This window comes from Monomorium pharaonis, chromosome 3, assembly GCF_013373865.1.
Source record: "Monomorium pharaonis isolate MP-MQ-018 chromosome 3, ASM1337386v2, whole genome shotgun sequence".
NCBI classification, from domain to species: Eukaryota; Metazoa; Arthropoda; class Insecta; order Hymenoptera; family Formicidae; genus Monomorium; species Monomorium pharaonis.
In genome coordinates, this window is record NC_050469.1 from 360,604 (window position 1) to 477,687 (window position 117,084).

The 117,084-nt window shown below is 30.3% G+C and overlaps 11 protein-coding genes, 2 long non-coding RNA genes and 1 pseudogene across 22 annotated transcripts; 10 read left to right on the forward strand and 4 right to left on the reverse strand.

The window, feature by feature from the left end:
* The first annotated feature begins 1,868 nt into the window (after positions 1–1,868).
* Positions 1,869–8,957, forward strand: LOC105830124 (lipase 3). 5 transcript variants are annotated; one of them, XM_036284372.1, is made up of 9 exons: positions 1,869–2,090; positions 2,178–2,443; positions 4,456–4,772; positions 5,170–5,347; positions 6,085–6,199; positions 6,350–6,593; positions 7,320–7,478; positions 7,582–7,809; positions 8,102–8,957. In XM_036284372.1, exons 3-9 carry the CDS (start codon positions 4,611–4,613, stop codon positions 8,249–8,251), a joined length of 1,236 nt encoding a protein of 411 aa, XP_036140265.1. In that variant the 5' UTR covers positions 1,869–2,090; positions 2,178–2,443; positions 4,456–4,610; the 3' UTR covers positions 8,252–8,957. The 5 variants fall into 5 exon arrangements, with proteins under 5 accessions (XP_036140265.1, XP_036140261.1, XP_036140262.1 ...); XM_036284368.1 differs by having other exon boundaries at positions 1,869–2,443; XM_036284369.1 differs by having other exon boundaries at positions 1,869–2,443; positions 4,466–4,772.
* A 2,742-nt stretch (positions 8,958–11,699) lies between these two features.
* On the reverse strand, positions 11,700–15,921 carry LOC118644671. Its single transcript, XR_004962415.1, has 5 exons — positions 15,842–15,921; positions 15,357–15,477; positions 13,442–13,535; positions 12,534–12,699; positions 11,700–12,141 (listed from the first exon to the last, which is right to left on the reverse strand). It is a non-coding gene; the product is annotated as an uncharacterized LOC118644671 (long non-coding RNA).
* On the forward strand, positions 11,957–17,112 carry LOC105833176 (lipase 3). The gene is made up of 7 exons (XM_036283712.1): positions 11,957–12,150; positions 12,543–12,720; positions 13,095–13,209; positions 13,360–13,603; positions 14,615–14,773; positions 15,347–15,574; positions 16,738–17,112. The coding sequence occupies exons 1-7, from the start codon at positions 11,989–11,991 to the stop codon at positions 16,885–16,887; spliced, it is 1,236 nt and encodes a 411-aa protein (XP_036139605.1). The 5' UTR covers positions 11,957–11,988; the 3' UTR covers positions 16,888–17,112.
* Positions 15,969–25,414, forward strand: LOC105840237 (lipase 3). Of its 3 annotated transcripts, none has more exons than XM_036283709.1 (8): positions 15,969–16,094; positions 20,110–20,231; positions 21,157–21,337; positions 21,805–21,919; positions 22,094–22,337; positions 23,628–23,786; positions 23,905–24,132; positions 24,410–25,339. In XM_036283709.1, the coding sequence occupies exons 1-8, from the start codon at positions 16,025–16,027 to the stop codon at positions 24,560–24,562; spliced, it is 1,272 nt and encodes a 423-aa protein (XP_036139602.1). In that variant the 5' UTR covers positions 15,969–16,024; the 3' UTR covers positions 24,563–25,339. The 3 variants fall into 3 exon arrangements, with proteins under 3 accessions (XP_036139602.1, XP_012542574.1, XP_036139603.1); XM_012687120.3 differs by lacking the exon at positions 15,969–16,094 and adding an exon at positions 19,355–19,782 and having other exon boundaries at positions 19,860–20,231; positions 24,410–25,414; XM_036283710.1 differs by lacking the exon at positions 15,969–16,094 and having other exon boundaries at positions 19,355–20,231; positions 24,410–25,414.
* Positions 25,415–25,955: 541 nt separating this feature from the next.
* On the forward strand, positions 25,956–31,406 carry LOC105840235 (serine/threonine-protein phosphatase 5). Its single transcript, XM_012687117.3, has 8 exons — positions 25,956–26,381; positions 26,819–27,205; positions 27,575–27,861; positions 28,014–28,119; positions 28,363–28,505; positions 29,958–30,265; positions 30,417–30,498; positions 30,598–31,406. Exons 1-8 carry the CDS (start codon positions 26,276–26,278, stop codon positions 30,655–30,657), a joined length of 1,479 nt encoding a protein of 492 aa, XP_012542571.1. The 5' UTR covers positions 25,956–26,275; the 3' UTR covers positions 30,658–31,406.
* Positions 30,777–32,969, reverse strand: LOC105840236 (cancer-related nucleoside-triphosphatase homolog). 2 transcript variants are annotated; one of them, XM_012687119.3, is made up of 4 exons: positions 32,842–32,969; positions 31,986–32,151; positions 31,810–31,921; positions 30,777–31,729 (listed from the first exon to the last, which is right to left on the reverse strand). In XM_012687119.3, the coding sequence occupies exons 1-4, from the start codon at positions 32,894–32,896 to the stop codon at positions 31,478–31,480; spliced, it is 585 nt and encodes a 194-aa protein (XP_012542573.1). In that variant the 5' UTR covers positions 32,897–32,969; the 3' UTR covers positions 30,777–31,477. The 2 variants fall into 2 exon arrangements, with proteins under 2 accessions (XP_012542573.1, XP_036139606.1); XM_036283713.1 differs by having other exon boundaries at positions 32,808–32,881.
* Positions 32,970–33,754: 785 nt separating this feature from the next.
* LOC105829227 (DDB1- and CUL4-associated factor 5) lies at positions 33,755–37,995 on the forward strand. Its single transcript, XM_012667922.3, has 7 exons — positions 33,755–34,169; positions 34,556–34,736; positions 34,818–35,081; positions 35,194–35,414; positions 35,505–35,722; positions 35,801–36,068; positions 36,383–37,995. Exons 1-7 carry the CDS (start codon positions 33,782–33,784, stop codon positions 37,306–37,308), a joined length of 2,466 nt encoding a protein of 821 aa, XP_012523376.1. The 5' UTR covers positions 33,755–33,781; the 3' UTR covers positions 37,309–37,995.
* Positions 37,996–38,140: 145 nt separating this feature from the next.
* Positions 38,141–44,120, forward strand: LOC105829228 (integrin alpha-PS4). The gene is made up of 10 exons (XM_012667923.3): positions 38,141–38,782; positions 39,267–39,651; positions 39,985–40,283; positions 41,213–41,678; positions 41,923–42,071; positions 42,149–42,583; positions 42,670–42,833; positions 42,897–43,423; positions 43,493–43,782; positions 43,866–44,120. Exons 1-10 carry the CDS (start codon positions 38,357–38,359, stop codon positions 43,923–43,925), a joined length of 3,201 nt encoding a protein of 1,066 aa, XP_012523377.1. The 5' UTR covers positions 38,141–38,356; the 3' UTR covers positions 43,926–44,120.
* Positions 44,121–44,334: 214 nt separating this feature from the next.
* Positions 44,335–46,846, forward strand: LOC105829975 (annotated as a pseudogene).
* A 506-nt stretch (positions 46,847–47,352) lies between these two features.
* Positions 47,353–50,606, reverse strand: LOC105832296 (spidroin-2). Its single transcript, XM_012673115.3, has 6 exons — positions 50,303–50,606; positions 49,381–49,861; positions 49,030–49,295; positions 48,717–48,945; positions 48,024–48,310; positions 47,353–47,900 (listed from the first exon to the last, which is right to left on the reverse strand). The coding sequence occupies exons 1-6, from the start codon at positions 50,327–50,329 to the stop codon at positions 47,733–47,735; spliced, it is 1,458 nt and encodes a 485-aa protein (XP_012528569.1). The 5' UTR covers positions 50,330–50,606; the 3' UTR covers positions 47,353–47,732.
* Positions 50,607–57,670: 7,064 nt separating this feature from the next.
* LOC105832297 lies at positions 57,671–70,714 on the forward strand. Of its 2 annotated transcripts, XM_036284265.1 has the most exons (6): positions 57,671–58,208; positions 61,777–62,043; positions 63,265–63,282; positions 65,483–65,584; positions 69,258–69,383; positions 70,335–70,714. In XM_036284265.1, the coding sequence occupies exons 2-6, from the start codon at positions 61,878–61,880 to the stop codon at positions 70,433–70,435; spliced, it is 513 nt and encodes a 170-aa protein (XP_036140158.1). In that variant the 5' UTR covers positions 57,671–58,208; positions 61,777–61,877; the 3' UTR covers positions 70,436–70,714. The 2 variants fall into 2 exon arrangements, with proteins under 2 accessions (XP_036140158.1, XP_012528570.1); XM_012673116.3 differs by lacking the exon at positions 63,265–63,282 and having other exon boundaries at positions 57,701–58,208.
* A 1,281-nt stretch (positions 70,715–71,995) lies between these two features.
* On the reverse strand, positions 71,996–80,790 carry LOC114255483. Its single transcript, XR_003626736.2, has 2 exons — positions 78,948–80,790; positions 71,996–72,328 (listed from the first exon to the last, which is right to left on the reverse strand). It is a non-coding gene; the product is annotated as an uncharacterized LOC114255483 (long non-coding RNA).
* LOC105832295 lies at positions 72,315–75,647 on the forward strand. Its single transcript, XM_012673114.3, has 3 exons — positions 72,315–72,396; positions 73,855–73,990; positions 75,218–75,647. The coding sequence occupies exons 1-3, from the start codon at positions 72,339–72,341 to the stop codon at positions 75,432–75,434; spliced, it is 411 nt and encodes a 136-aa protein (XP_012528568.1). The 5' UTR covers positions 72,315–72,338; the 3' UTR covers positions 75,435–75,647.
* LOC105832294 (phospholipase A1) lies at positions 78,427–96,583 on the forward strand. 2 transcript variants are annotated; one of them, XM_012673111.3, is made up of 10 exons: positions 78,427–78,568; positions 90,465–90,570; positions 91,132–91,165; positions 93,356–93,422; positions 93,519–93,663; positions 93,789–93,916; positions 95,439–95,755; positions 95,852–95,954; positions 96,112–96,135; positions 96,227–96,583. In XM_012673111.3, exons 2-10 carry the CDS (start codon positions 90,487–90,489, stop codon positions 96,390–96,392), a joined length of 1,068 nt encoding a protein of 355 aa, XP_012528565.1. In that variant the 5' UTR covers positions 78,427–78,568; positions 90,465–90,486; the 3' UTR covers positions 96,393–96,583. The 2 variants fall into 2 exon arrangements, with proteins under 2 accessions (XP_012528565.1, XP_012528566.1); XM_012673112.3 differs by lacking the exon at positions 78,427–78,568 and adding an exon at positions 82,358–82,449.
* Positions 96,584–117,084: the final 20,501 nt, after the last annotated feature.

Here is a 117,084-nt window from a genome sequence, read left to right on the forward strand (position 1 = left end):
GCTACTCCTCGGATTGAAAAGTTAGTTATACCTCCCACGAGGAGATTAATGATGTCCTTCTCGTTTAAATGTAGTGGTTGTATTAGCTTCAATTTCTGCATAGTATAATCAGCGAAGCTTTCTTTTGGGAAGTTCCATTTCCTGCCTTCTATTTTCTGCATGACGGCAGTGAAAGATATGTGTCGCTTGAATCTTCGAAGGATAGCGTTCTTGAAGGCGTTCCAAGATTCAGCGCTTGGGCCTTCGTCGAGATCAAACCAATCTCGTGCCAGTTTATGCAGGTTGCGAGTTGCTGACAGTAATTTGATGCTGTCATCAACCTGATGCACCGTTGCAATACGCTCAATCTTACGTATCCATGTTTCCACATCTTCATCTTCAGCGCCTGAGAATGATGGTATCTGTGACGACAGTAAGGTAACTGCTTGCGCTGGTGGTATTGCAGCCAACATGGGTAGTTGCAAACCATATGGATAATTCGGACTGGACGGTGGGATGTAGCCCCCGTATTGACTCACTGGTGGATATGCTGGTTCAACTTCCTCATTACCAGTCTTCTGTGGTGAGTTAGAGGGGTTCACCACATTTGATCTAACGTCCGGTAACCAAGGATGTGATACACTCTGTGTTTGCAGTTGGTTCCTCGTTAGACTCGGTGCCTGCGTGTAAACTATATTTTGATTTTGAACAGGCGTATTTAATTGCGTTGTGATTTGAGCGGTAAGTAGGTCAAGTTTGTGTGAAAGGGCTTGTACTTGCCTCTCGAGGTCTCTCTCGTACCGTGATTTCTGACGGGAAGAAAAATAATCCCTTTCTTCTGCTGTCTGCTTTATTGCAGAGTCCACGTTGCTGGGGGGGTTTCTTCGTGTTTCCCCCTCCAATGACGAGAGGGTTTCAGCGGCTTCTTGCCGCTTATAATAAGCTCAAAGAGCATCAATGCAAGCGGGCTTATTAAATGCGTCAGGCAATCCATATTCCTTGAGTTTTTCCTTAAGTTGATGTAAGGTGAGATCGTTCAGAATTTCTACATCCATCTCCTTCAAATTGTGTTGATTTCAAAACGTGCGTGGTCGTACAAACACGTGAATGTCCGCACAGTTCTGCGTTCAACAGAGAGATTCGTACTACTCTCAATATAACACTAGTAAGGTATATGACATGAACGGATTTCCCGCCGGTTCGCAATATATAGCCGGTCCCAGTAATGTGCACAAACGCGCACTAACTTGTTTTCACAATGGCGAGTGACCGTTATCACGCAAACCGTGTAACAACCGAAAATAATATTTATGCTTTCGCGTATAAAGGACACGAAAGGGGTAACCTCTCGCCGGAGAGCCCGGTCGCGAAAGAAGGAATGATTTTTTCGCCGGAGAACCCGGACGCGAAAAAAGAAGACGAAAAACTGCGCACTATTACGCGGTAGAAACGTCTCGAACAGAACAACCGTGTGTAAGGAGTATCCCACTTCTGAGATCTGTAAGGGACTTTATGTGAATTTGTAATAAGGGGGGAAAAGTTAGGAGGGAAAGAAAGCCGGAAGGCAATAATGGGCACACGTTGTTCCGTTCGAGGAGTCGTTTATTCACTGGAGACTTCTTTACAGTTTTGAGTCTTGTTACTAACTGCCTATATGGCGGGAAGAAGTTTTCTTCGCTCCCCAGATGCCCGTATGAGTGCGCCAAGAGCGCCTACATTTACCAATAGGAGGCCTAAGCCCGTGTCGTCTGGCTGGTGTCCAATAGGAGACCTGGCAAGACGGTGGCGCATTGAAGTAAAATCTCGGGGCGCTTCGTGTGGGGGAAACGGAAATGTGAAACTTAACCTACGTTCACAGCCAATTTCTTACAGTAGATAGCCCTTTAAGCACGATCTTGAGATGTCAATGCTGTTATTTCATTGGTTAAGTAAGTCTCAAGTCGGCTCGAAGCTATACTTGAGACAATTCTTGAACTTAAGATCGGTTTATGAATTCCGTCCCTAGTCTTCATAGTTTTCATCCTCTTCCGAGCCCAATTAGCAATAAATCAATATTACATATATGCTGTCAGTCTTATATCTATAAGGTCTACGGGTTTATGCCATTTCATGTGAGGGCCCTAATTCTTCGAAACATTTTGATCGACCAATCGAAACGAAGAATTTAACTAATTGACCAATCAAAAAATATTTTTAAGCATTTGCAGAATCAACTGGACCGTAACCTTCAAATGTACCTACGATGGTTGCGACGAACTTGTGTTTGTGTTACATGTGCTCAGCAGAAATGCCGACATATCTTGTGCATCCTTGACCAATGTTTATATTTTCTTACCAAAACATCGTATGTTTGTATCGAGTTGTGATAAATGAAAATGTTGATCTTCCAAAAACGTTAAACACGTACGATATACAGCTCAAAGATTGTAAGAAAATTTCAAAATATGTAAAGTGAAAGAAAAATGTAAGATTCAATGCACGTATTGTTAAATTTATGTAAATTCCACGAAGAAGAAACAATAAAAAATTGTTTCCAAATCGTTACATTTTTTAATAATAAAACAACAAATAAGTTTATAAAATATTGTGTAATAAAAATTGAACAATATTTGTACACAGGAAAGTATCTTATTGCAATATTAAACACAAATATATTGTGTGTATGTACACACACACACACACACACACACACACACACACACACACACACACACACACACACACACACACACACACACACACACACACACACACACACATACACACACACACCTTACTTAATAAAAATTGTTTGAAACATTAATATTGAAAAAAATGATTAATTACTATTTATAATATAATTTTAATTAGAAATGACATTAATATATATGTAGAAAGCTTAAAATAAAAAATTTCAATGCGAAACAGAAAATCAAGAATGGAAAAAGAAATGTACAAAAAATGTTGCAGATTTTTAATTTAATGTTTATAACTTTGAATATTTAATTAAATATTTTGCCAACAAATAAAAATAAATTTTTATTTTTATTTAGATATAATTTCTTTATTCTCTCTCTCTCTTTCTCTCTCTCTCTCTTTCTCTCTCTCTTTCTAATGTCTCATTTAAATTTTCACAATTGATTTTTAATCAATTTTGGCTGTGTTTCAAAATTGCTGTCAGTACTGAAAATCTATAGAGTATGTAATGGAAACTTTAGATTTCCAATAAAATTGACACAGCTTTTATTGTCACCTGTTAATTTTAATTTTGTTTTTTTCTAATGAAATTATTTATTTTTTTTCTTTCCTGCTTTTTCTTAAAAAGTAATGAGTGTAATAGAATTATTTATAACATAATTATTATTCAATAAGATATACTCTATGAAAGTTTTACTAAAATAAAAATGGTAGGTAGTTACTTCGTGAGAAGAATCTGCTCTATCGTCTTTATATATTTTTTTCCTGTATATGTGTCAAATATTTTAAAGTTTATGTAAAAAAATCTGGAAAATTTGGAAGTTGTATAGTACGTTACACACACACACACACACACACACACACACACACACACACACACACACACACACACACACACACACACACACACACACACACACACACACACACACACACACACACACACACACACACACACACACACACACACACATGTATATGTATATAATACTATACCTTTAAATTAGGGAACAAGGATTACAAATTTTAGATTAGAATTACATTTATCAGAACAAAATGGATTAAAGATTTTACGAGTTTTCTACAGCCGAGATTATTTATAACCTGATCTTCAAATATAAGGATTTCAAGACGTATTGTTATTTTATTGTCTGTATAATATTGTAAAATTGTCCAAAACATTTTTTTTAATATAAAATTATACAGAAAATTTTGATAAATTTTATAACTTACAAAAATTATTTTAAAAAATTATAAAAAATTGTGAAAAAATTTTTCATTAATTATACAATTTATTAAAGAATTTTTCAAAATTTTTCAGAATGTTTATGTAAATTTAAGAATTTTTGTGCAATTTTACACTTTTTATAAAAAGTAATAATTTATAAAAAATATCTGATTTTTTATATAAAATATTTCACACATACACATAATTCATACATATGAAAAATTTGAAAAGATTTTCTCATTATTTCTGAAAAGTTCAATTTGTATAAAAATTGTGAGATAAAATTTTACCAGGGGAGAGACATTAAATCTTCTAATCAGAGAGAAAAAGGCAAATACCTTCCTCTAACTATACATAAAATGTAGAATATTTAGGACAAATAGTGACAATGAAAGACAGTTTCATATAGTGGCGCGAATAAATCTACATATAATATTTTTAATTATTTTCATTATAATTCGTGCATCTTTATAACTGACAGATGACTAATAATACTTCTACAATATAACAGTTGTTTGTCTCTTTCTTCCTCCTTCTCTCTCTTTTTTCCCGATTAATAAATGATTCGTCAGAGTTCCCTAGAATCTGCATGGAGAACATCGCGAGAAGGAAAGCTTGGTTGTGCGTGTCGTATTTTTCATTTTGTATGTTCGCTGTTATATTTTGACGCTTTGAGAGATCCACGATATTCGATTCAATTCGAATCTCTCAGTTGTCGGTTCGTACGATGCGATTGATCATGATCGCATTTCTTGTTCTCTTCTGCAACCTCGCCGCAGCCGTGACACTTGATGTCTCGCAAGAGCACTTGTTAAGCATGCTCGTAAAAACGATGCAAGAGAGCAAAGAACGGCCGAACGGCGCCAATCCCGACGTCAATCTTAACACAGTAAGTGTACATATTTCTGCCTTCTACATTCTAATTATATTTTATAAATACAATTTTATATTTGGAATAATGTCAATTACGATCTCAGGATACTTGAATTTTTATTTAAAATTAAATTGTAATGAAATTGTACTTTGTAAAATAATTCAATTACGATTACATTATAAGTAAATAAATAACATGGATTTAAACTTTATTACATTAAAAAATACTTCAATAATTTTTATATTAAATAAATAAATAAATGCTCTTAATATTTTTTAATGTAAAAAATGATTAAAATAAAATAATTCTAAAAATATGTATATGTATGCATTTTATCATAATTAAATTTTTAAAAAATTTGCAATTTACACCACTAATAGAGCAATAAATGAAGTGTTCTTACTTCTTCTAGCTGCAGATGATAAGAAAAGCGGGTTATCCTGCGCAGGGCCATATTGCACTGACAAAAGATGGTTATCTTCTAACACTTCATCGTATCTTAGGTGACAAGAAGCCACCTGTGTTATTGCAGCATGGTTTATTAAGTAGCTCCGCTGACTGGGTCATTCCTGGCAAGAAAAGAGGACTTGGTACCTAAATCTAATTGAAAAATTACTAATTAAGGGGATCGTGAAGCTGTTCTGTTTTACCGATTATTTTGATTATTTTCAATTTACTAATTTTTTAATTAATTGTATTTATAGAATTAAAAATCCTTTTCCACAATTAAAGTACGGTAACAGACGGTAACATAATACGCACGTAAGAATTTTATACAAAAAACAAAAAAAATTTAATGTAATTTACAAATTAAAAATTTTTTTCGTTTTTTATATAAAATTCTTTCGTGCGTATTATGTTACCGTCTGTACTTTAATTGTGGAAACGGATTTTTAATTTGGTAAATACAATTAAAAGATTAGTGAATTGAAAATAAGCAAAATAATCGATAAAACAGGACAGCTTTAGCATCCCCTAAAACTTTTATTGAACAAATATCGAGATAACTTTTAAATTGTAATATACCAAGAAAATTTTTTAATATAGATTCTAACGCATTTCAGTTTTTAAACTTTTATTTTTATGATATTATATAATGAGATGATGGATTTAACTCTTTATATTTTTTCTGTATAAATAAGTGCTATTGGGGGTCATATTTTTCTTCTGGAAAATTTATATGCAATTATATTTTATTTAAAATCGCAAACATATTAAAAACTTTTTATCAAATAATATGTATATTTATAATACAATATTGTAAAGCTATAGTAATACTTACACATAAAAGTAACTACTGTAAACAATGTTTTATTTTTCATGCAAGCTTTTATATTGGCCGATCAGGGATATGATGTTTGGTTGGGCAATTTTCGTGGGAATACTTATTCGAGGGCGCATGTTTCTCTATCTCCATCGGATTCAAGATTTTGGAATTTCAGGTACTTGCACGGTGAAAAGAAAATAATAATGTGTTAAAAATGACATGGTTAAATATGACTTAACTAATACAAATTAAAATAAAAGTTTAATTAATTTTACATCACTATAGTATTTTGTTATATTATTTAAATAATTGGAATTTTTATCAGTTTCCATGAAATGGGCATCTACGATCTACCAGCGATGATTTCATATATCACGAATATGACTTCACAGTCATTGCATACGTACATTGGTCATTCGATGGGCGGAACTGCTTCTTATATTATGGCAGCGGAACGTCCGGATATTATTCGAATGGTACGAGCGATAATCAGCCTTGCGCCTGCAGTTTTTATGGAACACTTGAAAAGTCCATTACGGTATTTTGCTCCTTTCGCAAAAGAATATCAGGTAATTTACTATTAGAAATAAGTTAATATTGGCGATTTAACGATTTAAAACTTTTAAATAACTGCATCTATCCTTTTGTCTTATAACTTGTCTTGTTTTATAATTAATTTTATATTATATATTATACAATATGTTGAAACAATTTTTGAGCTGAATGAATGAAAGAAATCAAAAAGATAATAGAACTATTTTTTTAGATAAACAAAATTTTAAGAATTTATGATTTGAAAGTATACAATATGTTGAACATCAGAAAACTATGATAAACGAATCGTCTTTATTATGCGAGCAAAATGGAATAAAATTTATTGATACAAGAAGAGTGAAATTTTAAATGTAATGCAGAATATATACATGAAAAAAAGATGAATTTCTTATGCAAATATATAAACAATTTAAGATAACAAGGTAGATTTAATATGAAATTTGGTCTCTGCGAGAAATTAATTGAAAAGAAGAGAAATCTTATGTTTTCACTTTGTTTCACTTAATTATATATTTTTATGCATAATATTTTGTTCAACTTTTAATTTTTATGAGAAATTCTTTAACAAATTAAAATTAAGATAAAGATCATTTACATAGAACCAGTTTGTTAGAGAAATGTATATTTATTTTGAAATTATGCTTGAAATGTATATATTTATTTACAAATACTAGTTAAAATACAAAAAATCAAATTACAACTAAATTATATCACGATTAAGAAAAATCTGGGAATTATAGATAATCGCGCATTTTTTTGGTGAAGATGAATTTCTGCCACAAAACGGTGTGTTGCATTTTCTATCAAAATATGGCTGCAACGTAGACGATTTTGGGGAGAAAATCTGCACTAACGCAATGTTCCTGATTTGTGGATTCGATAAAGAGCAGTTTGACTACGTAAGTATTCCACGAACGTCATGATCGAAGTGCAACTCTAATCATTATTTTAAATCTTTGCATGATCATGCTTTTGGATGTCTATGTCATATTGTTTTTCTAGAATCTGCTACCTACGATTCTGAGTCACGATCCGGCTGGCGCATCGACCAAGACGATAGTACACTTCAGTCAGGAAATCATTTCGGGGAAATTCCGTCAATACGATTACGGATGCGAGAAAAATATGCTGATCTATAATGCAACGGAACCACCTGACTATAATCTAGCCAACATTACTGTGCCGATCGCGTTGTTCTATGGTGACAACGACTGGTTGGCCGACAGCCGGGTAAGTTGAAGAGAAACGTATTTAATTGTGGAAATATGATATCTATCTATCTATCTATCTATCTATCTATCTATCTATCTGTCTATCTGTCTATTTATCCATCTATCTATCTATCTATCTATCTATCTATCTATCTATCTATCTATCTATCTGTCTATCTATCTATCTATCTATCTATCTATCTATCTATCTATCTATCTATCTATCTATATATAAAGAATTGAGTTGCAGTAATTTTGTAGTAAATTAAACTTTGTATACAAAATCGGATAAGATAATGCATTTATTCAAGGACGTGAAGAAACTTTATAGTCTACTACCCAACATATTGGATCTGTACAGAGTACCGTTGCCTACATTCAATCACGTGGACTTTTTATGGGGCAAGGATGCACCTGAACTTGTGTACAGGAGGTTGCTTAAGATCATGAAAAAGATTTGAGAATCAATTCAATAATATTAAATATCATGCTAATAATATCATGATAATAAAGATGAAAGATGAATATGGAATACTAAATCTTTTCGGTGCGTCTACACGTGCACTATCATCATAAATTAAAAGTAATTTAGTTCATAGTATACGAAATAGTTTTGTGTAGCTAAATCAGAATAATGCATGTATCTAAGTGATCTTTCTGTTAAATCAAATTGATAATTTTAAAAAGATGAATATAATTTATTATAAAATGATTTGCTCTCTTGCTAGTATAAGGTAGTGAATAATAATTCTTTTTAATTTTAAATAAAATTAAAAGTTTATTAGAGAAGAATCATAAATTTGGTATGAGTATTGTATTACAGAATTTGAAAACAATTCATGGTGATATTTCATGCGTAGTGACATTTAATTAAATATTTTTTTCGCGAAATTATATTCAGCGAATAATACCGCTAAATACAATATTAACGATAAGTAACATAATTATCTTGAAATGTACAGGTAATGGTACAGATGTAAATATGTATTGTGAAGACAACATTTTTGTTTTTCGCCATATTCATATTTAACATCTCCGAGATCGGAAGCCTAATATTAGACTTATAATTAGATTTGCCGAAAACAGTATTTGTTTGCTAAAATTACTTCTTTTGTTTGAAATTATAATATTTACATTTATTTTGCAATAAATTGATGTTATTTTGTATAATAACATTTTACTGCCTTATACCTCACAAAGTGCAGCATCATTATATTTTTATACATATTTTTCAATACCTTTTTATTGCAAATGACATTAAACATTGTTTTAATAACAAACAATAATATAAAAGTTCAAGTACAGTAAAAAAAATAACTTATATTTATTTTTTTTGCATTGGAAGCCTTATAGTATTAGATTCTGGAGTCTTGTCATCTGTTTCTTAATTCAACTTACTGACAAATATAAAAATGTTCTCTATTGAAAAAAAAACACCTAACAAAATCACATAACGAAATTACATAACAAATTACGTAATTAATGACGACCAAACACGTAACAAAATGTTTCAAATTGTTACACTATTTTAAAGAATCATGTGATTTAAAGAAAATTATATAATTTTGAAGAAGTACGTTATTTGACAAATTATGTCATTTCGAAAAGTCATATGTTTTAAGAATTATGATTTTGTAAAAAAAAAATAGCGAGTAAATTAAATTTCTTACTATTTTTTTGTGGACAAAATTATAATTCCCAAAACATTATGTGACTTTTTGAAATGACATTATTTTTCCAATAATGTTCTTCAAATTTACATGATTTTTAAAAATCAGGTAACAATTTGAAACATTTTGTTACGTGTTTGATGGTTATTATTTACGTGATTTGTTCCACAACTTCGTTATTTTGTGACGTAATTCTTTTCAGTAGGGCTAGCACTAAAACTAAAAAATATCAAAAAATGGCCAGTCCTCTAGAAGTTAAGATAAGTTGATAAAAGAATTTTTGCAATTCTTTTATAAATAACAAATTGGCTATTTTAGTTGCACATATAAGATTGCGTAAAAAGTTGAGGAAAAGAATACATATAGTATATATATATATATATATATATATATATATATATATATATATATAAATAACATGTAAAATGTTTGTTCCTCATCTAAGATCTCCGTAAGTTTTTCACCGATTGCTTTGAAATTTGAAACAACGTTGCAACGTTCGTAACCGGCAGTGTTCTTATGGGGTCTGATTTTGGAAATACGTGTGTTTCAAAAATGATGGCCATAATTTAATTTTAAACAATATTTTTTACATGATATTTTTTTGTAATTTTGACACAACGTTGTATTGAATTTAGTTAGAAGTACGTGAATAAATGAATATTAGATTTATTACTGGTCGTTTCATAAATGCAGGCCTTTAATTTGAGAATATTTCTTTTAGCGTGTATATGACAATTTATTATCAATGGCAGGATTTGAAATTTTAACACAATGTTACATTCGAAAACGGGAGTGTTCTTATGGGGTTTGATTTTGGATATACCGGTGTTTCAAAAATGATGGCCATAATTTAAGTGTAAAAAATAGTTTTTCATTAATATTATTGAAATTTTGACACATTGAGACGGGGAGAGATCGGGAGAAACGGGGAGAGACCGGGAGAGACCGGGAGAGACGGGGACAGACCGGGAGAGACCGGGAGAAACGAGAAGAGACCGGGAGAGACGGAGAGAAACGAGGAAAGTCCGGGAGAGACTGGGAGAGACCGGGAGAGACGGGGAGAGACCGGGAGAGACCGGAAGAAACGGGGAGTGACGGGGAGAGACGAGTAGAGACGGGGAGAGACCGGGAAGACGGGGAGAGACGGGTAGATACCGGGAGAGGCGAAGAATGTTTCTATTGTGTTTAAATTAAAGTAATAAGAAAAATAAGATGGCTGTTATTTTATTGAAAAAAGGAACTTATTTAAAACAGTCTTTTGAATGGATTTCTAAATCTTTGGCAGCTTTTAGAAAAAAAAGTTAGAAGTACGTGAATAAATGAATATTAGATTTATTAAAGATGGATAAATGCTTATTCAAAAATAAAATAAAAAGAGCAACAGTAAAGCAAGGCTCTTGAAAGTTAAACAACGAAAGCAAAGAAAATTTGAAAAAAACGTAGCATAAGAATAGAGAGCCACAGCAACGCATGGCAGGGCATAGCTAATGTATATATATATATATATATATATATATATATATATATATATATTTATAAGATTATATTTATATATATATATATATATAAAATACTACATCTTTAATGAACAAGGATTACAAATTTTAGATTAGAATTATATCTATCAGAACAAAATGGATTAAAGATTAGATTTTGCGAGTTTTCTCCAGCCGAGATTATTTATAACCTGATCTTCAAATATAAGGATTTCAAAACATATTGTTATTTTATTGTCTGTATAATATTTTAAAATTGTCCAAAAATTTTTTTTAATATAAAATTATACAGAAATATTTTGATAAATTTTATAATTTATAAAAATTCTTAAAAAAAATTATATAAAAAATTGTGAGAAAATTTTTCATTAATTATACAATTTTTTAAAGAATTTTTCAAAATTTTTCAGAATGTTTATGTAACTTAAAAGAATTTTTGTACAATTTTACACTTTTATAATTTATAAAAATTTTTGATTTTTTATATAAAATATTTCATACATACACATAATTCATACATATGAAAAATTTGAAAAGATTTTTTCATTATTTCTGAAAAGTTCAATTTGTATAAAAATTCTGAGATAAAATTTTACCAGGGGAGACACATTAAATCTTCTAATCAGAGAGAAAAAAGCAAATACCTTCCTCTAAGTATATATAAAATGTAGAATATTTAGGAAAAATAGTGACAATGAGAGACAATTTCATACATAGCGTGAATAAATCTACATATAATATTTTTAATCATTTTTCATTATATTCGCGCATCTTCATAACTGACAGGTGACTAATAATACTTCTACATTGTTTCTGTTGTTTATCTCTCTCTTCCTCCTCTCTCTTTTTTCCCGATTAATAAATGATTCGTCAGAGTTCCCTGGAATCTGCATGGAGAACATCGCGAGAAGGAAAGCTCGGTTGTGCGTGTCGTATTTCTCATTTCGAATGTTCGCTGTTATATCTTGACGCTTTGAGAAATCCACGATATTCGATTCAATTCGAATCTCTCAGTTGTCGGTTCGTACGATGCGATTGATCATGATCGCATTTCTTGTTCTCTTCTGCAACCTTGCCGCAGCCGTGACATTTAATGTTTCGCAAGAGCACTTGTTAAGCATGCTCGTAAAAACGATGCAAGAGAGCAAAGAACGACCGAACGGCGCTAATCCTGATGTCAACCTTAACACAGTAAGTGGACATATTTTTTCTACATTCTAATTATATTTTATAAATACGATTTTATATTGGAATAATGTCAATTACGATCTCAGGATACTTAGATTTTAATTTAAAATTAAATTGTAATAAAATTGTACTTGTAAAATAATTCAATTATGATTACATTATAATTAAATAAATAACATTGATTTAAACTTTATTACATTAAAAAATACTTTAATAATTTTTATATTAAATAAATAAATTAACGCTTTTCATATTTTTTAATGTAAAAAATAATTTAAAAAATAATTAAAAAAAAATATATATATATATTTATCTTATCATAATTAAATTTTTTTAAAACTTGCAATTTACACTACTAAATAGAGCAATAAATGAAGTGTTCTTACTTCTTCTAGCTGCAGATGATAAGAAAAGCGGGTTATCCTGCGCAGGCCCATATTGCACTGACAAAAGATGGTTATCTTCTAACACTTCATCGTATCTTGGGTGACAAGAAGCCACCTGTGTTATTGCAGCATGGTTTATTATGTAGCTCCGCTGACTGGGTCATTTCTGGCAAGAAAAAAGGACTTGGTATCTAAATCTAATTGAAAAATTACTGAATAAGCTTTTATATTGAACAAATATCAAGATAAATTTTTAAATTGTAACATAACAAGAAAGTTTTTTAATTCTAACGCATCTCAGTTTTTAAACTTTTATTTTTATGATATTATATAATGAGATGAAGGATTTAACTCTTCATATTTTTTCTTTACAAATAAGTGCTATTGAGGCCATATTTTTCTTCTGGAAAATTTATATGCAATTTTATTTTATTTAAAATCGCAAACATATTAAGGTACTTATTTATTAAATAATATGTATATTTATAATACAATATTGTAAAGCTGTAACAATATTTACACATAAAAGTAACTACTGTAATGATTTATTTTTCATGCAAGCTTTTATATTGGCTGATCAGGGATATGATGTTTGGTTGGGTAATTTTCGTGGGAATACTTATTCGAGGGCGCATGTTTCTCTATCTCCATCGGATTCAAGATTTTGGAATTTCAGGTACTTGCACGGTGAAAAGAAAATAATAATGTGTTAAAAATGACATGGTTAAATATGACTTAACTAATAAAAATTAAAATAAAAGTTTAATTAATTTTACGTCACTATAGTATTTTGTTATATTATTTAAATAATTGGAATTTTTATCAGTTTCCATGAAATGGGCATCTACGATCTACCAGCGATGATTTCATATATCACGAATATGACTTCACAGTCATTGCATACGTACATTGGTTATTCGATGGGCGGAACTGCTTCTTATGTTATGGCAGCGGAACATCCGGATATTATTCGATTGGTACGAGCGATAATCAGCCTTGCGCCTGGAGTTTTTATGAAACACATGAAAAGTCCATTACGGTATTTTGCTCCTTTCGCAAAAGAATATCAGGTAATATACTATTTGAAATAAGTTAATTGACGGTTTAACGGTTTAAAACTTCTAAACAACTGCATCTGTATCATTTTGTCTTATAACTTGTCTTGTTTTATAATTAATTTTATACTATATACAAAATGTTGAAACAATTTTTGAGCTGAATGAATAAAAGGAATCAAAAAGATAACGACACTACTTTTTAGGTAATTAAAGTTTTAAAAATTTATGATTTAAACGTACACTGCAATGTTAAACATCAGAAAACTGTGATAAACGAACTGTCGTTATTATGCGAACAAAATGAAATAAAATTTATTTATAGAAGATGAAATTCGAAATGTAATTCAGAATATTGTTGCGAACGCGCTGGACGCTCGATACATTTCGACTCTCAGCTGCGCAATGTTCTTATTGTTAGTAATCGCGTTATTTACGCGGACGCGTTTGTCAGATTGACTCGGAGCTGTCAATCCGTTCGGTCGTGTTCTATTTCTCTGTACTAGTTGGAATATTTGTATTCTCAAGTTTCATTAAAGAGTTTCGCGAGAAAGAGTGTCTTTCTTTATTCCGAACGGGAATGTGCGAATGAGAGAGAGAGAGAGTGCGGTCCCGCCGGGCGAACGCAATAATATATATGAAAAAAAGATCAATTTCTTATGCAAATATATAAACAATTTAAGATAACAAGATAGATTTAATATGAAATTTGGTCTTTGCGAGAAATTAACTGGAAAAATTAGAAAACTTATCTTTTCACTTCGTTTCACTTAATTATATATTTTTATGCATATAAATATTATTTTGTTTAACTTTTAATTTTTATGAGAAATTCTTTAACAAATTAAAATTAAGATAAAAGATTTTATCTTAATTACATAGAACCAGTTCGTTAAAAAAATGTATATATTTATTTTGAAATTGTGCTTTAAATGTATATATTTATTTACAAATACTAGTTAAAAATCCAAATAATCAAATTACAAGTAAATTATATCGCGATTAAGAAGAATCTGGGAATTATAGATAATGGCGCATTTTTTCGGTGAGAATGAATTTTTGCCCCAAAACGGTGTGTTGCATTTTCTGTCAAAATATGGCTGTAATATAGATGATTTTGGGGAGAAGATCTGCACTAACGCAATATTCCTGATCTGTGGATTTGATAAAGAGCAGTTTGACTACGTAAGTATTCCACGAACGTCATAATCGATGTGCAACTCTAATCAATATTTTAAATGTTTACATGATCATTTTGGATGTCTATAACATTGTTTCTTATACAACAAAATATATCACAGAGATATCTTGAAGATATCTATATGTCAGAATATCTGTTGCATAGCATTGTCAAGATATTAAAAAAATATTTCTGAGATTATCTTTAAGGTACTAAAAAGTCATGATAATTTTATCTCAAATGTGATATTTGATTTTTATGTTTAATCTTATCTTTAATTCTTATATTTAAGATGATCTGAAGTTTATCGTTAGATATGTTAAATAAATTATCTTATTGGTTGCAAAATATTCAAAATAAACATGAAGCAAACAAATAAAATAACTGTAATATCGATCATATTATATGCAAATATTCCAGAGATATCCTTTAACAGACAATACGTGATATGAAGTAATAATGTCCTACAGAATTTTACGAATATCTGACAATAAGATTATCTTAAAATTGATTTAAAATTGTAAACACAAAGATATCTGATTATATCTCAGATATATTTTGCTGTGTGAATTTTCTAGAATCTACTACCTGCGATTTTGAGTCATCATCCAGCTGGCGTATCGACCAAGACGATAGTACACTTCAGTCAGGAAATCATTTCGGGGAAGTTCCGCCAATACGATTACGGATGCGAGAAAAATATGCTGATCTATAATGCAACGGAACCACCTGACTATAATCTAACGAACATTACTGTGCCGATCGCGTTGTTCTATAGTGACAACGACTGGTTGGCCGACAGCCGGGTAAGTTGAAGAGAAACATATTTAATTGTGGAAATATGATATCTACACTGAGAAAAATGGTTTTATTATAATAATAAAACGGTTCTGGTTGAGCGTATTCTTATTAAACGAAACAGAATTTCTGGTTATCATAACAAGATTTTACAGCTTATAACTACACCGTTTGGTTAACTGTACTATAAGGATTTGATTAAGTGTTTTCTTGTTGGATCTACAAAACTTCTTGTTGAATCTACAAAATAATACAAAACTTCTTGTTATATTTACAAAAATAGCGATAATGCTGGCGCCTTCGTTCTTGCAGTGCAAGTCGGTGCATGCCAATCTCGCGCAAACCAACGCGGTATCGATGCGATACTAATATCACGCGGTACCCATAAGGTAGCTACATGCTTTATATTTGTTTCGTGTATCTTACAATCGTGTATTTACATTATTCTATTCAACGGCATGGCGGACGAAAAAACGTCTTCTCTTCTGCGCGAATGGAATTTCGACAGCTATATAGAGATTTTTAGAGGTTAGTAAAATATATATAAAATATATGCAGTGTACTTTAAACCAAGATATATTGTTATTATTTTAAAAACTCTATCCGAACTCGTTTTTTAACCAAAAAATTGTGTTAACCTAATAAAACAATATAATAAGATTAACAAGAAATTTTTGTAGAGTTTTGTAACCCTAACAAAACGATGTAGTAAGATTAACAAGAAATATTGGTAGATTTTTGTAAACCTAACAAAACGATGTAGTAAGATTAACAAGAAATTCTGATAGATTTAAACAGTATGGAATTAACCAGAATCCTCTGGTAATTTCAACTACAAAATTTGTATCGTCCATTTTCGAACAAACGGACAGGTTGAATCAACCAGAATTTCTCATAAAACAACAAAACTTTTTTTCCAGTGTATCTATCTATCTATCTGTCTATCTGTCTATTTATCCATCTATCTATCTATCTATCTATCTATCTATCTATCTATCTATCTGTCTATCTATCTATCTATCTATCTATCTATCTATCTATCTATCTATCTATCTATCTATCTATCTATCTATCTATCTATCTATCTATATATAAAGAATTGAGTTGCAGTAATTTTGTAGTAAATTAAACTTTGTATACAAAATCGGATAAGATAATGCATTTATTCAAGGACGTGAAGAAACTTTATAGTCTACTACCCAACATATTGGATCTGTACAGAGTACCGTTACCTACATTCAATCACGTGGACTTTTTATGGGGCAAGGATGCATTTGAACTTGTGTACAGGAGGTTGCTTAAGATCATGAAAAAGATTTGAGAATCAATTCAATAATATTAAATATCATGCTAATAATATCATGATAATAAAGATGAAAGATGAATATGGAATACTAAATCTTTTCGGTGCGTCTACACGTGCACTATCATCATAAATTAAAAGTAATTTAGTTCATAGTATACGAAATAGTTTTGTGTAGCTAAATCAGAATAATGCATGTATCTAAGTGATCTTTCTGTTAAATCAAATTGATAATTTTAAAAAGATGAATATAATTTATTATAAAATGATTTGCTCTTTTGCTAGTATAAGGTAGTGAATGATAATTCTTTTTAATTTTAAATAAAATTAAAAGTTCATTAGAAAAGAATCATAAATTTGGTATGAGTATTGTATTACAGAATTTGAAAACAATTCATGGTGATATTTCATGCGTAGTGACATTTAATCAAATATTTTTTTCGCGAAATTATGAATAATACCGCTAAATACAATATTAACGATAAGTAACATAATTATCTTGAAATGTACAGGTAATGGTACAGATGTAAATATGTATTGTGAAGAAAACACCTTTGTTTTTCGCCACATTCATATTTAACATCTCCGGGATCGGAAGCCTAATATTAGACTTATAATTAGATTTGCCGAAAACACTATATATTTGTTTGCTAAAATTACTTCTTTTATTTGAAATTATAATATGTACATTTATTTCGAAATAAATTGATGTTACTTTGTATAATAACATTTTACTGCCTCACAAAGTGCAAAATAATTATGTTTTTATACATATTTTTCAACACATTTTTATTGCAAATGACATTAAACAATTATTTTAACAATAAACAAAAAATTTAAATATAGCAAAAAAACTACTTATTTTTTCCGGACTAGAACCCTAGTATTAGGTTCTGGAGCCTTGTCATCTGTTTCGTAGTTTAACTCACTGACAAATATAAAAATGTTCTCCCTACTGAATAAAATCTCGTCACGAAATCACAACGAAATTACGTAATAAATCATGTAATTAATGACGATCAGACACGTAACGAAATGTTTCAAATTGTTACCTGATTTTTAAAAATTGTGATTTGAAAAATTACATGATTTTAAGATTATAAGATTTTAAAGAAAATTATGTAATTTTGAAGAAATATTTGAAAAATTATGTCATTTTGAAAAGTCATATAATGTTTTGAGAATTATGATTTTGTAAAAAAAATAGTAAGTTAAATTTTTTACTATTTCTTGTAAACAAAATCATAATTCCCAAAACATTATGTGACTTTTCGAAATTATGTATATTCTGTGTGTGTATTTTACATTTGTGCTGCACAAAACTTTAGACATCTCGATAACGAAAAATCATATCAAAACGAAATAAAATGAATTAATTTTATTTCGTTTTGATATGATTTTTCGTTATCGAGATGTTTAAAGTTTTGTGCAGCACAAATGTAAAATACACACACAGAATATACATAATTAAGTAATAAGATATAATTTTTATACTACTATTTTTTAAATATACAATCTTACAAATAGTTTCCAAAGATATTAAAATATATGTAAGAATTATTTAATAATTTTTGTTCTTGTAAAAATAATGAATATATATATATACACATAATTTTTACTAATCATTAGAACGCTTTCCTCTCCCCCTCTCTCTTTCATACATCAATTTAATGTTTCCTTTTTTTATATTTTAAATTATTCTCTAGATATTTTGCAATATTCATCATAATCATTTATTCATATGTATTAAAATATGTAATGTTCTTATTAATCAAAATTTTAAAGTTAAATATGCAATATAACGCTATTCTTTCCAATTTTCTTAAAACTTTGTAAATTTGTGTATTTTCATACATAGAATCTTTTTTGAAAAGAATAATCAGCACTAAAGTCCCCCTTTTTAATTTAATTTTAAAGTTTCTTGATGTCGGTAAGTAGAAATAATTTATAATTACGAAAATACTGCGCATGCTCTTTAATGTTATCTCTTATAAATTAAATTAAATGGTCTGTTTTATTTTTTTGCGCATACTTTTTATATAACAATTTATGACTCAATATATAACTCAATATAAAATAAGTTACTTAGTCAAATAACAATTCTTTTTGTTAAAGACGTTATTGTTAACATTAAATTGTGTGGCCCAAATTTATAAATATATTTATTTTTATATTGCAATCGTAATTTATTCTATGCTATAATTAAAATTATCTAAAAAAATTATTTTTAATTAAAGTAAAAAATATTTACTACTATAAATTAATAAAGTATAAATTTTTAATTAATGTATTCTTTACTACAATTAAAATTATTTTTAAAAATTATTTTTACTTTTAATTGAAACAATATTTTTGCTTATTTCCTGCTATAATTAAAAATAAAATTATTTAAGAGAATATTTATTAATATGCATTAATATTAATATAAATTTTTAATCACAAACTTTGTTATATTTTTTTTACAGTAATAAATTTATCATGTTCCAATATCAAAAAACTTTAACATCAAATAAAAAAGAGGGACTTGCGCGACAATTTGTCTCTTCAGAAAAGATTCTACGTATTAAAATACACAAATTTACAAAGTTAGATGACAAAGTTAGAAAATTAGAGAAAAAACCGTTCTATTACATATTAATATAAAATAGTAAAAAAATACGGTTTTTTTTTCAACAAAATTATAATTATAAATTATAAATAGCCCGTTGGCTATCTCAAAATGCTTTATCTACATGATAGTGCAAGCGTCCTAGCTTCATATTTTACATATACTTATTGCACAACTTTTTTATCTCTTATTTACCTACAGTACTTGCAGTATTGTGCACTTTTGTTTGTCTTGTCTCGAAATTTTAGCGATTTAATAATTTGCTGATACAGTAATAATAATGTATTCTATAATATGGTAATTCTGTAGGTATTTTTTGTAACCATTTATCGCCGCATGACTAATAACGTGACTAATAATATGACGTCTCTTGACTTTTTAGCTTACCATAAAAAGTCATTGACGAAACAACAAATCATCACACTAGAATTTGTTATCAAACATAAAAAGGAGATTACAAAAGAGAGTTTAACTAATAATGCTACTTTTGCGTTTTCCTCTTATCGGTGTACTTCAATAGCTTGGAAAACCTGTGCCGGTTACTTTTTGTACTGACTGAAATCTCTCATTTACAATGCGGTTAATTGTGTTGGTGTATCTTTTATTCCTTTGCAATTTCCTCGACTCTGTAGGGGCTGGGATACTCAACTTCCCGGAGGAATGTTTGAAGAATGTATTCACAAGGATGTTGCGAATAAGCAGAGAACAGTCAAACTTCAGCAAGTACGCTTCTTCCAAAGTGTATCTTAGAAAGGTAAGTGTATGCATCTAAAAACCAAAAATCGTAACTTTTTTCATTTTAATCAACTCTAAAGTACTGTTTTTTTTTTTTATAAAAAACGATTTTATGTCGATTATCATATTGGTTTTCGAAATTAAAATCTAAACTCAGGAGATACATCCTAATTTAAATTATGATTTTAATTCTGGTATAAAAATTATATTATATATGTTTCTTTTTGTATTTTTTAAATCACTTAAATTATTTGTTAATTTAAGTTAACTCAAGAGCTTGAATATTTTCTCTTCTTGACATTGCACATAATATTTAATATTATAAATAAGTTTTAACAGTAACTGCTTTACTATTAAAAAAAATATATTTATGTAATTGTAAAATTAATTAAACGAATTCAATTAAAAGTTATTTCCGTAGAGCTTTATGTTTTTATGAAATATTTCTATATTTAGCTTTTATACAATTACTCGTTTAATTAGACTTAATTAAACAAACAATATTGATTTGATGATAAATTTTTATAATTACTTTCTAACATTAGATTAATATTTAATGTATTGATTTATTTCTAAGTATTAATAAACTTTATTTAATGTAAACATACTAAAAACTCTGTTATTTAATATAAAAAAAGATTGCATGCATTTTATATTATACGTTTGACTTAATTTTCAATTTCGGTTAAGGTTATTTTAGTATAAATTGATAATATTGAAAATCTATAATATACGTAACGTGAATTATAAATTATTAATACTGTTAATATATTAATTATATTGTACCTTTATCAGAATTTTTCTTACAATCAGGAATAATAAGAGATTAACAAATAAACTTATGTATTACACAATAAGCACTAAAATCGGCTTTTTTTTATTTATTCGTTTATCTGTACTTGAAATAAATAATAGATTATTTAATTCATTTTTATTTGTTTCAGGAATCAATAATACAAAAAGAGGGTTATCCGGAGGAGATTCACGTAATACCAACCGAGGATGGTTATCTCTTAACACTTTATCGTATCACAGGTAAAAACGGATCGTTACCTGTGCTACTGCTACATGGTCTTTTGAGTAGTTACACCGATTGGGTCATTTCCGGCAAGAATAAAGCACTTGGTATTTTTCAAAATATTGCCCTCCTTGAGAAATTATTAATAATCACGTTTTGCTACTTAAAAAATATTTTTAAAAATATCTACTTCTAAAGTGTATTTTTTTAAACGTAGTTTTCAGCACATTTTATTTTCATAAACTGTGTACACATAATTTTATAATATTAATATAGTATATTATATTATTAGTTAATATAATATATTAATATAATATATTAATTATACATAACTAATATATTACATATACTTAAGTGATACATAATCTTTTAAAACCTTTTTCGTGCATTATTAAAAAATTAATGACATATATACTACATAATCACTAGACTTTTTTTTTACTTAATTCATTCTAACAATTATTAGGCTAAGCCATTCTTATAAACCTTTTTCTTAATAATATTAAAATTTTACATAAATATTAAGACTTAAATAAGTACATGACCTACTAAACAATATTTTTCTTCACGGTAGCTTTTATATTAGCCGATCAAGGATATGATGTTTGGATGGGTAATTTTCGTGGGAATACTTACTCAAGAGCACATATTTCTTTATCTCCGTCGAGTTCAAAATTCTGGAATTTCAGGTACATTTATGCTGATAAAATAAAAATAATAATAAGTTAAAAATAACATAGATATAAAAACTATTTAATTAATAATAATAAAAATGCAAGTTGATTAGTTAATTATACTATATTGTATGATAATATATTTTTTGTTATACTTTGTAATGGCATATTGATCAAAATTTTCGTCAGTTTTCATGAAATGGGCATCTATGATTTACCAGCGATGATTTCGTTTATCACGAATATAACATTGCAACCATTGCACGCATACATCGGTCATTCGATGGGCACAACTGTCTCTTACGTGATGGCAGCGGAACGGCCGGAAATTGCTCAAAAGGTGCGATTAATAATTAGTCTCGCACCTCAGGCCTTTCTGAAACATATGAAAAGTCCAATACGCTACTTGGCGCCTTTCGCGGAAGATGCTCAGGTAATTTAGAAACATATATTGTTTAAAAAATTAAATTGTTATATAGTAATTTAACAACATTCAATATCCAAGAAGCTATTTTTATCACAATTTTGTCTTACCTCTTATGATTTTAAATTACACATGTGGACTATCTCTCACTTTTTAAATATTAATTTTTTTAGTAATTGATTTTTGAAAATTTTAATGTTTATTTTTTTCTTTAACAAATGTTAACATTTATAATAAATGTACTGTAAACAATATTTTAACAAATGTCAGAATGTTTTCGTCTTCGTCTGTTTAACTATACACTGGGAAACTTTCCCATCTGACAATAGATTTTGTTAAACCACATGTGCTAATTAATACCAATGCTCACATTTTAATGAACGGATATAAAATTTTTTAACGTGTTGACCTGAATTACTATTCCTGCTTGACTACGATTTTTTATCGCTATCGAACGAATAAAAAACAACGTTTTTCTCTCGAGTATTAATATCATACATGGCCCAGACAAGGATTTTTTCGCCATCTAACGAAGAAAATTCTCCGTTTTTCAATGATTTCGTTTCATTCTGATGTTGAACGTAGATGTATATTGCATTTGTTTGTTATTCTATTTATTCTATTATTATATTTATTTATTTATACTTCGCGACATCTACAACAGGAAAAAGTTTTTTATTGATAGATTACGTTGTTATCTAATGTCTACATAATCTTTTACATTGTAATGTTTTTGTTTTCTATTGTTTCATATCCAAAAATCGTTATATTGACTGATGAGGCCTTAGTATTAGTCGAAACGTTTCATAACTTTAGATGTTAGTTTTTATTCGAATTTCATGTTTTTTTTAGTTTTTTGTTTCATTCCTGTTATGTAATAAATTTATTAACATTTATATGCGATAATTAACTAGCTCGTTTATTAATCCGTTTTTGACAGAAAATGTCAGAACGCCAAACGGATAATCGGGAGTAGCAAAATCACAAGTATGCTTCACTTTTTGTTTCTCTAAAAAGAAATACTTTAACAACATTTTATAATTTAAGATTTTTAAATTTCGAAAAACTGTGAAATATTATATTCTAATATAATAAGTATAAATTAAATTCCAATTTAATTAATAAAAAAAATTCTTTGATATATATGTTAAAATCGAGATCGAAGCAATTTGAAGTTTCTATGCGTAAATCACATTTCAAGAAATACTTCATATTGTTAAACATATTCTCAAATACTCAAACACGTCAAATATTTGAAAGATCGAATTACATCACGGAATAAAAGATTCTTGATTGTAGGAGCTTTTGCATATTCTTGGCCAAGATGAGTTTTTCCCGGAAAGTTGTGTGACGCGCTTTCTAACCAAGCTTACTTGCAACAACGTAAATCTTCAGGAACACTTTTGCACCAATGTGATATTTCTGCTCTTCGGTTTTGACAGTGAACAATTCAATACTGTGAGTGTTTCGCAAACCTGTCACGATAAAAATGCATTTCGAATCGGCATTTCAATCGTTGTCATTCCACCTGTGCAATCACTTAGAGATTTTATAAATTTTATTACCTATTTTATAGTCTTTATTACCTACGATTGCGAATAACAATCCAGCCGGTAGCTCGACCAAAACGATAATACACTTTGCCCAGGGATACAAATCCAGTAAGTTTCGTCAATACGATTACGGACGTGTAAAAAATCTATACATTTACAATGCAATAGAACCGCCGGACTACAATCTCGCAAACATCACTGTGCCGATTGCATTGTTCTATGCCGAAAATGATTGGCTGTCTAGTATCCCGGTAAGCGAGTAAGATTTAAATAAAAAAGAGACATATCAATTATTTGCCATAACAACAGCTATAAACAAAGTTTTCTAACTTGAACGTTTTAAATTATTAAAATTTTTAATCTCATTTTTAAATGCGACTTTGGTGTAATTTATTGTAACAACTTAATTATTGAACAATATTGTAAGAAACGTGTAGTACTAAAAATTAATTCTGATAAACTGTACATGAATAAAATCTTAGATAAAATGTAAGGTCAAGCAAGAACTCATAAAACTACTTCTTTAAGGATGTGAAGAAGCTCAGCAGCCTGTTACCCAATGTAGTGGAAGAATATAAAGTGCCATTTTCCAGATTCAATCACTTGGACTATTTATGGGCCAAAGATGCACCTCAGCTCGTTTACACAAAGCTACTCGAAGTTATAATGCCGATGCATTAGTAGTCAATTAAATAAAGCTCATTAGACTATGAATTGGAGATTGAGGATTGCAAATTAAAATCCTGCATAAAACGTCGGATTGAGAAGAATTAAAAAATTGACATTTTGCAAAAAGCAAAATTCAAAAGATATTAGATCAGATTCAATTAAATATCTTCTGAATTCTGTTTTTTGAGGATTCAATTCATTTCAAATATTAACTCTTTCATTCAAAAGAATTCACTTGACTCTGAACATTCTTCGCATTCAATCGTAATAAGAGGCATTCAAATGAATGCAAACCCTCGCATTAAACAAGATTCAGTTCTTCTGCTAATTGTTGTAGGATTCAGAGGCATACAAGATTGCATGGTTCTATTCTTAATATCGCATTGAAAAGTATTATTGACCATGATCCAATCCGAGATTTTTGCAAAATTAGAATTCACGATAAAATCTCGTGAATGCGAAACACTATTTTTGAATAAGATATTTTATGCAGGGAGACTAAATACAAACAATCAGGTATATCGATATATAATTTTAATTCGTTTTTATTGTGATTAATCTGCAAATTCAAATATTTATTTATTTTTTCAATGCGGAGTATAATACAAACTTAATGTTGATAATCAGAATAAAATTTTTATAATAATAAAAAATAATCTTTGTCTTCTCTGTCTATATTTAATCTGCACGAGATATATCTATATGAATTAATCTGCTTTCCTCACTGATCAAAAATTGTTTCGATCGAATTTCTGTTCACATCTACAAAACTTAAAGTTGAGCTTAAAATTGTATTATTTTGGTTTCCTTGTCCATTTCCGGCAAATTATCATTTATTGATGTAAAATATATTTTAAAATAATAGCTGTTAATTAAAATTTTAATTAAAATAATTAAAAAATTAGGTTAAGAATAATGAGCGTTTAGAGAATTGAGATTGGCAATTAGTAAACTTAATTATCCAATAATATTTATCAAAATTGATGAAACCGATCCTAAGAATTAACATTTTATTATCAATTAATGAACATTAATCCTCAATGAACATTGCACAAGTATAACTCACAATAAATACGAATAAGTAAGATGTACAAAATAAGCGTGCCGTACAAATTTAAATTTATTAATCTATCGAGTTTATGTTGGAACATTATTCTAAATATGGAATTTCTATTTCTAATTCTATTATCCTTCCATTGTATTTAGAGCCTTACGTGCAATGAAAGAAATTAAAATAATAAAGCGATAAAAAATCGCGGTTCTATGAGGCTCATTTGAAATTAATCGCGCGCATACGATCGATAAATTCAATTAATCGAGACGCCAGACAGAAAGCTGGTGCAGGAATAGCCAATTAGAACAACTCACTAAGCCATTGGCAGCATCTGATTGGTTACTGTAATTCCTACACTCTCGTACACTCAAGAAGCTCGATTAATGAACAGCGGTGTACTTCACGGCAGTGGTGGTCTCGCGGGTCGCGGGACGTTGGACGGAACGGGAAACACACGCTCTCAACAAGAGAGAGAAAACGATCGACTGTACCTCGATGCGCGATCTCTCGTTACGCACGTTGCGACCGCGTGGCTATACGTAGCTTTGATCTCCTATCGGTTTGCCGCCGTTGACTAGTGCCAGTATCCGAGGCTCGGCGATTTAGGCACGCGAGTACGCACGCACGTACAAACGCGCGCAGCACGCACGCACGCACGCACGATAGTGAGAATGGGCGACAGAGGCAGAGGGGACATCGCGTCAGCGTCGCCGGCGACAGCGGAGGATGTCGCCAAGGCGGAATTATACAAGGAGGAGGCGAACGAGTATTTTAAGAGTATGTAAGCGCGCATGCATGCACGCACGTGTAATTATAAGACTGGACGCGCTCCGACTTTAATATTCTGCATGATCACGTGTGCCCCTCCAAGCTAACCCCAACTTCCGCGACGGCGTTGATCGCATTGAGTAAGAGGGAAAGCACTGAGAGAGTAATTATTTCCGACATTAACACGACATTCGACACGCCAAGAAAATTAATTTTTTTCTTATCCTAATATTTTTTGGTGTTCTTTGACGCGGAAACTTCCGAGAGAGATTTATCTCTTTTCATACACTCCTCATACATATTTGTCTCTTCCCCATACATCCCCATAATCTCAAGGAAAGTTGAAGTAATGCCACATAAACTATACTGGAATATGCAAGAATGAGTAGGACAATGTGATTGTTGCCTCCTTGTGTGTTCATTCTTGCATCTTTTTTTTTTTTCAGATCAAGTATACGACAAAGCTATTGAATTATATACCAAAGCCATAGAATTAAATCCATTGGTAGCTGTGTACTTTGGCAATAGGAGTATTGCTTACCTGAGAATAGAATGCTTTGGATACGCATTGACAGATGCGTCCACAGCTATCGAGTTAGATAGAAATTATGTCAAGGGATATTATCGAAGAGCTGCTGCTTATATGTCTCTCGGCAAGTTCAAATTGGCTCTCAAGGATTACAAGACTGTTGTAAAAGCCAGGCCCAATGATACAGATGCAAAGGACAGATACATGGAATGTCACAAGATGGTTAAAATGTTAGCTTTTAATAAGGCAATTTCTGTCGAGGATAAAAAAAATATAGCTGACACAATTAATCTAGAGGACATGGGTGAGCATTTTTCGATTCATTAAATTTTATTGTAGGCCTGTCCAACATCTTGCTTGCAAGCTAAAATAAAGTTTACAAAGAATAAACTTGTAAATTTATAATATTTTTATTGTAAGTACACTTTTGCAGAATCTTATTCTTGTTGACTTTCAATATTTATATATTAACTAAATATGATTTATCTTTTGTTGTTTAATTATATTAAGCATTGTAGTAATGTTATTTTTTTATAATCCATGTATAAATTTTGATATAAAAACAAGAAATGTAAACATATATAATTTTTTTAAATTTGAGATTGCGCACCTGTATCATAAACTTAATAATTAATTAAAGAATTAATTATGCTTAAATTAATTGTTTTTATAGCCATTGAAGGTGAATACACGGGACCTAAATTAGTTGATGGAAAAGTCACGCTGGAATTCATGAAAGATTTATTAGAATGGTACAGAAATCAAAATAAGTTGCATCGAAAATATGCTTACAAAATCCTGTTGGATGTTAAATCATGGTTCATGGCACAACCTAGTTTAGTGGACATTACAATTTCAGAAGAACAAAAATTCACTGTATGTGGTGACATACATGGTCAATATTATGACCTACTTAATATATTTAAATTAAATGGATTGCCATCAGAGACTAATCCATACGTATCCTTTATAAAAATAAATAATGTAATTTTATATATAAATGTGAAATTGATATAATTTGAGAAAAAATTATATTTTTAAAATTAATATCAAATCTATGAATCTTTATTTATATATTGTCCAAAAATATATTTCTCTTAACATGTTCATAGTTATTCAATGGAGATTTTGTAGATAGAGGTTCTTTTTCTGTAGAATGCATATTTACTTTATTTGGATTTAAATTATTATACCCAAATCACTTTTTCATGTCAAGAGGTATGTAGTTTTTTTATATATTCGTCTTTGCAGATATAATTTTGATACATAATAGAGGAAAGGAAATATTAAATAGTTCTCCTCAACCGAGAACTTTAAGTCCAATTTTGAATATTATTATCTCGTCTTTTTAATTTTTTTCATCAATTTATTGAAAATTGAGATGCTAACAATAGAATATTGAAAATGGAATAAACATTTTTTTACGAATTTACACATTTATGAAATATCCATATATTCCAGGTAATCATGAGTCATCAACGATGAATCAAATGTATGGATTTGATGGTGAAGTCAAAGCTAAATATTCTGTTCAGATGGCAGAATTATTTACTGAGGTTTATAACTGGCTCCCTCTTGCACACTGCCTCAACCGTAGAGTACTTGTGCGTACTATATCTTTTAAAGTTGTCATATTATTTGCTTATGTTTACATAAATATATTTACGTCGCATGTTTATCAGTTTTTTTCTTTTAAAGTATAGTTAGTATATAGTATACTATAGTATAATTCTCCTGTTGTCAACTTTAAATTCTTTGATTAGATATATGTGGAATGTGAAATGGATTTGAACCTACTTTATGTGAACTATGAGTGAAGCATTTTCACTGAGCTATTCGTCATCCTGTGTATATCATATATACTTTTCGTATATTATTACAAACGTGGTGTAAAGAAATAATAAGATGTGCTTTTGCGCATGAAAATGATTAATTAATTAAGATGGTAGAACAAGAGGCTGACTGATATATTCATATATCAGTCAATTAGCATTTTGCCAGCAGTACTCAACACAATTTAAATAAAAAAGGATAATTTGTGAATTTAATTAGGCTATTGTGACTTTTATTACTAATAATTATTTTGTTATGTATATTGTAAAAAATAATTATTATTTACAGAAACAAATCACAAGTCACACAATCACTTTACCATTATTTTCTAATATGAAAGGCAACTTGTTTCAACATCATATGTGCGCATAACAGATTTGAAATTTGGCCCTACGAGTACACCTCTTTTCTTTACACCATGATTAAGATGATTAAGATATTGCATCAATTACTGAACAATCCTCAGTAAATCACTATTTAAGAATATTAAAACAATCAAATAAGATTTCAAAATAATAAATAGCAAATTAATTGATATTTTGTATATTCAATTTTTATACTAATTTGATTAAAATATTTTTTACTTGAAAATGTAATTAAAGACTAACAAGAGAGACAAGAGAAACATTTGTCAGAAGTGAATTTATGTTCTAAAAGATTAAAAAATACTGCAGAAATTGCAATATAATTGCTATATTTGTAATCAAAAGGATTCTCTGCATCTCTAGAGAGCATTTTTTTTTTAAAGAAAATTATTCTGACGTTTCATTTGATTTGCATTATAATGGAACTGACATGAAGATAATCTTATTTATTCTGTTTTAAAAACCATTACAAAATTCAGCTTTTTAGAAAGTTTTTGGAATTTCATGAAATATAAGAAAAAGACTTAAAAATGTTACTTCTACAAAACACAATATGTTCGAATACAATTCCATTTACATTACAAGTCAGGAGCAGATATCATTTATTATAACACATTTAAAAGCAAAATTGAAATATTTGACTCTTTAAAAGCTTTTGTAGTTTTGTAAGAAATAAAGCAAAAAAAAAACTTCGAAATATTTCTTCTTGACGGCAAAATACTTAAATACAGATATGTATCTGCACCGTGAGTGAAATATATATAGATGAATTAATTTGTTGTTCTTGCCAACTATTTAAATATTTATTTGTTTATCGAATGATGCAGTGACCCTATAATGATCTATTATGTACATTAGGTGATGCATGGTGGATTGTTTTCGCGGGATGATGTAACGTTGCAAGAAATTAAAGAAATCGACAGAAACAGACAACCACCTGACGAAGGATTGATGTGTGAACTATTATGGTCGGATCCACAACCGCAAATGGGTCGAGCGCCCAGCAAGAGAGGTGTGGGTGTTCAATTTGGACCTGACGTTACACAAAATTTCCTTAGGATAAACAACCTTGACTACATCATAAGGAGTCACGAGGTGAAGAACGAGGGATACGAAGTGGGACATGATGGAAAGTGTATCACAGTATTTTCTGCTCCAAATTACTGGTACGTTGCTCACATACGTACTCCTTACACACTAATCTGTTACATTTATGTTTATAATGCAATTTTAATAATGTGTGTGCGTGTGTGTGTGTGCGTATGTATGTGCGCGCGTGTGTGTACTTTAATATATTTTATTGAATCACTTTTTCAGTGATACTATGGGTAACCGAGGTGCCTTTATCACACTTAATGGCAGTGATATGAAACCTTATTTCACGTCATATGAGGCAATGGTATGTACTTTATTCACAGATCATGTTTTTACTTTAATTTATTTATTTGCTTTTATTATATTTTATATTTACTGTATACCATTTTTATTTCGTTTACAGCCTCATCCAAATGTAAGGCCGATGGCTTATGCCAATTCTTTATTAAAGTTCATGTGCTAGTGGAACATCTCTTAGGTATTATTGAAAAAAATGAATAACTGAAATATAAGTAGTCCAATCAAAGTGTGCATAATATATTTGATACTGAAATGGGGAAGGTAAGAGACTTTAGGCTTCTCCCCAACAATAATTATATTCTTTTTAGGAGATCACAATGAATTTCCTATATTATAAAATATATGCATGTGAATTGCATATAATATTGATGGGTACAAAAGCGAGAATGGTTTGCTTATTTTTATAATAAGCAAACAAATCTATCAGTTTCTTATCTATGATAAGAAAGCACACGACTCATCAAATACTAGCGATTTGTGTTCGTTTGTAATAAAATGGCGCGAAGAGAACGTTTCTATTTTGTACCCTCAATCTATCGCCACCTTGCTCGTTAAAGATACCTACGTACGCGTAAATATGAAAAGAACAAAGAATTTTGATCTCGAAAATATTTCCGTGTGAAGAATTTTAATTGTATAATCTATTATTTATATGAAGCGCTGAGTCTTAAACTTTTAATTGATTCTTTAACGACCAATGGTGGAGTTTCAATGAAATATAGTAATTATTATGAGAGAATACATCAATGCATAGCAAGAAAAAAAACTAGCATAATTATGTAGTACAATCTTCCAGCCAATCACTATTGTCACGTTATTTGTGACAATTTTTTTACAAATATCTATTGTGATTGGAAGGACTTCTTTGATCTAATATTTTGTTTTTTGTTAATAAATGATGTTTATGATGTATATAAATTGATATTTTATTTTATGCGACCGATAAATGATGAATGCGTTTTTCGATATAAATTTATACATTATTATAAATAACGAATAATTTCCTCCGGCAAGTCATTCCGATTTTTAGAGGTCACATTTAGAATCTTGATTCTCATGTCTGAGTGTAACTTCTCGAACAATTCCACGTGTTGCGGCGGCACTTTGTTCAACTGCGGAATAGTCCCGATCACAAAAGCTTTATTAGAAGAATTAAAAAATATGTCTGTTATTTTCTTCTTGAAGTTTCTGCTAAATAACTCCATTTTGCCGATTTCATCGACAAGTAATATATCCTGCAATAATTTAATTGTTGGCATCGAGCTGTTGAAGTATTTGAATAAAAAATTCACTGGGTAAAAATTGTTATTCTTACAGTCTCCAAGTTCAAATCCAATATTGGAAGCGCCACAGTCTCGAAATTATTTACGAAAACGTGGTAGGTTCCTACTTTATATTCAGAAGCCTCTTGAGCCTTTGTTATTCTTCTGCCCATAAAAAAATGTTAAATACAAATGTATTCAGTTATGCTTATTACGAGCGAATACGCACCGTGCCAAGGATAATCTTCTTTCAGGATCCTTTATTCCCACAATGTCGAAGCCAATCCTGGAGCCGTTTTTATTTCGCACTTCCTCCGTATAAAATCCATCAAATCTGCTGCCCATTTCTTGTAGTATAGATGCGATTTTTTTGCAAATCGTGGTTTTACCTATGCCTATGAAATTTTCTTTCAATTCATTTCTTATTAATATGGAAAATATCTTTTTTTTCTTCCTAAATAATTGTTTATTATTGTATACCTATTATTGTGTACCTATTTATTATAGATCATCTATAATAACAATATTTAATATTCTATGTCAAAAAAATGTTTTAGCTTATTTGTGCAAAAAGAGAAAATATATTAAATGCATTGTATTATTAACTTAATATTATTTTCCAGATACAGTATTTTGCTAAATATTCGAGTAATATTTATTTGGGAACTCGAATATTGGTAATAGATAGAAAATAAGTTGTATTTTAGTTTAAGAGTTACCAAATGTCCTATTTTAGGAGCATATATATATCTATTTGATTTTTAGAGTAAGAACGAAATTAAACATACATATTTTATATGAAATGTTTTATATGAAAATTAAAATATGAAAATGAATAAATATATTAATATGTTAATATATTAATAGAGTAATAAAATAATTTGCATTATTAAAATTTAAGAAATTTAAATTTTCGTGCGTGCGTGCGTGTGTACGTGTGTAAGATAGATGCCGAGAATTAGATACATATCTACACTTATGAAAATTAGCTAATGTTATAATTTTGTTTATGAGAGCGCTTTGTGAATTTATTTTATTTGAATCCCCCTACCCAATTCTCCCCTCGAACCTAACCCTAACCTAACCTGGTGGACCCGAGAGTAGTACGTGTAAATGCCGCCGTGCGCCGCCAGTTTCCATGACTCTCGCGGCCGTGTTTACTTCTGAATCTGGGAACGGACGTGACAGATAATCGTCGTGATCGACCGGCAGCTTGTTCGCGACACGTTCTTGACGATCATGAATTTGAGCGGCGTTCGCGCGAGAACACGAGCGCACAGACACAGGGCGTTGGACGCGGCGACGGTCGTAGGCGATAATAGTAGCAGCACCGAGCAAGCGTCAAAACGACAAAAGTGATCGCACGGGGGGATCCGACATCCGACTCCGAACGGTGATCAGCTGATCGAGCTGGACGAGCAACGGAGGCAAACGACGGGACGAGACAGACGGTTGGCCGATTGGAATACGGATTGGTAATGGTATGGTGGTGGTAGTAGTGGTGGTGGTAGTGGTGGTAACGACGACGGTGGTGTAGTAGTAAAGCTTCCGGTAGAAGTTGAACATTGGCCCGTGCGTGTGTGTACACACGAAATCGTGCGTCGTGGCGTTCGAACGTCCACCGCTGCGCGTATCATACGGGTGCCCATATCCCTTACAAGCGTTCCGCTGGCGAGCGAGTGGTGCGAGCTGACGACGTTTCTTCGTCGAGAAAAGTCCCGTAGGCCGGTAAATATTCGTGCAAAATAAACAGCACTTTTGAGGGAGGAGGAAGGCGGAGGTGGTGAAAGAGGAGGAGGAGGAGGAGGAGGAGGAGGAGGAGGAGGAGGAGGCGCGGCGATCGCGACGTGCTCGATCCGCGATCCCGTGCTGCGCGAAGGGGAGCTCGCTTTTTTTCCCTGGTCGCAATCTGCTGCTCGGTGACGCTCGTCTATCCACGCGGACCGGGCACGGGGAGGCGAGTAGTAGGCGCGTGGCGATCATCAGGCGCGAGAGGGGGAGGAGAGAGAAAGAGAAATCGGAACGATGTCGACGACGGAGATATCGATGACGACAGCGTCGTCGTCGCGCAACGACGCGTGCCAGGTAGCCAAGCACGGGGAGGCGAACGGCCGCACGGCCGTTCGCTTCCGCGCCGGCAGTCTATGCCGACGGCGCCGACGGTTGTCGCGACAATTGGGCGATGGTGACGACAGGGCCGGAGGTGAGCAACTACTCGTTCCGCATCCGTCCGAGTCCAGTGTGCTGTCCTACGTGCTCGCGCGACAGATCGACGACAAGGTCGACTACTGCCGTAGCTTGATCAACGCCAGATTCGAAAACTCCGAGAACCTCTATAGGAAGGACCTGCTCTCGCACTATGGATGCGTCAACGCGATCGAGTTCTCCAATCAGGGCGACCTGCTTGTGTCCGGTAAGTTCCACGATGAAACTTGCGCTTTTGTTTTATACATAAAATTAATGTTATTATTATTATTATTTATTTGTTTCAAAAGTTTACAAGCGCCTTGTTGGCTCGATCCTAATTGCATCAACTTGGATTTTTCGATCAATTCTGTGACATTTATTATGTCATCCTCTTTCGTTTCTTCACGACACAAGCTGAATGTCGGAAGCATGATCCTTGTTATTGAAATAGTTTGCACTTTTATCTTTCAGCTTGAAACAAGGGTGGACATGTTTTCACCAAACGGTTGTTGTGTCATCACTAAAAAGAATATAAAAAAAATTATTCAAATTGTCTAATAATACACGAATTGCATGTGTGAATGGCATGTAATTAATGTCCTATTTTTGCAGGTGGCGACGACAGAAGGGTCCTATTATGGAAAGTGGAACAAGCGATACAGGGTATGGGCAAGCCAATCGTGATGAAATCGCAACACGTGAGCAATATATTTTGCCTTGGTTATGACAGCAGCAAGACTAAGATATTCTCCGCAGGAAACGACGACCAGGTCATAGTTCACGATTTACGCACGTAAGATATCGTTTATGACTATATCCACGTTTTTCTCGCAGCTTTGTGAGATCAAAAAATGCTGTTTTAATCTTGTTGCAGGGGTGAGTCCCTTAACATCTTTCTACACGAGAAGCCTGTCTATGGGCTGTCCATTCATCCGCACAATGATGAGGTGTTTGCCAGCGCTTGCGACGATGGGAGAGTCCTCATTTACGACATACGTAGCAATAACGCTATGGAAACCTTGGCACAATACAAAAGCGCCTTCCACTCTGTCATGTTTAATCCCGTTGATCCCAGAATGCTCGCTACTGCCAATGCTAAGGAAGGTGTCAGTATGTGGGATATACGGAAACCTTTGGAGTAAGTACACGAATGCGCAAAGTTCAAGCATTGAGTCGTGCGTTAAAGAATTGTTAGAAACGTTGCGATGCCGTAATTCGCGAAATCGTTAATCGTTACACTTCATCTACAGGCCTGTATTGAGTTACGGAAGCCCGCAACAGAGTTGCATGAATGTCAGGTTTAACTCAATGGGTAATCGATTGTTGGCCTTACGAAGAAGATTACCACCGGTTCTTTATTCAGTTGATTCACCCACGTACTTATGCGAATTTGATCATCCGGGATATTATAATAGCTGTACCATGAAGTCGTGCTGTTTCGCCGGCGAGAATGACGAATATGTTCTCTCTGGTAAGTACCTGATAAAAACTATTAATACTTTTAATATTCCAAATGTATTTAGCATATAGAAAGAAATTGATGATACATATGCACTTGTAGGTTCGGATGATTTTAATCTATACATGTGGAAAATTCCTCCTCTGGATGGCAAAGCATGGGTTGAATCCGCCCACATGGTGTTGCGCGGCCACAGATCGATCGTCAATCAAGTTCGATACAATCAAACGAGCTGCATCTTTGCATCGTCTGGAGTCGAGAAGATCATTAAGATCTGGAGTCCATTTCCTCTTGGACTTGGAAGTTTGGGAGGATTGAAGGTTGATTACGACAGTTTTTTTGAAAACGACTGTTATTGTTTGGCGTTATTTATCATCGTTTTCTTTGTCTTCTTTTAGAGAGATGCTGGCAAGCGCGAGAGACAACGCCGAGTATTCACGCACGACGAATACATAGGGCTGGTTCTTCGTAGTGGACAGTTTATGACCCATGATTACAGTCACCAATCAACTAAGGAAGATCCGCGAATGATGGCCTTTTTTGATTCCCTCGTGCAACGTGAAATTGAAGGATGGAGTTCCGAGGACGTGCCAACGCCACATACACCCAGCGAATCTGAAATAAACCCTGCAACGGGCGAGCCATACAGTGTGACAGAAGGCGATGGTATGGAAGATAATTTTCTATATTTAGAAAAATAGTACAGTTTGTGTGTAACAAAACAAAAATTCACCAAGTCGCTGAATATCATTAGCTTCATAAAGCCGAATATGAAATCTTAATTTTTATAAATTCTATTGTTTTTCTATTTAAGAATAGTTAGATATTTTGATAATATATGGATGTTGTATTTTTACTTTGTGACGTATCAACGTTTGTTTTGTGTTATTATTTAAAAAAAATTAATTTTTGCGTAATTTCAATTACTTTTTTTTAGATTCAAAATTAATAAGATAAGATAATATATCATTCTATCGTAGATACTACGGCGTCGGAAGGCGGGGTTGCTCCTGAAAGGCCATTAGAGTCGCCGAATCGTATAACTCGGCTTATCGCAAATCGCAGAGAAAAGCTCATGCGAATAGCTGCGATGGAACGATCCGCCTCTGATTCCGGCAGTGAGGGAGACAATGCTCATTCGAGACGTAGATCCAAATCGAAATCGAAATCGAAAAATGTCAAGAGGAAACACACCAGGCTCTCTGGCAGGAGAAGATTATCTGCCAGACGGAAGTGTACTGTGCTAAAAGTCAATAGTGATTCGGACAGTGATGATGAACGACCGGTTGACGCGGCTCAGCCCAGTACTAGTTCCGGGGTGATTTTCCGAAGATCGCGATACGCCGCTAGCGCGATCGAGAAAGACGACAAGAGCTCGAGCTATAGCAGCAGCAGTAGCTGCGCTTATGAGGACATTATCGCTAACAGTAAACGAAAACATTCTAAAACCGATTCGGACACATCCGCGAAGGCGCACAAACGTAAGCATCGAAAGTGCAAAAACAGTTCTCGACACGAATGTTCTGGTAAGAGCCAAAGTAAACGACAAAAGCTCGATGACGACTCGGAGGAGGAGGAAAAAGGCCCGAGGAATTGTGTGAATGGTAATTCTAGTAAAGATCGTCGTGAAGACGGACCGTCGACGCCGAGCAGCAAATCGCTTCAAGTTCCTTGCACCCCTGACAGCGGTATTAAATCGGGGATATCATCCACGGGCGGAACAAATAGCGAGCAGACGCGTAAGGAGCGTAACGACAGAGGCGCTGACGATAGCTCCGACGAACAGACACTAAAACGTTTAGAGTGTTTTCGGAAAAAGGTGGAGGAGTTGGCGAGGAGGAGCTATCGTAATCGGTCCGCGTCTCAAGCTCAAACAGTTTCAACCACGAGTGATTCTTCCGATTAAAAGCGCTCATGTTTTACTCATTGAGAAATCCCCTCCCTCTACCCAATGCGCTCTAATCCAATCTCCCATCCCCATTTCCATTTGTACATAATGTAATCTGTGATTCCTTGAAGTATATTTTTATAACACTAAGTTGATCATGCGCGAATATGCGGTTGATTCTTTTTTTTTTTTTAATCATATTTTAGATCTTGTTCGTCATTAATCCCATCTCTCGTGAATGTGCTTCTTACGGTTTTTTCAAAATTTTTGTTAGAGTCTTTATACATTATTATATGATATGTATCATATATATTATTATATGATATATATTATATATCATATATCATATAAAATATTAACGATTTCTTTCGCGATATTTCATAAATTAAGTCACTGATTAGATAGACGGAACTATCAATATTGTTTGGTAATCCTGTATCTATTATCCCGCGTAATGCCATTGCGACTGTCAGTGCTTGGTAATTCTTAACCAGTCTGATCATTATTGTGAGATAAACGTTTTGTGAATCTGGCCATGTAAATCGTGTAATCGAGACAATTGCGGCGAAACGGAAACTATACTGTAGACGAATTAACACATCCGCATTAACTTGAGATATTTGCGGCAACTCGGCTAAAATGTATATTGTTGACATGGTTTGTGCGGTGGAAAGTAATAATAAATTGGTATACATTTTTTTCCTATGTGTTGAACTTTGAAAAATTATTGTAACTATATTACATTATTTAATCTTGCATTTATATACGTCTTTATTAATTGATTACGAATAAATAATAAGGAAAAAAAAAGGAAAAAATGTAGCAAACTTTGCGTGAGAGATTTATTACTCTGCAATTACGTCTCGTCTGCAATTGAAAAACAGGTTCCTTCCGCTTCCACTTCTCGGAGTTATATATATAGATAAACGTTGACTAATATAAGTGATGTCATTGTGGTGAACGAGTACCACATCTGTCGGTAAAACTCCGCCTTCTTAGTTTTTCCAGAGATACGGCTCTTATTTGAGCACGTGAACGAAACACTTTCGCAGTGACATTGTCTAAGATGTTTTGGGCACATGTGAGTTTTGTACATTTTTGTGTACAGATTTTGATTCTTGCTCTGATAATCATGCAGCACAATCCGTCGGCGTACAATATTAATACATTCAGCGCCAAGATATTTAGGAATCCTATGCACGTGTCGACTGGACGTAGAAATTACTTCGGATTTTCGGTAGCTCTGTACGTGGGTACGAGCGAATCCTTGTTACTCGTCGGAGCTCCGCGAGCGAACTCAAGTGGATTACCATTCGTGACAGAGCCGGGAACGGTCTTCAAGTGTTCGATGAATGGTGTATGCAAGGAGTGGGTGATTGATAGGACTGGAAACGGTCCGCATCCTCGTGAGAGATTGATTAATCAAATAAAGGATAACGCTTGGATCGGTGCCACCATTGCCGTGCAGAATAATACGAAGGCTAGAGTTATGGTGCGTTGCTGCTTATACTTTATGTCGATCATTATTGGATAGTACTTGGAATTTCAGCTTTAGATTTATAAATGTTGATTTTTTTATAAAAACATTTTACAAGAGGTGTGATTTCGAATATACTTAAATATTTAGAAACAAATCTGAATCAAGTTTAATTTAAATATAATTAAATAAAGAACAGTTTTATATAAATTATTTTCAATTGCAAATGTACATTATCAAATCAGTCTAAAATACTAAAAGATATTGATCTGATATTAAAAATTATAGAACTTAAAAATTTCTATTTTTTAAAGATTTAAAATTATAAATGTAGTAACTCTTCTGCATATTTTTTTAAAAGTTGGTTTTCTCCAATTAGCTTTTAAACCTGCACAAAATCTAAATAAAGAAATACGATAAGTTGAAAATGATTCATTTTTATTAATAGATACATAAATATTATTCGCTATATTAAAACAAGCGTTTCTATTGATAATAGGTTTGCGGACCGCGATGGATAAATAATATCATAAATGATAACAGGCCGAATTGGTATATGAACGGCATTTGCTATGCGACACTGGCTATTAACGCTAATGCTTTTGAGAGACAAGCGGATGAGCATCTCTTACCACTTTCAAACTCTGGAGATCAAATTACGTCCAAGAATAACATAAACATTTACAATTATGGGGTGGGACAAGTTGGCTTCTCTTTGCACATGAATTCACGATATATCGTGAATGCCGTGATGGGTAGTCCAGGCATATACAACTGGAAAGGCGACGCGATATTAACTGTTGCCTCGATGGATGGTCCATTCTCACGCACGGTGATTCCCTCGCTTGCTAGAGAGCAACGGGTTCACAGTTACAATTATTTCGGTAAAGATATATTTCCTACTGTTACTTCTTTTTTAAAGTAAACGTAGCAATGGACGAACATGATGCTAGTCATCTCAGAACAAAATATTTCCCTTTTTCTCTGAAGGTCTTAAAGCGTGACAAAAAAATGCATATCATATATCAATATTGAAATCAATTACAAAAATAATTACTACAAAAATGATCAATTTTGCTTTTATAAAGATATTTTAAAATCAAATCTTTAATGTCTCCCCGATTCCTTAGGAAGCCTTGTATCTCGAATGTCCGGCCATTGGTACATTTCCGGTATTTACCTCGGATACATGTATGTAAATCCATGGTGGTTTTCAGGCTACGCTATCACATCGGGTACTTATTTCAATGAGCAAAATGTTTGGTATGCGTCTAGTGCGCCGCAAGGCGCCAACATGTACGGAAAAGTCCTAATATTTACTTTTCCTCCTAAAACTAATCAGCGTATGTTTATTAAAACGATATTGTATGGTCAACATTATGGCGAATACTTCGGTGCTGCGCTAACATCATGTGACGTCAACAATGATCATAAGCAGGAGTTGATTGTTGGTGCACCGCAATGGTCCAGAGATATGGACGAAGGTCGCGTCTACATCTTTACAGCGCGACATAATGTATGTTATTTATGTGTGCGTCAAGTGACAATAATTTTGAATTTAGATGCGACCCTTTATCAGCATAAATTTAAACTTTCGACATTACATTTAATTAATGCTTCAGTATTGTAAGATTTTGAGTGAAAACATTTATTGAAAATTACTTTTGAGAGAGTTATTCATTTAAGATTTAAGGGAAGAGTTTCTACTTTGTTGGACCCAAAAAGGGTTCAACAGGCAATTTGTAAGAATTTTTTGTAAGAAACTGTGAAAGAAGATAGAATAATGATACTTGGAATATGTATAAATACATCTTTATCTTTAGTGTTAAAAATATTATAAATTAAATATTTTAAATAGAAAAAAAAATATATATATATGGTATATATATATTGTGTGTGTGTGTGTGTGTGTGTGTGTGTGTGTGTGTGTGTGTGTGTGTGTGTGTGTGTGTGTGTGTGTGTGTGTATATATATATGCCACATCGCTTAACTCTTATAAAAATACTGGGTAGTATTAAATTTTTGTAATTAATATTTATTTTAAATATTCAAAGCATTACTATTAGTACTTCTTTTTATAAGGATAGGTTGCGAAAGCTCCTGATTTTCGGCAAATCGTCTGAAACACAAAAGATTAAGATATTTATAGATTAAGAATCTGATCGATTTTTGTATTTTAGACGATTTGCTAAAAAATTTTCACAGCTTTGACGTGACATGTACATTTTTTTTCTACCACTTATGTGAAATATTTAATTTATAATATTTTTTAATATTAAATAAAAATGTATTTATACGTATTCTAAGCTTTATTATTCTATCTTTAATAGGTTTTTAATAAAAATTCTAAAAATTGGGGTCCAACAAAATAGAAACTTCCCTTACAGAATTCGTAAATCCAAATATTGCATTCTTTCTAAAAATTATATTCTACACAAAATCCAGAATAATTTTGAAGAACTGCAGACGCTCGAAGGTGCGATTGTTGGAGGCAGATTCGGATCCACCGTGATGTGCCTGGGTGACCTCGATTACGATGGTTACGGTGACATTGCAGTAGGTGCACCTTATGAGGAAGAGAGCGGCGGGGCAGTATACATATTCAATGGAAATAGAAACGGTGTCTCTCGGAGTTATAGCCAGAGACTTGTCGGCTCGCAATTCTCTCCGGCGATGCGAGGGTTCGGTATCTCCATCTCGGAACCCCGAGATGTGAACCGCGACAATCATTCCGATATTGCTGTAGGCGCGTACCTGTCCGACGAGGTGATCCTATTGAGATCCGCGCCAGTCATCACGGTAAATGTGACACTGACGTATCTGCAAAAGATCAAATTGCTAAGAAATACCACGTTCTTCAAGATTGACATCTGGATGTCATATGATGGCACATACGTACCCGAGTATCTGCGTAAGCAGCTAATGTCTATAATTTTTCATTTTATATTTGTTGATTTCACTGTTATTGAAGTTACTATAATTTTTTGTAATTAAAATTTATCGAATTGAAATATAAATAACTGAATAACTAGGCTCAAAGATTTAAACTCAATAATACATATATAGACTAATGAGTCAGATAATTTTTTAAATTACGCGACATGTCGGCATTTTCGAATCAATGAATTGATTCGAATCATTGTTTATCATTTCAGAAGTTACCGCAGTCCTGAAAATCGATCCATTGCACGGCAGGGCCACGTACCAGGCGCAGAAAAGTGATAACGGATTACAGACCTACAGATTGCCTTACACGCTATTTAAATCTACGATTACGAGTAATTTGCTTGATATACATTTAACGGTACATACTTTATATCTGCTGATATTAGCGATAATTTCTTTCAGAATATTAAAGTTATACTCACTTTTGTGTTTTAGAAGAATATTCAGAATATAATAGATCCGCTTGAGATATCGGTGTCAATGCAATTAGAAAATGATCTTCACGCGAAAAATGAAAACTCATTATGCGCATCTTGTGTCGTGATAAATAAACTCCGTTCGAAAACCGAAGATTTCATAAAGCTACCGTTTGCCGTGGACTGTGGTGAAGACAATATATGCGTTTCCGATCTCGGTGTGATCTTATCCACCGATTCTATTCCGGGCAACAGGTACATTATTGGCTCGACACCGATAATTACTCTGTACGTTGACGCTTACAATCGTGGCGAACCGGCGTACCAGACCAAAGTGCGTATCTTTACCGATGTCTTGGCATTAGCGAGTATTCCGCCCGAGTGTACGGAAGATCCTCGCACGAGCAGTACGCTGGATGTGATCTGTGACGTTGGTAACCCTCTTAGAACGAATGTACGGACGTGATCTACCACAATCTTGCGTGCGTGGACTCTATTGATAATGAATAAAAGATGAATCACCTCACTGTTGTCTTTCAGAAAACATTAATGCTGCAACTGGATATGAGTATGGTGAGGTATGATGTTAAGGAGATGGAAATACAAGCGAACATCACTACTCAAAGTGAAGAAGCAAACTGGAGTGACAATAGTTATACCATCATCGTGTACTTTGACACCGACATTGACATAGCGATCGCTGGGTTGGTATATGAGATAGTTTGAAAGGTATTGCAATTCTATTTTTATCATATTGTGTCCATTAGAAGAGCACAGGAGAATTTGTACTCGTATCTACGCGAGAACGAGGAAAAACCGTTAAACGACATTAAGTTTCAACACTTTTACGAAGTGCAGAAGTTCGGCGCTAGTCCTATTGAAGAAGTAATGTTGACCGTGAAAATTCCAATGTACTTCCGCCGAAACGATGCTGAGAACGTAATGATCGTCAGTATCAACGATACCGTTAGTAGAATGGATGGGTATCAATTTTATTGCAGCGATTCGAATCAAACCGAAGTAATTTCCGTCGTGTCTAACAAGATCGCATCTAAGGATGATGTAATCGTGATGAACTCTTCGATCGTCACGAGCAATAACACGCACGCAAAATTCAGCATAGAAGAAAACACACCGATGAACGTGCCATCTGAAAACAGAACGCTCTACATTAATTGTACGAATAATGCGATTGAATGTGTACAAATCACTTGCAGATTGGGCCCGTTCTTGAGTTCTCTGTCTGTTGCGAAATTTTTAGTGACGTTAAATCTGCAGTTGTCGAGTTTTCCTGGTAAATATTAGCAATATGAGATGAGCTGATATAAGAGAAAAATGTATCTCAAATATTTTCTGATTGCAGCTGATATGCTGAAGCACAAAGATATCATATTTTATGTGACTGAAGGTAGCGTTACCATAACGCAACCTGATAATGTTGCTCAAAGAGAAGGTCACAAATCAGATGTCATTTTGGTTGCAACAACATTTTTAGGTTCGCCGATAGCTCAGCAAATAGCGGTGTGGATAATAGCGCTATCGGTGATTCTCGGAGTTGCATTATTGACATTATTAGTACTAGGTTTAATAAAGATCGGTTTTTTCAACAGAAAGAAGAAATTGGAACTTGAGGCGTTGAAAGCTGAGACTGATGTATGTTTAACATTCTCACTAAATTTTGCAAAATTTTTATTTTAATTGTTAGCTGTTTTATTAAACAGTAATTTGCGTTTTAGAAAAAGTACAATGTGGTACTGGAAACAACATCTTCGACAGAAGCTCTTGATCACGACTGAACACGCACAAATGAGAATTATAGAACAATACTCAATTTTAATTCTTTTTTTATTTATAATGTATATTATTAACTGGCAAATAGAACTGTTCATGGGCGTATCCAAGAATGAGTTTCGGAAATTCAACTTTCTGCTTTTCGAGATATTTTATAACTGTAAAATTTCCATTTTTAATTATACAATTTTGGCTTTGAATTTTTTTGTTATTATATAAAATATTGAAAATGCGTTAAATCGTTTTGGAAAAAAATGGTTAAATATTAGCTCACAATAATTTTTTTTATTTGCAATGGATTAAATTTTACAAGATTAAAATTTCCTAATTCGTGAGGAGGAAACCTATTCCTGTAATTCTTGACAGGTTTAAACACATTGTATAATTAAAAACTAAAAGAAAATAGTGATCTGAAAATTTTAAAACCTAGGATTTCTGGAATTTAATGATACTACAGATGATTGAAGACGAGATTATCCGAGGGGCAGATTTGGGTCTGCCGTAATGTGTCTGGGCGACATCGATTACGACGGTTATCGCGATATTGCTGTGGGTACACTTTATGAAGAAAAGAGTGGCGGAGCAGTGTACATCTTCAAACGGAAACAAAGATGGGATTTCCCGAAAGTATAGTCAGAGACTCGGTTCGCAATTCTCACCGATGATGCGAGGATTCGGTATCTCCATCTCAGAGCCTCGAGATGTGAATCGCGACAACTATCCTGATTTTGCTGTAGGCGCGTATTTGTCTGACGAGGTGGTTTTTCTAAAATCAATGACAGTAGTCACAATAAATGTGACATTCTTGTCAAAGTCGAAACTGTTGAAAAATATAACGTCCTTTCACACATCGACATCAAGATGTCTTACGAGGGCATCCCTGATTGTATACGTAAGATAGCAATGTATAATTTTAATTTGTATAATTTAATGCGCTAAATTTATGTATAAAATATAGTTTTTAATTTTAATTATGTATGTATAAACACACACACACACACACACACATATATATATATATATATATATATATATATATATATATATATATAACTGCATATTTAAATACATTATAAATATGTAATATTATATTATATGTAGATATATTATCAGTTATAAATTGATTATTTCAGAAATTGGTATGACTTTGAAGAGTGATCAACTGCATACCACGTATCTTTGGTTCGAAGGTAACGATGGAACTTTAATATGGTCTTATACGTTGTACATAATAAAAATAAATTATTCAACTATTTTACCTGAAATACGCCTCAAAGTACATACATTCATATATTTTAGTATTCTTTTTTTATATTTTGGTTATACTTTTACGTATTCTAGAAGAATATTCAAAATATGATAAACTCGCTCGAAATATCAGTATCTCTCCAGTTAAAAGATATGGAAAATAAAAACTGTTGTGTTATAAACGAGCTCCGTTCGAAGATCGAAGATGTTGTAGAACTGCTATTCGACAACACACGTGTGTTCGATATCGGTGTAATATTGTCCACTGACTCTAATCCGAATAGATACGTCTGCATCGGTGGTACACCGATAATTATGCTATACATATAGTATACATCAATACTTACAATCGTGGCAGACCAGCATATCAGACCAGAGTGCACATTTTCACCGAGGTCTTAATGTTAGTGAGCATTCCCCCTGAGTGTGTAGAAGATTCTCGTGTAAGTAGCATGTTGGACGTGATCTGCAACATCGGCGACCCTCTAAGAACGAATGTACAACGTGACCATCTACACGTATAAGTAAATTCTATTAATGAATAAAAGATGAATCAATTTCTTATCTTTCAGAAAACATTAACGCTGCAACTGGACACAAGTATGGTAAGGTACGATGTTAGGAAAATGGAAATAATATAAGCGAATATTACTACTCAAAGAAACGAAACAAATTTGAATGACAATATCTATGTCATCACCGTATGATGTCGACATTGATTTAACTATCACCGGGTTAGTATACTTCCGTAAGATATAATTTATCAGCTTTTGCAATTCTTTACTGATCGTTATTCCCACCAGAAAGGCACAGGAGAATTTATATTTGTACTCGAAGGAGAACATGTCGAACAATATTCGATTTCAACACTTGTATGAGGTGCAGAATTTCGGCATCAGTCCTGTCAAGGAGGTTGTATTGACCGTGAAAATTCCTACGCACATTTGACGACCCAATATCGAAAGAATAGCAATCATCGACATTAATACTATTACTCTCGAGATAAATGGACATAAATTATATTGTGATTATTTACGACAAGCTGAATTTTCTTTTGCGTCGAAAAAAGTCGAACTACACATACAGCAATCTTATCGAGCATCGCAAATGACAACACGTGCGCAAAATTTAGTATGTCAATAAAAATGTACCACCTGAAAACAGAACTGTTTACATTAATTGCACAAGTAACGCGATCTACTGTGCACAATTTGATTGCAGATTGCGACCGTTCCCAAATTTCTTGCCCGCGAAATTTTTGATAATGCTAGATCTACAACCATCAAATTTTCCTGGTAAGTATAACATGCATGACTGATATAAAAAGAAACACATTTTATCTATTTTTTAATTGCAGATGATGTGATAAAAGACAAGAACATCACATTTTACGTGACCGAAGGTAGCGTTAATTTAACACAACCTTACAATGTTTTCCAAAGAGACGGTCATAAATCAGATACTATTTTAGTAGCTATGATATTTCTGGACCCGCCAATAGCACACCGCATAACGGGAACAATAATGATTTCAGTATTTGTAGGAATTGTTTTGCTAATGTTGTTAACATTGTGCTTAAAAGATTGGATTTTTTAATAGGAAAAGAATAGATTTAGAAATGTTGAAAGCTGAAAATGATTTGTGTATGAAAATTGTTTAATTAAATTTCATAAATATAGATTCTCTTATCTTAATTCTTCATAAAACTTTATATAATATATATTTTATTAAATCATACTTTTAGGTTTTTAAAAAATAATATAATACCATCATGGATGGAAGCTCTTTATCATGAATGGATATACAAAAAGTAAGATTTAGAATATAACTTAATATATATTCTAATGTTTTTATATATGTGTATATTTCTTTTTTGAAATAAATATTGTATATATATATATATATATATATATATATATATATATAACAATTGTGCATTATTTTAATTCATATATATATATATATATATATATATATATATATATATATATATATATATATAAAGCGTATATATTATATAACTATGTGTATATATATATCTCTCTCTCTCTTTCTCTCCCTCTCTAGCTAAGGCCACTTATAAAATAATAAAATTTTTATAAAAATATAATCTTAAAAAATACTTAAAAAATATTCTTGCTATACTGTATAACTGTCAATTGAACTATTTCATGAAACGGATAATTTGAGCGTTAAATAAAGAGCAGTGTGTATTTGATTTTTATCTTGATTCTTATCTAAAATATGCATCCTTAAAATCTTTAAAAGCGATTTAGAACAAGCTTATAATTAGTCCTACTTAACATCCATATGAGAAGAATTCATAACGTACGAGATTCATATATAATATTGAGTAATATTTCTTTGCATTTGCGTTTGATGTAGCTGCCATGACTAAAAATCCACTGGCGTTAGGAGATGAATAAATGTATATCGTATAACATACTTTGATAAACGAGATTCATGATGATACATTATAGATTATGCTTTTAAACAACAAGAGAGCATAAAATCGTCACTATAAGTGTACTTGCGGACCGAATTCTTCCGCCTCGTCGAAGCATTTAATCGTCCAAACCAAGTCCCTTTGAAATTTCATCCGCGGTTAATTTGTTTCCGCCGGAAGACGGAGGAGTTTCTGGGCGCGGGGCTGATTTCGGTGCAGGTGGTGTTGGTGGAGGAGGCTCGTAATTCGGATGAGACGGTTGGGAACGGTGTTCGTCATGAGATTTCTGCAAAAAAGAATTTACCAAGTATCGTTTAGAAACATCGCTAATTTCTTTTTACATTCTTAATTATCGTACATAAAATTAATGTACGTCAAAATTGAAAATGTCACAAAATAAATTATTTACATCTTTTCCACGTTTGCTTAGACCGTCCAGAGCCGAACTAAATAAGGCAGATCCTATTCCCGACAATAGATCCGATCCGCCAGAACTCTGACCGCCGTATCCACCACCTGGATAACCACCTGATGGTTGATATCCGACGTATCCTCCTGAAGGTTGATACGCTGGTTGCTGATGACCTCCACCACCGCCGAGAACGCCACCGAGTAGAGATCCTAATGTTCCGCTTAGACCATCACCGCCAGATGGCTGATTTGAAGGATAACCAGGCTGATGAGAACTTCCACCACCTTGTATCATCAATTAAAAAAAAAATATAGATGCCATAAATTATGTTAAATTGTTTGTATCTTAGATACAGTATCAAAAATATATCTTAAGCACAGATAATCATCTATCTATTTGTCTCATCTGAGAAATAGCACCGTCCTTGGCAATAATTCCAATGCGATGACATCACTCAGTCAGTGACGCCAGAGCTTGATTACAGATTTTCTGATTTATAAGACTCCTGAATCACGAAATACAAGTATATCTATTTACAGAAATTACTAAAGAATGCCATTTGTTTAAAAAAATGCTTTATTAAAGCATAGATATTCTATCTATATTTATCGGAAAATCTTAAAATACACATTTCCGATTACATTATATATATAAGATTTTTGAAATCCAAGTTATAAATATATACTATACCCAATGCTCCAAAAATAGAATCCAATACACCGCCGCCACCCGATTGCTGTTGAGAAGGATAGCCTTGTTGTCCGTGTGCGTTGTTGTGCAAGGCGTTGCTTGCCAAGCTACTAGCTAAGGCCATTCCAAGAGACCCAGCTAAACTTCCGAAACCACCCTCGCTTTCCGTCTTCGATTTAGAAGCATCTGATTTCTCATGATCTTTTTCTTCGTTTTCTTCCTTCTTTTTCTGCAGATCGTAAGATGTATTTAACTTAAGTGATGTATAATGTTGTAAATGTATTGAGATGAGTTTAAAATATAATATTTTTACATTCAATGCGTGCATAGCCGCCGCTACGCCTCCTGCTGCTACTAATCCACCTATCGCTAATCCAACTTTGTCCATACAGTCTCCAAAGATGCCCTCTTCCTCTGCTTTCTCACGATCAGGATGATGGCCATAGGCTCTTGGTGGATTATAACCATCAGGACCACCATAGGCACTGGAAGGAGGAGGAGGAGGAGGACCGTAACCAGTCGAAGGAGGAGGTCCATATCCACCTTGAGGTTGAATTGTTGGATATAAACCACCTGGTGCTAGTTAAAAAAAATTACAATTCTCAACACTTTATACAATAACATATATTAACTATAGTTAACATAAAAATATTATCCTTCTTACGTGGTGGTCCAAAGTTAGCAGTTTGTACATTATCTGGTGCTGTAGGGGGTCTCAACGAATCAACTGGTACTTGTTCATATGCAATAGAGTGTATCTCGACATCACCATCAATAACAAGATGAGTAACTTTTATAAACGGCAATCGATGGACAAACTCTGTAAAGTGTCTGCCATTGATGGCGATTTTGTAGCAGTAATGGTCACACAGGATCAGTATTTCGAATTCTTGGCCTGGCTGAATCCACAATGGACCAGCATTCTCCTCCATGCCCCAGTTCATCGACTCTATATGGTTTCTGGTAACAAAGCCCTCGGGGAAGCATGGCGACACATGAATGGCTATATCATCTCTTGGATTTAATGTCGGTCCGAGTTGATAATTAATAGCAAATCGCACAGCTTGAGGTGGTACCTTGCCCTGTATCTTTACCATTGTACCTGCCCTCAGACCTCCTTCTACTTTTCCCACATAGGGAATTTCCTGTTACAAAATGTAATTGTAAAAAAATGGCAGACATAATTAAAAAATAAAATTTTCTAAAAATAGCAATAACAGGAGCTTAAAATTTAACACTGAATAATTTTTGCATATTGATTGAAGCATAAATTTTCCTAATAATAATTTTTTAATTGAAAAATTACGATATATAATAACCATTCAAAGTTATATATATATATATATATATATATATATATACATATATATAAATATATGACTATTTTGACAATGTAAAATCTCACACAATATAATTTACATTTACTATGATTAGAGTTGGAGTTAAAAATTGAAAAGAATTGCGGTTAAGTAATTTAATGTGTAAATCTGCGTAAGACGCAAAAGCATCGGCATTGCGGACACTTTGCGGATCAATGAAAGTACCGTTAGAGTTGATTAGAGCGTAGGAATAGTATAGATGCTTACCGGATTAACCACTGGGGAGTTGGCCATTCTCGTGATTACTCCGAAAATTTAGTTGCAATTCTGATGGCGAGACGTTGAAATAGCCCGATCGCACTCTAGAGTCTTTAGACACTGGTGCGCAGCGTGAAAACGGCCGGCGCCTTCCCGTTTCATGAAGCGTTTCCACTTTTCCAGTGCTTCTATTTACAGTGCTGACGTTTACCTGAAGCACAAAAGTATGCCGTGGTATGCTGTGTGGCACGCACTGTAGCGCGACGCGGCTTGTGTCAGCTTGTGTCATGCAATTGTGTGACGGTTTGACGTATCAGTGATTACATAATCTATTGCGCATCCTCAAATCGTCACATCCGCATGTGCGCGAGATTTGAATCGAGCCACGCGATTGGACACGCGGCTCACGTTCACCAATCCTGACAATCGAATCCGCCGAAAGAAACGAGAAGCACGTGCATTGCTACCAATCAGCACCTGTTGTTCATGCGCAAACACTCGGCGCGTGCGTGACGCTTTTCCTTCTGTCATTTTGAGTTACATTAGAAACATCACTCGGGTATACGTGCTCTTAAGTATCATTTTATAGCCTTGTTTAACATTTAAACAATAAAGATAACATCACCCGTGTGATGTTTCTGATCTGAACGTAGTCCTGATCAGTGATGTGACAAGAATGTTTTTGGCAATTTTGCAGTTAATAGATAAAACTTGATTGAAAAAAGCGTTACTGAAGTAACGATCAAGAAATATTTAAAACGGATTCAACAAACAAATAATCATGTACTGTAGTTATACTTTAGTGCGTGTAAATATGTGTGTAATAAAATAAAATAAAAATTAAAGGACAAATAAATTATTAAAATTAAAACCACATTTCCAAATAGACTTGATCACGATTATCTACTTTATACCTTTTTTAAAAATGAATATCATACATTTACATACAACAAATATAAATCTTTTATAATTTATAGATAAAATAGAGTTAAAATAGTTTTGCTAAATATGTAAAACATGCAAAATAGAATGTCCGATAATAAAGGATGAATGCTAAGGAGTAAATAATTAAATATGGACTGTATATTAACCGAAATAAATTTGTCAGTTAAAAAAAGGTGAAAAAGAAAACAATATTTGCAACTTTGATGAGTCATTCGTGCACAGAAAGAAAATATTTTGTATTAAATTTATATTAAAACAAGTCTTCGTTTTGTGTCAAATTTTTAACCTAAGTGTTAATTTAACGTAATGTAATTATATTATTTGAATATTTTGTGTTAATTATTTCTTAGTACTAAAACAATCTAGTTTATGAATAAACAAATAAATAACATAAAGCAATATATATAGTTTTAAAACGTAAAATTTAAGATTATTTAATAAAATATACATAATAATTTAATCACAAATGTTAATTTTATCAAATAAATTTGCTTTTAATTTACATCAAAGTATTAAATTTTCTTTTAAAGTTATTTTTAATTAGTTAATTTTTTTATAGATTATAATAATATAAACGATTTTAAACATGTAAAATGTGTTTTAAAATTTATATAATATTGAAATTTTATTACTATAATTGTTGTTTAATTTTTTTGCGATAACCTGTTAGTTGATTGGATGGTTAATCAACTAATATTAGATTATTCTACATATTTACAGCTTTCTATAATCATTTTGTTTATTTTTTTTATTGTTCTGGTAATAGTATAAAATATAAAATTGTATAGTGTAACATTCATGTTTTACTGAGAATAGATAGATATGTGGAACCTTTGTTTTTACATATAACATTATTTGTAAATAAATTACTTTTTTTAATAAATTATTTTTTTATATTTAAATTTGAATATTAAATTGCTTTTTTTAAATGTTTAATTCTAATCTTTTTATTTTATAAACTTTGCTGTTAAACGTAGAAATATATTTTATTTATTTATATATTTGTTTATTAATTTATTTTATAACTCTTTCATTATGGGAGGCTGTGTTTGAATTCTGCTATTACTGGTTATTATACTAGTTTTAAGGTCCAATTTTTTAAACATTTATTTCTGGATATGTTGCGAAAACTAATTATTATAAAATATTAAACAATGTTACACCATTTGATAGAAAACACTTCCTACTTAATGTAGTTTATATTTTTATTTTTATCTCAATATTATTTTTGTTGCCAGTAATTGAAAAATTAATGAACAACTTAAAATTCTTTATGTGTTAACTAGTCTGGCAGATTTATAGTTACATAACGTTTTATTAATTATTATCGCATTGATTATTACATTATTATATTATTAATTATAAAGTGTAACGGCTTAATCGACAAATGATAATGTAATAATAAAATTATACACTTGCAGATAAAGGCCAGAAAGCATCTAGCCGAAATTGTGTAATTAATCTATCGAAAATAAATCTTGCCAGACTAGTTAAAATATAAAGAATTAAGTTGCTCATTAATTTTTTATTTTTATTGTTTAAGAAATCTTATCTAAAAACAAAGACATCAGTGATCTTCCTTTATATTTTTCTAAGCATTTAGATTCGGAAAATACAAAATAATTGCTTGGAGTCTCAGTTCTATGAATGACTTTGAATTGCGTGAATTAATGCAACACTTATGGCGTACCATCGCCCACATCAATTTTCGTCTATTCACTGTTTAATACCCAGCAAAATTAAATAAACTCAGGCTTACTGGATGAAACAGTACAGCATCGTGGCGAGTCTGTTTCCCTCGACATGGAGAAATAAATAGAACAGACGCAGGGGCGATTAATAATGTGCAGATGTGCCTGTGAAACAATATATAAAATGCAGAAGCAAAGTTGTATACGTGGAATCTCTCCAGAACATCCTCAGAAATTTCATTACTTGAACGACTATATTAATGTGAAGAACGATCGTTCTCTTTCGTTTATTTGATTACATTATCCAACGTGAAACATTTCGCAGAAGTTGTAACAATCATTTTTTGTCTATAAAATGTAGCATTAAAATTTGCTCATTGTATCTAAATTCTTTTCTGCACTAAAATTTTTCTTATTGTATTGTTTTAACCTATTTAATTTTTAGCCAATTTTTATACATAAAGTACGGATTTTATTTAGCTTCAATTTTATAAAAATACTTTATAAAATTACGTTAATTACGTTAAAGGTTATTGAAATAAAAAGTTAATTAAATTAATAGTTAGTTTTGAAAACCAATATTTATATTAAGTAAGAATATATCAATTAAATATAATTTTGTGATAAAATATTGAATTTCTTAAACAAGCCCAATTTTTTAAACTTATTTTAGTAGAGTTTTATTTTAAAATTATTCCTATATTTTCATATTATTCCTATATTTTCCGCCACATTATTCCTATATTTTCCTTCAAAACAAACTAATGCAGTGTCATTATATTTTCATAAATTAACATATCCTAAAAATTAAATATTTTATAATTTTGTATCTAGAATTAATTAAACATGTTATCGAATGGAAATGCTAAGCTTTTAAAATATTAAAATAATAATTATTAACAACTTTATTGTACAAAATATAAATAAAGAGCCATAATACTATCCTTTTTGGTAATAATTTTGTGTAATTAATGTCCGATTAGTATTATATCTTAATTGTTTTATCGGTATATTGCAGATTACACATGGTATTTACGCGATATTTGTTGTTAAGGAACATATACATAGAGGGTGTGTCAGAATAAAAGGTATGTAGAGCGTGATAGGGCTGGGCGCTGACGCACCCACGAGAAATAAAATATATCTCACTCCTCAATCATTGTCATCATATGTTTGATACACGTGTGTAATGTGCCTCAGCGATTCGATGTGCTTCTTATAGCTAAACGATACTGCTCGCGTCACTAACTGAATTAATTGAGTAGCGTTCGATAACAAACAGTTTAATCCTTTCAGATTCGATTTTTTCTTGAAGTAAAGAAAAGTTGCAACGTACGTGTAATATAATTAAAACATACAAATTTAGATAATTAAATTTAATTAAACAATGCGATTATACATATGTTTTAAATAAAATTTAATTGCAATGTGAATAACATTTTCGTAATAGGCAATTCGTTTGTTATCGTAAGAAATGGTCCAACCTTTGCCACATGACCGTGTTACGAGATAAGTGATGCGGGTGACCGGATGATAAACTATTAAAAATCCGTTTAACCCAGAAAACTAGAAGCGAGTAAAAAAGTTTGAGCTCCGGACGCATTCTTGCCAACACCACTGCTTAAGTGGTGGCAGGACTTTCAGAATCAATAAGGACTTCGCTCGAATAAATACGTGTCCAAACAGACCGTCGAGTTTATAAAACCAATACAAATATTTAATTACATTTACTTGATTTTCCAAAGACAGTATCTTTATCGTTATTTGTATAAAATATCTTCAAAAATTTCGATTTTGCTGTAATATAAATTTTCTAACAATATTTTAAGTTATTTTTTATTTTAAAATGTTGAAGCTTTTGATGTCGACTATTTCCTATATTTTAGAAATAATTAAAAAAGGAGAATTTTTTAATTGTTATTAAGAGATTAATAAACAACACTATTATATTTTTAGTTTAATTTTATACAAATTTTATTTTAACAGATTATGTTAAAGTTAATTAGACGTGTAATATTGAAAATTATAAATTATATAGGGTTTGGACAATATACATTTTTTTACAGTTTTTCGAGTAGAGGAATCTTATAGATACTTATATAGATACTTGTTACTATTAATATGACATATTATATTGTTCATCAATTTAATTTGTGTTATTACATATTTCAGCTTTATGTATATAAGGATTATGTTCTAAGACCGATGAATATGTGGTACGCAATTTGCACATTTTAGATTAATTGTAATTTTTACTTACATTAGATAATATATTATATAATATATATACACACACACACGCGAATTATTATACAACTAGGCTCTGAATTAACACTATTCTATACATTTCTGATTTAATTCTTCTGATCCTAATTTCTGTTAATTTGTTCAATACATTTTAAATAATATTTTAAATTATATTTGCAAAGAAATGTCAAGTTTATCAAAGAATTCGTCGTTATGATTATGTTGCTGTTGAGAAACCTTGTATGTACCGACATAAGAAGGAACAGAAAGCTGATTGAAACTTTGTTGTATGAAAACTTGGTTATGCATACTTACTGCTTTGACCGAATGAAACGGGATCAATATACTAACAGAGACAATATCCACAAAACCGTCGCCGCAACATCAATCTTCTCTTTGATGAATTTCTCTCTATGTCAATCTATTCGGCTTCTCTCACAAATAAGTTTAGAAATATCATCCACCTATTCAATAACGCGGGTACAATTGTACGTTTATACTTTAGAAAAAACTATTTAGAAGAAGAAAAAAGTTTATCGTTGAGCTTTTCTGATACTTCAATTCTTTTTACTCACGTAAAGAAATTTTTGGTTAAATCAAAACATTTTTTATAATTAAATATATTTTTTAATAATTTTTCTCCAATAAATATATTGTTTTAAATAATTCAGAAATATTAAATATAAAAGATAAAACATAAATAATTAGAATTTTAAATTAGAATTTTAAATAATTTAGTATAAATTTTTTATTTTCCCTTTTACAATTTCTATTTGTTTTTTTCTAATAAAATGCACAAAGGAAATAAACTGACAGGAATTGTCAGAAAATTCTCGTTTTTTCTTTCAATTTCTTTCAGGATTAGAGCGAAATAAGAGTCTCGTCGGGATCAATAGCGTGTATGTGAGGGGTACCCTTCTTAACCGAGCCTTCCTTACGAGTTTGCCACCATAAAACGACCCGTACACGTCGTACGTTCCCGACCCCATCGTAGCCAGGTGTCTGCGCCAGCATGCTTGTCACACAACACACACACACGCTCACACACACACACACACACACACACACACACACACACACACACACACACACACACACACACACACACACACACACACCAATACTTTTTGTGCATTTGTGATCGTTTGTGTTCGGGCCTATACTATCAATTATTCAACGTGTATGGCAAACGGTTGAATGAAAAAGTATGCATGCGTGTGCATGCGTGCGTGCCTAACTGTCCAGAGTGTCCAACAGTGACAGTTAACAATACACAGAAAGTGGTAATCCATCTAAATTTAACTACTGAATAATAATCTTTTATTACAGTTTTCGCGGAAACTGAAAGTTGTAATATATTTGACACGCTTAAAATAAATATAATCATGATTATCATACGAAATAATTGTTACATTATACGTTAATTCAATATTATCTATAATTTCAATATTTTAAAATTAAAAACTATCAAGATATATCAAAATTGTGCAAAAAATAAAATAAAATAAAATAATTACTCTATAAATTGAATTAGATAAATAATTTATTAAAACAAATATACTGTTATTGGTATTCTAATAATAGAATTAAAAAAGTACGAAGTACGTATAATCGTATGCCGTCGTTAAACTCACATTTGCAATATCGAGTTTGCAACAGAACGCCTTTCTCGTTTACATTATTTCGTGTGTACAATGAGAAATGCTATTTTGGTAGCACCGTACGTGCTCTTTTCCTCTATATCTTTCTCTCTCTTTCTCGGTGCAAACCACCCTAATAACCATCAACTGATGGACTCTTGTAACATGTGGAGATACTTAAGTCAGAATCTTGTTCATTTTCTTCATATCAGATTACAAACATAGAACAGATTCTTTTTGGAAAACTGCTAAAAACTACAAATTAATAAAGAAGACAGAAGAAGAAAGGAAAGCTTTTAATTTTTTTAAAAACATTTTATACATTAATTATTATACATGATTAAAATAATTTAATAGAGAGTTATTTTAACTTTTTATATTCAAATTTTTATTTTATTTATTTTGAATTATTTGATGAACATAATTTATGTTCACACAAATACGTTTCATGATTTTAATTAAAATTATGAAAATATTACAAAAAGAACTTTTATTGAGGAAATGTCGCATTTACATAAAAATGCAATTTTGGTACGCAAATACGACATTTCAATAAAAATTCCGACAATAAAATATTGTCATAATTTTAATTAAAATCGTCAAACATCAATAATTGTTATGCTTACAATAAAAAACTAAAACATCTTTCATACAACAACAAAAAATTTATAGAATTTGAAAATTTTGAAATACATATTTAATATATTTAATCATATGTGTATATATATGTGTGTGTGTGTGTGTGTGTGTGTGTGTGTGTGTGTGTGTGTGTGTAATAGAACAATCTGTAAAATCTTTAAAATTTTAATAACACTTTGAAATGACACATTAAATAATAATTTTATATCAAACCAATAAATCGGTGTTTTAGTTCAAAAAAGTAATATTTACATATTTGAAGTAAATAAGTTATGTGAATAGCTTCGATGCGAAACCGCGAACGTATAGTAAAGGCGACATCACCGAAGGTGGTGTGGTGTGGAGCGATGGTTCTCTTTCAGCCCTCTATCCGCAGTTCAACGCGGTCCGCAGCCTTCGACGGTCGCTTGTCCGTCCGTCGCTTTCCCGCTATTGCCATTCACCGCGGATTTTCGCGATTCCAATCGCCGATCCGCACCTGCCATACATATTTATTCTAGTCCGCAACACCGATCGACCACGTGTATATTTTTTCGAACATTAATTTGAAGTAATAAGGCCTAAGTAGCTTGCGAACGTAGCTACGTGACGCTATTATAAATACGGAGTGAACAGAGTGGACTATTTATTTTGTTTCAATGTCATTGGAAATAATTAATTAGTTGACCGCGTGTGCAGATTTTTCGAAACAGTAAAAGTAATGCTTCGAAGAAATGCAAAACAGTTGGATTTTTTTTTAATGTTGAAATGCTGGTAAGAATTCATCAAGTATATTCCTTTAATTTGTTTTCACTTACATGTATGTGAGAGAATTAATCTTGTGGTGTAAGTTCGCAGAAAAATAAGGCGATAATGTTTGACGTTGTTTTGACGTACGTATCGTACGTATGATACGATAGGAATTTGAATAACGTGATTTTAAATTTATCACTCTGTTATGTAAATAAATTCTAAAAAAGAAACAATAGAAAACCGAGTTAATAACAAAACAAAATATTTGTCAGAAACAATAACAAGTACTTTGATTATAAAGAATAAATCTAAAAACAAATAAGATTAACACATTTTAATAAATATAATTAATTTGTATTAATTTATTTAACAATTTAAGAATTATTTAAAAAATTATAAAAAATTTAATATTAATTTGAACATAAATATCAGAAATATTAATATTTAAAGGCATTAAGATTATTTATGTATTTTTAGATTATTTGAAATTTTTTATTATTACATTATATTCAGACAGCTATCCTTCTATTGAATATTTTTAATACGATATATGTTTTATTAAAATAAAATAGATTGTTTGTTATTACAAAATGTCAAGAACAATGCTAAAATTTTATAATTTTCTATTCTATAATTTATTATTTTTAACGGACACATGGTTTGTTCACTTTTTCTAATCTTTAAAATATTGAAAACACTTAAAATTATCACTTCCTGTCTATTGTGAATATCCCTTGGAAAAGCATGTACTTAGCTTCATGTCGTAACTCCCTAAACAACGAACAAGATATGTATTCTGTCCTTTGTCAAATGCCCTTAATTATCTGTCGCGCCGTTTTAAGCACTTGCTGGCGCTTTGTTTTACGTACGACGGAATAAAGACGTCTCGCGTTGCTCGTAAACGATAGCATCAGGCAGGAAGAAACATCGGGATGTCACCTTCTTGTTCGAGAGGGCAAGACATCCACGTTTCGCGATGGCCGCCCTTAATTGGCTCTAATTAATGACCGGCTGTCATCAAACTCATGACTCACGACGCGTGCAACTCGAGCAGAATTCTAGCATTATCGTCTCTTTACGCCATGTTGCACATTTAGAGATCCAAGATCCTTGAGATACAGTCTGTTTAACTGATAATTTTAAACGCTGATAAAATCGCATAAGAAGTTTAATATAGATATTAAAATTTAAATTATCAATATTTTTATACATTAAGATATGAAATTTATATATTAGCTGATTATATTCACATCGAATTAATCAATGAAGTTTCGTCAAAACATATTTAAATTTAAAAGCCGGTTTATACTTAATAAGCAAGAGAAGTAGAAGAAAAAGTAATCGAACTTATCTTGATAAAAATCCAATTTTATTGTGCCTTAGCTAAAAAACAAAAATATATTATAAACAAAATTATTGTATTTATATTTATAGATTTTATCATATGCAAAAAAATATTTGTAGTTTTTATTCTACTAATATTTTAATTGCAAATGCTACAATTATATGTCAATAAATATAATGTTTGCTTGAAGAAAGAGTCTTTTAAAATCTTAATGTAATCTATAAAGAAAAAATAGAAAAAAGTTGTTTTTAAATCATTGAACGAAAATTTGGCACCGTTTCTTCTCTTTTACACACTGCAGTGATATATTTCAATTTATTACTTCCTGATATCCGAGTCTTCCCTCCTCGTTTGCCTCCTCTTGCCAGTTTGTCGCTGGTTTCTACATTTTATCTGATTTTCCGTAATATATGATATTCTTCTTTTCGATTCACTTCTTATTTTTTCTAATTAGACTTTGTAATAATTGCACTATTACTATTGCCATTTGCATTCTTAAACTGTTGTTAAATTTGAAAAAATTTTTATATCGTTAACAAAGTTGTTATTATTGTATTATACACATATAATAAAATAAAACTTTAATAAATATAACAAATAATAGTCAACACACAACACAAGCAACGACTACACTTCTGCGGTGATGAAATCGTTTGTTTGGACGATTAAATTTGTATAGAATAGGGTTTAATCGTTGTGTCTGGAATCGTTCAGAATTTCCTAGCTTACGTTCTTACCTCGAGAATCATTTGCTTTGTGGTAAATTTTGCAAGTATGAATTCGACCAGTTTATCGCTGGAGGGTGGAAAGCTTTAGATGCGCCGAATTAAATCGCGACTTATAACAGGGGATGAATCATCCCCCTGCCCCTCTCCTGTAACATGGCGAATCGAGACGATCGATATCAAAGGCATCTTCGTACCTCTGCCTCGCCGGTACTTTTTCGCATGCATTCTTGAATACTATATCGATTCTCCGTACTATAGGAACAGATGTAACGATCAATTATGCAGCTGAGAAACGGCCGTTCGACACGATCAAGTTGAACTTCATACTTTCGCTTTCGAATGTGACGTCTGTTAAACAAGGGAATTTTAATTTTCCGAATTACAATTGGAATGTAATACAAAATTGAAAAAAAATTAATTAACAAAATAAAATTTAAGTGTGTAAACGAAAATTATATATAATCTTTATCACATATGGCGCGGCGTCGTCGCGTCTACTTTCATATTGTATCTTCCACACACTTCCGGTTGCGACAGTCGCTTTATTGTACGCCCTGCTGAAATTCTGGACAATAAGAGAAGCGCACGTTGAGTTCAGAATCACAGTTGATCTTACCTTTGCATTGTTCTATTCAAGATCGGCGTGTGGATACAATCTTCGAGACACTGTTATTGCTAATAGAAACATTTACGTTTAATAATTTATGTTTAACAATTATTATTAGTTGTAAATATTGTAAATTTTTATTAACAAAGGGAGATCCAGATGTCGCAGATTTTGGAAAGTTTAATATTAAAATACAGAATTTGATGTCGTAAAATAATATATGTAACACATTTAGTTAACAATTAATATATAATATTCAGGTGACAATGAGTCAAAGATAAAATTACAAAATTTTTTCTTCTTTATTGTTCCAGACCTATTGATAATATCTGTTTTTCTTTTCGTAATATTTTTTCTTTTATCCTTAATTTGTTTTATAATTCTACAAACACATTTTCTAAAAATTATTTATTTATATGTTAATTAAAATAATTTATTTATAAAATAAAATAAATTATTTAAATCAAAACACATTAAATTATTTCTTAAATATGTACTGTTTAATAAAAACTGCGAGTATTTGAGAGAAATAACATTTAGATACTATAACTAGACTGATTCTGTGACGGCTTCAGCTATACGTGCAGTCATTTCAAACTAAAATCTTTAAAATATCGTAATTACAACTTTTGATCTATTGATACTTGAATGTTACATATTATTTTTAATTACAATTTTATATTTTAATTTTAATATATCAAAATTTTGCAAAATTTGCGGCATATATATATATATATATATATATATATATATATATATATATGTATATATCGATCTTCTTTTGTCAGAAACATTTGACTTAAACTGTTTGAGTGAAAATTATATTGCTAGTTAAGAAAAGCAAATAATTTTTCTACAATAAAATAATATGGATTAAAACTTTGCTTATTTTTATTCTAAATTTGACAGAAATTATTTCATCGACGAGAAAAGATTAAGACGAAAGTCATCCATTGTGATTGAGAAAAAAAACGATTCTCATCGAAGATGAGAAATCAGGCGACGCTAGCATGATCGACATCAGTGCGATTAGTATCCTGACGCTTTTCCTGATCCTCGGTAATCTCGAGGCAGTTACAGTCGTAAACCATCATCCTGATGATGAATACGTCCTTGAACACGAAGTCCTTCGTAAGGACGCGCTTGCTGAAGCGAAGAAATTGGAGATATATCCTGGTAAGAATTATTTTTTTTTTTGTTAATAACATTTATTACAAGCATCGTAAAATTAAATAGAAAAATTAAACAGAATTGAATTTCGTTAAAAGAAACTTCTCTTGCACCATTTTATTATTCAGTATTATTATCTTTATACAAAAACAAAATACGGTTCTATATACATAAAAAAAGAAGTATTTAAGAAAATAAACTATATCTTATAAATAGAAAAATTAAGATTTGTATAATACAGGATATTTCTTGACATATTTTTTAAATAAAATGTTATAATGATACAATAAAGGAAAAGATCATCAATACTTTATTTTTAGATAGTTTTTCTTGAACGAAGGTTAAAAATAAAACTGTGAGAACATAATATAAAATAAAAAATAAAAAATATAAATTAAAAAGTATTTTTTATTAGATGTTATAGCAGTTTTTATATTGGTTTATATTTTACAATATTTTATGTTTTTGCAATGTAATTGCTGAAAAATTGGGCCACAATGCTAACTAATGGACAATAGTAGGATATAGTTCCGAAGGAATGAGCTATAAAATGAATTAAAGAATAAGACAATTTTGTAATAAAATATATTTCTATGTATTAAACAATAAAATTAATGAAGTAAAAAGACTAGAATTAAGCCTTTTATAAATAAAAATAATTTAAGGACTAAAAAATATAAATAAACAATTTATTTAAAATATAAAATATAAATTTTTAATTTAATAAAAATTAAAAAGATGTTTAAATATTGTCTTATAATAATTTTATTAAAACAAAATTAGAGTAAAATTATCTCAAAATAAAATAAAGAAAATTTTATTTAATTTCATTTAATTTTAACTTAATAAAAGAGAGTTATCTATTCCCATAGATTATAAATAAAATTTATTGGCTCATCTTGAAATTCTTATCAAGAATAAACTCACGAATGAAATGGAAGAAAGGATTTGTCGATGGATTTATTTCTAAAATAGGTTTCAAATGTTACGAATTATCCTGTACATTTCGACAGCATTCTTGGTATGGCTTTTTTCCCCAATCTAGCCCAATTGCTAAAAGCGTCGCATTAACGTTCTTGTCTGACTCCTACTCTACCGGTCTATAAAGCTTCCTTACGGTACACAGAAATGTATTTATCTTACCGCCAAGAATAGCTGCTTTGATCCACCTAGCACCGTCGCACCGATTGACGTTTCGAAATTTTTGTTCTGTCAATCGCACCCTAGCTGGCGTGGACAAGAGAGGTATGCATGAATAATATTCGTCGAGAACAAAACGTGCTGTTTTAGTATTTAATTTATAATAGTGTTTGTTATTTTATTTATAAAAATTTAGTTAAATAATTTAGCTTTATAATTTGTACGCATATGTACAAAAAATTTACATTGTTTAAAAGATTACATTGAGTAGTGATTCGCTTACATGAAAAAACAGTTTTGTTGAAGCATCTAAAAATTTATCTAGATACAGATTAAAGAATAATTTTGACTATTAAAATAGAACGCTCAAGCATAATGAGTAATGATGTAGACAATTTTGATACTCCTAGTTCGAGTGTCCTACAAAATTATTTTAATAGTCTAACAAACATTTTCAATTCTGCATTTAGCTAAATATTTAGATACTTTAACAAAAAGATCTTTCTTTTCTTATATGAATTAATTTTACAATATTAATTTTTGCTCATATTAATAAACATACGAGATATCAATAAATTTAATACTAACTCATCGACAAGTCAGTTTTTAAAATTGCTATACTACAACTAACATTTGATAAAACAGAAAGTTACATATGCTATGTTATGTATTTCAAAATAATCATTAATTATTATAAACTGTGATCATATATCATCAAGAAGTTAGATGTGAATATACTTTTTATTGTTAATGCATGAAAATCCAATTTGCTGACCTTCTGCTACGGTTTTTCTTACGTGATCATGCTTTTTCACGGCATATTGTCAGTACAAATAATTCTATATGTACAAATGTTCTGTTGTGAGTTTCACATCATATCAAGGTATCGTGTATCACCTGATGCATTGCAATAGCATGGCCAACTGAGCACGTGGTTCTCATTACAATAATTCAAATGACCGAGGAAGTCGATGATTACCCCCTAATATTATCCGCGTAAATTAGGAACTGTCGGTCGCGCAGTCCTGATTTCTGTAATTCAATCTTTCAGTCGTAGCTCAGAGAAATATCGTGAGAATTGCCATACACCTGTTGCTTATCCATGTCACGTGTGAATTTAGAACGAAATAAACTGACAATTATTATTTAAATGGCGAAAAAAGCGATTATAGCGATTACCGTATAATGTTATTGGCAGCAATTAGATATTTTTGGTCATTGTATACGCAGTTTTCATTTCTTAACTTATTGCAAAATCAACGATATTCATCAAATATTATAAATAGAAGAAATACGCGATTGTTGATCGCGATTGTCGGATTTAGCACACGCGGCTTTATCTGACGAGGCTTTGATCTCGCGAAGGTAAAACTTCTACAATGTATTCGCGATCGATGTCGATACGATGGTGCATCACTATCGTCACAGGCAGATAACTTGTTATGTCCGCGACACGATTTCATAAAGGATTACGCAAGGAGCCTCGAGACTCTAATTAACGTGAATCATAAATGCGCGGATTCGACACGATTGTCATGTATTTTAATCGCAGTCACCGGCATCGAGGTTAATGAAATATAATTCTTAATTAATAAGCGGTCGTGGGTTCAATTTCATTCTTATGCCTGAGAAATACAGCTTGTCATCTTCCTCGTTCTGTGACGGAAGGTATTAACGATACAGCGGTATTTTTAGATCAAGGTTGAGTAAATTAATATACTTTTAAATTAAATTAATAAATCAATTTAAAGTAAATAACTTGTAAAATTAATTTACGAATTAAGTTACGACAAATGTTTCATCAACAAAAAACTAACTGAGTTAAATGTTAAGATTAAGTTAAATTAAATTAAAAGTAATATTGTGCGTTAAAAAGCATTATATATATTAAATTTCAAATTCGTAATTTTTTAAAATTAGAATGAATACTTAAATCAAGACAATTGTAATATAAATTAAATAAATTTATTATTTTATTTGTAAATTAGGTTTAATAAAAAAATTATTATATAACGTAAAATATTTTTTATGTAAAAATGTGATTTTTAGATAATATTTTTTACACAGATAAATTAAGAATGAAGTTAACAAGTTAAAGTCGACGTATTTTAAAAATAAATAACATACATTAAATTAACTTATTTAAAATTAAAAAAATTAAATTTTTAACTTTATTATTTAATTTTTAACTTTATAATTGCTTATTATCCTATTTTTAATTAGTTTATTTTTCTTTAGCATAAATTTTATAATCTTGTTTTAATTTCTTCTTGATTACTCGTACTAATCGTATCTCTATTTGCAGGATTCATTCCGGGATGCAAGACTTGCACCTACTCCGAGATGACTTACTGCAAGAATGGCAGCATCATCAATGACCATTGCTGCTGCGACGGCAGCTTCAACAGTAAGTAAATATAATGCGAGACAACTCGCATTATATTAATAATTAATAAATAATCAGAATAAAGTTATACGCGAGCCGCCGTATAACTCGCTTTACGCTGGGTCAACGAAGTGACACGCGATTTATCTCGGCGGCAACAACAAGCCGATCGAAATCGGCTTAACCTTCCTGACGACGGAAGTTGTGTGTTTTCCGCTCTCGTCCTTCATTTATTCACATAGCGAGAAGTCGTATGAAAAACCACGGTCCTCGGCCGGCGAATTCGTGCGTGAACAATCGGCCGTGGCGAGCGAACGCGTTGTTGTGCAACCGCGTTTCACGGAAATTTAGAGCAATGGCAATGATAGTGAGCGCGGATCGGCGCAATTTCGCGATTTGCACAATACCAACGCGAGTAATCGCGCGACGTAATCGCAATTATTTTTAGTCGATGCCGTTACAGCTCGTATCGCGTGTTAATACCTCGAATACCCGTGGGATCGACGAAACGCTAGTGTAGATTATAGAACTCTTCTCCGTAGTCTCAGAGATGTCCTCAAAAAATGGAATGTTAAAGCTTTAGGAAGCTTAAAAAGTTTTTGCTTTCTGCAAATGTAAACAATGCAATGAGATACAAAAGTATTAAACTGTCACTAAGCATATAATAAATAAATTTTTAGCCTTTTTCCTGCCATGCGTGTGACATGGCTTCACTTGAAGGAATACGTTAAATTGATAAATTGTGTGTGTGTGTGTGTGTGTAAACGATTATATCACTTTATGTTTAAGTCTATGCGGAAGAATTAAAGCTTTACTAAAGTATCTAAAAATTTAGCTTTAATAAATACAGATCTGAAAATAATTTTAATGACTATCAAAATAATGATGAAGTTCGTTTATGATGAGCAATGCTGTAAAAAAATGTTGACATTCTAGCAACTAGCTGAGTATTCTACATAATTATTTTGATAAGCCAAAATGATTTCAGCTCCGTATCTAACTAAATTTTTAGATACTTTAACAAAGTTCTTGTAGTATCTTCTTTTTTACTTTATTAATTTATTAAAGCAGAATGTATTTATTTTTTACATTATTTTTTAACTATTTAATTAGATTATAGAATCTATTTCATTATTAACAAAATTTATTCATAACGTTTTGTCACGTTTAAAAGATCTTGTTATATTGGAAAGATTAAAGATTAAAATCAAAGAAAAAGGTAAAAAAATGTTAAAGATTAATTAAAATTATAAAGAAATGTTAAATAATTACCGATTTCCAAGTTTAAATTATCATAACTATTATAAAGTATTATAAAATTATTATAAATCGCGATTTATTGTAAGTTATTATAAACTAAACTTAATATTAATTGCTATGTGATTTTTCAATTTAACAGCGCTTTTTTTATACGAAGAAAAGTTGAATTTCCTTTTGCTGAACGGAAGGACAATCACCTGTTCAGGAAATCATTGCTCGTTTTAATGAGTTATCCTTGTCTTTTACGCGCGTGTGTAAGATCTAACGAGTGATTCATTTGCGCGAGTCATCGAGCTAGCTGCTTAAGTATTCCGCACGTTTCCCGAACTCCTCACAGGACTATCGTCCATCGACCTGTACCACCTCTGCTCGAATTTCTAATTAGTATGGTATAACGTACTATTCATGTTTCAATGACTTCCGCAACAGCGGATTTTACTTCACCGCAAATAGTCAATAATAATAAATTAAATATTAATAACGTATGCAAATTTGGACATTCTTTATATATTTGTCAGAAGAAATAAATATCGATGTATGTTTCGAGTCAAATTACAAATTTGATTCTATCTCATTGACAAGCTTACAAATTCTGAATAATTAATTAATAATGCTAAGGTCAAAGGAGTTATTTGAAACACTTTTTTGACCTTTCAAAAAGCTTTTTAATTACTTTTTATATATTAACGTGCAGATGCATAAAAAGACCAGATTGCTTCATTTATTTTTATATCCAAAATTTCTCAAAATTTTTTCACAAAATTTCTATATTACATTTAGAAAAAAATAATATAAAGATCTATCATCATTAAATTAAAGATACTTTGAGAAAATTACTTGTATTTTCAATTATTTACTTTATTTACAAGACGCTGAATTCGTTACCGTTGTGTCCCAAACAGACGTCAAGATTTTCTAGGTGGTGCACGAAGTTGCATTGTTGCACGAAGCAGCTACGCACGTGGAATGCCTAAAACTCGAATCACTTCTCAATCATGCTCGTGAATCACCCAAGCGTTTTGCGCTTGTTTTTAATCGCTCGCGATCAATTAAATTGTGTCGAATCGTTGCTTAAGATTGACCTTGGTCGATTTGTATCTCGTATCTATGCAAAATATTTTGCAAACTTGGAATTACAAATATTCAGAAAAGTGAAGTTGACAGCTAAATTTTGAATAAGCTTTGTGACATTTGCACAGTGAAATTCGCGTTACACGGCGACTGCTACCGCGTCACTTGACAATAAGATATAAATAATGTGAAACATAAATTTAAAGATTAATAAATAAAGTGTACGTCAACATATTATAAATGGCAATTTTTACTGAAGAAATGTTCCACACTTTGTTTTTACATTGTGTCGAAATATTACATTTTTATGCTAATTTTTTACATAATATTTATTACATAATTTGCGCTGCTCCCGTTTCGGTTAATAAATCTTTTTATTTCTTAAAACAAAAGTTTTTCTAATTTAATAATTTAATTTTAAAAAAATGTTACTCTTTTGGACCAATATGCAAATAAAAATCAAAGTAAAAAAATATATAGAAAAAATATATAATTTACTTTATAATAACCAAGAATGTTCTTTATAAAAGTTTTCGAATTACTTAGTTTTGAGAAAACTTTTACATTACGTTACTACTTTCTACTTCGTGTAATCTGCTATTATTATACTTCAAAAAAATTCTTCTGTTAGGATAAATGTTAATTTGGAAGTTGAAGCTAAAGACAATATTTAATACTCACATTAATTTAGTTTTTGTTCACATTAACTTAGATAATTCGAAAAACACTTTTTTTTATCCAGATAATTATTTAGCTAATTTTATATAAATAACGATATACTCGAGTCATTCGTGTTATCCTTTCCGGAACTGATAACATGCTGCTTCCAATATCTCACTGAATTAATCGTCGACCTATAAAACCGGTTAATTATCGCAACGTCTACATTTAATTGACCCTCTGTACGAAGGTTTGTGTCGAGTGCTCCCCTCTTTTCATTCCAGAGATGCGCATAAAATTATGTTTGTGGACTATGCTTTAACGACACAATGCCTTCGTGACGTTTAGTAATTTCCTACTGCAATTGCACTATTCAAGTGCTCTATTAATCAATTATTTACAATAACTCCCATATTAACGCAGTCAAAGAATAATGGCAAATAATCATTTAGAACGTTATAATTATGTTATTAATAAAAACTTGAAAAAGATATCCAAAAGCTTTTAATTACATGTAATACACATATAATTATAATTTATATTTCATTTATATATTATAATATAAATAAAAAATAAAAAATAGATATTTAATAGAAATTAAAAACTGAATACATTAGTTATTATTCTTATAATCAAAATCAAGAGAACATAAACAAAAAAAAAAACTGTCACGAGAATATAATCTATCTGTTTATTGTTTTAGAAGTGTTTCCCTTTGTCGAGCACACTTGTCGCGTGGGACCAGAGGAATGCAAGGTGCATGCTGGCGACTGCGCGGAATACACGAGACTGCGGGAATGCTGTTGCCATTCGTACTTGGCCTCCGTCTGTAAGCGCTAAAATTTTTCTATAGAACGTCAAAGCAACCCGTAAAATATACAAACAGTATTATGCTCGTTCTCGCCATAAATTATTACGATTATTGAAGTTACACGATAATGTACTTGTCTACTTTCAGCGAAATTATATTGCGAAATATGAGTTTATAAGATGTGATACATATTTTATTATGTGCACCTGCAAGTTTTGTAAAACTTTATCTGAACAATTAGGTAAAAATGATTATAAAGATCATTTAATAATCTATGTAATAATACCTATAGGAAAGGGATTTTCTTACCTCGACTAATTTCACGATATAAGCTCAACTTTCTTATAGTACTGCAAAGTAACATTTTTAGCTTTATTATAATTTTATGATACGTTATTATAGCAACGTCGTTCACACAATCCCGAAGGTGTCGATCTAAAGATATAATCTAAAGATATAATCTGCAATTATTTGATCCGTGGACTATGCTTGAATTACGATTCTTTTATCGCATGTGGTGTCAATTTTTTAATTGAATTCGACGACGATCATATTGTGAAAGGAAATCTTGACAATTTTCTAATATTGATTGTATATAGTATAATTATTGTTATTATTAATTATAAATAAAAAATATTTTTATTAATAGTAAAAATAATTTATGAGAAAAAAATTGTTTTATCAAGTAAGTGTATTTTGTTATCTTTTTTATGTTTAAATTAATATTAACATGTATAAAATAATTTCTTTACAAATTTACATAATTACAAATTTATAAATTTACTAAAAACTTTTCTTAGTTAATTTGTTTGTAATCTCTTATACAAAATAATTTCGTCGTCAGATTTTTTTAATATCACAAATAGTGAAAGATATTTGTAATAATTGCAGTGTGAAATAATTAAATATATAATAATTATATTATTATAATATAATGTAATAGCAAACTAATGAAAATTTCTTTTGCAGGGAAATACTTGGCGAGTGGTGTAGAATCACGGGCCAATATGAAATTCACGAAATTCGTGATGATTCTAACAATTCTCAGGTTACATCTATTGTTGACCTAAAGCTCACAGCACCAAAAATTTTGTATATTATTTTAATAAATTGTTTTTATCAAAAAGGATTGGTAATTCTTTGCAATTTGATAAGAAATGTCTTCAATTTTATACTTAAATTAAGAAATAAATGTATAGAATTCTAAATATTTATTATACACATTTATGTAAAGCAAACAAAATTAGAACAAGAAAAGCGACATCATTATTTTTTAATACAATTTTTCAACAAACATTCTTTATGAAACAAATACAAATTGATGTAATAAATTGTATATATGCAAATAAGGTCTGTAAATATATTTTTTACGCAAAACTTTTAGAATTTCAATTTTAAAATTGAGTTTGTGATTTATTTTAAACTATTATTATTAAGTCAAATGATAATTATTGTAAACAAAAAATTATTCTGTATGAGAGTATGAAAAAGTTACATACCTACAATGTGTTTCTCTCACGAAATACATTGCGTAATATACTTTGCTGAGTAAGAAAGATTTAATGCAATGTTGAACGTTTCGTAGTAATAAGAGATACGAAAGGATTCATTAGTGGCACGCAATCTATTGTCTGAGGTTTAATTGCTATTATAACATTTACTATATTTACGACAAAAAAGATATACATTTATATTTTTATTTAAATTCCTTTAAATAGTATTTATAAGAAAAATTTTTGTTAGCAAATAAAAATATCAATATTCAATTTTAAAAACTGAATAATGGAAAGTTAAATTTTGATGAATACGATGTACTTATTTTATGTTTTGTAAATTACATGTTTGAGAAAAAAGATTCTAATACAAAATTATAAAAAAATTCTGTGTATCCTATAAAATTGTTAAAAATATTATATTGAGTTATATTGAGTAGTATATTAGCAATTCTTTTGCATTAACATTTGCGTGTTTTTTAAATTTTTATTAATGTCTGAATTTAATTATTTTAAATTTGTTATGTGCACACATAATCATGTTCTACTGCTCATATTCATTTTAATATGTATCGTAGAACATTTTTTTATTTTAATAAAATTGCAAAAACGGTTAAATATATTGATGCAAAATAATTCTGTTAACTTTTTAACTAATTCGCTTCGTTCTGACCTACATTTCACAATTTACTATATACGTTCCAATTCTAAATGAGTTTAAATTTGACACAGAGTATGTTAAATAGTGAATTTTTTCGTTCGTAATGTTAAATATCAATAATTATACACGACAATCAAATTAATAGGCAACTTTAACGATAATTTAATTGGAAAAAGAGCGTAAATTAGTCTTTTATAAACTTCATTATTTATTATTTTAAAATTATTTTCTGTTATTTCTTATTAATTTTTTATATTTTTTAGCTAATAGATTGTAGCAAATATTGTATATTATATTATACAAAATTATATAATATATTTTAATAATATATGCACATATGTGTATAATTATATAATAATATGTGTAATATAAAATTTTGCTATTATAGAAAAATTCAAAAATACATAATTGCGAAAAGAATACAAATCTGCATTTTATTTGCGACAAAGCAGAGTACTTTATGAGAATTTTTTTCTCGTCCTCATTTTTGAAAAATTGTTTCTCCTATTATATCTTGTGACGACTAATACAATTATTCATGAAGCTGTTACTTTCCAACATCAGTATCTACATCGTCATTCTTTTTTTTTAACTGACTGATATATGAGAAGAGAAAGATGATCTTCAACCAGTTACGAGTAACGGGTACATCGACCGCGTTCTACGAGGAAAGGCGAGGCCCAGCTAAAAGTTGTGTAGGTACCGAAGAAATCGAAGAGAGCAGGAACCGTCAACGATCTCATTAGTCTGACAAATTTCAGTCGGGTTGAAAGCAGTGCGCGTGGAAACTTTTATCTCTCTTCGTTTTTCTAGAAGAAAATGTTATTATTAATTTTTCTTGGTATCCTGTTGCATTGTTGTGCATTTGGTACATCGGGTGAGTTAATGTAATGAATAATTATTTAATTGTACATCAAAACAATAATAATTTTCTTTGTTATAAAAAAAAAGTCTGTTACTTAAAGCGTATTTGTATATAAATAAATTTGTCTCGAAATAATTTAGTGTTAGAATAATTTTTATTACAAAATTGTTGAGAATATTTGTATTGTATAATTTTGGAAAGTGCTACAACATTGGATATAAAAATGTTGATCTACGTTTTGACGTTGCTATTATTACAGTATTAACACTGACAGATATTACGGCAAATTACATATGGGAAAAGTGATATCAAAAGCTATAACAAAATGAGTTCTGTATAAGTATGATCTGGAAAATCTCTTTTTACTCTTTCGGACACGCTCTGGATTTACTAGACCATGAACTTCAGTGTCAAAGATTCTCAATTTTTCGGCAGTTTGGGCATGTCCGAAAGACCTTTGACGGTGGCAATTAAGGAGTTAAAGAATTATGTCTGATCATCAATATCACTTTATTTTTTATTTCTTAACGAAACATGTCAAAATATTAATTTTTTTTTAGTTAACACCCGGGAAAAAATGTTTTATATAAAAACATATATTATATATAAAATATGTCTATATATGTTTATACTAGACTTTCCTTTTGTAAAATTTTTGTTTGATATAAAAAAGTAATATAGTCATATTATACTATTTAAAAAAAAAAAAAAAAAAAAAAAAATTAAAAATAATTTTTGCATTGTTTTTTTTAAAAAAGCTAAATATCAAAAATTGTCCGGAATATATATGATTATATATGAACAATTTTTCATACTTTTTAAAAAAAACCAATGCAAAAATTATTTTTAAAATTAGTTTCTGTCTTTTCCGTATAACTATTTCTTTTATATCAAACAGAAATTTTACAAAAGATAGGAAACTAGTATAAATATATATGGACATATTTTATACATATTTATATATATTTTTATATAAAACATTTTTTCTTGAGCCAATAATTTTGATGACTCAACATAATTATTTTCAAATTTGTATTTGGCATAAAAATTTTATTAAACAATTAAAATTTTTATTTATTTTTTAGTAAAATCGTTCTTTTATATACAGGTAAGAACTTAAACAAAAATTAAAAAAAAGTTAATATATTAAAATTAAATAACCGCAATTATTTTTAAGTAAAAATATTTTTTATATAAAATATTTTATAAATTTGCATGCAAATACGCATTTATAAAAAACTATTAAATAAACTATTAAATAAAAAACAATTAAATAACTATTTTAAAAAATTATGCTGATTTCATGTGTAAATTATGCTCTTTATACTACTATAAATAAAAACATTTTTTTCCAACTACATACTATTTATCTTTTTAATAAATAAATAAAAATTTTATATATTTTTATTACTGCTTTTTATATAAATATTTTTATTATTAACAAAAAAATTCCTTTTGAACGTCTTTCAGGTGAACATGAGACTCTAGCAGGCGATCATGTGTTAGGGGCAACACATATGATAAATGCGCCATTAACACCTTCGTCAGACATACGACAATTCCAAACAAGTTATCCTTTTCCTTCGCCTGGATACAGACCACAAAAGTAAATTCATAAATTTTTTATATTTACTCTTATAAAAGATTGATCAATATTTTGCATCACATGATTTAAAAATACTTGACGGATCGATATATGTATACTAAAAGTTGATACTTTAACATCATTAGACAGTTACTTCGATAAACATATTTTTAAAATATTGCATTGTAATAGCACCATAAATTGACGAATGTTTTACAATAAGATGCGCTAAGATGCTATAACAGCAATTTTGTCAGAATAAAATTTTTTAATAACATTTGTTAAAATTTTGACAAATTGACATTGATTGTCAAGATCAAAACATAGTAATGCTTGATATTAGAAAGTCAAGACTAGACAAAGATGGCGAATTCTTGTCTGGGCTTGTCTCCATCACTACTATATTTTAATTCGAAAAGCTTATAAACAGTGAGCTTTTGAAGTAAACGTTTGGTTTAAATGTTTAAAATATTTTAAGGAAATTATTTAGTAAATAAAAAACCTAAAAATGAGTGTCTATTACTCGTTATTTCATGTGCTTTATATAATTATTTAGACAGTATATGTTTAAAATGAGGTATCTTTTGTCTCCATTTTGAGCATTGTGCTGTCTATGCATTGACAATACAATAACGAAACATACGAGCACGGAATACACATTGTAAGAAATAAATTAAAAATTAATAACAATAAATTACAAAATATAATAAATTAAGTTTTAAAATTGGAATTTTAACATTGAAGTTATTAATTTAATTTTATATAACGAATAGTTAATAATTCACATAAATTTAGTAATAATCATACATCTTATTATTATCAAAATAAACAATTATATTTTAACACAAAAAAAATCATATATAAAAAAATAAGATAAAAATCTTAATATAAAAATGTCAAAGACTTATCTTTATGTTAGGTTTAAATATAACTCAATCAATGAAGCATTTTATCATTGTAATTATTTTAATAAAATAAATTGATAAAGAGTTAACAAGAGTTCGAAAGCACACTATCACTGTATGATTCATCGTCCCTGAACGCGCGACTATAAACTATCTGATACGTCTGAAGTATGATATCTTCGACATTTTTGTATTAGGATTTTTGTTTTATTTTTGGAAATACATCAAAATTATAATTTTGGTTGCGAGTTATGGGATATCTTGTATGTACATATAAATTAAGAAAACAATTAAACATAAATAACATTTTAATCTTAATGTAAATAATCTGTTTTTGTTACAGATGTCCTCTATGCGACAGTTCGATTTATCCCTATTGCGGTGAGAAATTATTACACGATGCCTGCTGCTGTACCGATTCTCATGATTTACCTCATCAATGTCGATTAGCAGATTGTCGATTTCTACATGCTAATAGCTGCAGAGAGCATCGATTAATCGCAAATTGTTGTTGCAACGACGATTATCGCACCATTCTCAAGACTTTAGTGCAGCAATAAATTCATTGCATATACGAATGCAATGAATTTAAAGTGATAATGAATAATTATCACTTGTGACAAAAATTACGAAAAAATCAACTTTAATAACAAATAAAATATACAACTTATGCACTATATTCACAGAAATTAACTAATTAATTGTTTAAAAAAGTTTAAAAATTGTTAATGCTAATTTATTGATGATAATACAGTACAATTCTTTTTTCCATGTTTTTTCCATATTTTTATTCAATATTGATTTGATGTCGATACGAAATGAGAAAGTACTTTAGATAACTCATTTTTGTATGCAGTGTTGTACCGCATTATACACTGGCGCAAAAAAAACGAGACAAAAATTTTGATCAAATTTTTAGGCAATTTTTAAAGTAATGCAACTTTTCGAAAAATTATCTAAATTACATGAACTTTTTTTTAAATTAAAGACCAAAGACACTATTTTAAGAATCTTTACGCAAAAGCTTGATTTGTTAAGTTTGACCCTTTTGTATCGCATAAAAACCAAACATGTTTTTTTTATTAAAAAAAGTAAATGTTTGTTATCATTTTTCACAAGTTTCTCGTTCAAATTTTGCTAATATTAATCCAGATTCTTAAAGTTCATTCTTTTCTAAGCATTAAAAAAAAAAAGAAAATGTCGATACAATATTTTTTGTTATAGATGAGTTTGAAATTTGCACTGCATTTTCGGGTATTTTAGCGAATTCTTTGGATACCATAAAACGGTATCAATATGATATTGCACATTAATTTTATTGTTTAACTCAATCATACAACCGTCATCAAAGTGACCCAATGTACACCACTTGAAGGTTGACGATCGGATTTTACACATCAAATGAAAGGGTCGATTTTTTATATAAAATTTGAATTTTTATTTTTTATGTATGAGTATGTGCATATTTATATGTGATCTGAGTAGGCTGCTAAAATGGCGAACTTTCTGTTGACTTCAGTAAAATTGGCGCGTTAGCTATCCGCTATATTAAAACCAGTAAGTGTAAATTTCCACCGATGAATTTCAGAGCCACATGATGTGCAAAATCCGACCGTCAATCTCTACGTGGTGCACATTGGGTCACTCTGATGACGACGGTATGTTTGAGTTAAACATCAATAAAATCAATATGCAATATTATATTGATACCGTTTTATGATATCTAAAGAATACTGTATTTATTCGCTAAAATACCCTAAAAATGCAGAGCAAATTTCAAACTCGTGTATAATCAACAAAAAACATTGTATTGACATTTTTTTTTTTAAATTGCTTAGAAAAGAATAAACTTTAAGAATCCGAATTAATATTAGCAAGATTTTAACGAAAAACTTGTAAAACATAATAACAAACTTTTACTTTTTTTAATAAAGAAAACATGTTTGATTTTCATGCGATACAAAAGGATCACACTTAACAAATCAAACTTTCGCCTAGATATTCTTAAAGCAGAGTCTTTGCCCTTTAATTTAAAAAGAAGTTCATGTAATTTGGATGATTTTTCTCAAAGTTGCATTAGTTTAAAGATTGCCTAAAATTTTTGTCTTGTTTTTTTTGCGCCAGTGTATATTATAATTACACACACACACACACACACGCGCGCGCGCGCGTGTATTGACTACTACGGAATCACCTTAAGTTGTATCTATATATCGCAGCTGAAGAAACATTGACTTTATTTTTTGAATAATAATTATTTAATACTGATGTAAAATAAATTGATTACAAAAGAGCGTAGATAATAGAGTGATTGGGCGCGTTCAGTAGACGGAGCGGATCAGTGAGCGCTCAGTGATACTTTATTATAATTGGTTTCTGCTTCTAAATTCCAACGAAGAACTAAAGGTAAGAATCAATCATATTTCATATTAGAGAATCACTAAGCGCTCACTGATCCGCTCCGTCTACTGAACGCACTCATTATGTATCATGAAAAGTGTCACGCGCAGTATCAAACAATAATAATTTTTTTCGATTTATTCAAGAGTTAGGCTTAAAGATGCAGGTCAAGAAGAAATATTGATTTTTATAAATGTGATTATATTTAAGTATAAACTTGTTTTATATGTTTATTTAGAAAAAACATGTTATTTGGTTATTTAAAATATTAAATGACAATTGGAAAAATGTATTTTTTTTTACAGTAATTTATTCATAGGATTGTTATTTTTAGTTTAAAATATAATCCTTATGTTAAGAATAACTCTCCTATAAATTTACTTCTATCTTTTGTAATTGTGCGTTATTTTTGTAGACATTTATTTTTTTATATACTTTCGGCACTAATAGTAATTATTTTTTAAGATATGTAATTTTTATAAAATTATATATTTTTTAATACTCTTAAATATTTATTTTGTCACAAAATCTTATCACAAACATTAATTTTTATAATAAATTAAATAATTTTTCTTATTACCAGTAAATAATTAATAAGATAATTTTATTTAACACAATTGACCTAATTTATTAACTAACTCTTTACAACGTTTCGACCATAGTTTTTGGTTCTTCACAAGGACCTCTTGTAATAAAATTATAAAACAACACTTAAGGCATTGTGTTCAAAACAAGACGAAAATTTGAAGAGTAAATTAACAAAAAACTCAATATACGATACATAATTATAGGTTAAAAGTTAAAGATTCAAAAATTACAATCTTGCGTGTTTCGTGTGTCATACAGGAGATATAATTATACATAATTTAAGTCGACAATCTCGTTTAACAATGTACATTTTAAGTCGTTCGCACAAAGCACGTCAATGTTGAGCCAAAAACAAATAATGCCTGGCACAGTGATATGCTAGTTCTAGGAAAAGCACAAAAGAAAAAGAGAGATCGCAGAAATGTTTTTCATTAAAAAATATTAATCTGCAAAAAGATACTGACAATCTTAACAGTGTATGACAGAATTATACGTATAGTTTAGTTACTTTAGACTAGTAATAATTTTTAAACCAATAATATTTTATATTTTTAAACGTGACTTGCACATTTCCAACAATCTCGTCATTCGACTGATAAAGGTTGCAGAGTATAGACGTGTCTTCTAACACTTCTCTCGAAACAATACTAAAGAGTTGTTATTTGCGAACTGAGATATTTAATGTAACTTACTGCAATTATACGAGGTACGATTATTTTATTCAATTTACGGATTTTTGAATGTGACGTTGAGATGTTGTATATGTAATATAATTTGCGTATCCATGTAATTTTAGTTTCACTTGAAAAAGGCCAGAAATTGTCTGGTCGAAACGTTGTGATCTAATTAATAAAGTATTGCCAGAGTAGTCATTATCCAAGTGGTTTTTTATTTTGGTATATATTTTTATTGCTAGCAACTTAATGAAGCCTATTGTAAATTAAACTTATACAAATGCAAAATAATAATTAAAAAATAAACTGTATAAGTATTATTGTAACTTTTTTGATAATTAATATTTTAAAAAATTTTGTTTTTAATTTAATAAATATAAAATGTAATCTTAAAAAATACAAATTACATACCTGATCATCTATTTTTAAATGAATAATATTAATATAATCAGTAATTTTTTGTTTCTTTTTGTCACTTTTTTAAATAACACAATTTTGTCTTCACTTGATGAAGACGATTCTAAAAATTTATTTACTACAAATAAGTCCATCGTCGCAGCAGTGAAGAATTTAAATAACGTAACATTGAAGTAGCCCCGACCTCTAAACTCGGAGCCAGTTTTACCGCACTCAGTGCGCACTGAGAGCATTTTGCACTCCCAATGAAACGTTCAACATTTAGAACTCACTCATTACTGCTCCCAATGAAAGACGCTTTAAGCATTCAGTGCTGCTAGTGCCAACGAGTTTTTGCTAATGGACGCTGTATCTTTATCTCTCTTTACAATTATGCTAGTTTTTTCTATATTAACAATTTATTTTACATAAATATATAATTTTAGAACAAAATATTGACTTTTTAAAATATAACAAATTTTTTACATTTATTTTTGTAGTGGCCATATATTATCATCTCTTTTCCTCTTCAACTCATTATGCAGTATCCGTTTATAAACAATAATAATAATATATAATATAGTAAATATTTCATAACTTTGAATCTAAAATCTAATGAACAACACTTTAATGAATATAACTGTTAAATTTCAATTTAAAATATTAGTTATTAACAAAGTTATTGTACAAAATGTAAATGGATGACCATTAGATTACCACCTTCTCCTTTACGTATAATACAAATGGCAAAACCCATTAATATAAACATTTATAAAAATGTAAAATAATTGTTATCACCATAACAAGTCTTTCGTAACAAATTTTCCTTAGAAAATCGTAATAACTATATACAAGTTTTAAAGTTTATTTTATATTGTGTACCTCTTGTTCTGTCACTTCAATATACACTACAAATACATCACAAATATACACCACAAATTACATAAGTACACTTTTTTTTTAATAAAAAGTAATATTATCTTTGTTACACATTATTACATTTAAGCTGCCAATTATTAAATAATATTAAGCAGAAGCATTTTTGGGAAAATTATAATAAAAGATATAATGTTGAAATAATATTAAAAAATAAATAAAACAAAATTACAAATATGTATATATATTTGGCGATAACATAAAAATACTTTTAGTTTCACTTGAAAGGGGCCAGAAATTGTTTGGCCGAAACGGCCAGAACAGATATTATCAGTCTGTATACATCGAGTTATCTGTAACCTTTAGTAGAATCGTGTTATTTATAATCTTCAGCAAAATCCAAAAAACTTATGCAACGATTACTCCCGTATTTTAAAATAAATTTAAGATAATGATAATTATAAAATGATTTCAAAATGTTATTAAAACTGTAAAAAAGAATTAGCAAAGGTCAGTAAATTTTTGCTAATTTTTGCCTTATATCTTAATCAAGCTACAAACTAGTTTAAAATTAAACTGGTTTAAAATTAAACATTAAAATGTTAAAAGAGAAACTATAATTTATCAAACGACACAGTAGCAGCACAGATAATAAACAGATAGCCAATGGTCCGGGTTAAGGCGAGACCAGTATTTTTGTACTTTTGTTATCGACAGACTTTGCCCCTAGATTTGAATCCAAGCTATTTAACCATTATTTTATATAAAACACATTCTCCTATTAATTAATTTGCTTATCAATTAGTTAATTGGATAATGGGTTAATTAAACTCTAGTTAAACTAAGTTATGGAGTTGGGTCTTACTCGTTTTGTGGTGAAATAGCTTGGTTTCGAACCTAGATGCGTACGATCTTCGAAGTCAAGCAATGTCGGGAGTGGTTGGCACTTGGATGGGTGATCATTTTTTCAGGCGCAGAAATTAAACATGTTCTAACAGGTACTGTGGCTTGGCTGAAACATGTATAGTCTTCTCCCCTTTATAAAATTATCGTAGAAATTTATTAGGTTGGTGAGGTTACGTTGAATTTATCAAAATAATTTAATAATGCAATTAATTTTTTGCTTTTGTTGTAAATGTTTAGTAAATATTTAAAAAAATCATTTACCAAATGTTAAAAAAACATTTTCTTAAATTTTAAAACAAATATTTATTAAATGTTAAAAATATATTTGTCCAAACATTAAAAAAAACGTTTTTCTAATTTAAAAAAGAGAACTTATCTCATTATTTTTAACGTTTTTGAAAATGTTTTTTAAAATGTTTTTTAAATATTATTGAAAACATTTTTTAAATATTGTTTTGCTGATTGGGTAGGGAACAAAGTCTGTCGATAATAAAAATACAGAAATGCTAGTCTCGCCTTAACCCGGACCATTGGTTATCTGTCTAGGTAATCTGTGGTAACAGCGCGTCGTTAAGTACTTATCCACATAGACGTCTATGCTTATACATGATAAAAAAACGAAATGGCTCCAAGCTTATCAATGTTTTATAATATGGAAATTATTTACAAATAGGAAAATAGAGAGATATAATATAACAAATATATGTCAAAATGTATGTAAAAACAATTATTAGTAAGTGAGAAAACAGATATTAATAACTTATTATAAAAAATAAATAAATACAACGTTTTAGTAAAATCCGCTTTAGCTAGATGATTCTTTCTTTATGCAAAAAAATAAATATAACGGTTTATAAAAATTTGTTCTAGCTCACTAAAATTAACAAAAAATAATTGAAAATAGAACCGGAGCATGAAAAACTATTATATTGATATATTGATGAAAAACATATAAAGATAAATTTTTAACAATTTGTTTATAACTTAAATGTTTTATAGCAGTAGACATCATAAAATTTTTATTGGTATAGTTTACTTATTTTAAATATAATAAATAGTGTTTGATAAATATATGAAAGTTGCGTATGTATGGCATATATTCAAAAATTATCTAATAAAGATAAAAAATAAAAATAAATAATACAAAAATTATTTTTCTTTGTGGTAATTAAGTCAGTTATAATTATAAGAAATCAATTAAAAATAAAAACGTTGCAACTTGATTTTTCATTCAAAAGCGAAAAAGAGTAAAATCAAAAACATAAAAAGAGAATCAAGAAATTTGTTGTAATTCAAAGTATTGTATATATGTAAATTGTCTGATTATTTTTAAAATTTATATAAAGATGTAAAAATATAAAAAATAATTATTAAATGTTTAAAAGTGACTTATTGTGAGTGACTAGGGTAAAAGAACACAAAAGTAAAATTAATAGAATTTGTAAATCTCTTATCTCAGGGCATAAAACTGAATTTTAACATTTCAAGTGGGACTCAATAAAAATTCTAGACAACGAACCCAATTACACCAAAAGGCTTACATCAAAAATGCTCCAAAAAAAGCAAAAAAATGGTTTTAATATTCAACATGATACGGAATATCTAAGATAATATTTATCTTTCCATCCTTGACTCCTTCCTAAAAATACATAAACAGTTTCTTCTCAGTCTATACCAGACCTTGATAACATACACTTCGACGTTCAGAGTGACCGTGACAGTGGTTGAGAATATCGTACTTGACTTTTTCTTCAGTGATTTTTGCATGTCCACATAATTAGTTTAATTTTATTTATATTCACGATGTTAATGACTTTATATTCATTTTTATGATATTTAACTTTTTACGTTTAACTTAATTATATTTTTTATCTAATTTACATATTTATTTTATCTTATTTCACGCATAAATTTAGTTCATTTTTAGTTATTTATTGATTTAATAATTTTTATTTTCATATAAATTTTAGTAATTTATATAATAAAATTTTACGTTTGACTGCTTTACGCTTCTTCCTTATCATTCGTTTTGTCTCTTTTCTTTTTTCTTTTTTCATCTATTGACACAATTTTAATTTTATATTTATCTATCCATTTCAATTAGTTCAATCACTATTTACCGTCTATATAGTAAATCGTAAACGTAACATGCGACGGACTAGAGGACTTTTATTTAAAAAAAAAAGGGGGGGGGTACTATATAGTCAAATCACAACAAAAAATTTACTTATTTTTATTAATCAGTTTAGTTATGAATTGTTGTGATTCCTTTGTCTGGGTATAGTTTTTTAAGGAATAGAGAAAATTGGCGTCTTTTAACAACTATACTATAATCTACATATCTACAACATCACATTCACTAGGAAATTATCTCTAACGACTATGTAACGAACTCAATTTATTTATATCATATACTGAAAATAGCCGAAAACAATGCGCCGTAACGTTTGTAATTAACATTTATAGATAATTATATACTTCAAGCAACCAACATCTAGCTTTGACTCTTGTTACACTTTTTTTGTTTTCCAAATTATGAAAAGCTTAATAAATAGCCAATTATGTAAGGGGGAGGTCTCGTTTGCCTACAATCCCGATTGCCTACAGCTTTATTTGCACATAAATTTAGCAGAGCTGCTCGATTGCCCATAGCTTCGTTTGCACACATGCACAAAAATAATTAAGGTACAAGAGTAGGATTGCACACGACATTATTGCGCACATACACATTGCACACTCGATAATATTGGGTGCAGATACATTGCACACATGACATTATTGCGTATAATATCATGTATAAGTTATTAGTGAAAGCGCAAGTAAATAAAAATAAGAGTTATTAAAATACTCAGTGTCCTTTTCGAATTCACTTCATTACATTGTTCTTTAATGTATAACATTTCAAAAATTAATTTTTAATTATAATTTTAAGTCTAAAATTTTAACATTATTCTAGTTAAACAGATAATTCAATTCTAGAATATAATTGATAATTTCACTAAGTATTTCAATAAATCCAATTTAATTATTTATTATTAACGTATTTTTTTAATTGTAATTTTAAACTCTCTTTTTGTCCTACATAATGCGTTCCGATTTTTGCAGAAAATTTTGTAAACTACATTGTTGTTTAAAAAATTAGTTTTATATTTATACATTTCACAAATTATTTATTAAGTGTGTTAAAGCATTTAAAGCTATTAATTAAATATAGATTTATTAATAAAAGACGATGTTATCTCAAAAATACTAATAAGTAAAGGCATAATATATTTTTTCTAGCAAATTTATTTTTACAAATGGAATATCTGTATTATTATTTGATGAAAGTTTATTATTAGTCTTTTATTCTTGAATTAATTTTATTAAAAATTGGTTTAAGAGAACAACTATTTTTACGAAACATGTTAACGCAAAGTTTAACATTTTTCTGCTCTTTGATTAATAAATCCATATTTACTAATGGTTTTAAAAGCTTCTTAATAAACTTAATAAATTTGTTAGAGTGCGTAAAGATAAAACTAACTTTGATTTAAACAACAATATAATTTGCAAAATTTTCTAAAGATTGCAACCTATAATATGTCAGATAAAAGAAGACTGATCAAAATTAAAATTAAAGAACACATTAATAATATTAAATTAGATTCATCGACATTCAATGATCAATTATATTCTAAAATTAAATTATCTATTCAACTGAAATAATGCAAATAATTTAATTCTATACTTACAAAGGAACCTCGCAAACCCAAAAATTCTGATTTTAATGAAACTTGACATAAAAATGTAGAAGGAGTAAATACATAAATTTAGAAATTTTTAGTTGATACTTATAAAGAGTTTAAAGGATTAAAACCCTTTAGAAATTGAGAATTTTTGTCTTTTCTCGATATATCTCGTAAACTAAATAAAATATTAAAAAATGTTTTATCCATCAAAAAACCTTAAGAAGGTAAAAAAGATACGCCAAGTACATAAAAGCGTGCTTTCCAAAATAAATTTGAAATAAATACAGTTAGCCAAGTATATTTTAAAAAAGACTTAAAGAAATTTATTAAACATCTAATTAAAAATTGCTTAAACGGGCTTGATGATCAAATGATTAAAATCAACCAATGGGATTATAGTGCAGCAAAAACTTGGAATTTAAAAAATTTTAGTTGGTGCTCAACGGTTTTTCTAGTTTCTAAATAACATTTGCTAGAGAAGTACGTACAGGATTTAAAAAGAAAATTGATTTTTGCCGAAATGATGGCTGTGTAAAAAAACATTTCAATTTTTAGCCGTAAAAAATAAGTAATAAAAATGTCTGTAAAAAGAATTTGGAATGTATTGAAAAACAATTATACTTCTCCAAATTAATAAAAAAAGATTGTTGAATTTTTTAAATTGAATTGATTGTTGAACTTTTAACGTTTAAAATTTTTGATGTTTAAAATTTTCAAGTTATTTTATTTAAAAATGTAAGAACTATTGACACCACCGATTTTAAAAATCCAATTTGGAAAAAAATACGTTTAAAATTTTAAAACTTTTTAATACTAAAAAATGAGAAAAAATTATATTAACTTTTAATTAGTTTTTCCTGCATCATATATATAAATTTTCGAAATTTTTATCAATTTCTTACATCTTTTTTCTAATGCTTGTTTTCCGCGTATCTTTAGCAACTTCGGACATAGAGCGTTCATTCGCACTCACGCGTCGAGCATCTGCTTTAACGCAAAAATTTAAACAGTTGCTATCTATTTTTAGACCAAAATTTACATTATAGCTTAAATTTACATTATATATCAGGTAAAAATTTTTGAATACTTGACATGTTCAGTCGCTTATTAGAGCGTCAGATACACTTGGCGCTTAGGTAGGGGAAAGTCGGGTAACCCCGGTCGCCAAGTAGCTCCGGCCACTTGTGATTCTATGTAAATAATACTGTTTACAGTGATAATACGACTTTATTTAAATAAAATGTGATGTGAAAAGATAAGTTTGAAGTTACAGCCGTAATGATTATTTATATGAAAAAATAATGAGCTTTATCTGTTTTATTTTTACAAAACTATATTATAATAAAAAAGAATAATTAATGTTAAATATTATCTTAACTAGTTAAAGTATTGAAAATCGTGGTTTATAGAAAAAAACATTTATCTCAACAGTAAATTTTTTATTTATTTTTTATTTTTAAATCGCGTAATATTTTTATACTTTTCATATCTAACTTTTTTGTAGCATTTAGAGTAGCCACGGCCAAAAAAATCGGGTACCACTGGCTGGTATAGAATTTTTGATTGAATTACTAACAAAAAGAAGGTTACAGAAATAAAAAAGAAAGAAAATGAGACTCGAAAAAATAAAAAAACTAGAAAAACAGCATAAAAAAATTGCAGAGAATAAAACTAAAGTATTGAAGAAAAATAAGAAAAAGAATAGAAAGCAGAAAAAAAATACAAAGAAATAAAAAAAGAATAACAAGTAAAAAAATAACCTTAAAAATCAGAAATATTTTAGTTATTTATATTTATTTTATATTTTAGTTATTTACTTAAATTATGTAATAACATTGTAAGAAAAGTAAATAAATCTTAATAGTAAGTAGTTAATTTGTGTATTTTATTTAAATATACGTGTTGTATTATTTTATTTATGATTAAATGTTAATTAAATTGATCTTATTAAGGGAGCGGGATTGCTCGACACTTTTATCAGGGCAATCGAAATTACATAATGTAATTTAGAACTTCGGTATATAATAATTTTTAATTCACTTCAGCATTACAGTGCCAAGAAGGAGACGTGGTTTATAATTTTTCTATACGTCGCATGGCTTTCACCGTCACACGACCATTCGTTCTCACACCTCCTAACCAAGTCCAGAACTCTTTGGTATATGAAATATGTTAATTTTTTTATTTTTCTGCTAGTATATGTTTATAGTTATACCAACATTATATTTTGTCATTAATAATATTATTTTATATATTTTTAAGAAACTTAATTAACAACAAAAAAGCTGAAGCGGCCGGGGTATACCCGACTTTCTCCTATATTGACTCATTAAGCAGTAAAGATTTTTCAATGGAACAAAAAGGAGATTATTTTTAAAGATTTAAAAATTTAGTTTAAAGATTTAATTTAAAGATTTAGTTTAAAGGTTTAAACTAACAGAATAAATAAAAAACAAAATCTTTTTAATTTTTTTAACCTTACAAAATGATCTAACCCTTTAACTCTATTAAACTTAATCGAGCAAAAGATTTAATAAAAGTACAGTGCTTTACTATTGAGTGCATTTCAACACAGCTACTGTGTCATCCCATTTATTATAAAAAACAAAAAGTAACAAATTGGAAACCTGTGTATACTTTACACAGCAATTACATTAAGAAAGATTTTAATATCAAAATTAGGCAAGAAATTCTATAAGAAAACTTTATGTTCTAATATTAGGCACGTATTTATATTGTTTTAAATTTACATATAACATTTTTTATTGTTAGTGTCAAAATAACAATTTAAAATAAATAAATACCATTTAAATAATGTAATAAAACAAATTCAAAAAATTTAATTAATAAAGTGTACGTTAACATAGTATAAAAATATATTTTCACATTCTGTTTTTACATTATCGAAATGTTACATTCTTATGTTAATTTTTTGCATAATATTTATGTTTTTTCTAACATATTTGTCTTGTATTAAATTAACAAAAAATTTTTATAGATCGTTTGGAACATACATATATGTTAAATTTAGCCCAAATTTTTAATTGTATACGTAAATAATAAAATATAATATATTTTATATCTTTATCAAACTTGTTCTGTTCTTTTTAAATTTTTTTTACAATACTTACAATTAACAAATTTCATAAATTAATACTCTGGAGACACAATTTCAATAACTTGGGCGCCTTCATTTGACGATAGTTTCTGATAATAATTTTATGCTGAACAAAAAATTGTATAGATTTTATTAGGGCTAACTGCTTTAGTTTTCGAGATATACATATTAAAAATAAAAATAAAAGTAGATTAAAAATAAAAAGAAAAGTAGATAAACCTCGTTTTGGAAGTCGCAAACCCATGTGGAACAATACGAAGCGTGGACACTTCTTCGCTGTGGCCACACACACAGGGTGCAAAAGGGGCTTCGTTTGCCTACAATCCCGATTGCCTACAAACTCCCCACACCCACCCCATCGGTAAGGATGCTCTGGAAAGTCGCAAACCCATGTGGTACAGTACAAGCGTGGACGTCGTTTCAATCAGATTACTGTTTTAGTTAATGTTAGGATACATTTTTAGAATTTGATTGGTGATATTCGTTTTACACTGTGCGCATCTGGGATTCACTCCCTTCTTTTTGCTTACAGAGTGTATGAGCGCAATGATATCATGTGTGCAATTTGCGTGTGTGCAATAATGTTATGTGTGCAATGTGTATGAGCGTAATAATATCATGTCTGCAATGTGCATATGTACAATAATGTCGTGTGTGCAATGTGTTAATATTATTTCTTTATTTTATGTGTGCAATCATGTCATGTGTGCAATGTGGCTGCACGTAATATTGTCATGTGTGCAATCCTACACTTGTACCTTAATTATTTTTGTGTGTGCAAACAAAGCTACAGGCAATCAGAATTGTAGGCAAACGGGATCCCTCCCTCGTATTATTGATGTATCTAAAATAAGATAATTTTAACTTTATTTGTTTTTCTAAAAATTTCTTTTTAAATTTTAGATAATAACATCAACAATATTCAATTATAGACATAATCTAATAAATATAGCAAAAGTTTGTTTATATATTACATTGTTAAAAGTGGAAAACGTCGAAATTTAATACTTCTGATAATTTTATTTTTCGATAATCAGCGAGCCGCCTATCACTACAATAAACAAAAATTTCGGAACTTTTATTTTTATATTCTAACTCATAAAGCTTAATTCTTTTATTCTTTGATTAGTCGATTACAGGTAGATGTTGAAATCTGTATTACGCGTGCAAATGAACATTTAGAAACTGTGCACGCATGTGCAATCAACAGGCAAAAATATCCGAAATTCCAAATCGAAAGCTTTGAAAACGGGAGTTTGCCGAGTCATGACTTGAGATAATAATCATGCTCTCTCTGACAACGAGTACCACTACCATCGTCATAAATATATAGTTATTTTCTTTGAAATATGTCAGAGTTTACTATTGTAGCCACTATACCTATTCTTTCAGTCCTTCTGAACTCGACAGGAAATATATAATTCAGAAAGAAATTGTGAAACGCAAGTAGAAATTACATATATTTTTATTATCTATAAAGCCATGACTTTTCTGACGAAAATTTTTCTTGGAAATTTTTTATGAATTCAAATATCTTTCAGAAATACTATTAATATCTATCCACACAACAAAATTGATCCCGGGATCATCTCGATATTATCCCATTTTTGTCCTGACAAGATAAAATGTCTTATGGTTGTCCATAGGAGCTATTAGTAAAACTTTCTTTTTACTAAGAGTTCCTATAAATGTCCTCTAGAAAGTGCACTTTGATCGTCTATGCGCTGTTACGACGAGATATCTTTAAATCGTCCTACATTAATCTTGAATAGAACGAGATCGTCTCATGGAATACCCATAGGATCATTAATGTCCCCCTTTTTTTACCGCAGGCCGATTTCGTTGATCTCCTAAAGACGTTTTTAGGACGTCAATAAGATCGGCCTATTGCGGTAAAAAAAGCGGACATTTTCGATCCTATGGGTACTCCATGAGACAATCTCGTTACAATTGCGGAATAACTAGCACGATGTCCCAAAGACATACTATGGATGTAAATTTGTTGTCTGCGTACACATTTAAAAAATTTATTTTAAATTTAAACATCATATATTGCATGTCTCATGGTCCATAACAGTCTTTTCTTCTCTACACAAAAGTTGTGAAACTATATTCTTTTAATTTTACGTATACGTGATACTTATGTTATTACCTAAAAAAAAAAATTTAAAAACATATGTAAATATGTATAAAATATGTCCATATATGTTTTTTTAAAAAAAGCAATACAAAAATTATTTTTTAAATATTTTAGTTTCTATCTTTTTAGTATGACTATTATTTTTTTATATTAAACAAAAATTTTACAAAAGAAAGGAAACTAATATAAATATATATAGACATATTTTATATATATTTATATGTTTTTGTATAAAACATTTTTTCCCGGGTATACTCTCAATTATTCTATATCATAATCGTAATGGTTATAATTTATATACAGTTTATATACAATTTTGCATACATTTTCATGCAAGAATAATAATGTAAAAAAATATTTCTACTCTTTTTTTATTATTTTATCGATTCGTAAAAATTAACAATTGCCAATTGACGACCCGGGCTGCTATTCCATACACAGTTACCGATAGTTGTCAGTTCGAAAAGTGTCGTTGCGCATATATTTTCATATATCATGGGTGCTATTTCGTAACTACTTACCGACAACTATCGATATCGTTAAGTGTCGTTGCGCATATTTTTTCATATATCAAAATTCATGCGCAAAAACACTTAACAACATCGATAGTTGTCGGTAAGTGGTTACAAAATAGCACCCCATATATAAATACGTGCGCAACGGCATTTATCGGACCGACAACTATCGGTAAACGTGTACGGAATAGCAGCCCTGTTAATTCCGTAAAACGTATTATTTTTTATTAAAGATATATTTTGCAGATAATTTCAACGTCCGTTAAAGATGATGTTGATCACAATTGCATCATTTATCGTGCAGCTTTGCGGTTTTTTTACGATAGCGGCTACGAACAATAATCTCGATGCGGTAAGCGTTTTCTCTTTTCCAAAAATTATAATCTTTATTTTTTCGATTTGTCCATTTTTTCAATGCTGTAGGTAAATTAAAAACAAATTCAGATAAATAATTGTATATATTTTTGCTTTTTCCTTCAAAAATTGAACACTAAATTCCGTAAAGTTATAGATACATGATTGGCAATTTTGTCAGACATATTTCATTGCGCAGGTTCAAGTATTTATATTTGTTTACGATTATAAATAGAACAAAATTATAAAGTTTTTATACATTTAATAAAATCTAATAAAAATAATTTAATGTTAAATTATGTTAGACTTATCAATTAAATGAAATAAACAAATGTTTATTGCTCATTTGTGAGAAATAATTTAGACGGCAAAGAGATAATAATGGAAAAATGGTCTATATATAATTATATATTATAATTATATTATAATATTATATATTATATAATTATATTATTCCATATATGTAATTTCATATACATATAGTTCCATATATAATTATATCTAATTATATGTATATAGCTGTATATATAAATCATATATAAATTATATATTTTTGCAGATGACAAATGATGCTGTGACTTCAATGAATATTGGTTTGTGGATTGTTAACATCTTAATCAATTGTTAAAATGTAGAGATATCATTAATCGCGTATCTCAAAAATAGTACTTATCTATAAAGCTAAAATTTAACTTTTCTAAAATTAAAAAATTGAAATTTTTTTATTTTGGAAACAAAAAAATTTAAAGTTATCCAATATAGTTTTAGAAAGAGCTTAAAGTAGTAAAAATAACATTTTTTTTTTAAATTAAAACTTAAGTTCTCTACGACTTCAATAATCGTTACAGTGACACTTTTCGAACTAAATCTTGACGACTAAAACTATCAGGGAGAAAGAGTATTCTTATATTTTTGAGTTGCTAAATTTGATTCTTATTTTATATTTACCCTATAACGTTCGATATTCAACAGAAATCAGCCATCAGTAGGTTAGTAACAGGAGCTCAGAATTGGACATAATTAGCAATTAATTTTTTCAAGCAATTTTATTGATCATTATGGTATATTGGACCAAAAAAGTGGAAAAGCCGCAAAATGCTATTAAATTCAGGGGTGCGTTTTCGAGATATAAAGAAAAAGGGTAAAGTTTAGTTTTCACTAAATTCGAAATATCTCGAAAACAAAGGCAAGTAGGAAAAAATTGCTAGAGAACATTTTTGTAGAAAGTTAAATTTCCTATCGGATATGTATTTTTTAAAAATTTTTACAATTTTTTAAAATCAAAAATATAAAATAAATTAAGACATTACAAGTAAATTATTAATATTTATATAAGTAAATTAAAATTTTCTCTATATTAATATTCTATAAAAAGTGCCGTATTATCTAATATTATATCTATTTTCTCGTTAACTTCTACAGTAAAATTTTCTTGGACTCAAAGACGACTTAAAGACGCCCTTAACAAGAAACCTTATAATTTTTTTGCAAGTAAAAAAATAATAAAAAACAATTTATTAAATTTTTAATGAAAAAAAAAAAGAAAACAACGCAAATCAAGGTAATTCAAACAAAAGAAGATGCACACATTCTTACAATTAATACAGCATAAGAAAAATCGATATTGTTTTAGAATGTTGTTATAATTGGTCAAGATATCAATCTTTTTGTAGTTTTGTTATTATTGTTATCAAATATTAAAAATATTTATTTACTTTAGCCAAGCTCCGAAAAAGAAACAGACAAATTGTACAACGCAGATAGTTTCATACATTCTCAGTATAAACATCTAATTGGTTTCATTGAAAAAAATAAATTTATGAAATTTTGAAAAACATTGTCTGTTTCTCTAGAAGTTGACAAGAAAATAGATATAATATTAGATAATACGACACTTTTTATACACTAAAAAAAAAGTAATATATTTAATAAGATATGTTATTGCGGGCTGCCAATTACAGATATACTTAATACAATAATGTATGCTATTGCAGTATCAATATTGTACTTGCATTAATTGCAAATATTATTGTATTGAGTATTTTATGTAGTTGGCAGCCTGCAATCACATATGTTATTGACTATATTAGATTTTTTTTCTGTGTAGAAGATTAATATAGAGAAAATTTTAGTTTACTTATATAAATATTAATAATTTATTTATAATGTCTTAATTTATTTTATATGTATATAATATTTATGTACAATCAATAAGCTGAACGTCTAGTTGATGTATTATGTGCAAACAATTTATGTGCAAACGAAGCAGTAGGCAATCGGGAACGTAGGCAAACGGGACCACCCCTAAGTTTTGTATACTAATTGTAAGCAAATATTGTCATCAAGTGACAGCTCTACGTATTAAAAATAAAAATTTTCTTTATTTTTTATATTAAATCGACCGTATTCTCTTAGATTTGAGTGCGTACTTTAATTCTGTAAAAAAGTTTTACGATTCTATAAAGCCAATTAAAAGATTAGTTTAATTTAAAAATTGTAAAACAGACAAATTTAGAATTTCCTTAAATGACTAATATAGCATATGTTTATTAAAAATTGATCTTATACAACGTTTTGTTCAGATATTTTCTGATCCTTTTCAAGTGAATCAAAATAATTAACAACTGATGTAAAAGTCTTCCAATAAGTGATGTCAGAGTTTAAAATTATATAATGTTTGTTGAGTATTGCTGGGAAATCGTATTGGAAAACACATCTGCACTCTGTATTTTCAATTTCACTTACAATATAAGACATTTTTAACGCTATACACAATTTCACAGGCGATCTGTCCAATTCTTGTATCTTTGGTGTTCATTCAGTATCGGTACTTTTATACAATACACACACGTAAGTATTAATTTATTTATATTATTTATTTATATTAGTTATTTATTTAACTGTATTAACTATTTTATTTGTAAATTTGCTTACGTTTTCTTACAGTAATATTTCTATTGACAAATTTATTAAGGTAAATGAATCCTGTGATTTATTTGATTTATCAAAACCAATCTTCATCATGACTCATGGTTTTATTGCAAATTCAAGTAATTATAACTTTTCTGATCTTGCTAGCCAATTGTTAAAGGTAAATACTTTCATACGCAAATGTAAAACTAAAACATTTCCCTATATAATCTCAAAAGCTTATGTTACATCGTATACAATTAATATAAATAAAAAAAATTGAAAAAAACAATTACTTTTTTGTAGAGAGATTACACAGTATTTTCAGTAGATTGGTCTAACGCATCGTGCTATAATGATCCAGCCATCATAAATTTGCTAGAATACCCTTCCGCAGTAGACAATGTTCGTGATGTTGGTAACTACTTGGCAAGGTAAAACTGTTGTATTATATTACGTTAAATTAATTTTGCAATTGCACTTAGATGCGAATTTGCGTGCATGAGCGTTTTCTTTTTACAAATATGAAACTATTTCAAGAACTTTTTGATGTTATCACTTGTCTGTAGAAAAAGTAGGCGCTTACTACTACACATTCCATGACCCAAAAGTATCTATTGATTCTTTGGACAAGTTACTGTTGAGTTTGAAATTAGTGTGAATTTGCACCTGTGTTCAATCGACAATTTTTTCGGACCCAAACACGGTGTAAATAGTATTCATTTTCTTTTGCAAAATTCTTTACAGATATATATGCTTGAAGTGTATCAAAAGTTTTTTATGTTTAACTAAAAAAAGGTTTTTAAAACAGAATGAGTCTAACAATAAGTCCCCGAGAAAGAATTTTCATATAGAACTTCAAAATAAGACCAAATTATATCCAAATTATATCAGAAAGATCAAATCATAGAACAAATTATATTAGAGCAAATTTAATTTTATTAATCAATTTGTAAAATTAGATCTGTTTTGATATGATTTGACTTATTTTGATTTAAAGATTTCTTTCTCGGGTTTTTTAAAAATTAGATTATTTATGCAGAATGGCATGTAAATATAATTTGCGGAATGTTACCACACTGTGAATCGTCAATATTATTATTTTTATATTTTATATTTTTATAATATTTTCCTATATTTCTTTTATCTCGTTATTTTCTTTTTCTTCCTAGTTATCATTTTTATTTTTTTATTTTTTAAATATTATTATACTTTATATATAAGAACTATGTTTAAAGATCAAAATTTTTTATAAACTCCAAATTATTCGTATCTTTCTTTTTCTCAAAAATATTCAACTTTAGTGCAAAAAAAAATAGATTGTAAAATTTAGGAAAAACAATTTTGACAACTATCTTTTCTCTAAAAACTTGTTTTAATTTTTTCTATTTTAATAATTACAAAAAATGGTCATTAAAAAATGTATTTTTTTAACTCAACATTTTAGTTTATTGAATTTTTGACTTATTCAATAATATTTTATGACATTATCATTGAATTAGAAATATTTATTAGAATTTTACTATTAATTAAAAAAAATTGATTAAATTAACTTTAATATAAGCAAAGTTATAAACTGCCAAAGTTGCGTGATAGTTTGTACATACGTGCAATTAAAAGATAGTCGAAGATGTGTACAATTAACGGGTTAAATAAAAGAGAAAATAATTTAATAAATATAATTTAAAAAATTAAAAAATTTAAATTATATTAAATAAATTTAAATATTTTTTTGTAAAATTGTAGTACTAATAGTTTTTTGTAATATTGTAATAATATTACAATATTACAAAAAAAGTAATGAAATAGTAATCCTGGTCAATGTAGCTCTGTACTTCATAGTATGTTAAAAATAATAAAAAATAAGCGACAATATTAAATTGAATAAAATGTAATGCTTTTAGTTTATACAAAAAGATTACATCTGTACATATCTGTACAAAATTTCTTTTTTAGCTTCATCAAATCAATAACCGACATGTGTGGTGTTCCATTGAGAAATGTTACACTTATGGGCCACAGCCTCGGCGCGCATATAAGTAGCTTCGCCGCGAAATACTTTACGCATTCGAATAATTACGACTCCATTCCGCTTCTTATCGGTACCGATCCAGCGAGTCCTCTATTCGAGTTAAGAGGTTGCAAAGATAAATTTTGTAAATCAGACGCCAAACGTGTAATAGCTCTTCACACGTCTCTTCTTGGACTCCAAATATCTTTAGGTCACCTCGATTTGTGGTTTAATGGCGGAGTCAGTCAACCAGCATGTGGTGGTAATTATTATATGTACTTAGCTAATGTTCAAGATTAACATCGCAAAATAGTCAACAGAGGGAAACTATGAGTAAATATATACAATTTTATTTCAGGTGATATAATCGGTAGTCTAAACGTCAATTGCTCACATAATATAGTCATTGTTTATCTAATTACGTCACTAGATAATTGTACATATACTGGTGTTTCTGTATCGTAAGTTTAATTTCTTACTTGACACAGTTAAATTTAGATTAATTTAATTTGTGTAAATTTTTTTTAGCTAAAAGTCTTATCATAGCAAAATTGAACACATTAATAAGATAGCGCATCATTAGCTACATGTACATTATCATTACTGTTTTTTTTTCAGATCTAAAGTAATCCCGGTTCCCAAGTATGTATAAATACAAAATTTGTTGCTTAAAATTATTTATTTCTTTAATTGTACAACTATTATATCATGTATTATAACTGTACTCTTGCAGTGTTATGCCCGGGTGTTCTTCCAGTACAACTAATTATGTTAGTGTGGATGACAGAATAATTGACAAACACTATTCCCTAACAGGAGACTACTGTATATTCGTTAAATCTAAATATCCTTACTGTACTGAGAATAATTTTAGCGATGAAAAATTGTTGCCATTTTAACACATTAAGTTTATTCTAATAGCAATGGAGTTGTACATTTGTTAAACTTTTAATAAGTATAATTATATTTAATCGCACATATTAGTTGGCACATCTTTATTTAGCGTGGACTTTTATCATTACAATCTTTGCATTTACTAAAAATGTAAACTATTACTGATAGAAAGAAATAAAGAACACGCATTAAAATTTTTCTTTGTACTTAATCATGTCTTAATCATATTGCATTAATGCTATAACATTAAACTAAAAGGACTAAACAAAACAGATATCTTGGTTTACATATTTGTATAAAATTTCTCTTTCAGCTTCATCAAATAATTTACGAAGTATAAATATGATGTTCATTTATAGGCCGCAGTTTCAGAGCGTCTTGTGAATGACACTTTATAGGCTGTAATTTATACTTGATTTAAAGTTAGACTTTCAGCTTAAAAAAGTGTGCTTTTGGGTGCGTTCGGGGAGACGCTATTAGCGCTATCAGCATCAGTCCATCTTTATTATTCATTAAAAATAGAACAAGAATAAACTGATGCTGATAGCGCTAATAGCATCTTCTTTAACACACCCTTTGTTGCAAAGAATTTTTTAAAATCGGATTATGGCAAGATTCTCCTTTTCACTCAACAAGTCAAATCGGTATCTGTGAATTCACAGTTTTTTATACATCGTTTCTCGGAATATAATACTGGATAACGTATTTTAGCTGAACTTTCGAAAACCACCAACGCCCAATTTATACAGTTTTTAGAAAACGTTTTAAATAATCTTAAAATAACTATTTTTGAAATCGTTAACAATAAGAAAATAAAGATATTAAACGTTTAAATAACAGTCAGCGTTAATAATTTTTCACTGATATCTTATACCTACTAAAAAACATCTGAAAATTAAGCAAATAAGCGATGTAAACGAGTGATAAATAATCATTTCTAAAAAAAGTGACACGCACAAAACAGACTTTGCAACATTGTGATTTTGTCCTGTATTTTTAAGTTCTTTGTAAACAATTGTTTAGCCATGACAATCTATAATTTAGGGTTAGAGTTCGATTAGACACGTGTATGATTATTCGATTACAATTACGATTATTCACGTCGTATCATTTTTTAACAATGAAATAATATAAAAACCATCACGCATTTTTCTTTGTATCAGCTTATAAATTGAATTCCATACCAAGAATTAAAAAAAAATTTTCAGATTGCTCTTTTGAGACACGAAATGTTTACCAATGTGTATCTTTTCTATTAAGACGCCTACGCTCAATATGAAAACATAGTATTGTTTCTTAACGTTCACTCGTGTACGGATCTGATTTGATTTATACGTACAAGGTGCACAACTTTTATATAAAGCACATTTTCTTACAAGTCCAGACGCCAGACGCCGACAATTAAAAAGTTTTTTATTTTTTGTTTAAAATTGTTACGTCCGCACACTGTTATCGTCTATACTTTAATTATGGAGAAGAATTTTTAATTCTGTAAATGCAATAAAAAGTTGAACATTGGAACAAATTGTAGAATTCTGTCGGTAAAACAGACGACTTTAGGATCCCCTTAATGACGTGCACAAATGACTCTATATTATCGATTTCAATCAAGTTTGACGAGCAGTTTAGCATCCCCTTAAAGATGTAACATATATTTTATTAAAATTATACATTTCACAATAAGAATTTCTTTTCTGTTTTTATTTAGTTATCATTGGAAGGCGAAATGTCTTTGTTACATCAATAATTATATATTTTATATAGAGAATTAAGAAAAAGCGATTATGAACGTAAGAGTATAGACGTAGGAGTATGGAATTTACGATATTTCGTATATTTTATGTTGAATTATGGATAACTGTCAAAATTCTTTACATTACTGTTTAAACGTTATAACATGACAACTGATTATTAGTGTTTATTGTATTGTCTATTACAGGTAGTCAAAAACTTATTGTACATATGTCACCGTGTACATGATTAATGTATAACAATTAATTAAGATTATACATATATATATATATATATATATATATATATATATAATTTTAATGTTAACTATATATATACATATATATATAATTTTTATTGTAACGCTTCAAAGAACTGAGATTATGTATGTTACATATTTGAGATGTAACTGTGAGTATGCGATAGATGTACGAGGAACTGTTTAACAACCTTGCGTACATAATTATCTCACAAATGCGTCTGATTCATAATTGACCACGTTATCGCTTCACGCGCGCTCTGTTCTTTTCTTATTTGCACTGCTAAAGTTATCCAAATAAGAGAATTTAAGAGATAAGAAAATTTCGCAATCAATACGCAGATGCCGTCCTTTGAAGTCAAATAATAAGTGCTCTTGTACTAAAACATATGAACATATGAATTTAATAAAAGATAATCCCATTCTTTTCCTTTCCTTGGCTAATCATGATTTATTTTTACTCAATTAATTTGCAACATTATTTTTACAAAAAATTTACAAAAAAGGTTTTCGACAAAAAGATGTCTGTGTGAAGTACATAAACGTAATATTCCTAAATAATTTAGAATAATCAATGTATTGACTTATTTTATTTTAATTTTCAATTCAATATTGCATTGGTATCGAGAGAATTGCCACTAAAACAACCGTTAGACAATCAATATTGTACAATAGTGTAGTACAACAATCTTTAAAACAATTCAAAACACACTCAATATAAAAGAGCCTTCAGACATTTAATAACATTATGTAATCTTCAAATATTATTATATTGATTGTCTAAAGTAGTTCCCAGACAATTATATTGTACAATTATTAATAGTCTGTTCTATAAATACTTGAGATTTAAGATTGTCTTTGAGAGTTTCAATTTTCTATCTCAACTGTTTTACAAGGCGAGATCACCTTCAAAGCCTTATCAGTCCCGATAGTCACACTTGTCTTTTGTGATGTGACCGGACTCCTTAGCAACAAGAATATTTGAAATTGTAAAGAAAAGAAGTATAGAAATAGAAACTATAGAAATCTTGCAGAAAAGCCGAGACAAAGATCAAAACGTAAAATGTCGAAGCACGTATCAACATTCAGATGATAAACGATTTTATCTCACTGCTACGTAAATTACAGCTACATTGAGAAAAAAAGTTGTTAAATTTGATTAAATTTTTCAACTTAATTTTTCTTTAATTCAAGCATTTATGTATACTAGTCAAATATTTAAATACTTGAACTGAATAAATTTAATAAAGTTAAAAAATTTAGTCAAATTAACATTTTTTTCTCAATGTATATCATTTATATATGCTTATTATAGTATATGCTGGAATAATTGCGATAGAAAATACCTGCTATGAAATCCACATCTCATCTTTAATTCAAAGAATAATTGGCCTTCTCACGTGCACGAAGCACAATATTACAATCCGCGGATATTATTTTAATGGCAAACTTCTAACAGATTTAAAGTCGATTTTTTAACGAAAGTGTGTCAAAGCAACTATTGTGCGTGCGGGCGATACTAGGCAGTACGCAGTATACGCTCTAACGTAGAGTGCAAAATTTGAAAAGGTGCAAAATTTAAAGGATGCTTTGTAGCAATGCCAGTTCAGATGCTCACGCCAGCAGGGCTGCACGAACGGTGGAAGATCTGTTGTCTCTCTTCTTTTCAGGGGGTAGTGCTAAAAGCAGGAATTTTTTAGTTTTTTGTCTTTTAGACTTTGTATTGGGGTGCACGATCGATTTTCAGCTTAGGGACGTCTAAGTCAGTCGTAACGGCCCCGGTTGTGCGTCTCGAACGCAGTTATTTTACTATGGATTCGCTCAGCCTTAAAGGCTAGAACCCAAAAAGTGAAGAGGCGACCTAAAAGTGTGATTAAATAATGTTCATTTGTTTTTAGTTTGATGGTTTTGTTATTCATTCTCGTACTATTAGTTGATCGCTGATCACTTGCGACGGTCAGTTCTCGTATCGGTTTTACCGCGCGCCGCGATAATACCAGTTCACTGTATGGCACGTATTTACTCTCTGTCATCTCGCATCGACTTATATCGAGCAATTGATGTCTGCTAAACTGACACCTATTGTCAAATAATTGGAATGTATCGGAAACCTTTGGCCGGATAACAACTTCTGTATAACTAGCATTTTAAGTAGGTCTTTTACTTCCAAGTGTTTCGACAAATCTCGGAAGTACGGAGACAACTAGCAATTTGAATTAATGTAGACAAGTGGTCCATGTCGCAAGTTTGGATTTCGAGAAGCTGATAATTTGATGGTCTTGTACATTCCATCGAAAGAATTTTTTAAAATTGTTCTAAAATTCTGTAGTTGAGGTTTTCATTTACACTAAATTGCATAAATTACAATAAATTACAATAAATTGTTCATAATAAATTACAATATGCTTTGTTTTATAATATTTGTTACTTTGTTAGGCCTCTTTTGCTTTTTAATTTTTTTATTACATAAATTACGATGGCTGACACTATTAAGGCAATGCCGCTAGTTGTCATAGAGCAAATAAATTATTTTTGCATAAATACTGACTCTCCACATAGCACAAAAATTGCAATTACATTGTAGCAATATATTACTATAATTTTGCAACCTTGTTGCAACATTGATGTAACGTAACTGCAATTTTTGTGCTACAGGTCTTCACTGCTCTCCAGATCTTTCTTTATTTTTATTTATTTATCCTTAAATATCTAATTTTATTCAAGTTTTAAATGATTTTTTTAAACCAAATTCCTTCTTACTTTATTTTGCAATAAATCTTGTAACAATGTAATATTTAAATTAGATAGACAGGCTTGTACTGTTTTTAAGTAGACAGTTCCTTTTGATTTTATTATTGTGTTCTTTGTTATTATTTTACAATTTTCTCTCAGTATTACTTGTTCTATATTTATTATAATATTTTTAACTTTCGAGAAGCTTGTACACTGTATCGATACTTCTTTAACGTGGAGTACAGCAATGAATATTTTGTTTTTATCTACATTGTATAACCCGCTACATAGTAATTTATTGACACTTATTATTATGTTCGTACAGATATGTTTCTATTTCACAAATTGTGTCGGTTTTTATTTTATTAATAACGTAATTTAGTTTGCACATGTATTTCGAACATATTTCGATATACTTTTAAATCGTTTTTTTGTGAGAGTTTGATTGATGACCGTTTTACACTGTGCACATCTCGAACTTGTTCTTACTTCCTTATCGCGTTTTCGATCGAAGCTAGATTAACTCGTCTCAGGTTCTTTTTCTCTAGAACTGGCCAATCACAGTTATTCTATTCTTCAGAAGAATAACTGTGATTGGCCTTATGACATTAATAATCGCTCCCGGAGCAATTAACCCAGGCCAGTCAAAAACTATTATCTATATACCTTCTTAGTTTATAAAGAAAAGGTAAACTGTTAACTTTGATTGACAAGTGAAGTGCGAATAATCGCGCCTGGGATCGGTGCTCGTTACTGCACTAGATTCAATACAAAAATACGTATTCCGAGCACGTAAGCCTAATAACAAAAATTACTAGACACTAATACGGAGTGAGTGCACGCCAATTGAATTCGCTATAAGTTCGCGTATTTCAAATAATAATTTGTGAAGTCTCACTCTCCAAGAGAGCATGATTAATCAGTTGGTTGCTTATTTAGTCGAGGTTCGTTTATTGCTTCGTTTCGTTCGAGTGAGTTTGTTAGTTCCCAGATTTCTTTTTCGATTTTTTGTCAGAGTGCTTTAGATGACGTGTCCACGGGAGAACGTCATATTTCTCAGTCGGTGTACGTCGAGTCTAAGAGAAATCTTCGAGTTACGTGCGTCTGTGTGCTCTGTCACAGGATATCTTAATTAACAGACTGAAGTCTTGTTTGCGGATCGGAAATTTGCATTCGGTTATTATGTTTATCGACGCGATTGCTATTAGTAAATCCTAAAGCTCTAGTTGCGTTATTTCGTATTTCGATCAGAGCATCTCGTGCAATGCCAAGTGCTGAATCAAAATCTATTTTATTTGCAGCGTCGCTATATATCTCGCGTTGTTTTCGACGAGTGCGTATTCGATGTTCGTCGTATAGGACATTTACATAAAGCGCAGAAAAATTATAATTTAACTTACATTAAATGTAAAACGCGCTAGTCGCAGTTCCGTTCGCTCGGTAACTTGTAACAGAAGACGTTGTTGCAGTGTGTGTCGGCTGGTTCGTGACGTGATGCGGCAACGTCCTAGATCGGGCTGTTTCGTTGATGCATTCCGTTCATTGTTCACCTGTTGGTTGTTGATTGATCGGCTGCTCCTTCCTCCGGCTGGGAAGTTTATGACATTGTTGTACAGTACAATAGAATTCCGCGTTAACGGACTATTCGGGGCTCTGAGTCCGCTAACGTGGGGTGACTTCCTATTGCCTGGTTTCACTCCCACTCCGTAAAATTCAGGGATGTAGCGGTATTGCCATCTAGCCAATTTATGTTTACGCTTCAAGATTACCCACCAAACACCAAGTTACATGTAACGTACCTGTTAGTTGTAATTTCCCACTCAACAATGTAATTGTAATATAACACGTGTGTTATATTGCAATTATATTATTGAGTGGGAAATTACAACTAACAAGCACGTTACATGTAACTTTGTGTTTGCTGGGTAAATGTATTCGATCATAAAATTGCAAGCAGAGCGACGTCTCAGGTCAAGTCAGTTGTAGCTATAGCCGTCCGAAGAATTCACATCTCGTACCTCTGTAATAAATTATATTCCCTACACTTCTAATCTATTATTATTTTCCAACATATAATCTATAAATAAAATATTATCAGATCAGAAATCCAGCTTTGATCGCAATCGGTGTTCCTTTTTTTATGTGATTACATTTTGTGAGCATTATCCATGTACTTTAGGAATGTACTTAGACAGGATTAAGATATATTAAGCATGAACTACTTATCGTGAGCATTACCTGCAGAATGCACTTATAGATTAAAGATATATTTTTAATGTATATTTTCCATTATCTTGTTTTTAAAAAATACTTAACATTGTTTTTCTCTGAACGTATGGAATTTCCTTTTTCTTTAGTAAACATGATACGTCATTTTGGCCCTATAAATAAGACACCCTGCGACTGCATCAACAGTTCTCACAGTTCTCTCAGTTCTTTTAAAGTACTCTTACAGTTCTCTCCGAAAATCTGAATCACGTTGTTATAAGTGATAATTGTAAAACTTATTAAATAAAGCTGTTTTTTTTTATGTAAAGAAAATCGACAATTCTTACAATTTAAACAATTTACTTTAAATTAGTGTTGACTATTTTATTTATATTTGCGTGAATTTTTCAAATCTTTAGGAACACGTCGTAACTACTTACATACTACGCGACTGCATTGCTATCCCCATTCACGCTACTCACGTGGGCCAAGTGCATATGGAGAGGATAGTTTCCGCTAACGCGGAGTTCACTAACGCGGGATTTCACTATGGTCGTTTTTATCGGAGATATAATCCGTCTCTGAAATGTCTGGCTCAGTTTGTTGATCTTTGTCTAAGGGTGCTGTCCCATAGCAGCCAGGATCTGGAAAACGGAATCTCGGAAAAGTAATGGAGAGGGGGTTAGCCATTTAGCTCATTATTCCGAATTTTTGATATCCTTGTTCCCCATGGAGTATCTTTTACGGAAATCGGAAGAATATTCTCAAAATTGTTTTTAATTAAAAAAAATTTATCTTTATCATATAAAAAAATATAATATATATAAATTGCATTTTTTACTATTCTTTTACTACAGTAAATATTTTTTTGCTCTAAAACAATAAAAATAAATTTTCCGATTTTAAAAAATTCCGAAAATATTAGTACATGGGGAACCCAGTCATAAAAATTCCGGATTACCAAGTCTGCAATTTTTAAACCTGTGACAATATGATATATTATTGATAACTATTTATATAAAATTATCCTATCTAAAAAAAGGCATGTAAAGTCGATTGCTCGCATTTCACGAAGTTTATTATTGTCGCTTTTCCGCGATGCCGATTGGTTCTCTCGCTGCGCATACTTCGTGTTGCAAGAGTAGCTGTCATTGTAATTTTGACAGCTGTCAAATTTGTTAAATATTATTTATACATTTATTGTTGTAATTTATTTTTAAAAAGTAAAAAATAAAAAGTTAAGTAGCGCGCGCGAAGTGAGGAGGGAGCACGGAGTGAGCGAGTGAGTGAGCGAGGAGTGAGCGAAGAGTGAGAGAGGAGTGAGCGAGGAGGGAGCGAGGAGTGAGCCGGGAGTGAGCGAGTGAGTGAGCGAGGAGTGAACGAGGAGTGAGCAAGGAGTGGGAGAAGAGTGAGCGAGAAGGGAGCGAGGAGGGAGCGAGAAGGGAGCAAATGAGTGAGCGAGGAGGGAGCGAGGAGGGAGCGAGGAGGGAGCGAGGAGTGAGCCGGGAGTGAGCAAGGAATAAGCCAGAAGTGAGCCGGGAGTGAGCCGGGAGTGAGCGAGGAGTGAGCGAGAAGTGAGCTAAGAGTGAGAGAGGAGTGAACGAGGAGTGAGCCGGGAGTGAGCCAGGAATAAGCCAGAAGTGAGCCGGGAGTGAGCCGGGAGTGAGCCGAGAGTGAGCCAGGAATGAGTCAGGAGTAAGCCAAGAGTGAGCCAGGAGTGAGCGGGTAGTGAGCCGGGAGTGAGCCGGGAGTAAGCCGGGAGTGAGCCGGGAATGAGCGAGGAGTGAGCGATGAGTGAGCCAGGAGTGAGCCAGGAGTGAGCGAGGAGTGAGCCGGAAGTAAGCAAGGAGTGAGCGAGAAGTGAGCGAGGAGTGAGCCGGGAGTGAGTGAGGAGTGAGCAAGGAGTGAGCGAGTAGATGAGCGAGTGACTGAGCGAGAAGGGAGCGAGGAGTGAGCCGGGAGTGAGCCGGGAGTGAGCCGGGAGTGAGCCGAGAGTGAGCCAGGAGTGAGTCAGGAGTAAGCCAGGAGTGAGCCAGGAGTGAGCGGGTAGTGAGCCGGGAGTGAGCCGGGAGTGAGCCGGGAGTGAGCCGGGAGTGAGCGAGGAGTGAGCGATGAGTGAGCCAGGAGTGAGCCAGGAGTGAGCGAGGAGTGAGCCGGGAGTAAGCAAGGAGTGAGCGAGAAGTGAGCGAGGAGTGAGCCGGGAGTGAGTGAGGAGTGAGCAAGGAGTGAGCGAGTAGATGAGCGAGTGACTGAGCGAGAAGGGAGCGAGGAGTGAGCGAGTGAATGAGCGAGGAGTGAGCTAAGAGTGAGCCGGGAGTGAGCCGGGAGTGAGCCGGGAGTGAGCCGGGAGTGAGTCAGGAGTAAGCCAGGAGTGAGCGAGGAGTGAGCCGGGAGTGAGTGAGGAGTGAGCAAGGAGTGAGCGAGTAGATGAGCGAGTGACTGAGCGAGAAGGGAGCGAGGAGTGAGCGAGTGAATGAGCGAGGAGTGAGCTAAGAGTGAGCCGGGAGTGAGCCGGGAGTGAGCCGGGAGTGAGCCGGGAGTGAGCCGGGAGTGAGCCGGGAGTGAGTCAGGAGTAAGCCAGGAGTGAGCGAGGAGTGAGCCGGGAGTAAGCGAGGAGTGAGCGAGAAGTGAGCGAGGAGTGAGCCGGGAGTGAGCCGGGGGTGAGCCGGGAGTGAGCCAGGAGTGAGCGAGTGAGCGACTGGCTGGCTGACTGGTTGGCTGATTGGAAGTGAGTGAGTAAGTGAGTGAGTAAAGAATGAGTGAAGAGTGAGTGAGTGAGTGAAGAGTGAGCCAGGAGTGAGCGAGGAGGGAGCGAGGAGGGAGCGAGGAGGAAGCGAGTGAGTGAGCGAGGAGTGAGCGAGGAGTGAGCGAGGAGTGAGCGAGTGAAAAAGGATGAGAGGGAGGGAGCAAACGAGCGAGCGTAACTAGATAAATATGTAGCTAGGTAACTAGGTAGCTAGGTAGCAGTAAGTATGCAAGTAGGTATGTATGTTGGTCTGTATGTACGTAGGTAAGTATGTAGGTATGTATGTATGTATGTATGTATGTATGTATGTATGTATGTATGTATGTATGTATGTATGTATGTATGTATGTATGTATGTATGTATAATTAAACTTTACATTTTTTTTTCAAAATTGCAGAAGACGTTTGATTAATGTAAACGAAAGATAGAGAAAATCAAATTGCAATTATTATTATTTTTAAAGTGAAAAGTCAAATAGCGCGCGCGCAACGCGCGCCTGTAATGTTCTAGTTTAAATAAAAAATTGTATATTTATATTTTATTTTCTGGCTACATTCTGAAATAGAAAATAATAAGGATAATTTTAACTGAAGAAATTATTAAATGGAAACAAATTCCACAATCATCAACAATTACAGTAGCTGCATATGAATGGCTTTTAAAAATTAAAAAGTTAACGTTTTTATTATTATTATTAATATATCGTTTATTTAATAACTCATTTTATATTTACAAAAATATCTTATTATGATTTCTTTTAATGAAATAGGTATCCTATAAAAAATTGTAATTACAGTAAATAAAATAATCCAATTAATTTACTACTAATATGTTTTTACTCATGGTGAAAAAGATTTTTGAAAATATTGTCAAATAAAATAAAAAGTTAACCTCGTTAACCTCGTAAATCAATCTTTGTTGTGTTTTTTGAACGTGTATAACGGCCTACCAGAAGAAACGCGCAAAATTTCTGATTAGCAGATCCCCTCTCTATTACTTTTCCGAGATTCCGTTTTCTGGATTTTGGCTGCCATAGTACAGCACCTTAATAAGACTTAGCTTCTTTGCATTCTACCACTATCACCAAATTTTATTGTGCATCTCGGACGCAGTTTAGTTATTACTATAGATTCGCTCAGCCTAAAGACCCTTTAGAATCCAAAGAGAAAAGAGACAACCCAAGGGTATAGTTGAATAATATTCACTTGTTTTATAGTTTGACACGGTTTTATTACTCACTCTCGTACAATCAGCTGATCGCTGGACACTTGCGAGGTCAATCCTCGTATCGAGTTTCACGCACGCCGCGATAATGCCCGTTCAGTGTATGGTACGTATTCACTCTCATCTCGCATTGACAGCTGACTTATATCGAGTGATTGTCTGCTGAACTGGCACTATTTCCAAATTGGAATGTGCATACGTACCAAAAGTGGCAGCTTTTGTGTAGCTAGTATTTTAAGTAGGTTTCTTACTTTCAAGTGAGTTTCAACAGATCTCGAAAGAGCGGAGACAACTTGCGATTTTGATTGATAGCTATGCAGACAATCGCTCCATCGTAAGCTTGGATTTCGAGAGGCTGGCAATTCGATGGTCTTACATGTTCCACCGAAGAAGTCTTTTGAAATCCTTCCAAAATTCTGTAGTTGTAGCTACAATATGCGTTACAACACAACTATACTATGAAGAGAGATAAGTGACAAAATCAAATCACATTCTTTAGTTATTTTTAAATAAAATCTACTTCGAAGAAATTTTAATTGTGAGTCACATACATTATACTTAACACAATTATATTATTTGTATAAATATTATTAAATTTTGTAGAATGTACAAATAATTAAAATCTAAAATTAATGTACTTCTTAAATTTAATTGCTACAATATTTGCTTGTTATGGTGTTCTAACAATTAATTAAAACTATAATCTCTTTAACACTCTAAATTTTTGGAACTATTTAATTACTTAATCGGTACAAAGTAATCAACATTGAAGTATTTGTGCTAGACAAATAGCAACCTAAATAATATAATCCAATATAGTTCAATAAATCCAAAATAATTAGGCACGTATCAATCTTGATAATCAAATAGCGATTGATGAATATTATCTTTCCATTCTCGTGTAATACTCGTCCGTTATTATTCGGGAAAAAATGACAATACTTCGAGTGATAAGCAAAAGACATAATCACATAATTACGATAACAGTTAATTGTTTGAATTCATTTAATTTCGATTTTTTCTAAATTGTCGAATTTTTTTGTTGTGAAGAAATTCCAACTATATTTACACAAAAAGAATGATTTTGTTAAAGTATCTAGAAATGCTTTGTGTGTGTGTGTGTGTGTGTGCAAATATGAAACTAAAATTTTATTAAAATATCAAAATAATTATGTTAAACACTCAAACTAGTTGCTAAAATCTCAAATCTTTTTACAATACTGCTCATTCTGCATTAAACAATTCTCATAATTATTTTAATGATACAACGAAACTATTTTTAGATTTATAAAAATTATGCAAAGCCGCGATAAGCTGTCGACTGTTATCCTTTACTGCATATACGAATCGCATAATTAATACAAAGCAATACGAACAGCAAGTGTCTATCGTAGATTAATAGATATGCGCGATTGTAGTAAAATCGCATTACAACCGAGAGGAGCTCGTTGTAAACTGTCTCAAAATCGGAATTTCCAATTATTATTGCGTAATTTATGTTTGTGTGTAGAAAACTCGCATTTGCATCGTGTTTATGTAACATATAATGATGAACGGCCATTGTCGATGATGTAATTAATGGTTCTCATATTTGTTTTCTGAACGTTTCCTGAACAAATACAAATTTTTTGACTGGTCACTACCCAGTCGACACAATTTGTTACTGCTATACACACAGAAAAATAATTATTATTTACAAGTAAATATTACTTATTCTAACAAGGGAACCTCGCGAACTCAAAAATTCAGATTTTAATGAAACTTGGCATAAATGTAGAAGGGGTAAATACATGAATTTAAAAATTTTTAGTTGGTGCCCAAAAACGGTTTGAAAGGGTAAAACCACCCTTCAAAGTTGAGACATTTTTGCGGTTTTTCGATATATCTCGTAAATTAAACAAAATATAAAAACAAGTTTTATACGAAAGTTTTACAGTATAAATAGCTTTATATAATTAACTATGCTATTAATTTAAAAAAAATTTTTTTTAATTTTTTTTTTTTATGAATAACGTAGTTTAATGGAAGTATTTATGCTGTAAAACTTTTGTATAAAACATTTTTTAATATTTTGTTTAGTTTACGAGATATATCGAAAAGCCGCAAAAATGTCTCAACTTTGAAAGGTGGTTTTACCTCTTCAAACCATTTTTGGGCATCAACTAAAAATTTCTAAATTCATGTATTTACCCCCTCTCTACATTTATGCCAAGTTTCATTAAAATCAGAATTTACGGATTTTCGCAAGGTTCCCTTGTCAGAGTATTGTAGAAATTCATTATTTTCCGTAATCGTCAGCCAATTGCAGAAATTATTTTTACAACACTCTGTGTATTGTAAAAATTCATCATTTTCCGCAATCGTGATGAATTCTTAAAATACACAGAGTGTTGTAAAAATTAATTTCTGCAATAGGATGACAATTGCAGAAAATATCAAATTTTTACAATACACAGAGTGTTGTAAAAAATAATTAATGCAATAAGCTGACAATTGCAGAAAATATCGAATTTTTACAATACACAGAGTGTTGTAAAAATTAATTTCTGCAATAGACTGACAATTGCAGAAAATATCGAATTTTTACAATACACAGAGTGTTGTAAAAAATAATTAATGCAATAAGCTGACAATTGCAGAAAATATCGAATTTTTACAATACACAGAGTGTTGTAAAAATTAATTTCTGCAATAGACTAACAATTGCAGAAAATATCGAATTTTTACAATACACAAAGTGTTGTAAAAATTAATTTCTGCAATAGACTGACAATTGCAGAAAATATCGAATTTTTACAATACACAGAGTGTTGTAAAAAATAATTAATGCAATAAACTGACAATTGCAGAAAATATCGAATTTTTACAATACACAGAGTGTTGTAAAAGTTAATTTCTACAATAGGCTGACAATTGCAGAAAATATCGAATTTTTACAATACACAGAGAATTATAAAAAATAATTTTTGCAATAGGCTGACAATTGCAGAAAATATCGAATTTTTACAATACACAGAGAATTGTTAAAAATAATTTTTGCAATAGGCTGACCATTGCAAAAAATAATTATTGAATTTTCACAATACACAGAGGATTGTAAAAAATAATTTCTGCAATAGGCTGACCATTGCGAAAAATAATTATTGAATTTTTACAATACACAGAGTGTTGCAAAAATTAATTTCTGCAATAGGCTGACCATTGCAGAAAATATCGAATTTTTACAATACACAGAGTGTTGTAAAAATTAATTTCTGCAATAGACTGACAATTGCAGAAAATATCGAATTTTTACAATACACAGAGTGTTGTAAAAAATAATTAATGCAATAAGCTGACAATTGCAGAAAATATCGAATTTTTACAATACACAGAGTGTTGTAAAAATTAATTTCTGCAATAGACTGACAATTGCAGAAAATATCGAATTTTTACAATACACAAAGTGTTGTAAAAATTAATTTCTGCAATAGACTGACAATTGCAGAAAATATCGAATTTTTACAATACACAGAGTGTTGTAAAAAATAATTAATGCAATAGGCTGACAATTGCAGAAAATATCGAATTTTTACAATACACAGAGTGTTGTAAAAATTAGTTTTTGCAATAGGCTGACCATTGCGAAAAATAATTATTTAATTTTTACAATACACAGAGGATTGTAAAAAATAATTTCTACAATAGGTTGACAATTGCAGAAAATATCAAATTTTTACAATACATAGAGTGTTGTAAAAACTAGTTTTTGCAATAGGCTGACAATTGCGGAAAATATCGAATTTTTACAATACACAAAGAATTGTAAAAAATAATTTCTCCAATAGTCTGACCATTGCGAAATATAATTATTGAATTTTTACAATACACAGAGAATTGTAAAAAATAATTTCTGCAATAGGCTGACCTTTGCGGAAAATAATTATTGAATTTTTACAATACACAGAGAATTGTAAAAAATAATTTCTGCAATAGGCTGACAATTGCGGAAAATAATGAATTTTTACAATACTTTGACAAGGGAATCTCGCGAGTACCCGTAAATTCTAATTTAATGAAATTTGGCATAAATGTAGAGCGGGGTGAATACATGAATTTAGAAATTTTTAGTTGGTGCCCAAAAACGGTTTGTCGTGGTAAAACCATCCTTCAAAGTTGAGACATTTTTGCGGTTTTTCGATATATCTCGTAACCTAAACAAAATATTAAAAAATGTTTCATACAAAAGTTTTACAGCATAAATACCTCCATTCAACTACGCTATTCATTTTCGGAAAAAAAAGATTATAAAAAATTTTTTTTTTTAATAAATAGGATAGTTAAATTAAGATATTTATACTGTAAAACTTTTGTAGAAAACATTTTTTTATATTTTGTATATTTTACGACATATATCGAAAAACCGCAAAAATCATCTCAGCTTTGAAGGGTGGTTTCACTTCTTTAAACCGTTTTTGGTCACCAACTAAAAATTTCTAAATTCATGTATTCACCCCCTCTACATTTATGCCAAGTTTCATTAAAATCTGAATTTTTGAGTTCGCGAGGTTCCCTTGTAAGTGATTAGTAAGTTTATATATTCGCAAATTTACGGTAAAATTGTCATAAGCAACACTTACTTGCAACATATTCTAAATTTTAGTAAGTTTAATACTTCAAACGAGAATATTCAATTCAAAGAAAAATTTGCTTACTTTCTAGAGTCTAAAAAGCAAAGTGTATACTTTAGTTAAAATATCACAAATTTTTTCGAAATACTTATCCGTTATTTGAATCAAATATAAATTTTACTTATTATTAATTATAACATTATTTACTGACATTATTTCTAGAAACAATATGTTTGTTTAAATTTAAATATGGATTTATTTAAAGTAAAAATAATTTTCTTTCTTTTAAACTATATTTTATTTTTTCTGATTCTATTGTACAGAATTGAAATGAATGTACTAATCTCTTTCTATGAAAGAAATATTTATATTAATATATCATGTAAAGTATTTAAATTAATTTTATGTAATGTTTTTTCATAAAAATTTTATAATATTCTTAAAAGAAGAATAAATTCTTATTTTGAATACAAAATAATGAGCTTTTCTAAAACTTTTGACAATCTTAAAACTATTATTAAGAAAATATTTTTTGCTGAAGTAAACTATTACTTAAACAAAATAAAATGATAATTACTTTTCTTGGCTGTAGAATATTTTTCTGTGTGTAAAAATTTATATAACAAATATTTCGTGATATTTATATCACAGTTATTTCTATCTATTATTTCCTGTGTTATAAATGTGCGAACATAACATATTATTTATATTATACGTAAGTGATGCTACAATATATAGTCAATATTGCAATTTGATATTATATATAGTAATTAAATCAACATTATTAATTACTAATATTAGTAATATGATAATACTGTTGTAGAGAATTTACACGTTAAAACTTAAATATAATTATAACAATTTATTACAAAGGACTTGATAAAGTGGCGTGCGGATGTGTAAAAAAACGGGATTAGGATTAACATAGAATTTAGGGAATGATTAAGAAAATATGAGCAAATAAAAAGAGAAGAGAAAATAAGAAAGTAATAGAATTGGAGGGAATGTGATCAAGACAGAGAGAGGATATAGAAAGCGCAAGAAGAAAAGGTAGATGGATAGATTTGGAAGTAAAGACGCGAAAATGAGCACGGGAAAAAATGAATACGAAAGGAAGGGAAAAAGGAGTAAAAAGAAGGAAAGAAATGATGAAGGAGAAGCAAGAAAAATTGATATTTGATAAGAGAAGTAGAATAAAAGTGTTTAGTTTTAAAGAGAGAAGAAGAAGGATAAAGTATTTATATAATACGTAATATACATATATAGCATCTATACCTTATAATAATGCACTTGTAACATAAATATTTCACCGTTATTTTGAAAAAAAATGAAATTATAATGTAGCTACAATTACTTTCACAATACAACTTTTACGTTATATAAAATGTGACGTTGAATTAGTTATTATAGTTATTGATATGAATTATATAATGAACAGGAAATTATGTCGACTAAGTACCTGGATAGAAGATAATCGGAAAAAACCACGGAATTACAGACTCGTTCAAGGACGCCGATTAAATTGCGTCAAAGTTACCGAAATCAAAGAGATTAAAGATTAAATAAATACAGTCATACTTATAATTAAAGTGATGGAAAATAACTTGTGATTAAGTATGTTTTAACAATAAGTTCATAATTGAATAACGCATAATTGATTCCATAAATATAGCTTTTCCATAAACCATGATTACGTTAAGTTACTCGAAAGAAACACATAAAAACAAGTGATTTAAGAATGTTTCTAGCGAGACAAGTACCAACAACCCTTATTTTTATATTTATTTCTCAATCCATGATATACATATATTCTCATTCCATAAATATTCAAGTTATATATACACGTATATAAAGCAACTTTTCCAACATTTAAAAAATTTCAAAAGAAGAATTAAACATTGTGTGTGTGTGTGTAATTAATTTTTCTTCTTTGAATTTTTTAAACATTATCACCAGAGTCGGAAAAGTTATTTTTTCAAAATAATTCGTTATCGTTATTTGTTACTGAATCAAAAAAATAATTATACTTACAGATACAAATTATTAATTTTAAAACATTAACTCCTTACTTAAAGTAATAATACTTTTCGTTACTTTTTTAATGCTAAAATAAAATTAAACATAAAAATGAACCTTTTTATAATGTTTTTTGTTAAAATATTAATGAAAACAATATTATTTTGTACTTTCACAAAATTACAAAAAAAAAAGAGAAAAGAAAAACATTAAAACGCTCAAAATTAAAAAAATATTGTTATGAGATTTGTAAATACAACAAAATTTACATTTTCTGTGTATTCAATTTTTTGTAATTCTTGTTAGTAATGCATTACTAAATAAAAAAGAAAGTAACGGTAATAATATTATAAGTGGCTATGCTTTCCCGGGAAAAAATGTTTCATATAAAAACATACCTAAATATATATAAAATATATTCATATATGTTTTTATATAAAACATTTTTTTTCCAGATTGTTATAATGTCTTACGTCCCTTTATATTATACAGAGTCAACCATGAAATCTATTGGTCTGTTCTTTCTAGCTGCACTGTTGCGCTGGTGCAATAAGTTAGAATGAGAAAAAATATACTTGTCTTACTTTAACTTATTGCACCGGTGCAACAGTGCAGCTAGAAAGAACAGACCATATAAGTAACGTATAAAAGATGATAGCGCATAAGGACCACCGCATATGTACAGCCGTAGCATTTTATGTATGTGCGCGCGCACGTGTGTGTGTGTGTGTGTATACTTTTACATATAGCAAACATAAAATGTAACATAAATACAAAAAACACAACATAAGAAAGTTGCGCATAATAAAGCCTGCCACTTATTATGTTACATAAATTTTTGTATATTATTTAATTTTGATTATGGCTATACTTCACAGATTATATACTTCAGAGTATTTTATCACTTATTCGATAAAGATTGATAAATTGTGTTGATTGATAAAATATTTTTTATCGACAATTAATATTTAGAGTAAGGTCGCTAAACATAAATCTCCCAAAGCAACACTTATTTTTTAAAAACGAAACATAGTACTGCATTGATATTGATAAAAATGTGATTTGCTTAAATAATTAAAGAAATAAAAATCTGCATAGCTCATACATTGATAGTTTTTTTCCATATAAATTCTACTAAAAACAAATCTATATAGCTTAACTCGTTATAGCTCATTGCTAACTCAGCAGTGATATCGTCTCCTTGTCCGTTACATGATAAGCAAGTGTCATTTTAGGAGGCCTATATAGCCAATATTAGCGACCTTTTTCTAATAACGTCATTTATTTTTAAGTAATGCAATAAAAAATATATATGATGTTTATGCAACTTATATTACGACGAACGGAAACACATGATTTCACAAAGTAAACAAAATAATTTCATTAAATCATATCTTGTTTTGTCCAAATGACTGTTTTGATCCTGTGAATCAACATTTTTATTTTTATAGCATTATTTATATAGTACGTTATAATTAACCGGTTTAAGAATCAGCTCAGAATCAATTACTCAAAGCCACTTAAATCTTTTCTCTGAATACGCAGTTGCATGCAGGAGATAAATTTATAATCAAGTCCACTATAGCGGGTCATGAATAATAGATTACGAAAAAAATAACGAAACAAAGTAACAAACTACGCATAAACGATCTAGACTCACAATTCAAAATATACGCGACGTTTATTTAAAATACATAGTAAATCAATGATAAAGATTTCACGATCCATCTACCTTCCGGTAGCTGCAAATTAATATCTAGTGATTAATTCGTGCGTAACATCGTGAGATAACATCACTTCTGCTGCAATTTATAATCACATTTCCGTTGTTTTTTTTTCTTCCGATTATGCTGTATAAATAAAGACTAATCAAATACGTGATATTGACCAAATATATTACGTATGAATAAGAATGTGCGTCGCTCATCTCTTTTCCGCAAAATTGCACTGGGTAAAATCGTATTGGGTAAAAATTATTTTCTTTTCACGAGAAGCAAACTAGTACATTGACCTAAATTATAAGCTTTAAATACCGTATACATAATCTCGTGAATGTAAGAACTGCGACATGAAGGTGGCGTTCACTTTCGAGTTTCGCAATCGTTACGTGTCTTCGCATTTTGGCGAAACACGTTTGTAACAAGATTTACACCAAACGAATTCTTTGTTTTATTAATGTATCTTTTTTATTTTCACAACAAAGATTTTTAATAAAAATTATAAAAACGTAGCATACATATAAATATTAAATCTAATCTAAAAAGGATGTAATATCTAATTATCAATTTCGTAATTTACAGTATCAATATGTTTTTGAGCAAAAATGCAGTTACTTTGTTTTATAAATGTTTTATGATCTTTTTTAAATTTTCATAAGAAATATTTTTTATAAAGAAATAATAAAAATGTAGTATCTATCATCTTTTAATCTACGTTATCAGCATATTCTTACGACAATGCAGTTACGGCGTCGTGTTTTTTATAAAGACTTCGTACATGTGTGCACCTCAGGTGTTTCAAAAGAGGAAGGAGAAAAGACTAATATATCGCGAATAAGTTAGATATCTGCTCTGTACTATCAACTTGAAAAATGACGCACGGACGTGCATGCGATTCGACTGTTATCAGAGAAATTTTTATATTATCATCAAACGTCACATCTTCCTCGTCCTCCTCCTCCAAGTTTGAAGGAGGATCTTTTTTATCAAGATACAGCAGAGAAAAATCTTTTCTTTCCCCGCGCATTCGCACCGGCACGTTCTCGCCGCGAGGAGACGGAGATCCACGCGTGTACGACGAGTGAGAGACATCGTCGGCGACCGAGTCGCGACTGATGCGTCTGATGCGTCTGATGCGTCTGATGCACTGCCGGTGTCGATCCTTTGGCGTATCATTCGTTCTCGTCGGCTTCCCTCTCTTTCCATCACGTAGAACGTAGAATCCTCGCCTGAGGTGAGCTACTCCGTCGATGAAGATGGTGAATCAGTACGTAGCATAGAAGGAGAGTTAAATCGAGCACGACCGGCGTCGTCGGAGGGGTATACGAGCCGTCCGCGTCCATTCCACACGCATGTGACACATACTTCTTCGGACACACGCGTAGAGACGCACGTACGCTTGTGCGAATACGCGCTCCGCGATCCGTGCGTGCAGACTTATAATATACACA

What these genes read in the sequence shown, in the direction of transcription:
- LOC105830124 (XM_036284368.1), top strand. Translation starts at nt 4,611, where the DNA reads ATGCGATTGATCATGATCGCATTTCTTGTTCTCTTCTGCAACCTCGCC. An exon ending in TGGCAAGAAAAGAGGACTTG is followed by an intron (nt 5,348 to 6,084) that starts GTACCTAAATCT and finishes TTTTCATGCAAG; the next exon opens with CTTTTATATTGGCCGATCAG. An exon ending in ACTGGTTGGCCGACAGCCGG is followed by an intron (nt 7,810 to 8,101) that starts GTAAGTTGAAGA and finishes CATTTATTCAAG; the next exon opens with GACGTGAAGAAACTTTATAG.
- LOC105833176 (XM_036283712.1), top strand. Translation starts at nt 11,989, where the DNA reads ATGCGATTGATCATGATCGCATTTCTTGTTCTCTTCTGCAACCTTGCC. An exon ending in TGGCAAGAAAAAAGGACTTG is followed by an intron (nt 12,721 to 13,094) that starts GTATCTAAATCT and finishes TTTTCATGCAAG; the next exon opens with CTTTTATATTGGCTGATCAG. An exon ending in ACTGGTTGGCCGACAGCCGG is followed by an intron (nt 15,575 to 16,737) that starts GTAAGTTGAAGA and finishes CATTTATTCAAG; the next exon opens with GACGTGAAGAAACTTTATAG.
- LOC105840237 (XM_036283709.1), top strand. Translation starts at nt 16,025, where the DNA reads ATGGCGGACGAAAAAACGTCTTCTCTTCTGCGCGAATGGAATTTCGAC. An exon ending in CCAAAGTGTATCTTAGAAAG is followed by an intron (nt 20,232 to 21,156) that starts GTAAGTGTATGC and finishes TATTTGTTTCAG; the next exon opens with GAATCAATAATACAAAAAGA. An exon ending in CTTTCGCGGAAGATGCTCAG is followed by an intron (nt 22,338 to 23,627) that starts GTAATTTAGAAA and finishes TCTTGATTGTAG; the next exon opens with GAGCTTTTGCATATTCTTGG.
- LOC105840235 (XM_012687117.3), top strand. Translation starts at nt 26,276, where the DNA reads ATGGGCGACAGAGGCAGAGGGGACATCGCGTCAGCGTCGCCGGCGACA. An exon ending in GGCGAACGAGTATTTTAAGA is followed by an intron (nt 26,382 to 26,818) that starts GTATGTAAGCGC and finishes TTTTTTTTTCAG; the next exon opens with ATCAAGTATACGACAAAGCT. An exon ending in CATCAGAGACTAATCCATAC is followed by an intron (nt 27,862 to 28,013) that starts GTATCCTTTATA and finishes ACATGTTCATAG; the next exon opens with TTATTCAATGGAGATTTTGT.
- LOC105840236 (XM_012687119.3), bottom strand. Translation starts at nt 32,896, where the DNA reads ATGGAAACTGGCGGCGCACGGCGGCATTTACACGTACTACTCTCGGGT. An exon ending in ACTACTCTCGGGTCCACCAG is followed by an intron (nt 32,152 to 32,841) that starts GTTAGGTTAGGG and finishes AAAATTTCATAG; the next exon opens with GCATAGGTAAAACCACGATT. An exon ending in AGAAGATTATCCTTGGCACG is followed by an intron (nt 31,922 to 31,985) that starts GTGCGTATTCGC and finishes TTTTATGGGCAG; the next exon opens with AAGAATAACAAAGGCTCAAG.
- LOC105829227 (XM_012667922.3), top strand. Translation starts at nt 33,782, where the DNA reads ATGTCGACGACGGAGATATCGATGACGACAGCGTCGTCGTCGCGCAAC. An exon ending in GGGCGACCTGCTTGTGTCCG is followed by an intron (nt 34,170 to 34,555) that starts GTAAGTTCCACG and finishes CTATTTTTGCAG; the next exon opens with GTGGCGACGACAGAAGGGTC. An exon ending in CAGTGTGACAGAAGGCGATG is followed by an intron (nt 36,069 to 36,382) that starts GTATGGAAGATA and finishes ATTCTATCGTAG; the next exon opens with ATACTACGGCGTCGGAAGGC.
- LOC105829228 (XM_012667923.3), top strand. Translation starts at nt 38,357, where the DNA reads ATGTTTTGGGCACATGTGAGTTTTGTACATTTTTGTGTACAGATTTTG. An exon ending in ATACGTACCCGAGTATCTGC is followed by an intron (nt 41,679 to 41,922) that starts GTAAGCAGCTAA and finishes TTATCATTTCAG; the next exon opens with AAGTTACCGCAGTCCTGAAA. An exon ending in ATTGACATAGCGATCGCTGG is followed by an intron (nt 42,834 to 42,896) that starts GTTGGTATATGA and finishes TGTGTCCATTAG; the next exon opens with AAGAGCACAGGAGAATTTGT.
- LOC105832296 (XM_012673115.3), bottom strand. Translation starts at nt 50,329, where the DNA reads ATGGCCAACTCCCCAGTGGTTAATCCG. An exon ending in CGGCTATGCACGCATTGAAT is followed by an intron (nt 48,946 to 49,029) that starts GTAAAAATATTA and finishes TACGATCTGCAG; the next exon opens with AAAAAGAAGGAAGAAAACGA. An exon ending in TAAGCAAACGTGGAAAAGAT is followed by an intron (nt 47,901 to 48,023) that starts GTAAATAATTTA and finishes TCTTTTTTGCAG; the next exon opens with AAATCTCATGACGAACACCG.
- LOC105832297 (XM_036284265.1), top strand. Translation starts at nt 61,878, where the DNA reads ATGATCGACATCAGTGCGATTAGTATCCTGACGCTTTTCCTGATCCTC. An exon ending in CTGCGACGGCAGCTTCAACA is followed by an intron (nt 65,585 to 69,257) that starts GTAAGTAAATAT and finishes TTATTGTTTTAG; the next exon opens with AAGTGTTTCCCTTTGTCGAG. An exon ending in TTCGTACTTGGCCTCCGTCT is followed by an intron (nt 69,384 to 70,334) that starts GTAAGCGCTAAA and finishes TTTCTTTTGCAG; the next exon opens with GGAAATACTTGGCGAGTGGT.
- LOC105832295 (XM_012673114.3), top strand. Translation starts at nt 72,339, where the DNA reads ATGTTATTATTAATTTTTCTTGGTATCCTGTTGCATTGTTGTGCATTT. An exon ending in TTGTGCATTTGGTACATCGG is followed by an intron (nt 72,397 to 73,854) that starts GTGAGTTAATGT and finishes AACGTCTTTCAG; the next exon opens with GTGAACATGAGACTCTAGCA. An exon ending in CCTGGATACAGACCACAAAA is followed by an intron (nt 73,991 to 75,217) that starts GTAAATTCATAA and finishes TTTTTGTTACAG; the next exon opens with ATGTCCTCTATGCGACAGTT.
- LOC105832294 (XM_012673111.3), top strand. Translation starts at nt 90,487, where the DNA reads ATGATGTTGATCACAATTGCATCATTTATCGTGCAGCTTTGCGGTTTT. An exon ending in TTGCTAGCCAATTGTTAAAG is followed by an intron (nt 93,664 to 93,788) that starts GTAAATACTTTC and finishes ACTTTTTTGTAG; the next exon opens with AGAGATTACACAGTATTTTC. An exon ending in CAGTCAACCAGCATGTGGTG is followed by an intron (nt 95,756 to 95,851) that starts GTAATTATTATA and finishes ATTTTATTTCAG; the next exon opens with GTGATATAATCGGTAGTCTA.